Source organism: Pseudorca crassidens, chromosome 7, assembly GCF_039906515.1.
Source record: "Pseudorca crassidens isolate mPseCra1 chromosome 7, mPseCra1.hap1, whole genome shotgun sequence".
Classification (NCBI taxonomy): domain Eukaryota; kingdom Metazoa; phylum Chordata; class Mammalia; order Artiodactyla; family Delphinidae; genus Pseudorca; species Pseudorca crassidens.
This window is the reverse complement of record NC_090302.1, coordinates 92,403,757-92,543,699: the sequence shown is the minus strand read 5'-3', so window position 1 is coordinate 92,543,699 and position 139,943 is coordinate 92,403,757. Positions and strand designations below refer to the sequence as shown.

Sequence of the window (139,943 nt, the reverse complement as noted above, 5' to 3'; positions counted from 1 at the left end):
CCCAAAATGATCTTCTCAAAGACACACTATTAAAAAACTGTGTAAAATCAAAGACAAAGAGAGAATTTTTAAAACTGTCAAGAGAAAAACAAACCCTCACATAATAAAGGAACCCCCAATAAGTCTATCAGCGGATACTCAGTGGAAACCTTGCAAGCGAGGAGAGAGTGGGATGAAAAACTCAAAGCGCAGAAAGAGAAACACTGCCAAAGAAGTTTACCCAGCAAAGCTATCTTTCAAAAATGAAGAAGAGATGTTTGTTCTCAAATAAAAGCTGAGGGAGCTATTCTACACTAGACCTGCCTCACAAAAAATGCTGATAGGATTTCTTCAAGCTGAAAGGAAATGACGGTAATTACTAACATGAGAACGTATGAAAATATAAAACATTCTGGTAAAGGTATGTATATAGACAAATTCAGAATATTGTAATATTGTAATACAGTGTTGTGTTAATCACTTTAGTATAAAGGTTAAAGGATAAAATTATTTAAAATGACAATAATAATAATGTGTAAAAATATACAATATACAAAGAGGTAAATTTTGACATCAAAAACATAAAATGTGGGGTGGGGGAGTAAAAGGGTAGCATTTTTGTATGCAATTGAAGTTAAGTTGTCATCAACTTAAAATAAACTGTTACATCTATGTTTTATGTAAGGTTCATGGTAACCACATAGCAAGAACCTACAATAGATACATAACAGTTAAAGAGAAAAGAATCAAAGCTTACATTACAGAAAAGCATAAATTCACAAAGAAAGCAAGAGAGGAAGAAAGAACAATGGAACTACAAGAGTCAGAAAAATATTAATAAGATGGCATTAGTAAGTCCTTACCCATCAACAGTTATTTTAAATATAATGGATTAAATTCTCCAGTCAAAAGGCAGAGGAGCTGGATTTTTTTTAAAAAAGATCCAACGAAATGCTCCCTACAGAAAACTCACTTCAGGTTCAAAGACACATACAGACTGAAAGTGAAGGGGAAAAAAATATTTCCTGAAAATGCAAACAACATGAGACCATGGATAGGTATACTTATATCAGACAAATTTTATTTAACTTTTTAACATTTTTATTGAAGTATAATTGCTTTATAATGGTGTGGTAGTTTCTGCTGTATAATAAAGTGAATCAGCTATACATATACATACATCCCCAGATCTCCTCCCTCTTGCATCTCCCTCCCACCCTCCTTTATCCCACCCCTCTGGATGGACACAAAGCACCGAGCTGATCTCTCTGTGCTATGTTCCTGCTTCCCACTAGCTATCTATTTTACATTTGGTAATGTATATATGTCCATGCCACTCTCTCACTTCTTCCCAGCTTACCGTTCCCCCTCCCCATGTCCTCAAGTCCATTCTCTACGTCTGCATCTTTGACAAAGAGACTTTAACTCAAACACTGTAACAAGAGACAAAGAAGATCATTACATAATGATAAAGGGGTTGATTCACCAAGAGAATATAACAATCGTAAATTCATATGCACCCAACATTGGAGCACCCAGATATATTAACAGTGAAGAAGGCAGAAATAGACAACAATACAATAATAGTAGAAGACTTTACTATCCCACTTTTAACAATGAACAGACCATATAGACAGAAAATCAATAAGGAAACACTGGACTCAAACTATACTTTAGGCCAAATGGACCTAACAGACATATGCAGAATATTCCATCCAAGAGCAGTGGAATACATATTCTTCTCCAGTGCACATGGAACATTCTCCAGGATAGATCATATGCTAGCTCACAAAACAATTCTCAGCAAGTTTAAGAAGACTGAATTGATACCGAACAACTTTTCAAACCATGATGGTATGAAACTAGAAATCAATTAACAGGAGAAAAACTGAAAAACTCAGAAATATGTGGAAATTAAACAGCACACTCCTCAACAACCAGTGGGTCAAAGAACAAATCAAAACAGAAATGAAATATCTTAAAACAAATGAAAATGGAAACACAACACACTAAAACTTATGGGAAGCAGCAAAAGCAGTTCTAACAGAAGTTTGTAACAATATATGACTACGTTAAGAGAAAATAAATATCTCAAATAAACAACCTAACTTCACACATCAAAAAATTTAAAGAAAAGAACAAACTACATCCAAAGTTAGCAGAGGAAAGGAAACAACAAAAATCGGAGCAGAATCAATGAAATAGAGACCAGAAAAACAATAGAAAAAAATCGAACAGCACATTAAAAGGATCATACACCATGATCAAGTGGAATTTATCCCTGTGCTGCAAGGATGGTTCAACATATGCAAATCAATAAATGTGATACATCACACTAATAAAATGAAAGATAAAAATATAATCACTGCAATAGATGGGGAAAGCATTTGATGAAACAAAATATCCTTTCATGATAAAAAAAAACTTCACAAATTGAGTATAGAATACAGGTCATATTCAACAATCCTATAGCTAAAATCACACTCAAGAGTGAAAGAGTGAAAGCTTTTCCTCTAAGATCAGAAACAAGGAAACAAGACAAGGGTACCCAGAGTGGCACCACACATATTCAACATGATACCAGAAGTCCCAAACAGAGAAGTTAGGCAAAAATAAGAAATAAAAGGCATGCAAATCAGAAAGAAAGGAGTAAAACTGTTTTCAGATTTATGGTCTCATAGATAAAAAATCCTGAAGACTCCATCAAAAACTGTTAGCACTAATTTTTAAAATTCAGTGAAGTTCCAGGATACAAAAATCAACATCCGGATATCAATTTCATTTCTATACACTAGCAACCCAATATCTGAAAAAGAAATAAAGAAAACAATCTTATTTATAATAGCATCCAAAACAATTAAATACTTAGGAACAAATTTAACCAAGGAGGCAAAAGATCTGTACACTGCAAACTATGAGACCTTGATGAAAGAATTTGACAAAGACACAAATAAATGGAAAGATACCCCATGTTCATGGATCAGAAGAATTAACATTGTTAAAATATCCACATTACCCAAGGCCATCTACAGATTCAATGTCATTCCTATCAAAATTCCAATGGCATTTTTCACGTAAATAGAAAAAACAATCCTAAGATTCGAATGGAACCACAAAGACCACAAAAAACCAAAGCAATCTTGACAAAGAATAAACAAAGCTGGAGTTACCACACTTCCTGTTTTCAAACCTTATTACAAAGTTATAGTAATCAAAAGAATATGGCATAAAAACAGACACATAAAACAATGGAACAGAGTTGACAGCCCAGAAATAAACCCACACATATACAGTTAATTATTATTTGATAAGGGAGCCAAGCATACTTACTGGGGAAAGGATAGTCTCTTCAAATAATGGTGTTAGGAAAACTGGATATCACATGTAGAAGATGAAGCTGGACTCTTAATTTACACCACTCACAAAAATTAACTTAAAATAGATTAAAGACATAAACATAAGACCTGAAACTGTAAAACTCCTAGAAGAGAACATACGGTAGAAGCTCCTTGACATTTGTCTTAGTATTTTTTGGATATGACATCAAAAGCACAAACAACAAAAGCAAAATTTAAAAAATGGGACTACATCAAACTAAAAACCTGTACAGCAAAGAAACAATTCACAAAATGAAAAGGCAACATATGGAATGAGAGTAATATTTGTAAACAAACTAATAAGGGGTTAATATCCAAACTACATAAGAAATTCATTTAACTCAACAGCAAAAAACCAAGCAATTCAATTAAAAAATGGACAGATGATCTAAATAGACAGTTTTCTGAAGAACACATATAAATGACCAACAGGTGTATGAACAGATGCTCAACATCAACAATCATTAAACACAAATCAAAACCACAATAAGATATCACTTCAAACCTATTAGAATGGCTATCATAAAAAAGAAAAAGATAAAAGTGGAGGAAAGGAATGCCTGTACACTGTTGGTGGGAATGTAAATTGGTGCAGCCATTATGCAAAACAGTATGCTCAAAAAATTAAAAAGAGAACTACCATATGATCCAGGAATCCCACTTCTGGGTATATAGCCAAAGGAAATGGAATAAAATTACTATCTCAAAGAAATATCTGCACTCCCATATTCACTGAAGCATTATTCACAATAGCCAAGGTATGGAAACAACCTTAGTGTCCATCAACAGAAGAATGGTTAAAGAAGATGTGACAAATATATCTACATATATAGATATACACACAATGGAATATTATTTAGCCAAGAAAAAGAATGAAATCTTGCCTTTTGAGCAACATGGATTGACCATGAGGACATTATGCTACGTGAAATAAATCAGAAAGACAAATACTGTGTGCTATCACTTATACATGGAATGTAACAAAGCTGAAACTCACAGAAACAGAGTAGGATGGTAGTTGCCAAGGTCTAGGAATTGGGGGAAATGGGGAGATGTTGATCAAATGGTGGAAACTTCCAGTTATAAGATGAATAAGTTCTGGGCATCTAACATACAGCATGGTGACTGCAGTTAACTATATTGTATTATATACTTCAAAGTTGCTAAGAGAGTAGATCTTAAATGGCTTAACCACACACACACAAAGGTAACTGTGTGAAGGAATGGAAAAGTTAACTAACCCTACTGTGGTAATCATTTTGCAATTATGTATTTGTAGCAAATCATCACACTGTATACCTTAAACTCACTCAATGTTATATGTTAATTATTTCTCAATGAATATGGAATACAAAACAAAACTGCAGTCCACCATTGTTGGCTTAGTTGATCAGACTGGCATCCCAACACAGTCTATTGGAGGAAGCCTCTCCTCACTCACTTTTGGGAGTAGCCTCTGCCTTGTATGTTAACTAGTTGTTCTAGTCACTCCTAAGGTCACCAGCCTGAAAAGCAGTATATTGATCTCAGACAAAAAGAGACTGATGAGATGAATCTATCCTGGCTAAGGTGCCAACTAGTGAATTATAGTCCTTTCAGACCTATACTATAGCACCTTTAAGCTACAGAAGGAGCTGCGAAGGACCTTAAGGACTACTCCTTCAAGATCCTATAACAATTTAAGTTGGAATACAGCATATGGTAGACACAGCACAAAGTGGCAGCAGCCAAAGTGCAAACGCACCAGGAACTAACAGTACCTTCTTAGGCAGAACTTGCTGTGTGGTAAAATCAGTTAGAAAGCCAAGAGCAGCCCAGAGGTAGGCCCCTCCATTGAACACTTGAGTCATTCTGCTCACTGTGCCAACTGTTCTAAAATTATGTCCAGGATTTAATTTATGGAGGTGACCAAGTGATGATACAGAGAATCCAATGCCTCTGAAACTCATTAGTTACATTTCCTGAAAGAAGGGGACATGCAACACCATACAGGGCTAGTGGGTAAGTACCAGGTTTGGTCAGGAGGCACAAGCAGGAACAAGGAGAAAGCCTATGCCAGAGTGTTTATTGGAATTTTGACAGAAAATGTAAGGGAGGGCAGAGTAAACAATTTAGGATTGCTTAATTTGAATAATTCTGGTGGGTTTTAGGCTATAGGTGTGGTCTCTAGTTGCCTGGTACCTGACCCTGGGACATTTTAGGTCAGGGGAAATATTGGCTTAGTGTGTAAGTTAGATAAACGGGGTAATTGAGGCTCTAGACTCCAGATTGGTTGGTTGATTTGCATATGAAAGACAAGCTCCCAGAGAGCCCTTTGCTAGCCCAGTGTGGGGCAGTCTCTCCCTGGCCAGACAGCTTTTTAAGATGTCAAAACATCACAAAATACAGAAAATGAAAACTTGATTAATACACTGCTGCTGCTCTACATGGCCGTTTGTCCACCAGGCTCACTCATCTCAAGACCCATATGCCAGGACCACACAAATGCTGAAGGAGTGTGAACCTGCCTAGGTACAGACACCCTGAACCCATCTGCATGAAGAGGAGCCAGAAAAAACCAACATTTATGGGTATTCTTTGGCCCTAGAGAATGGACCAACTCTAAAAATAGAGTTACCATGTGATCCTGCAATCCCACTCCTGGGCATATATCCAGAGAAAAGTCTAATTTGAAAAGATACATGCACTCCAATGTTCATAGTAGCACTATTAACAACACCAAGACATGGAAACAACATAAGTGTCCATCAACAGATGAATGGATAAAGAAGATGTGCTATTTATATGCAATGGAATATTACTCAGTCATAAAAAGAGAATGAAATAATGCCATTTGCAGCAACATGGATGGACCGAGAGATTATCATACTAAGTGAAGTAAGTCAAACAGAGAAAGATAAATATCATTTGATATCACTTATATGTGGAATCTAAAAAAAAAGATACAAATGAACTTATTTATGAAACAGAAATAGATCCACAGACATAGAAAACAAACTTATGGAACCAAAAGGGAAAGGAGGGGAGGTATAAATTAGGAGTTCAGAATTAACATATACACACTACTATATATATAATAGATAATCAACAAGGATCTACCGTATAGCACAGGGAACTATAATCAATATTTTGTACTAACCTGTTAGGGAAAAGAATCTGAAAAGAATCACTTTGCTGTACACCTGAAACTAACACAACATTGTAAATCAACTATACTTCAATAAAAAAATATATAATGCTTCCTTTGGAATTTTCCTGAAGGTCAATGACCAGTGGGTATCTTTACTGTGCATTGGCAGGAGGCTATCTTAACCCATGAACTGATTATTTTGCTATCAATGAATAGAAAATTTAGTCCATACATACATTTTTTAAAAAGAGAAATTTATTTTTTAAATATTTATTTATTTGTTTGTTTGGCTGTGCCAGGTCTTAGTTGCTGTGTGCAGGATCTTCGTTGCGGCATGCAGGATCTTTAGTTGTGGCATGTGGGAATCTTTTAGTTTCGGCATGTGGGAATCTTTTAGTCTCGGCATGTGGGATCTAGTTCCCTGACCAGGGATCGAACCTGGGCCCCCTGTATTGGGAGCATAGAGTCTTAATCACTGGACCACCAGGGAAGTCCCGAGACAATTTATTTAAGAAATTGACAATTAGTCCTTATTGTTTTGAGTGCAATTTGAATCCATCCTCACTTCTAAATTCCACTGCCACTTTCTTATTGTGAGTCACTTCACCAACCAGAACAATTACTGCGATCCCCAGTTCCACTCTTTCAATCCTGCAGTAGTGCCTCTGCTCAGCTTCTAAAACTGCCATTTTCTTGTTTAAAACCTTGCCTGGGAAAGTGTCCAGCTACAGATTGTAATGGTGACCACCTGAATCTGAATCTCTTCAACCTTCCAAACCAGAAGATCAACAATGACAAGTAAAACAACACAAATAAAGAACACTAATAAAATTACTATTGGCCATGCTTTAGATATACTAGGGTGCAGAGAATACCATGAACTTCTAATTATTTACAAGTAGAGAAATGAAAAACAAATTTCAACAGGCTCTCATTGAGATAGGCCTGGGACCTGGGACCTTTTGCTGCAGTGCTGCAATGCTTGCACCTGGACAAACCTCTCCTCAAGCAAAAAAGTACAAAGAAACTATAAGGGACTAAAAATAACTGCGTGCATGCGCTGTTGGGACAAATTATGGACAAAAGATACAAAAAGAACAAAAAACCTCCCTACTGTCACTTCTGAAGACCTGGGAACAAAAAAACAGGGTGTCCGGAGCAAAAGCAGGGTACTGAACACGCCCCCTGCACTCAACACCACCAGAGGGGTGTACAAAACACTTAAGCCACCCCTCTGGCCCAACCCCTGGACACCCCCTACGCTCACCCCATATAAAGAACCAGCTCACTTACCCCCCCACCAAGGGAGCAAGTGAGCAAGGGAAACTGTAACTTGTTCTGGCTCCCCACTGCTGCAGCAGGGGCTCCAATAAAGCCTTGCCTGAATTTCTTGTCTGGCCTCTAGTCAATTTCTATTTATTGAGGAAGGCCAAGAACCCTGGTCAGTATCATCATGGCTGGTAAAAGTCTACAGGCATGAAGAATGAGGGAAGGTGAACTTAAGAGATTCTGTGAAAAAGAAGAGTGGAACAGAAGATGCAGATAAAGATAGACAAAATCACTTCCAGAAAGTGAAATTACAACAGTAAGTGTCAAAATGCTAAACACAAGTTGAAGAATTGTCAATTCCTGGCATCAGCTATAATAATTGGGCTTGAAAGTAAGCAGAACTATAGGTATTAGCCTTTGGGATGCATTGCTTCTGGGGGGAGAATCTGCCAAATGGAGAAGTGGTGGCAGTGAAAAGAAAGAAGGAAGAAAAAGGAAGAAGTAAAAGTTAAGGATCCTACAGAAACCAAAGACAAACATGTCATGCCACCTCTCCTCTCTTTCTGCCACCATCCCAACCGTTACCAACATAATCAAAAATTTTAAATGCATTTTAAAGTACTGGTAGAAAAGGGCACTCTAACGCCAGGAAAATTATCAACAAAAGGCCTAGGACTGAAAAAAAATTAACTCAATTCAACATAAATTATACAAAAAGTAAATAGAAAATTCAAATTAAAATATTTCCTGTGATAGATATTCTTTCCAAAAATTAATAAGGGAGCAGAATACTGCAACAAACTTCTAAATTGAATTAAGTATTCATAAACAAGCAATTAGTTTTAAAACAATAAGTTTTTTAACATTGAATGCATGCATTGAATCAGCAATTTTAAAAACTAATGACAAAAAAGGACAAAACACACAAAAAATTCAATGAAAGTCAATCAAGTTCAGAAAAGGAATAGAAGAAAAAGACAAAGTCCACCAGGGAAGGAAGAGCAAATTATAGGGTGCCCAAGAGAGTACAGATTGGAATAAAATTTTAATAAGGGACTTTGAGGAAAGGCAGGAAGACAACAAAGAGTAAAAAAGTTTAAGGAGAAAGTGGATGAAATGCCAGGCAGGCAAGAAAAAAAAATCTGATCTTTATATAATTAGAGTTACTAGAAAAGAAAAAGAAACACAACAGAAATAAATATTGATATTTAAATCTGTAAGGCAAGAAAACTATCTGGAAATAAAAGATAACTTAAATTTACATGTTGAGAGGGCCTACCTTGTACCTGGGAAAATGATTCAAAAACAAATCACTTTGAGAAATATGTTAGTAAAACAACTCTAAGGAAAAAAATCATCAGGTCCTCTAAACAAAATAATCAAATTACCTATAATGAGAAGAATATTAGTCTAGCACCAGCCTCTCAAGAGCAACATACAATGCAAAGCAACAGTGGAACAGCATTTTCAAAATATTCCATAGAACAAAAGTCACCCAAGGTTTTTATATTCAGCCAAGCTGCCTTTAACGTATCAAGTCTATAAGTAAACAGTTTCGACTGTGCAAGAACCCAGGGACTATTGTGCAGGTGAGTCATTCATGAGGAATCTACTATAGGATGAGCTCATGTAAACAGCACACACTGAGGAAACCTTGGTAAATGACTGCTGGTGATTATTTAATATATTTAATTGTAAATCAAATACTAACACAAAAGTAGGGTAATGGGTGAGAGAATAGTGTTTAATTGTTACATGTTCTGACTATGTGGAAAGAATTCCATTAAAAATGGGAGGAGAAGAGAGGGAGAAGAGTGAAATTTGAAAAAGGTAACTGACTGTTGTATATATGAGTGTCAGTGAGTACCATTTAAAACTGACAGACTAGATAGCAAAAGATTTTTTAAGAAAAAGGAAAATTAAGGGCACTGTAACAGGTATACATATAAAGAGTACTTAGAACAAAACAGAATCTAAAAACAAAATAAAATAATAAAAGAAAATTTTGTTACATTTATTGTAAATAAAATATATCAATTATAGCATAAAATAATATGTCAGAATTGAAACAAAATGTACTTGTAACATTAAAAGTACATGGGCAAGGAAAAAAAAAAAAGGATGTACCAACTTGATCGACCAGGGTCAAGGCACACATACAAAGGCCCACAACCCCTGAATGCCCCACTCAAAATTCTCAGAGTCTCCCATACACGTACGCACTGATGCCTGAATATTCTTGCTTCACACACACACACACATACACACACACACACACACACATGCACACACTCACCAGTGATAAATGCTGATGAATGCTCAATAAAATGCTTTCCAAGGGTAGGTAGGAAAGCTTTGATTTACGGAGCTTCACAACTTACCTGGTGTAACTATTCTCAGCATGACTAATTTCAACCTGACATCACAGAGCTAGGAAGAGATATGCACCATTGACTATACCAAGCTAGTATGAGCCAGTTCCAGTGCACCCCATCCCCTTTCATGTGAATATGTGCACACAGTCTGACTGCACCCTGAGTAACACCCTGAACTCTCACCCCAGATATACAAAGAAAACCACACTACATATCTCCAGAACATATCTCAGAACATACAATCTTTAATATACACTAAACACACCCATACAACTGCTACCTGAAACCTGAATGTACATACAAAACACCTCTCACTACCTTATTTTTACACAAAACCACTCACCTTGAATGTGCTCAAATACCAACATATGCAACCAACACACTACCCATATATTCACAACAAATAACCTGTAGATACATAGGCTTTCAAAAAACACCAAGTATACAGTTGTTTCATGAACCACCCAAAAAATACCCACACACAATACCACAGTCTCAAAATACATATACTCCACAATTCCTGAACACAAACCTACACAGCCTCTCTGTTTCCAAATACACACACTGAACCTCTCCCGTATCTCAGAATACACACCCCATAAGCCCCATGAACCTAAAGACACACACACACAGGCACAAAACAACCAAACTTGCCAAATATATAGAGGACCATCCCACAAACATTGAAAACACACATATAAGCAACTCCACCAAGTTCTTCAACCAGTACATTCCAGAAATGACACAAGAGGATCCCTGAATGCTTTAATACACACACAAAGCCCTTATGCACACTCTCATAAACTAACCATGAACATACACCCCTCATGCTCAGATACATAAAAGACACAAAAACACCAGCAATCCCTCAACTGTAGCTACATACACTCATGACCCCCACACACACATGGACACACACACCAGCAAATATTCCCAATCTCTAAATATGTATATCCCCCAAAACACTATACATCATCCTTACATTTCCAGAATCCAACATTACCACCACAATCCCCAAACATTTCCAAACACAAAAATCCCAGCATTCCAGGAAACCACTGTGACCATTTCTGACTACCTCAAACCCTATGAATTCACCCATGCCCTGATGGATATACACACAAACCAGTACACACTCCTAAGACACGGACACATCTCCAGCATATCATATATAAATACACATAAAACCCCTTCCAAATCCCAAATTACACATCTTAAACCTCCATACCCCTAAATACTTACTTAGAACCATATCATATACTTCCAGTACAAATAAATTCTCCCATTCTCCTGTATACACATAACTCCATTACTATATCAACACAAAAATACTTACTTCCAGATACAAATAACCCCCAGTGAAAAATGCAAACACATACTCTAGAAAATATTCATCTAATCTGCTACGCTCTTTGAATACACACACAAACTCAACATATATGTTTCTCACCACAAGCCCCAAATATACCCCCAATTACTCAGCATACTACAAATATGGAAACATACCAACCTATAACCAAAAATAGACATGAGGCTTCACACTATCTGCATATACATAATCCCACACTCCCAAATACTCACACTGAAATAACACCACCTGCTTCCAGAATACAGATTCATATAAACCCCACACCACACAACACATTCATATGCACATACACATTATACCACCAGTCCCATAAAACAGTCATACACCTTCCCTCACACACCCCAAAACACACAATTCTTGAAAACCACCAAAAGAAACGCACATAATACAGCATGCCCTGAATAGATACAAATGATCCCTCTACGTTTCAAAAATAAGCAAAACACACAACCCTACACCAAAAATAATAAACACAAGTACTTTTTCCAACTTTTCCACTATGTACATGCAGCTAACCCTTCAAAACCCACCATCAGACACGCATTTATAACATGCTGGGAGAAAACACACACATAAACGCACATTCCCAAAGTCTTACACTACAAATACATAATCCGAACAACTAGAGTACATCTGAATTACATCTCAAACCCTCTACATAAACTCAAATACATCCACTCTCACAACAACACACTCATGTCTTCCACTTAACCCCAAATATCCACACAGACATCACCAACCCACAAATACAAATACACTACTCAGATTCTCACCAACTCCATAAATACACAAATAAACCTTACGCCAGGAATTCATGGAAACACATTCCCAATAGGCTCCCTAATAATGATATACATAAAACCACCCACTGCCCATGAGGTCCTACAATCCCTGGAAGATCTACAAATACACATATACAACATGACACTTCCAGATACACATAAACACCCACAACTCCCCAACTGCCAAAAACAAGGATGTAACTTCTTAATATCCTTAAATACAGACACTGAACTCCAACAAGCCACAAACGCACATATATATAATTCACACTACAAACACACCCACACAGTACTTTCACGACCCCAGAATACAAACATAAACTACCTTAAGCCCCATACGCACCTGCTGTGGTGTGTTATGAAGCAAAGCCTTAATAACCTGAATCAGCACTCCCTAAAGAAGTGTGGAGATATATACCATATAATTAATTTTAATGATATAATAGATGTGTGCACATAATTTACAAATAAGATAAAATGTACACGACTCTTCACTGTAAATTCTATATACCGAATTGATTCTTACCTAATGCTTTCGTTGATTTTTGCTGAACTCTTGCATCACCAGCCAACCTATGCTTGCAATTCCGTCATGATTTGAGAGTATCAGACTACGAATAAATGCTTATTGTTAGATTCAGCAAATTTACTCCTCTCATTGACAAAAGAGTACAGTTTGAACATAAGTGTTGATTGATATTTTTATGTTAAAAAGTTACTAGTGGGCTTCCCTGGTGGCGCAGTGGTTGAGAGTCCGCCTGCCGATGCAGGGGACACGGGTTCGTGCCCTGGTCCGGGAAGATCCCACATGCCGCGGAGCGGCTAGGCCCGTGAGCCATGGCCGCTGAGCCTGCTCGTCCAGAGCCTGTGCTCCGCAACGGGAGAGGCCACAGCAGTGAGAGGCCCGCATACCGAAAAAAAAAAAAAAAGTTACTAGTAAAGCTATGAGGATGTTCGCTAGTTCTTCACTCATATTCCTATGACCTGAGCTACACCTTTGGAACCAGATGAGGGTTTTCAACTCGCAAGAACTTCCCTCTAGCTTTTGTACTCTTCAGAACGCGCAGACTAGAACTGCACCTGTTTAATAGCTTGCACACAGTATTTATCCCGCACTGTAGGTCCCGCAATCACTGAACCCTTCATGCAGCCGGCTCCCCAGTGGTGCCAGTAACCCTGGGGTAAACACCTCAAGGGAATCGAGCTCTATGGGGGTGTGGGGGGAGTCTCCTTACATGGACAAGGGCACAAATAACCCACAGGGTGAACAACAGCGCAGAGCGGTGACACCTGAGGGGTGAAAAGTCCCCATACCCCTTACCACAGGATTCCTATAATTGACTCTAGAGGCCGCCATGAGACACCCCGCCCCCCCGACGGCCGTTGGGGCCCCGCCCCCCGTGCTCGCGCATGCGCTCCTGTCTTCCGGAGCAAACTGCCCCAACAGACGCCGGGAGCAGTTGGAGGACGGCGGTCCACGTGCCCGAGAGCCCCGCCCCAGTGGGCGTGCGCAGGCGTGCAGGCGCGGGGCGCGCGGGCATCTGTTCCAGAAGGTTTCTGCAGGAGAGGAGAGAAGTGAAGGGTCGGGCGCGCTGCGGAACTTCTCAGGCGACGCTCCTCGCCGGGAACCTTCGTGACGCTCTCTTCTTAAAACCAGCTCTTGTGAGATGTGCACTCGTGATTTTTATATTGCACACGTTAAACCCATGCACTTAGATACAAAGAGTTCTGGAGAGCTCCTCTCTAAGCACAGTAGCCTCAAGTTGGGGCAAGTGCTTTTATGCCCTTTGGACATCAGTTCCTTGGTTCTTGTTTATGCCTTTCAAAAAACAGTAGGTCCTTTTTCCTAGCAAGCCTGAAGTTTCCATTAAAGAACAATTCTAGGAAAGAATTTCAGACCTGGGAAACACTCTTAAGATACTGTCTCCTGACTCCGTTCCTAGAGTTTTTTCCAAACGCATTTACAGTAATAGAATTTTTTTTCTTAGTGTATTAAATACATGGAGGTTTTTCAATAAATGTTGATTCACAGGTGTTTCCTTTGTACGGTTTTGTCTTTTTTTTAATAACTTTGAGAAAGAGTTGACAATCTGGGCCAATTTCAACACAGCAGGTAATATGGGAACAATTTTACTTTCCCTCCCTCCTTTTTTGTAATATCTTGCAGAATTTCAGTTGGCAATAAAAACAACAACAACAACAAAAATAGTAGCGGGATCAACTTACTGACCTGATTTTTTAATACTTCCCAAAGAAACTTCAATCATCAGATCTTCTCTCTGGTCAATTTCAAGATTAGAGCATTTCTCACTCAACAGGATGCCTCTGAAGACCCCTCACACCTAATAGCACTATGCGCCTCCAAGTGCACAGACTTGAAAAGACACAAACATGGTATCTCTTCGTTTCTTTAATGTTTCGTGATTGAGTGGAAATGAACTGTCTGCTGAGGCTTGTGATGCGTGTCCAGAGATGTTTTTTCTCAGTAGTCAATGCCTGCCCCCAACCTCTGTGCAGGAATAGTCAGAGATCATGATCCAAAGGAATTTTAGATACTCCCTTCTGTGACTGGTCTTCCCAAATTACATTTGGGCTAATTTGATTATCTCTGTCTCTGGGGTGTAGGATTTTGAAGTATTACAAAAGTGATTGCAGAATTGGAACTGGCTAATTTTTGCACAGTGCAATTTTTGTATCAGTGGCCTTGAGAAGACTCCTTCAAATACTGTATCAGAATTATGAGTGAGAATCTTGTAAATAATTGGTTCAATGACTGAACAAGGGGAGGAAGCAACAAGGAAGCCTGCCTTCCTCGAGTGCCTGGGTACAATATTTTGCCTCACCATCCCTCTAGTATGAAGTTATTGGTTGAAAATCATTTAAGTTTTCCTTCATTATAAAAGCTCCAGTACTGAGTGTTATTCCCAAATTGTTTATTTTTTTCAGTCCCCAACAGGAGTTTCTTTAGATATAAAGTTCACCATGATGTTGCTTGAAATATTCTCACCTTATCTTCTCATCTTCTTCTGAGTCAATTTCTCCTGACAAGGGGCAAGGAACTTCTTAAGCACCAACAGGAGTCTTTTTCACACTGTGGAACAGTCCTTCTAAACCTCTGTTTCCCTCCCCAACACCCCACAATCAGTAGGAGTTCTACTGCTGCTACAGCAGTCAGTGAATCTCGTCTCCCAAGATATTGGGTTGCAATCCTCTGAGGTTTTCACCCTTCATCTCCCTTGACAAGTTTCCTAACAGGCCTCTCTTCTCACAACACAAAACACAAATACACTTTCATATTTTGATAGTGGTAAACTGACTGATATGGATTCTCAATTTGAAAAAAATAATCAAACAAGTTTTTTAAAAGGAATGCTACCGTGATTCCCATGCAGATGGGACCATATGCAATGATAAGGCCTAGATTCTAAAGAGCAAGGGTATGTAATGCAGACAGGAAATTAACAAACTTGTAAGCAGGGCTTGCAGGCTAGGATTTAGTTGGAAGTGAGTTTGTATGAATGGGGATTGGAAATTGGTAGATGAACTCTTGGCATTGTCTCAAGGTGCACATCCATTTCATGGGTAGTGGATTTTTAACACCTAGAAAAACCAGGGCTCTAGGATGTTTAGTCCCTTTAACATAAGGAAAGAGAAGATTTTCCGCCTTCTTGTTCCTTACTTCTGTCCTTACCCCTACTAAGCCAAGACGTTCAATGCTATATGATGGCTCTTCCAAATCCATTTCATCTGAAGAGGCTGCAGATTTTGTGTATGTTTACAATTGTGTTTTGTGTTGGAGCCAGGATGCACACTTGAGTCTCTTTACTCCAAGTTCTCTTTCTCATAAGGATGAGTAACTAATAATAGCTTGGTATGTTATACTTTTTTGGTAGTGTTGCCAGATAAAATACAGATTTCAAGTTCAATGTAAATTTCAGATAAACAGGAAAAGAATTTGCAGTAAAAGTATGTCCAAAATATTGCGTGGGACACAGTTATACTAAAAACAAATTCATTGTTTACGTGAAGTTCAAAAACCAAATTCAGTTAGGCATTTGTTATTTTTCTTTGCTAGATCGAGCCACCCTATTCTTTCAGGTACTTTGAAATTTAAGGGACTGTAGAAATTCTTGTTCCAGGAATCTAGTGCAGAAACAGAGGAGCCACGATACCCGTACAAAGACAATCATTGGAAATATCCTCAGATATATTGGAACATATATGAATTTTCAACTAGAAAAAACAATGAAGGCATTTTTAAAAATGAAAATAGATTGCCTTCATTTTTAGTTGCATGGCATATCTCTGGAAAGATTTTAATGAAACAGATAACACTGGTTTCCTCTGGGAAAGAGGATTGGGTTGACAAGGGAAAGAGGTGGGAGGAGGACTTGCCACTGCATATTCCATTTTGCACAATTTAATTTTGAACCATGAGAAGGTGTTACTTGCTTAAAATATTATACTAAAATCATTTAAAAGGTAAAAAAACTAAATCTTTAACAACCATGGAATACTATGAGAAAGACATTTAGTGAATTCTGTTCTTGGACATGGGGGCTGCATGACAGTTTTTTGATGGACGGGGGCTTTCCAACACAAAGGATCATTAGTAAGGCTGGTCCTGCTGGAGGTTGGTTGGAGCACAAGGACCACTTCCTTAGGAGTGATGTACATACAGCAGTCAAAGACACTGGATCTGCTGAGACAATCCTAATTTCAAATACTCAGTTCCATGTGGCCATAAATACCCAAGTGTTTATCAGACTAACACTTGGGTATTTTGTTCAGAAAGTCTAGTCTCTGTTGAAGTAAGTCAAGAGCCTGGTAGGAAGCAGAATGTGTTGAGGGACACAAAACTAGGTTGATGGATAAAGACGTGAAAGGAAGGGACCGTCATGTCCAACCTCGGTGCCATGAATCAAAAAAACAGTTTATAAACTGCCTAAAGAGGCACACGCCAATTGTGTTGCCACTGTGTGAGGTGGAAGGAACTTCTGGTTCTTGCCTACCTGCCAGAGCCCTCGTGAAATGTCCCCCCACCCCACCCCACCAAGACCCATGTACCCTCTGCCCCTCCCCCACTGCAGAAAGTTTCAGCCCACATTCTACTATTTAGATTCAAACTTGTCCCTCCTTTACTTGGATCCTGAGCAACTGCTGAAGCAGGTCACTCTCTGGGTCCTGGTCTTGACTTTTCTCATTGAGGCTACCAGGCAGCAGTAGTCCGTGCCCAAGCCTGCAGGATGGCTTCAGAAGAAGGTAAGCCTATAGGTTGGGGGTGTGTTTTCAGAGACCCTGCCATCTCTCACATCCTTCGGGTTCACATGTGACACTTCACTGTGGGCACATAGTTGGACTGAAGTAGAGGGAGAAGAGAGCACTGAACACAAGCACATTTCAGCTGGGGAGACTAGGGAGCCTGAAGAAACCTGAGACTGCACTGGGGAGGAGGGGTCATTGGAGGTGGATCAAGAGGAATTGCCCTGGCTATGGAGAAAGGATGGCAGCAAGGATGACAGGTTGATTCCCCACGATGCCTTTGGTGGCTAATGGTGGCCGTGGACCCAGTGCCCCTGGGGCTTGCAACCTCACTGTCCAAGTCAGGTCACAAGGGAGTCCAGTGGAGGCCCCCCAGACTCAGACCTTTATCGTTACTCAAGGCCCCCTCACATGGAGTACTCCAGGGGCCCTCAGCGGGAGTGCTGCATGTCCTGCATCCGTATTCTTAGCAACCCCTGTGATGGAGACCATTGTGACTGCTCCAGCTGTTGGAGTTACTCAGGCTGGCAAGGGAGGCTGGACCCCAGGCTTTCCTCCTCAAGCTCCACCACTAGCTGCCCAGCTGGCCCCTATCATTCACCCAGTGAACTATGGGCCTTGGCCACATGGCACTTCCAGGCAGGGCAGCCTGGCCACCAACCAGTCCTACGCCTCGCACGGTGACTGCTCTAACCCCCAGAGCGTGTACAGTAACTTCCGACGTTGGCAGCGCCTCAAACCACTGGCCTGGAGACACCTTCCCCAGAGTCCTGATGCAGAAGCTCTTTCCTGCTTTCTCATGTGAGTGAACGCTCAGGGGGTCATGAGCTTATCGGAGCTTTTAGATAAAGAGGACCTGGGGATGGACTCGCAGGTTAGATTTCTAGGGATACTGGAAGCAAGGTCTGAGGGCGATGTCCATGCTATGAGAAGGCACATTGTCGGTCATGTGGGTGAGCCTGCCAGTCCATGACATCATGACTGAAATATGCCTCATCTCAACTGACCCCACCACCCTGAGAGTCTAGCCAACTTGCTCTTCCATGATTCTCATGGTAATATGGACTGAAGACTTGCAGTCAGAGAGGGTCGTGGTGTAAGGTGAGGAGCCAAGGAGTGAATGCCGCACTCTCCCGTGGTGCGATCTCCTTTCGTACAGGACTTGATGTACATGGCCGGGGGAGGTCACTTCGGAGGAGGGGGAGGAGTGCAGGGCCCAGGCGAGTGCTTAATGCACGGCTCGACTTCACTGTTGTGGAGAATTCCACTAGGAACAGGGTGATGGTAGAGCTCTCCTAAGGGTGTGGGCTCTCTCCCACTAGAGTTGTGAGCCTGGCAGGCATTTCCATCCTAAACCTCCGGTCCCTCGTAAAAAGGGGACAATCACACTTCACTCAGAGGACTGGGCAGAAAACTCCTTGGGCTAATCTATGAAGTGTTAGCTTCATAGATGGCCTGGCACATGCCACACCTTATTGATGATAGTGATTTTTATTATGAAAAGGCAACCTTGAAGAGGAAAAGAGCTCCCCAAGGCACAGTGTCCCAGCTGTAGCCTGGGAGTGGATGGTCATCCTCGAGTGAGTGTGAGGCGGTGACAGCAGTAGCCGGGAAGGCTTGTCTTTGCCCTCGCAGATACCTGCCTCTCACCCTCCTGTTGCTCAGTCATGCTGCGTTGAGTGATGTGTGGTCCACATTGGCCAGTGGGGTCAGGCAGGTGGGGGCTGGGCTGGGCACGGAGACTGACCCCGAGGGCTTACAGCCCAGTGCTTTGATCCCTGGCCTGCTTGAAGCCCACCATGACGCTGGAGGAGGCACTGTGCAGGGCTGTACAGGAATGGCAGTGCAGAAGCAACTTTGACCGGATGATCTACTACGAGATGGCGGAAAAGTGAGTCAGCGTCCTGGGCCCAGGGGCTGCATGGAGGGTGAGGCGAGTGGGTAAGGGCAGGGTCTGGCCATGGGGGTGCTCATCAGAGAGGACAAAGGAGGAGGGCTGTCACCCAGAACAGGGGCCCCACAGCCCAGAGGCCCTACTGTCCTCCAGAAACCCCTCCCTCACCTTGAGAGTTTGGGTCTTCTGTCCTTCCTCCACCAGGAGCTCTGCCCTCCCCTGATTTTGACCTACCCTTGCCTTGACATGAAGGTCTCAGGACGGTGCAGGGTGAAGCTGTGAGTCCAGTAGGGGTCCAACTCCGGCCATATGGGCTGGGCCGGGGAAAGAGCTCCACCCGCCAGCCTGCTGCTTCTTTAGTGGTGGGTGGCTGGCGGCCACTGACATAGATTTGGGACCCCCTCTCCTCATGAAAAGTGGCCTGAGTGGGTACCCTGGCATCCCTGAAGAGGCTGGGAAAGCCAGCTGTCATCAACCCAAGGGTCAACGGCCCTTCCAGTGTTTGCTCCATGGTAATCCCCTTGGTTTAAGAAACAAAACCAAACAAACGAGCGCCTCTCAGAGGAAAGGAAGGCCTCTCCTCTGAGCTCAGCATCCACGTTGCCCAGCCTCTCCTGGGCCCTGTCTCCAGGTCTATGTTCCAGGACTCTCAGTCCCAGCCCAGGGTTCTGGATTCGGGCAAGGACCCCTGTAGGGAACACATGCCTGTTCCAGCCTCTGGCTGTCAGCCCTTCATGTGGTTCTGGATGGGGTCGGGGGGCATGAGGAGGGTGCCCCCTGGGTCAGCCACGTGTCCCGTTGACCTGGTTCAATTAAGCGACCTGGGTCTATGCTGTTGAATGGCCTCCAGTGCTGGTGAGGCAGGAAGGGTCCCAGATCTTGTATCAGTTCCAGGAGCAGCTCTCTGCTGTGGACAGCACCTCACAGGGCCTTGACAGCCTCAAGGCACATCCTCTCCCAATCCCTCATTCTTGGCTGCCTTTGTTGGGCTCCAGAACCCAGGCCTTTTCCTCAGGGTGGCCTATGCCTCCGTCACCCCCCAGGTTCATGGAATTTGAGGCCAAGGAGGAGATGCAGATTCAGAAGTTGTAGTGGATGCAGTGTGCGCAGGACCTGCCTCCTCCAGCCCCACCGAAGCTGGATCCTCGGGGGCCCCCAGCCCCGAAAGTGGGCCTTCAGCCAGGCACCCAGGTTCCCACTGGAGTTGAAGGCACAGGTAACAGGGGCCTAGGGTTGGCTACTGTCCCCACGTGGATCCTTTTCCTTCAAGACAGGGGCATTGGTCTTTCAACCAAAACAGCCACCGAGGTGGGAGGTGGGGGCATGGGGTCTCAGCTGCCCTTTGTCACTATGGGGTATTGACTTGGTCAGTTTTGTAACTCCTCTCACACCTCCCTGTCAAAGGACCCCACAAAAAGTCTGCCTAGGAAGTGGGCTTGATGGGCAGACCCCTAGAAAATTGGAGGTTCCCCACTTCCTTACTTGTGACTCTCTTAGATGCCCCCTTACCTCCCCTCTCCAACAGTGCATGAGGCTTCAGGTGGTCCTGACCCCCCCCACACCCACATCAATGTCCCCCAAACAATGCCCTCACCAACGTGCGCTTGGTGGTCAGGAGGTGGACCGGGAGTCCCTCACCTTCCTTCCCTTCCTCCTGCTCTGTCTCAGCCTGTGTTCCCAGGATGTCCAGCCCCAGGGCCCAGCCCTCCCGCCCAAAGCCACACAGGTCCCAGCGGCCCCCAGAGCCCAAGGCACCCAAGGAGATTCCCCCTGAGGCTGTGAGGGAGTATATGGACATCACAGAGGCGCTGGTGGGGCCCGTCCACTCAGCCACAGGCGAGTCAGATGCAGAAGGTGGAGAGGACGGAAATGAGCTGAAGCAGGAAGAGGATGGCACCTACTCGGACCCGGGCCTCTTGAGCTACATTGACAAGCTGTGTTCCCAGGAGGACTTTGTCACCAAGGTAGGATAGGCATGGAGCCTGGGGTCTACAAGATGCCAGGGCATGGAACACTCAGCACCCAAGATCTGGGCTCTGCTCAGGCCGTTGGGACTTAAGCTCAGCTCCTTGTTCCTGAACCAGGTGTTAGGGGAGGTTTACGCAGATGTATGTGTGTACATGTTTGTGTCTCTTTGTGTGTATGCCTTTGTGTGTCTGTGTATGTGCCTCTGTATATGTGCTCTTTTGTGTGTGACTGTGTATGTGCATGTTTGTGTGTGTATGTGCGTGTGTGTGTGTTTGTGTGTGTGCTGACCATCCCCGCCTTGTGGAGGAGAGTGGGGTGGGTCTCTGCTTTTCACTTTCCCTCTGGGTCTTCTTGTCTCACAGGCCACTCCTGGCCAAGGATGCTCACAGCCTCTTCTTTCTGTCCGAGGTGGAGGCAGTCATTCACCCTCGATTCCTGGCAGAATTGCTTTCCCCAGACCCACAGCTGGATCTCTTGGACCTAGTGGAGGAGCTGGAGCAGGAGGAAGGGCTCACTCCCGAAGAAGTGAGCCAGAGGAGGGAGAGGGACACTCAGGGAGCCGGGGGACCCCACAGGAGGGGGACCCCAGGTGATCCAGGGGACAGGGGAACCCAGATGTCCCAGGGGGGCCAGAGGAGGGAGGGATCCCCGGTAGAACAGGGGACACAAGGGACACCCAGGAAGACCAGGGCATGGAGGGACCCCAGTGAACAGGGGAGAGGTAGGGCCCCAGAACAGGAGGGTCACCTGGTGCTGTCCATCCCTCCCCTGCCTGGGAGGTCTGGCATGGGGAAGTGCCTGTTCTGGGGTGGGTGCAGTGCAGGGTGAAAGGAAGGAGAGGATGGGGAGCCGGGAGGGGAGGGAAGGGCACAAAGCTGGGAATAAGTTGCAGGAGGATGGCAGGAATGACACAGTGTCTGCATTTGGATTCGAGTCCTGGAGTCACTGTCCGTCACTGTCCTCCTCCCTCCTACCAGCTGATGCAGAAACAACTCCTGGCCTTGAAAGAGGATGAGGGTGTGCGGGCAGCCCCAAGTCACAGTGCACCCGGAATGGGCTCAAGTCCTTCTGAGTCCGACGCTGGCCAAGGTGCCCAGAGGCATGACCAAGACCCCCATCTAGGGGTCAGTGATGAAACCTGCCCACCAGAGATTGATTCTGAGGCTCCTCATAGGCTCATCCAAAGAGACACTGGCCTGTGCAGGCCCAAAGACTTTGTTTCCTCTCGAGGACGTCAGGAGGTCTCTCCATCCCCTCCCCAGGGTCAAAGGCACGCTGGCCCTCTACGGGGACCCAGGGATGCGTCTATGCTCAGAGAGGCCTCTCCTGTTCGGGAGGCCCGAGGGCCCAGAGACGGGTCCGGTGAGGACGAGGAGGAGCTCCCCAGCCTGGCCTTCCTCTTCGGCTCTCTGCTGGGTGTCCCAGAGTCCTGCCCATGCCTCAGGCCTGGCCTCCCCTGGAGGTTGGGGGGCCCAGAGTGCTCCCCATGCCCCCTCCCCTCAGAGAAGAGGCCTCAGCCCAGCTCCACCAGCCGCTCCCAAGTCGAGGAAGCAGGCTCTGTTTGGACACCCAGCCACTGCTGAGAAGCTGCCCATCCCCGGGGCTGGCCTCCGGATGTCTGGGAGGCCAGCCTTGGCTCTGGGGCCGGCTCTCCCCTCACAGCCAAGAAAGAGAAAGCGTGACCCGTGTGTCACAGAGAAGAGTAGGAAGAGGAGAAGCAGCACTGCAGCCAGTAGGGAACAGCTGGGCCGGCCCTCCAGGGTGGCTCCCAGGGGAGCCTAGGGGCTCCCTGTCATCCCAGTGCTGATCCTAGATGATGTGGGGGGAAGGGAGGGAGGGCAGGACCACCAGGGTGGGGGGAGGGAGCGGGATTGTGGGAGGTTAGGGAGGTGGGAGAGGTGGGTGTGGCCAGGTGTGGGTGGGAGCAGGACCTTTGGAGTGACGTATATCAATTGTGAATAAAGATCGTCTTGGTGGGAAATGCTCTCAGGCCACTGTCATCTTGTTCGTGTTGCGCTGCTCCACAGAGAGCGATCCAGAGAGGAAGGAAGGATGAGGGCGGTCACAGGAGCTCTGGATCTACAGGTGGCCGAACCTTTCCTCCACATAGACAAGGACTCCTCAGGCTGGCCCTGGGAACGCACAGCTCTCACTCTCCCCAGGGACCCCCTCATCATCCCCTTCTCTAAAGCCTGCTTGGCTAGGGGCCTTCTGGGGCATCTGTACCATCTTCTGCATCCCTGAACCTTCTGGGGAGGCAGAGCTGCTTTTGTGCCTTTCAGCCCTCTGGACACTCACCAGTTTCTAGGATGGAGCCTGGAGACAGCCCTTGTCATTATGGAGCTTCTCTCTGCTTCCCTGAAGTGGCCAGGCGACGGCGCTGGGATGACCCTCCGCTCATCCAGGGTTTCCTGTGTGGGTGGAGTGACCAGAGAGGAAAAGTCTTGGCCATGGGGACAGGACTGTCTGCCTCGTCGTAGCGGGAGCATCCTCTAGTCCCACTGGGATTATTGCAATGTGGAGAGTGGTGGACACAGCTACCTCTTAATCCCAATGAGGATGCAACAAGGGGAATGGGTGCGGGGAAATTCATGGAGCACCCGTGAAACGTGTGTATAAGGGTAATGACAGTTGGGCCCCTTTGTGGAACTTGTGGGATTTCTGTGCAGCAGCATCTCATTCAACTGAGGGAGGAGGACCCATCTGGCTGTGGCTGTGGAGACTGGCTTCAGGGGCCTATGGGTGTGCAGAGACACCCCAGAACTACTGTCCCTTCCCTTTCCACCCATGACTGGACATGTGTGTGTATTGGCATCAACACTGATTTGTATTCCCATATAAAACAGTTCCTCCTAACAAACTATGACCGCATTTCACAAGAACAGCTTGCTCACAGGGGCAGACAGGGTTGGGGGAGAGGTGTCTGTGGCCCCAGATCTGGGTAGGAGCTGGGATCCGTGCAGAGGAGTGTGAAAGCCTCAGTCATCGTCCTGTGGGTGCCGGCAGAGACTTCGAATCATCAGAGCAGGGGAAATGACCTGCTCATAAGGGTGAGACAAGCAAACAATGAGGGGCAGGGAGCAGACCCCTGCTGTCTCCCCGAACTGCACCCCCCCAGTCTGCTCAGCCCCCGTCATGGCCTGTGCTGGCCCACCTCTGAAGCTCCTTCCTCCTAATGCACTCAGATGCTCTGATCCTTTGTGAACCCGCCCGGGGCCTCACCCCCCCTTCCCTGCTAGCCAAAGCCTCTTCTCCTGCTTCTGAGTTCTGATTCCTTCCCCAGGACCCAGGCGGGGTTGGGACAGCAGAGACTCCCTAATTCTCCCTCCTCCTCCCTGAGATCTTGACAATCACCTTTGTATGTTTCTATGATTTTAACTACTCTAGATACTTCATGTGAGTGGCTATGACATGTCCTTTTATGAGTGGATTAGTTCACTTAGCATAATGTCTTAGAGGTTTATCCATGTTGTAGCATGAGACATGGTTTCCTTTTATTTCAAGGAAGGACATATTTCACTGTATTTATAGACGCCATTATCCATTCATCTGTTGATGGACATTTGGGTTTCTTTACATCTTGGGTATTTTGGATAATGTTATGATGAATATGGGTGTGGAAATATCTGTTTGAGATCCTGCTTTGAATTCTTTTGAATACAAATCCAGAAGTGGGACTGCTGGATCACATGGTAGTTATATTTTTAATTTTTTGAGGAAACATCATATTGTTTTCCATAAGTATTGTCCCATTTTACACTCTCACCAACAATGAGAAAGATAGCCACCATCAAGAACTTGGTATATATCCATCTTATAAAAATGTTTATGCTTTCAGCACAGCTGTAGATAATCAAAATTATGTATAATAATAATATTTTTGGTTATATATGGTGTCATGTAAATCATATTGCCTTTGGCTTCTTTTAACATTCTTACTTTAAGAAAAATTGATATATTAGATGTTCTTTAATTTTTTAATTATTTATAATTTTGCATTGTATGCATACATTAAAAATAATTTATCAGTTCCCTTGTTGGTGAACTTTTATAAATTATAATGTGACAGGGTAATCAGTTCCAGAGGAAAAGTTTTTCCTTTCAGAACTTTGAATATTTATTCCATCGAATATGGCTTTTGTTACTGTTTTTTCAAATTATGCCATCAGTACACTGTTTCATGGTGGGTGATCAGTTTCTTTGCTAATTGTTTTTTTTAAGATTTTCTTTTGTGTTCTCCAGTTTCTTGACACGTGATTAGTTTCAGGTTAAAAAAATTTATCCTCCATGTAATCTATTTTGCTTCACTAACTGATAATACACATTCTTCATCTCATCCAGAACATAATATTATCTTTTTCAAATGTTACTTCTACTCATTCTCTCCTGTCTCTACTTCTAGAACCCTGGATATATGTATATTAGACCATCTTATATATATTCTCTATGTCTTCATCAGCTTGGACGGCTATAACAAAATGCCATAGACCTGGTGGCTTGAAAAACAGGTGTAATTTCTTAACAGTTCTGAAGGTTGGAAGGCCAAGATCAAGGTGCCATATTCAGTTCCTGGTGAGAGCTCTCTTCCTACTTTTCAGATGGTTGTCTTACTGTGTCCTCACGTGGCAGAGAGAAAGAGGGATCTCTCTTGTGTCTTTTCTTCTAAGGGCACTACACCCATTATGAGAGCTCCATTCCCATGACCTAATTACCTCCCAAAGGCCCTATCCCCAAATACATTGAAGGTTAGGGCTTCAACATAAGAATTGGTGGGGGGGATATACGTCCATAGCATTCTGCCCCTGGTACCCAAAATTCATTTCCTTATTGTATACAAAATACATTCATTCTATCCCAACAGCCTCAAAAGCCTTAACTCATTCCAACATCAACTGTAAAATTTAAAGTCCAAAGTCTGAGCTAAACACCATCTAAATCATATATGGGTGAGACTGGAGGTAGTATTCATCCTGAGGCAAAATTCCTCTGTAGTTGTAAATCTGTGACCAAGACAAGTTAAGTGTTTCCAAATACGATGGTGGGACTGGCATATAATAGACATCCCTACTCGAAAAGGAAGAAATAGGAAAGAAGGAAGGGGTGACAGTTTCTAAGCAAGTCCAAAGCCTAGCAAGGCCAATCCCATTAGATCTTAAGGTATAAGAGTAATCCTCTTTGGTTTGATGCTTTGCCCCCCAGTCCCGCTGGGGTGGAAACATCATCCCCACAGCTCAGTGGGGCAGCCCCACTCCTTCTGCTTTGTAGGGTGCCACCCACACTGCAGCTCTCTGTAGGGCCTCCACCTACACCATGACTCTCTGTGAGGGCGACAATATCACATTTTTAAACTGAGGCCCCCTGGGCCTGTGGTGGGATTGACAGACCCGATGACCTCGGAATCACCTTTGGGGTCTTTCTTCCCTTTTCTTCAAGAGGAGTACACATTCACAGCCGAATTGCTCTAGTCTCCCATTCTGTAGAATCCAAGAATTCTGACAGCCTTCCCTCATTCTGCCTGGCTTTCTCTGTCCCCTGCTAGTTCAAACTGGCAGTGTCCCTGCTGGTTTAATCCTTCTCTATTCCTGGCCTCTGCTGAGATGACTAATTAAATTAATAGCACACCTGCTACACCCTTCGAGTTTTCTTCAGAACAAGTTTTCTCACTTTCAAATATGGATAGGCTGAGAAGTTTCTAAATCTCTAAGTTCTGATTTCATTTTGCTTAACAATTTGGTCTTCAATTTCTCTCTCTCCTGATGTGTTTTACTGTGAGCGGTGATGAGGAACCAAGCTACTTCTTCCAAACTTTGTTCAGAGATCTCCTCAGATGAATATTCAGTTTAATCACTCACAAGGTCTACCTTCCAAAAAACACTAAAACAGAGTTCAGTCGAGTTCTTTGCCACTTTATAATAAGAATTGCCTCTCCTCCAATTTCTAATAACGTGTTCCTCATTTCTGTTTGAGACCTCACCAGAATAGCCTTTAACGTCCATATTTCTATCTGTTCATGATTATTTCTGTATTCTCTACAAAGATGGAGATTTTCTCTCCAGTGTGCCTCTTTTCTTTCTGAGCCATCACCAGAATCACTTTTAATAGGTAAGGGCTGAAAGGCATTTATGGTGATCTCAGCTTTTTTTTAGCATGCACTTCAAATCTCTTTCAGCCTTTACCTACTATCCAATTCCAAGGCCACTTTCACATATTTAGATGTTTGCTACTTCTTGGTACCAAAATATGTCTTAGCTCAAGGGACTATAAAAAACTACCACAGACTGGGTGGCTTAAACAACAGAGGCTTATTTCTCACAGTTCTGGAGGCTGCAAAGTCCAAAATCAAGCCACCAGCAGACTCTAGGTCCATAAACTTCTCATTCATAATTTCTGACCATTTCTTTTCTGTGCTACATTTTAGCTAATTTTTCACATCTATTATCCATGTCGTCCACTTCCTCTTTATCAGTATCTGATCTAACTTTTTCCCATTCACTTTGATACACAGATGTGTGATGTTTGTATGTTGAATTTCATCATATACTATAAAATATTCAATTTCAATGGTCAAGATTTACTAACATAAATCATTTTTACTGTTGAAGACAGAACATTCTTAACTGGAACTGGCACTGTTAATACAAGTATATGATAGTGAATAGAAGCCCAAGTAGTACAGTTTGGTGCCACTCCTTGATTTGGGTTAAGGTGCCAGCACTTCTGCCACCTTTGCTTTTGCACCATCAGTACCTATGTCAACACAATTGTTCCAGAGTAAATCATGAGATTAAAAAAGTTTCACCAACAGTTTGAATATTACAGCATCATGTTGTTTGTGATCAAGCATGAAGATCATCAATATTATCTAGTGCTAGTACTAGACAAATTCAAGGAAAACAGCAAACCCAGTCATTTTTTGTTTCCTTTCCCATTTGAAAAGCTGCAAGCAACATTTTTTTGCCCTTTAAAGGGCTCATATGTCTCTGTTTAAAATATTCCATTCCTCTCTCTCTTTTTTTAAATTCATTAATTTATTTATTTGTTTTTAGGTGCGTTGGGTCTTCGTTGCTGTGCGCAGGCTTTCTCTAGTTGCAGTGAGCAGGCTTCTCATTATGGTGGCTTCTCTTGTTGCGGAGCAGGGGCTCAGGGCGCACGGGCATCAGTAGTCGTGGCACACAGGCTCAGTAGTCGTAGTTCATGGGCTTTAGAGCACAGGCTCAGTAATTGTGGAGCTTAGTTGCTCGGTGGCATGTAGGATCTTCCCAGACCAGGGATCAAACCCATGTCCCCTGCATTGGCAGGCGGATTCCCAACCACTGCACCACCAGGGAAGGCCCAATTTCTCTCTCTTTAAACGTAAAGTGATTGGACTTAAAGCAGTGCTTAAAGTTTACTGGTACTATAATCTTTGTTCAAAATTGCTCTGTGGCATAAGCCACAATGCAGTGAATTGTTGACACCTCCAAATCCCAGGGAGGCCCCTGAGTGCTCTCTCAGGAGGAAATTGAGGTCAGGTGTATCTGATGGCCTGTGTGCTCTCTGTGCTCCTGGTGATGTGTGGGGGCTTTCAGGTGAGTGCAGTGGGTAGACTCATCGACTTTTAGTCTTGGCTGGGGGAGACAGCACTGTCGGGTTTATTTTTCCACATTTGCCTCCTTTTGTGTTGCCTTTCTCCCAGTTGCATTTAGCCTGATTAGAGGGAAGGAGGAGATGTCGGTAGCTGGGCAGGTGGTTCTCCAGGAGCAAATGTCAGGGACGGTTGTGTGGGCAAGATCCCTAGGCCCTATCCTGGCAATCTTGCTGTGCACTGAGCAGTCCAGATGAATCGGGTTCTTGATCAGAAGTCCATGGAACTTTTGGCAATCTGTGCAAAATTTGGGATCTGAGGATGGGCTCAGAAATTTCAGCAAGGATTTGGCGGTATCTTACCCTCGGGCTGTTTAAGAGCCCCTGGTTTTGAATGGCATGAAGCACCAGAGAGACTTTGATCACATTCTATACAGCTGTCCTGTGTATGGCCCTCCAGCAACAAACCTTCTCTGCTGTGACCTCAGGGCAGGCCCCCCCGCCCCCCCCGCCGCCAGGCTCCTGCCCTGTGAAACATGAGGGTGTAACGCAGGCTGATTGTCAGTGCTTGGCTCCTGGCTTGCCTGACTCAAAGTATGGAGCATCTGTTCACCTTGTGCTGGTCCCCTTCCCAGAATCAATGGGCTCACAGCCCAGACATTTATGCTGAGTCTGGGGGCAGCTGTGCCATGAGCAGCCATGTCTTGTCACTTGGCCCAGGGAGCACCTCCTCAACGGACCACACTTTTCATATGGGCCTCCTGCTCTCGTGCCCTCTTGTTTTGTTCTGAGGCAGGTGGTTGTGATGGCCAGTACTGTGGGGTCTTGTGACCTCAGAGCAGACACTGGAGGCTGACTGACCCCACAGAGGTGGACAAGGATGTGGCCTCAGGCGATGGGTCCCTTCTGGGTTTCTGCCTCTCCTCCCTGACACCTGACCCTTGCTCTCAAAAACTCACCTTTCTGTTGTAGTTGCCTCACCAGGGAGCAGTGACAGGCTTTGCCCTGCTGACCTATACCCTCGGAGTAGGTGGCCACAGCCTGGCTTGTCACACACTGGGGAAATCCTACACTGGGGAAGTCAGGATTGTGCCTTGCTGGGCTTGGAACCCAGGTAGAAAGGTAGATGGTGTGGGTCTGAGGGACAGATGCCCCAGCCGCAGGACAGGTGACTTCTCCTGGAAGAGGTTGCCTATGGCCCCCTTTGGCCCCTCACCCCTGCAGAGGTGCTGATAGATGACCCCTGCAGGCCACAGCCTCTGTGCATAGGATCTGCCCAGTATCACATGAGAAGCCAGGCCCAGGAGCCTCACTCTCTCTGAGAGGAGCTGGTCATCCCACACTGAGGGGCGTCTTCTCGGACAGAGGGCACATAGCTGACCTGCAACTGACATATGGACTCTTCCCTGGGCTTTACCCCTGAATTTACCTCCATTCTTGTCTCCTGTCTCACGGCCCCTGCCTTTTCCCCCAGACACAGGAGATCTCCAGGCTTGGGTGGAGTATGACATGTTGTCAAGCTCAGTGGTGTCCTCGTCACCAGCCCACTGGAATCAAGCCCGAGGAAGCCTTTGAGAGAGCAAGACCAAGGACTTTAAGAAGACTAGGGTTAATGTTAAGGAGCATAGATTGTAAGATGAGGAATTTCACTAGTGTTTTTCAATCCGTAAGAAGAATGAAATAGAAATTGCAGAATTGAAACTTGCACAGACATCAAGAAATAATAGTTTACAGGCCTCAAGAAATAATAGTTTAACAAGTGACACATTCACAGAATCAGAGAAAGGACCACCATCCACAGAGTGTGCAAAGGAGGTGCCTAATCCCAGGAGCAGCAGCAAGGCAGGTGCTGGGCAACCTTTTGTATGTAATATACACCAAAAGGAACCTTGGCCAGTGATACCACGGAAAGGCTATCATGGTGAAGGTGCACTCATCTCACTTGAAATCAAAGTATTGGCTGAAGAAACAGACTTGACAGAGAGTTTGGCCACCTGGCCTGGGTTCTCCCTACAAAATGCCATGTTTCTCCAAGAACAGGGCACAATTTTCCGAAAGGAAAATTGAAAGGAGTCACAGTTTTCCGAATCATAGACTGCATATCTTAACGGTACAGCTATTACAAATTTGCACCTTTGTTTGAAGGGAATTGTTAAGTGGTGGGTAGGGAGTGATGTGTTCCAGGGAGGATTTGGGCCCTCTGGCTTGCAGATGACCCTCTTATCAGACAGGGCAACTCTGCCAATAATTCATCACTGCCTTCATTCCTCAGGTGGTAGGGATACAAAGGGATTAAAAGGGGTACGGGCAGAGGACAGCCCTCACTGACAGCACAGAGCCATCACCTATTGTCTCCTCAACTCCTCTGCCCATATAGCCACCGAGGGTGCCAGCTTCTTTCTTTCACAGCAGCTGTTGATAGCACACCATCATCCAAGGTGTTCCTGAGCACCAACTTTGCACTACTCAGCAGCATAATGGAGAAATCAAGGATGGCCCATGGAAATACCTAAGGGTCTTGTTTTAGGGCAAACGAGCTTATTCTGCAATATGTGCTTCTTAGTTAATTGGGGTTCAAATGTCCTTCCTTTTATGAAATGATTTTGATAATGTTTGAAAAATAAAAGGTTGGCAACCCCATGAGAAACTATGCTTTTGTCTGAGTGGGGTTGGAGACCAAGAGGGAGTAATGAAAATTATGGCTGTTGAAGTAGTGAGAGGACAGGGCTAACTTGTTCAAGACTGCCTCCCTGTAGGAGGAAGGCCAGCCTTCCTCAAGACTTCATGGACACATAAAGCACCAGAGCCTAAAGTTTGGGTCCCTCTCCTGGACCCTGGATACCTACTGGATACCTGTGTGCTGGTCCAGAAAAAAGTGTGCAGGGGGGACCCACAAACGCCCCACTATTCCTGTGTCTGTGAACTTCCCCTGATAAACATGACTCCAGCAGCCAGGGTTACATATTTTTTGGGAATTCACTTATGGTTACATGTGCAAAAGACTGAGAACTACTATGTAAAATTAATATTTCAAAACTTCAGTTCAGTGATATTAGAAAGGACCTCTATAAAGTAACTAAACAAACATAATTGCATTTTATTCCACTGTGTCCAAAGTCTAACTTTTAAATTGTATAAAAATGAGAGTGAGAAGTAGAGAGCCTCCAAACGTCTGGAGATTAAGATGCACACTTCTAAATAATCCATGGGGTTCTTTTTGAATTTTATTTTATGTTTTTATACAGCAGATTCTTATTAGTCATCAACTTAATACACATCAGTGTACACATGTCAATCCCAATCGCCCAATTCATCACACTCCCACCCCCACCCCCCCGCCGCTTTTGCCCCTTGGTGTCCATACATTTGTTCTCTACATCTGTGTCTCAATTTCTGCCCTGCAAACCGGTTCATCAGTACCATTTTTCTAGGCTCCACATATATGCGTTTAATATACGATAATTGTTTTTCTCTTTTTGACTTACTTACCCTGTATGACAGTCTCTAGATCCAACCATGTCTCAACAAATGACCCAATATCGCTCCTTTTTATGTATATATGTACCATATGTATATATGTACCACATGTTCTTTATCCATTTGTCTGTAGATGGGCATTTAGGTTGCTTCCATGACCTGGCTAATGTAAACAGTGCTGCAATGAACATTGGGCTGCATGTGTCTTTTTGAATTATGGTTTTCTCTGGGTATATGCCCAGGAGTGGGATTGCTGGATCATATGGTAATTCTATTTTTAGTTTTTTAAGGAACCTCCATACTGTTCTCCATAGTGGCTGTATCAATTTACATTCCCACCAACTGTGCAAGAGGGTTCCCTTTTCTCCACACCCTCTCCAGCATTTGTTGTTTGTAGATTTTCTGATGATGCCCATTCTAACTGGTGTGAGGTGATACCTCATTGTAGTTTTGATTTGCATTTCTCTAATAATTAGTGACGTTGAGCAGCTTTTCATGTGCTTCTTGCCCATCTGTATGTCTTCTTTGGAGAAATGTCTATTTAGGTCATCTGCCCATTTTTGGATTGGGTTGTTTGTTTTTTTAATATTGAGCTGCATGAGCTGTTTATATATTTTGGAGATTAATCTTTTGTCCGTTGATTCATTTGCAAATATTTTCTCCCATTCTGAGGGTTGTCTTTTCATCTTGTTTATGGTTTCCTTTGTGGTGAAAAAGCTTTGAAGTTTCATTAGGTCCCATTTGTTTATTTTTGTTTTTATTTCCATTACTCTAAGAGGTGGATCAAAAAAGATCTTGCTGTGATTTATGTCAAAGTGTGTTCTTCCTATGTTTTCCTCCAAGAGTTTTATAGTGTCTGGTCTTACATTTAGGTCTCTAATACATTTAGAGTTTATTTTTGTGTATGGTGTAAGGGAGTGTTCTAATTTCATTCTTTAACATGTAGCTCTCCAGTTTTCCCAGCACCACTTATTGAAGAGACTGTCTTTTCTCTGTTGTATATCCTTGCCTCCTTTGTCATAGATTAGTTGACTATAGGTGCATGGGTTTATCTCTGGGCTTTCTATCTTGTTCCATTGATCTATGTTTCTGTTTTTGTGCTGGTACCATATTGTCTTGATTACTGTAGCTTTGTAGTATAGACCGAAGTCAGGGAGTCTGATTCCTCCAGCTCTGTTTTTTTCCCTGCAGACTGCTTTGTCTGTTCGTGGTCTTTTGTGTCTCCATACACATTTTAAGTTTTTTGTTCTAGTTCTGTAAAAAATGCCATTGGTAAATTGATAGGGATTGCATTGCATCTGTAGATTGCTTTGGGTGTTATAGTCATTTTCACAGTATCTATTCTTCCAATCCAAGACCATGGTATATCTCTCCATCTGTTGGTATCATCTGTAATTTCTTTCATCAGTGTCTTATACTTTTCTGCATACAGGTCTTTTGTCTCCTTAGGTAGGTTTATTCCTAGGTAGTTTATTCTTTTTGTTGCAATGGTAAATGGGAGTGTTTCCTTAATTTCTCCTTCAGATTTTTCATCATTAGTGTATAGGAATGCAAGAGATGTCTGTGCATTAATTTTGTATCCTGAAACTTTACCAAATTCATTGATGAGCTCTAATAGTTTTCTGGTGGCATCTTTAGGAGTCTCTATGTATAGTATCATGCCATCTGCAAACAATGACAGTTTTACTTCTTCTTTTCCAATTTCTATTCCTTTTATTTCTTTTTCTTCTCTGATTGCCGTGGCTAGGACTTCCAAAACTGTGTTGAATAATAGTGGTGAGAGTGGACATCCCTGCCTTGTTCCTGATCTTAGAGGAAATGCTTTCAGGTTTTCACCATTGAGAATGATGTTTGCAGTGGGTTTCTCGTATATGGCCTTTATTATGTTGAGGTATGTTCCCTCTATTCCCATTTTCTGGAGATTTTTTATCATAAATCGGTGTTGAATTTTGTCAAAAGCTTTCTCTGAATCTATTGAGATGATCATATGGTTTTTATTCTTCAATTTGTTAATACGGTGTATCACATTGATTGATTTGCATATATTGAGGAATCCTTGCATCCCTGGGATAAATCCCACTTGATCATGGTGTATGATCCTTTTAATGTGGTTTTGGATTCTGTTTGCTAGTATTTCGTTGAGGATTTTGGCATCTATATTCATCAGTGATATTGGTCTGTAATTTTCTTTTTTGTAGTATCTTTGTCTGGTTTTGGTATCAGGGTGACGGTGGCCTCATAGAATGAGGTTAGGAGTGTTCCTTCCTCTGCAAATTTTTGGAAGAGTTTGAGAAGGTTGGATGTTAACTCTTCTCTAAATGTTTGATAGCATTCACCTGTGAAGCCATCTGGTCCTGGACTTTTGTTTGTTGGAAGATTTTTAATCACAGTTTCAATTTCATTACTTGTGACTCATCTGTTCATATTTTCTATTTCTTCCTGGTTCACCCTTGGAAGGTTATACCTTTCTAAAAATTTGTCCATTTCTTCTGGCTTGTCCATTTTACTGGCATACAGTTGCTTGTCGTAGTCTCTTAGGATGATTTGTATTTCTGCGGTTTCTGTTGTAACTTCTCCTTTTTCATTTCTAATTTTATTGATTTGAGTTCTCTCCCTCTTTTTCTTGATGAGTCTGGCTAATGGTTTATCAATTTTGTTTATCTTCTCAGAGTACCAGCTTTTAGTTTTATTGATCTGTGCTATTGTTTTCTTGTTTCTCTATCATTTATTTCTGCTTTGACCTTTATGATTTCTTTCCTTCTGGTAACTCTGGGTTTTGTTTGTTCTTCTTTCTCTAGTTCCTTTAGGTGTAAGGTTAGATTGTTATTTGAGATTTTTCTTGTTTGTTAAGGTAGGCTTGTATAGCTATAAACTTTCCTCTTAGAACTGCTTTTGCTGCATCCCATAGGTTTTGGATCATCGTGTTTTCACTGTCATTTGTCCCTGGGTAGTTTTTGATTTCTTCTTTGATTTCTTCAGTGATCTCTTGGTTATTTAATAACGTATTGCTTAGCCTCCATGTGTTTGTGTTTTTTACGGTTTTTTCCATGTAATTCATTTCTAATCACATAGCATTGTGGTCAGAGAAGATGCTTGATATGATTTCAGTTTTCTTAAATTTACTGAGGCTTGATTTGTGACCCAAGATGTGATCTATCCTGGGGAATGTTCCATGCACCCTTGAGAAGAAAGTGTATTCTGTTGTTTTTGGATGGAATGTCCTATAAATATCAATTAAATCTATCCAGTCTATTGTGTCATTTAAAGCTTCTGTTTCCTTATTTATTTTCATTTTGGATGATCTGTCCATTGGTGTAAGTGAGGTGTTAAAATCCCCCACTATTATTTTGTTAGTGTCGATTTCCTCTTTTAGAGCTCTTATCTGTTGCCTTATGCATTGAGGTCCTCCTGTGTTGGGTGCATATATATGTATAACTGTTATTTCTTCTTCTTGGATTGATCCCTTTATCATTATGTAGTGTCCTTCCTTGTCTCTTGTAACATTCTTTTTTTAAAGTCTATTTTATCTGATGTGAGTATTGCTACTCTAGCGTTCTTCTGATTTTCATTTGCATGGAATATCTTATTCTATCCCCTCACTTTCAGTTTGTATGTGTCCCTAGGTCTGAAGTGGGTGTCTTGTAGACAACATATATATGGGTCTTGTTTTTGGATCCATTCAGCAATCCTGTATCTTTTGGTTGGAGCATTTAATCCCATCACATTTAGGGTAATTATCGATATGTATGTTCCTATTACCATTTTCTTAATTGTTTTTGGTTTGTCTTTGTAGGCCCTTTTCTTCTCTTGTGTTTCCCACTTAGAGAAGTTCCTTTAGCATTTGCTGTAGAGCTGGTTTGGTGGTGCTGAATTCTCTTAGCTTTTTTTTGTCTGTAAAGCTTTTGATTTCTCCATTGCATCTGAATGAGATCCTTGTCAGGTAAAGTAATCTTGGTTGTAGGTTCTTTCCTTTCGTCACTTAATATATGTCATGCCATTCCCTTCTCGCTTGTTGAGATTCTGCTGAGAAATCAGCTGTTAACCTTATGGGAGTTCCCTTGTATGTTATTAGTCGTTTTTCCCTTGCAGCTTTCAATAATTTTTCTTTGTCTTTAATTCTTGCCAGTTTGATTACTATGTGTCTCGGCGTGTTTCTCCTTGGGTTTATCCTGTACAGGACTCTCTGTGCTTCCTGGACTTGGGTGGCTATTTCCTTTCCCATATTAGGGAAGTTTTCAACTCTTACCTCTTCAAATATTTTCTCGGGTCCTTTCTCTCTCTCTTCTCCTTCTGGGACCCTTATAACGCGAATGTTGTTGCATTTAATGTTGCCCCAGAGGTCTCTTAGGCTGTCTCTATTTCTTTTCATTCTTTTTTTCTTTATTCTGTTCCACAGCAGTGAATTCTACCTTTCTATCTTCCAGGTCACTTATCCATTCTTCTCCCTCATTTATTCTGCTATTGATTCTCTCTAGTGTATTCTAAGTCTTTGTCAAAAATTTCTTGCATCTTCTCGATCTTTGCCTCCATTCTTTTTCCAAGGTCCTGGATCATCTTCACTATCATAATTCTAAATTCTTTTTCTGGGAAGTTGCCTATCTCCACTTCATTCAGTTGTTTTTCTGGGGTTTTTAATCTTGTTCCTTCATCTGGTACATAGCCCTCTGCCCTTTCATCTTGTCTATCTTTCTGTGAATGTGGTTTTTGTTCCATAGGCTGCAGGATTGTAGTTCTTCTTGCTTCTGCTGTCTGCCCTCTGGTCCCTTCTCTTATTTTAATTGAGCATTCTATGACTCCATTTTTTCTCCTCTCAATAGTTCGTGTATATGTGTGTGTATATATATATATATATATACATATATATATATATATATATATATATATATATAAACATACTTAGTGATATCCTTGATTTTGTGTTATACATTTACAACTAATCTAAGTTCAATTTCATATAACATTATACTCCTTCATGGGTAGTGCAACTACTTTGTACCAGAGTATTCCCAATTCTTCCCTCCTGTTCCTTATAACATTACTGTCATTCATCCATAAGCTATAGTCCATCACTGATTACATAGTTATTATCACTATTTTGAACAAACTGATGTTTGTTAGATTGATTAAGAATAAGAAAAATAAACGTTTGTATTTTACCTTCACTTATTTTTTCTCCAAAATTCTTCCTTCCTTTATCTGATTTTCTGTTATATATCATTTTCTTTCTCTATGTAGAACTTCTTTTAACACTTCTTGCAGGGCAGGACTACTGGCAAAAAAAACCCTTAAATTTTGTTCATTTGAAAAAGTCTCTATTTCTCTCCTGCTTTTGAAGGATAATTTTGCTGAATACAGAATTCTATGGTGGTGGCTTCTTTATTTCAACATATAAAATATTTTACTCCACTCTCTTCTTGCTTGCATAGTTTCTGAAGAGAAATCCAATGTAATTGTTTTCCTTGCTCCTCTACAGATAAAGTGTTTTTCCCCCCCCTCTGGCTTCTTTCACGATTTTCTCCTTATCTTTGATTTTTTTTTTTTTTTGCAGTATGAAAATGACATGCCTAAGTGTAGAATTTTTGGTATTTATCTTATTTATTGCTCTCTGAGATCTCTGTATCTGTGGTTTGATGGCTGTCATTAGTTTTGGAAAATTATCAGTCATTATCACTTCAAATATTTTTTATGTCCCTTTTTCTCTTTTTTTCTCCTCTGGTATTCTCACTACTCATATATTACATCTTTTATAATTATCCCACAATTCTTGGATACATTGTTGTGTTTTTTCATTCTCTTTTCTCTTCACATTTCATTTTAGAAATTTCTTTTGGCATATCTTCAAGCTCATGGATCCTTTTCTTGGTTGTGTCCAGTGTACAGATGGGTCTATCATCAGAGGAATTCTTTATTCTGGTTACAGTGCTTTTTATTTTTAGCATTTACTTTTTAAAATTTTTTAAAATATTGAAGTGTATTTGATTTACAATGTTGCATTGTAGCATTTACTTTTAATTCTTAGATTTTTTAAATTTCTCTGCTTATATTACCCATATGTTCTTGCATGTTGCTTACGTTTTCCACTAGAGTCCGTAGTATTATAGTTATCTTATATTTGTGGTCTGAATATTCCAATATGTCTGCCATAATTGAGTCTACTTCTGATGCTTGCTCCTCCTCCTTTTTCTTTCATTTAGTTAGGCCTTTAATTTTTCTCTCAACTTCTTGGTTGAGCAACTTCAGAAAATGCCCATACCCAGGCGTGGTGGAGGCAGACTGTTTTGCTCGGAGAGAAGATCGGTGGTCCCCAGAAAGCTGCTGGAGTCTTAAAATGCTGTCAGGGCAGGACAGTCTGGTTGGAAATCCCTTCACTTATCAGCCAAAATGAAGGTCCCCTCCTTGGGGGTGGGGGTAGAGGAGCAGGGGCCATAGCCATTCTTGGTGCTCCTCCACTCACCTGTCCAACACGTACATCAAGCATTCAGGACAGCCTCCGCCTTTGGGCACAGCGGTGAAATGACAAGGCTCCTCTTTTGTGGTGCTTTTGTAAATAAGCCAATTAGCCTGCCATTGTCAGCTGTGATATGTGGAAACAAGCCATGGAAGGGACAGGACAGGAAGGGAAGTGCACTTCATAGGGTGGAGGCACAAAGCTTTCCTGTGCTGAGACTACAGGCAAGAAACAACCTAACTTTCTGATGCGGGAGAAGAGGGAGCAGTAAACGCAGATGAGGAGAGGAGAGTTGAGCCAGGTGGTGGGGAGGAAGAGCAGTGATGTGTGTGGATCAAGGGGGATAGATGGGACATGGGGTCACAGGGCCTTACGGTGGGGGTTAGATTTGACCCCCATGGAAAACTGAATAGGTTATGTCTAGCACCTGGATCACTCTGGTGCTGTGTGGAGAATGAACCAGTTGGGAGGTAGCTACAGGAGAGAAGGTGAGAGATTATTGATGGGGAGGGCCAGGGCAGTAAGAAACAGTCAGATTTGGGGCAATATGTTGAAGGAGGCAACAGGACCTTTCAAATCTGAGCCTTTCTCACCAACCAGGGAGGAACTGCAGAGGGGAGGCAGCAGGCTGAGCATGGAGCCCTGGGGTCTCCGGCATTTAGAGGTGGGAGGGGAGGGGACCAGGTGTAGAGCAGAGTAGTTGGCTAGTCCTGGTGCCCAGGAAATGGGAGTGAGAGTTTCTGAAGTGCTGAGTGAGAGGAGGACTCAGGTCCACCGGTGGCTCTGGCAAGACAGGCTCCTGGGGGTGTTGGTCATGTGGCTCATGTGGTCATGTGGCGACACTCCTGGGTAGAGAGGGTTAGATTCTGTGCTGCTCTGGGTCTTTTGGGGAAGGAAGGCAGACAAATTGGGAACTAGCAGGAGGGAGATGGCTGTTGCACGTTTACATGGGAGCCAAGAAAGGGGGAGACAGAAGACATGGAGCAGGGGAGCCTCTGGGCACCCAGAGCTCCAGGACGGACTGGCTGGGATGGGCCATGAGGCTCAGGAGAGATGGAAGATACTGGGGTGGGGGAAAGTAGGGCTGGCAAGATGAATGGGCTTTAGTCTGATTGATTGGTTTGGCGTTCTCAGTGAAATAAGAAGGTCTCCACCTGAGAGGGAGGGGTGGGAGAAGTGGCAGCTTGAAGGAGAGAGAAGGGTACATGCTGTAGCTGGCCAAAAACAACCTCAAAGATGCCCATCCTCATCACTGGACCCTTCGGCTATGTTACCTTATGTGGCAAAAGAGAATCTGCAGCTGTGATGGAGTTGAGCATCTTGAAATAGGAAGACTATCCTGGATTATCTGGGTGGACCCAATGTAATCACAAATGTCCTCATGCGGAAAGAGGGAGGCAGGAGCTCAGAGTCAGAGGAGGAGATGTGATGACAGAAACAGAGGTAGGAGCGATGTGCTTTGGGGACAGAGGAAGGGGCCATGAGCCAAGGAATGCTGGCGGCCTGGAAAAACCTAGCAAAAGCAAGAAAACATTCTCCCCTAGAGTCTCCAGAAGGAACCAGCCTGGCCGACACCTTGATGTTATACTTCTGACCTCCAGAAATGTAAGAGAATAAAGTTCTGTTGTTTTAGCCACCCACTTTGAGGTGATTTGTCACTGCAGACCCAAGAAAGTCATACACAGGGTCTTCTTGGAGATTGGGAATGTGCCATCATCACCTCAGCTCTTCCCCTCTGTGCTCCCTAGCTGGTGTGCCTTTGACCCTCCCCACAGTGTACCCACCCCAAGCTGTTCAAGGCCAGGGGAAGGCCTGGTCCCTGTCCACTCCAGGCCTCAGGGATTCATGCAGATAAGCCATGTGGTTTTCTACATTATGATGGATTCTGGGCCAGTCTGGGGGAGAGGGGAAGGGCTCCAATAATCTCCTGGCCCCTGGGGAGCTCTCAGAAGGCAGAGGAAGCCCCAACACTAATGTATCCCATGCAAAGTGAGATGCACTTTGCACTACTGAAGACACACAGCAAACCGTGGGTCTGTGTGTGTGTGTGTGTGTGTGTGTGTGTGCACATGTGTGTGTGTGTGTGTTGGGCAGGGCCAGAGCAATGAATTCTACCTTGGGTGAGAGGACAGGTCTAAGACAGGCCCAGAAGAACAGGTACAATACAGATAGAGGGAGGCAGACCAGCCCAGGAGATTGAAAGCCAGGAGTTGTTAAGCACCCACGGAATGCCGGGCACAGTACTGAATTTTCTATAAGGACCTTATTAAGTGGAGGCCGTTGGCAACCCCATTTCATGGGTTATCTAAGGTCACAATCTCAGTAAATGACAGACTGAAGACTTGAACAAGGTCTGTCCTGCCCCACAATCTGAGCACTGAGTGCTCCTATGGTCTGTCTCTCCAAAGACCTGTTTCTGGGTGCCCTGTGCACTTCAGGGAGAGAAGAGACCCCCGGTTGGAGGATGGGGACCAGAGCAGGCATGTGGCAGAAGATGAATCTAGACGGAACCTCTCAGACAGGCTGTGGTGACTGAAAGGCTAAGGGAGGCAGGAGGTGCCATGTGCTGGGGCTCCTGGGTGTCCAGCTCAATGGTGTCCTCAGCCTGGGGATAAATGAGAGGGGGTGGGGTCAAGGGGCACTATGGATGTCAGCAGGCAAGCAGACAAAGGGCTCCAGCCCTGAACTCCATGGGCATGAGCTCTGCAGGCTGGAAGGGAGGTCTACCATGACAGCTAGATGGGGACTCGAGGGTCTGAGCCCTTTATTTCACCTGCCAGTGCAGCTGACTCTGTGAGAACAATGGGCCAGGCCAGACAGCCATCAGTTTTTGACTGGGAACCCAGAAACCTGTATCTACCTCCTACCAGGTGGGCACGTGGCCAAGCTTCTTCCCTCTGGCTCAGCAGCTCCACTGGGCCGCCACGAAAACAGCTGTCCGTGAGGCCTTCCCAAGGACCAGGTGCATCCCATCCCTCCTGTGTGCATTTCCTGGGGTGCCAAAGCATATTACCACAAACTGGGTAACTATAGAAACAACAGAAATTTCTCTTCTCACAGTTCTGGAAGCCAGAAGTCTGAAATCAAGTGTCTCTCTGTCTCTCAGCCCACTCTAAATTCAGAATGGTCTCATCTCGAGATTCTTAGCTAATCACATCTGCAAAGACCTTTTTCCGAATCAGGTCACTTTCTGAGATTCCAAATAGTTACAAATTTAGGGGACACTATCCAACCCACTACACCATCCTTTCAACAGTCCCATGAGGGAGGCCTGAGAATCCTACACTATGAATGAGGACATGGGCTCAGAAGGTGAAAAGACCTTCAGGGCAGAGCAGTGTCTCTAACTCCAGAACCCTAATACTCTCCCCTCCACTCCACAATGCCATCTATGTAAGAGATCCGCACACGATGCCAGCTTGGGAGGCTGGGCCCTAAGGCGGATATGGTGGAGGTCAGGTTAGGCTTGGAGTCAGAATACGGGGGACCAGGTTGTGCTGTCTTATTTTAGGGTAGCTACTTTCCCTCTCTGGGCCTGTTTGCCCACCTCTAAAATTGGGCATTACAGAGAGAGGAAAGAAATGTTTACAATTCAAATATCCAACAGTGGACTCATACCTGGAATATGTAAAAATACACAAAGAGCCCCTAAAGGAAAAGACTACCCAACAGAAAAGTGAGAGGGCGGAATATCTTGAAGGGAAACTTTAGAGAAGATATCCAATGACAATAAACATATGAAAGTATATTTAACTTGTCATCAGGGACTTGCAAACCACCATAAGCTATCAAAATGAGAAAAGATGGAAAGTGCTAAGTTTTGGCGAGGATATAAACTCTCATCCAGGACTTCCCTGGTGGTCCAGTGGTAAAAAATCTGCCTTCCAATGCAGGGGATGCGGGTTCAATCCCTGGTTGAGGAACTAAGATCCCAAATGCCGCGGGGCAACTAAGCCAGCGTGCCGTAACTAATGAGCTTGTGCACCTCAAGAGAACCCGCATGCCACAACTACAGAGCCCATGCACTCCGGAGCGCCATGCACAACAGCTAGAGAGAGAAAACCCACACACGACTAGAGGGAAGCCTGAGAACCACAACCAGAGAGAAACCAGAGCAGACAGCACACCATAACAAAAGATCCCACATGCCTCAGCAAAGATCCCTTGTGGTGAAACTAAGACACAACACACATGTACCAAAATGTTCATTGAAGCTCTATTTACAACAGCCAGGACATGGAAGCAACTTAAGTGTCCATCATCGGATGAATGGATAAAGAAGATGTGGCACATATATACAATGGAATATTATTCAGCCATAAAAAGAAACAAAATTGAGTTATTTGTACTGAGGTGGATGGACCTAGAGTCTCGTACAGAGTGAAGTAAGTCAGAAAGAGAAAAACAAATACCGTATGCTAACACATATATATGGAATCTAAGAAAAAAAAATGGTCATGAAGAACCTAGGGGCAAGACTGGAATAAAGACACAGACCTACTAGAGAATGGACTTGAGGATATGGGGAGGGGGAAGGGTAAGCTGTGACAAAGTGAGACAGTGGCATGGACATATATACACTACCAAAAGTAAAATAGATAGCTAGTGGGAAGCAGCCGCATAGCACAGGGAGATCAGCTCAGTGCTTTGTGACCACCTAGAGGGGTGGGATAGGGAGGGAGACGCAAGAGGGAAGAGATATGGGAACATATGTATATGTATAACTGATTCACTTTGTTATAAAGCAGAAACTAACACACCATTGTAAAGCAATTATACTCCAATAAAGATGTTAAAAAAAGAAAAAAGACATGACACAGTCAAAAAAAATAAGGAAAATAAATAAATAAATATTAAACTCTCATCCACTGCTGGAATGAGTGGAAATGGTGCAACCACTTTGGAGATGTTAGGAAATATCTGCCAAAGCTTAATATACACATACCTTTTAATTCAACAATTCTACTCAAGGGCTTCTGTGAAATAGAAGATAAAACATTTGGAAGTGAAAAGAAATGGAAAACTTGGAAACCTCTAAAATACCCATCAAGAGTAGAACTGATCATAGAATTCAATTCACACAATAGAGTCCTGTAGAGCAATGAGACTGAACAAACTATAACTACATTTAAGAGTCTGGATGAATCTCACAAATATAAAGACACGAAAGATTGACAACTGGAAATAAATTCTATTTATGGAATATTCAGAATCTAATCTAACTTGTCAAAAGTGAAGGTGGTGGTTTCTGTTGGGTGTTGATGATAGGAAGGAGGTGTGAGTGGAATCTCTGGGGTATTGGTCATGTCACTATGTGAAAGTTCATCCAACTTATGAAAACAGTATGAATATATTATTTTGTATGTATGTTATACTTCAATAAAAACTTTATAGTATGCCTCATAAAAAGATGCTGTTTGAGGGTGCTACCAGTAGATGCCCTTATGTGTAAGGGGCTTAGGGAAGGGCTATCCTGGGGGACACTGCCAAGGAATGGAGCCCAGGAAGACATGTGGAGAGAGGAAATGGGAAGTCCCAGTGATCTCCATAAAGATAGTAGAGTCAACACAGCCCCTCTCCCAGGGAAACTGAGGCCCTGAGAACAGGCAAGGGAAGAACAGAAATGACCTTACTCACTTGGCAGATGGCCTTTCCTGTCGAGAAGTCCCCAGCACACAACATGTCCTCATGCACGGAGAAGTTCTTGCCTTTTCTAAGTCCGTATAATATATTACAAAACTTGTTCTCAATGAAGCCCACCTTACCTCCTGGAGATGGAAGGGTTCGAGCAGAGGTGCTGAGAGGATCAGGAGGAAATCAGTGAAGGGTGCTGTGGCTTAGCTACAGGCTACTCTGCCTTACTGTTCACCACTTCAACATGGAGTTTTCTCAGCACAGCTGAGCCTTCAGCACTGTTTCAGTCTTCTACCTATGCCTAGTAAACCCTCCTCCTTTTCTCAAACTTTTCCAAACTCATCCTATTCCCTCCACCTCCCTCATAGCAATAGACCACACCTCTCCTATTCCACAAAGGAAAAAGGCAAATCCCACCAACACATGCCACTCAGTGGTGCTTAGCAACCATTCACCAACCTACCTACCCTTTCACAAACCATCCCACCCACTCTCCATTTGTCTATCATTAACCTTTCCATCCATCCACTAATTCCTCCATCCATTTTCCTATCTTTCCTCTTTCCTCATGTCCCATTCATCCACTCACCCTTCCATCCATTTGCCCATTTACGCATCTTTTGATCCGTCTCCACTCACTCCATCTATCTCTGTCTACCATCCTTTCACCCACCCACCCATCTTCCCTTCCACCCATTCATCCTCCCACCTACGCCTCACCCATCCACCCTCTCATCCAATCACTCATTTATTCCTCTGTCCTTGTGTTCAGTATCTTTTAGACACTAATGATACACAGGAACATTCTTAGTTGGGGGAGACAGGGATACCGAGCAGGGGCCTGTGGGTCTCCTGGGCACAAAGCCTTTCTGTGTCCCCCATTTCTTTGATTACAGGAAATAGACTTCATTCAGCCTCCATGACCTTCTCTGAGTTCCACTGGGCAGATTCAAGGAGTTGTTAATTAGGGAAAGGAGGGGATGCGAGACCAGTGAGAAACATTCAAGAGAAACAACAGTGCAGCCTTGGGGCAAGGTCCTGGCTCCCCATCAACAGATACACAAAACAATATCTTTGAGTTGTTTTCTGATACTGAAACCCCCTCCAGGTGGGAGAAGTTAATGATTAACAATGGTATGCTGCCCACAAGCATGTAGACCCCAGACCAGTTGGAACCTGAAGGTCGATGATGCTGACTCTTACTTACCTCACAACCACCTCATCAGAAGAATGTCTAAGGGCTGATCATGCATCTTTGAACGATTACTTTAAAACTTCTCACTATCCTCTCCAAGGAGACACACAGTTTTTCGAGGCAGGAGCCTGCTGTGTCCCCCTTTGCCTGGCAAAGTAAGAAAGCTATCCTTTTCTACTTCACCCAAAACTCTGTCTCCGAGATTTGATTTAGCGCCGGTGTACAGAGAAGCTGAGCTTTTGGCATCAACAGGGTAAATGAAGTAAATAAGACAAATTGTTTTAGATCTAAGAAGTGGTGTAAAGGAAGTAAAACAGGGAGATGTGCTATTACAGGTTGCCTGTTGTAGCTCATACGATCAAGTAAAACTCCTCACAGGAGCAGCTGAGTTGTACATGTAAAGAAATGAGTCATGCCAAGGTTAGCAGGGAGAGCAAGCGAGGCCACGGAGGCAGCCAAGGTGGAGGCCCTGAGGTGGTGATGGCCTTGGCATATTCAAGCAGGAAGGAGGCCTGCTGGCTGGGATGGTGTGGGTGAGGGATGTAGTAGGAGATGAGCAGAGAGGAGTAGGGGCCAACATTACGCAGGGCCTGAGAGCCAAGGTAGGGAGTTTCGACTTTTTTCTAGGTATAAATGAGAAGGCACTGAGGGTAATGAGCAGGGAACTGGCATGACTCCTGCTTTAAAGCAAACACCCAGACAGCTATGTGGAGACTAAAGTATAGCACAAAGGGTGAGATCTTGGAAACCTGTCTGGAGGTCCAGGCAAGAAATGATGGTCTATAGGACCAGGGTGGCAGCAGTGGGGTACCTACCAGGCGCCTGGCCCTGCCCAGGCCACAGGCTGGGATATTAAAACAAGAAAGACAGGGTTTCTGTCCTCAAGGAGTAACAGTGTGTGTGTGTGTCTGTGTGTGTCTGTGTGTGTCTGTGTGTGTCTGTGTCTGTGTGTGAGAAATGTGGTGTATGTGTGGTGTGTATGTGTTGTATATGTGGTGTGAGAATGCTGGGAACGTGATTGTTTGTCCTATGATTAGGGACTGTTCCTGACACACTACTAGGCAATGGCCAGGGATGCTGGCACATCCCACCCAATGAAGACAGGCTCTGTTCAAAATGCCTGTAGCACCTCTGTTGAGAAACACGGTACCAAATTATGACCCTACAAATAATTAAAATATCTATTCTTTTTCCTCTTAATTTTGCACCATAAGCATTTCCCCCAACCATAAACACTCCTTTCTTTAATAAAGACACTTGCTCATAAGTCTTTGCCTACATTTCTCCTTTTCAATTTTAAAAAAGATACTTATTTTCCTGTGTTATTCAGTTCACCTAATAAGCTTACAAAGTAGATAGCTGAGCTGGGTTGGGAGAAGAGCAAAGTGAGGTTCAGAGAGTGAAACACACTTAAGTCATAATAATTTTAACTTGCTCATGCAGGCTCAGAGGTCAGAAGTCGTACATGTGTTTTCATTCCACTTTTCCCAAGCTCCTCTTATGGCAATGGGAAATCAGGGTGTTTGTCAGTGGTCTGGAATGGGCCAGGCTACGTCCAGGCTACTGTAGATCTTCCCCATCACCTTGGGTTTCCCACACACTGTGGAGACTCCCCTGCCACCTACAATAGAGACACTAGTAGTACCCCAAATGCCACTACCAGGAAGGCCCTCTCCACTTCATAGATGGTAAAACAAGGCCAAGTGTCCAGTGGCCTAGCCAAAATGACAGTGCTACCAGGACTCTGCCTTCACTGGCTGCCCCTGAGAATTGGACAGAGCAAGCCCTGTGGGGATGAGGACCCAGAGGTCTGGTGGGATGGGGCAAGGGAGGACCAAAGGTAGCCACAGCAGCTCACAGCAGCTTCTCCAGGAAGAAGAACATCCCCGAGTGAGGCTGCCAAGGGCTGGGCACGTCACAGACCTTATTTCCCTCAACTAGCACACCTCAGTGCCTACTCTTATAGATCAAAGAACTAAAGGTCTCAGAATTTGCCAACATCACTTGCTCAAGATCATGACTTCTAAGGGCCTGTGCCTCCTTCATGTCACCCCAGTGCCTTAGGGAGGGAGATTTGCAGGCAGTAGTCTGTGCTGCTCTGTGAGCTGGGGAAAGTCACTCCCCACCTCTGACTCAGGGTTCTACATTTCTAAAAGAAGAGGGAGTGGGCTAATGAAGACAGCCCTGGCTCTAGGACTCACACCTTGGAGGGCAGGGGCTGTGCCCAGGCCCCGTGAGAGCAGGTATCTTGGTCTAGGGCCTGTGCTCCTAGGGTCTCACAGAGGGGAATGAGACCTGCGGCCTTGGACTCAGGGCCACTCATTCATCAGTCCTGGTGCTTTCCTCCACCCAGCCACCCAGCCTCAGGATCAGACCCTGCTATGTCCCCACTTCCACAGTCCCACAGAAGTCCTGGGGCACTTCCCACCCAGAGGCTGCACAGTGGGGAGTCGGTGACCCACCTGTGTTGAGGGGGTCTCTGGGCTGCCTGGTTGTTGGCCAGGGCAGAGAAAAGATGAAAGTCAGTGACTCAGGGCACCCAGGTCCTGGTCATAGCCGGCCCCTCAGGCCCTGCAGTTTAGGCCGTCTCAGCCTTCAACAGAGGCCCCAACGCACCTGTGGCTCCCGGGGCCAACCGTTGCGCTTCTGGAGTCGGAGCGCTGCCCTCCAGCACACCCCCGCGCCTGGAGCCCAGCCGGGGCCGGCAGTGGCCGTGGCCGGGGATTCTCACAGCTCCAGGGTGGCCACGGGCAGCAGCAGCAGCCAGAGAAAGGCCACAGGCTGGCTTCGGCCTTGGGCGATCTACGCCTCTGCACCCATTGCCAGGGTTGCTGACTCCGGCCTGACCCTACCCTGGCCCTGCCTGACCTTGCCTTGACCCCGCCTCAGCCCAGCCCTGATCCCACCCTGACCTTCTTAATAACCTTTTAAACAACTCTACTAAGATATAATTTATATACCATGAAGTTCACTTATTATTATACAAGGGACAATTCAATGATTTTCTGTACATTATTAAAAATTTATTTTTTTTTTATGTTTAAATAGACTTGTTTAGATTTATGAAAAAGTTGCAAAGACAGTACAAAGAGTTCCAATATCCCCTTCACCTGCTTTCCCCTAATGTTAAGATCTTATATTACTATGGCATATTTAGCACAACTAGTGAGCCAATATTGAGACATTAATATTAACTGGTCCATTCTTTCTTTTTTTTAATTTTTTTAAGTTTAAGGTGTAGAGCATAATGATTTGACTTCCATGCATCATGAAATGATCATCAGAATAAATTTAGTGAACATCCATCATCCCACATAGATACAAAATTAAATAGAAAAAAAATGTTTTCCTGTGAGGAGAACTCTTGGGATTTACTCTATCGACTGTCATGTATAACATACAGCAGTGTTAATTATATTTATCATGTTGTCCATTACACCCCTAGTAATTACTTATCTTATAACTGGGAGTCTGTACCTTTGACTACAGCTAACCAATTCCCCCTCCCCCAATCTCCCGCCTCTGGTAACCACAAATCTGATCTCTTTTCCCATGAATTTGTTTGTTTGTATTTGAAATATAATTGACCTACAATGCTATGTTAGTTCCTGTTACATAACATAGTGATTGGTTATTTCTATACATTTCAAAATGATAAATACAGTTATGATATGTCACCATACAAAGATATTACATAATTATTCACTATATTTCCCACACTGTACATTTCATACTCATTTATTTTGCAACTGAAACTTTGTACCTCTTAATCTACCTCACCTGTTGCTTTCTTCCCCTCAACACTCTCCCTTCTGGCAAGCACCTGTTTGTTCTCTGTATCTATAACTCTGTCTCTGTTTTGTTATGTTTATCCATTTGTTTTCTTTTTTAGATTGCACACACAAGTGTAATCATACAGTACTTGCCTTTGTCTGACTTACTTCACTTAACATAATACCCTCTAGGTCCATCCATGTTGTCGCAAAGGGAAAGATTTCCTTCTTTATCAGATGTGTGATTTGCAAGATTTTCTCCAAGTCTGTAGCTTTTTTCTGTTTGTATACATCTTTAATTTCTCTCAGCAATACTGTGTAGTTTTCAGTGTACAGATCTTGCACTTTATTAAATTTCTTTCTAAGTATTTTATTCTTTTCCATGCTACTGTGAATGAAATTATTTTGTTAATTTCCATTTCATATTTTTGTACCTAGTATATAGAAATGCAATTTATTTTTATAAGAAATTGTTGCTTCCTCTGACCTTCCTAAACTTGTTTATACATTCTAGTCTGTTTTGTTTTATTTTGTTTTGGTAGTTTCCTTGGGGTTTTCCAACACATAGGATCATGTCCTCTGCAATAAAAGTTCTAATTCTACCATTTAAATTTGCATGCCTTTAATTTCTTCTCTCCTACCTTCTTTCTTTTTCCCTTCCTTCCTTCCTTCCTTTTCCTTCCTTCCTTACTTCCTTTCTTTCCTCCACTTCTTAGAGACTACATTTATAAGGACCGTCCTTTTTAAATATGGTCTATCAATCTTTGTCTTTAACGTTGTTTCATCTATTCACATTTAATGTGATTATTGATATGGTTGGAACTACATTTTCCACTTTGCTATTTGTTTTCTGTATGTCTCTTATCTTTCCCCACACTTTTGAGACAGGCTGGGACCTGGGACCCTTTGCTGCAGTGCTACAGCAGATTTCTGTAAATTGGTGTATGCATGGGTGAGAGTCCCACCTGTGGTTTAGATTTCTACAGATGACATACAACTGTCTGGTTTCCAGGCTTGATCACCCCGGTGGGCAGTGGACAGGGTGCAACCTCCTTCAGTGGCCCTTTCTGAAAGCTTGCAAGTTGGTGCCTGAAAAGACAACTGCAGGGGGCAGGTTGAAACGGCAATCTCTCTCTTTCTCTTTCTCTTTTTCAGTCTTTTCTGTCCCTCCTCCCTTTACCTCTCCCTTGGTCCTTATACCTGCACTCCCATCCCCTTTATCCTGAAAACTTCTTATTTGTGTCTAATTTTTTGTCATTGGTATCTTTGTTTTATGAGTTTTGTCTGTCCAACCACTCCTACAAGTGTCTGCCAACATTGTGGGCATGGTGGAGCACTTAAGCCTTGAAATACAAATGGATCCCACATTGTCTGAGACTCGACTCCAGCCCTGGGTTACTTAGTGGGATTTTAAAGAACAAAAAAAGAAGAGAGGGCTTGCACTTCTCTCCTCTGCCTTTGCAACGTAACTATTCTGCCTGGACTCTCAGAGACTCCCTGATCCATCTGTAGTCCCCCAGACTGAGGGAAAAAAAGAGCCCTTTTTAAATTCAAGCAAGAAAACTGAGATCTCTGATTATGTAAAAATTAACTTGTCTAGCTTAAGCTTGTGGGTTTAATTAATACAGACCTCTGCGTATTATCAACATTAAGTATAATACTTCTATTGTACCTACGCTTACTGGAAGTCAATAAGTTCGTATTGTTTCTGAGATAAAATCTACTATCAAGGAAAATAACCTGATAGGATTAAACTTTTAAGTTAATATAACTGGATAAAAGTTTTTAGTAAACTCTATGGGAATAATCATGTTTTCAAAATGTTCATTTAGAATAGTCCCGCCAGATTTTGGTAACTTGAAACTAAATTAAGTTAAATGATAGGAATCCATCGAGTATCCAGGCCATTTCAAATAAGATGAAATATTGGAACCATATTTGCTAAACAGGCCTAAATTTACCTACTTTTGTTTCCTTGTGAGAGGGAAACAGGATGTTTGGATTTATTAGACACATACCTTGCATCACATTAAGGAAAGAAATTGTGCTTTGGGAAGATACATGGGATCTTCCCAACAGGTTATGGGATATTCCAATCAGGGAATGCTAATGTAAAAGACAGTTCATGGTGGCTTAAGGAAAGTAGGATGTGTGCTTTCAGAAGAGAAGGTATGAGGAATGGAAATGTATTTTGTTAGAGGGAAAAATGTGATTTTGTCCTACAGCTGGTTATTTCTGAACAGAAAAAAGAAGGGACAAAATGCAGCTACAGAAAGTTGCAGAAGATTTGTGGAAACGGAACATTGAGAAAAGAATTTTGTATGTGGTTGGGATTTTCTAAGGTTGGATTAACTTTAATTAGGTAACTGGGTCTTATCAAGAGTAGGCTGATATAAGACTGGATTTGGTTTCTTTCTCTCATAAGAAAACAATGTTTTCTGGGAATGCTCCTTTTGATAATAGATTGTGTGAGTTTCTGTGCCTTTAAGTGAGCTGTATTTACTTTTGAAATCTTTTTCTTTTTCCACCTTTGCTCAAGGAATCACAGCAGCCTATGATTCTATTTGACTGGGTGTTTTAAAAGTTCTGGAAATGTTTGACAGATTTCCCAAATATCAAATTCTAATTGAAATTCTTTTGACTTCAGTTAATTTTGGGATGCTTCATGGGGCCCCTGGAGCCTCCAAACAGAGATCCGAAACTAATTGTGTTCACTTGGTATGTTAAATTACATGGGAAACTGTCCAAACTCATTGTTGCCTGTGTCAGATGGAATCATCCGGCTCTCCCCAGTTTTCTCCTAGCTGCCAAACAGATAAGGGAAAGGGTTTTGCGTTGTTCTGCTCTCTAGTCTCTCACCTTATTCTATGTCCAAAAAAACAATCCCCTGTAGGAATACTCCCAATGTAGGCCCTTAGGTCCTGACCCCCCTGGCATTTCCCATTGCACCCAACTCCAATTCCTCCAGGAGTTCCTTTTTCGCACCTCTAGGACCCCTTTCGCTCAAGGCCTTGGCAGCCCATACCTTGTTACAGACTACCTATTGGATAGCCACTTCCAAGCAGCCCACATCCTAGGCTTTAGAGATGCTCAAACTCAAGGAATACCCCCAGCATAGGGAAATATTATAGGAAAAAAGCCTCCTGGTAGACGTCTCTGGGACACTGGACTTCATTTCTAGGAGCACTTTTTCACGGTTCCATGTTATTCAACATGGGATGATCCTCTTCTAAGCCAGAAGAAACACCTCTGGAGCGTATCCTTAAAAATAGGAAATTTTCGGGCTTCCCTGGCGGCGCAGTGGTTGAGAGTCCGCCTGCCGATGCGGGGGACGTGGGTTCGTGCCCCGGTCCGGGAGGATCCCACATGCCGCGGAGCGGCTGGGCACGTGAGCCATGGCTGCTGAGCCTGCGCGTCTGGAGCCTGTCCTCCGCAATGGGAGAGGCCACAGCAGTGAGGGGCCCACGTACTGCAAAAAATAAATAAATAAATAAAATTGGAAATTTTCAAAAGAGATGGGCTGAAAAGGGAAAAACTTAAACTCTATTGTAACATTGCCTGGGCCTTGTATAAGTTGGGGAATGGAGAAAAATGGCCTGAAAATGGGTCTCTGTAATATCGTCTTGCAATTGGATCTCTACTGTTGCAGGACAGAAAAATGGACTGAAGTTCCCTATGTTCAAGCCTTCATGGTCCTGGGAATTGACTGGCGGTCCAGGGGTTAGGACTCTGAGTTGTCACTGCTGAGGGCCTGTGTTCGATCCCAGGTCGGGGAACTAAAATCCCACAAACCACGTGGGGCTGCCCAGAAAAAAAAAAAAAACCTTTCACATGGCAAAAAAATATCGTAAGTAACATCAAAAGACAAATGATTGGAAGAAAAGTATATCACCTTATAAATCAATATCTTTCACAGTTGAAGGGTTAATATCCCCACTTTATAAGAACTTTTAAAAATCAAGAAGAAAATACCAGATGTCCTATAGAAAAATGGACACAAGACATGATCAGACAGTTTACCAAAAGAGGTATAAAGAAATGAAAAGATGTTCAGCTTCACTCATGATAAGAGAAATGCAAATTATAACTACATTGAGATAACCATTTCTCACTCATCAGCTTGACAAAAATTCAAAAGCTTGACAGTACTCTGTATTAGTGAGGCTGTTAGGAAGTAGACATTTTAATATATTGTTGGTGGGAATGCAGAATGGTAGAAGCCTTTTAGAGGAGAACTGGCCAATATTTAAACTGTATACACATACATACCTATTGACACAGCAAGCACACTTCTAAGAATCTAAAGAGTCACTTGCAATTTTATGAATATACACATGCACATGGTTCTTTTTCACAGCATTATTTACAGTTGCAAAATATTGAAAATGGCTTGAATGTTTAAGCATAGGAGGCTCTATCAACTGCAGCATATACACAATGGAATAAAACACATGTGAGAAAAAGTCTGAGAAAGAAGATATTAATGAAATATTATGGAGAAAATGTTATGAAGTGAAAAGAGAAAAGGGAAAGAAGCATATACAGTTTGTTACCTCTTGTGTCAGAAAGAAGGAAAAATAATGAACATAGTATTTGACTATATATCCTCAGTCTTGGGCAGTTTATTTTTATATGTATGCTAGAATTACAAAGAAATCTTTAACTCTTTAGTAGGTTTGTTTCTTACAGCAGTGTGGTGAAGCAGTTTTGAAACTGTTTTGGATGCATTATAGGATTCAGCAAATGAGTACCTATGTCTATGTTGTTGGGAGCCTGGGTTCTCACTGTGGAAGAGAAGTCATACAAATATGGAATGGGACAAAGCAGGGAAGAATCCCATGAGGATGAGCAGGAATTGGAAGTATTGGTGTGAACTTAAGATTTGGTAAGGTCTGTATACGTGTGTCTGTACATGCTTATGTGCCCATGCATATTTTTATGCATATATATTTGTATATGTGTGTATACACCCATGTATTTTCTATGTCTGTCCACTGAAAAGTCCAAGAAGAATGCTTCAGTAGCAGTGAGCACATCCAGCATCCAGATCTTAGTCTCCAACACCATTTTCCATTAGTGGAAACCCTGGCTTCTTGGCTTACTGGCTGCTTCCAGGGTTAGAATAGGGTAAGTACAAGATGATTCTGGATCCAGAAAGTAAAACATGATAAAAATCATGTTGGAGGATAACACTAGGACTGGGGAGACAGTTTGAAGGGATTCCCACCAACTGGCCAAATCTGGGATGATTTGAGCACCAAACTACTTGAGTACACTTATAAACCACTGGGAAGAAAAAGAGAAACTTACAAGTCTATAACAATAAATATATAAGTCAATGAAGTCTATTGCTTACAGTAGAATGTCAATAGCAACTGGTAACTTCACTTTTTCCTACTCATATCAACAGCTTACACAATCATAGTACATTTATTAAAGCTAAGAAAGTAACCTTGGGACATCACTATTAGGAACTGCACATTGTATTCAGATTTTCCACTATTGTCCTTTTTATGATCTAGGATCCAGTCTAGGATGTGACACTGCATTTAGTCATCATGTCTCTTTAGTGTCCTCAAATCTGTGACAGTTTCACTGTTTCTGTCTTTCATTGAAAAGAGCTAGTCAGTTATTTTATTGAATGCCCCTCAATTTGGGACTGTCTGAAGCTTTCTCATTAGACTTGCATCATGGACTTTTTGCAAGAATACCACAGAAATGAAGTGTATCATATCAAGGGGTACATGATGCCAACATGATTTATTCATGTTGATGTTAACCTTGATCACTTGATAAAAGTAGTGTTGGACAGTTTTCTCCACTACAAAATCAACCATTTTTCTCTTTGCATACCCTGTTCATTAAAAGTAATTAATAAGTGTAGCTCATACTCCTAGGGAGGGCAATTAAGCTCTACTTCCTGGATAATGGACCTTGTGATTAGAATAACAACACAGTGACAGTGCTTCTTACACTCCCCCACCCTACATAAGAGAGTGGCCCAGTATTTCCTGGATCCCAAACTAGCAAAAGACAGCCCAAATAGGCTCATTCCTCCCTGGATGGAACGGAAGTCCTGCTGACAACACCAGGTGAGCCCAGCAGCACCAGCAGGTGGTATCAATTAGGACCCCTGATAACAGTAAGTGGTGAAGGGAAGTGCTCTCTTTTCTCACAGGACTGACACTCCCCTCCTCTCAACTAGAGGCACTAGGTAGTTGGCTGGTAGCAGCCAGGGCAATTCTGCCAAAGAAATACCTGTGCCACAAAGTGTTCTTTAGCCCCACATACCTGAGACTCCCCATCTACATGCAAGGCACCTGGCAGCTAGGCACCAGCAAGGACATGTCCCTTCTCCCCCACCTTAAATTGCCCAGCCCAGGAAGAGATTCCCCTCCCCTACTGAAAGATACCAGGTGGCCAAGAGACAGTGGGAAGGGGGACCCTGATACATCAGTAGCTCAGCCAGTGAAACTTTTCCTATTTTGGGCCACAGCATCCCCTACTTAGAGACACAAAGAAGCCTGTTTTGGGAGGTTCCATCCACACACTCCAAAAACAACAGCAGGGAAAAGTGGGGGCAAAAGTGTTACCAAATAAACCAAACAGATTCAAAGTATCACAAGAGTTTTGAAAACTGTCATTGGAACAAACACAGCCCACAGTGCTAGGCCAGGATCTGGGGGCCAAACTTAAAGACAGAATGACTTCCTGCTAAAATGAAAGATTTAAACAAGATGCAGAGTCCCTTAACATCACAGCTAAATGTTAAGGATACAATAGAAAATTACCCATCATGCCAAGAACCAGGAATCACAAATTAGAAGAGACAATCACCTGACACCAATACTGAGATGGGACAGTAAAGCAGCCATCATAAAAATGCTTCAAGCAATTGTAAGTTCTCTTGAAACAAAGGAAAAAGTACAAAGTTTCAACAAAAAGAAGGTATACAACAAGTGAGGGGGAAATGATACAACTAAAAATTAGAAAATTTAAAACTCATTGGAGTGGGTTGATGGTAGAGTTGATATGACAGAAAATGGAATCAGATAATTTGAGGACAGGTCAATAGAACTTAGCAAATCTGAACAACAGAGAGTAAAAGGACTGGGATAAAAAAAGAATCTCTAGGACAAGAATAAAAAAGCTAACATTTATGTTATCAGAGTCCCAGAAAGAGAGAATGGGACTGAAAAACTATTTAAATAAAAAATATCTGAAAACTTCCCATATTTGGCAAAAGACCTAAGTGTGCAGATTCAAGAAACCAAGTGACTATTAAATAAATCCTAATATATTCACACTAAGACATCATATTTAAAATTATGAAAACTAAAAACAAAACAAATACTGAAAGCAGCCAGAAAGAAATGACTCATTACCCATGGGGTAGCAGGGAACACACCAGTTCAGATGACAGCACATACCATATGAAACGTTGGAACTCACAAGGAGATGGCACGATCTTTTTCTTCAAGTGCTGAAAGAAAAGACTGTCAACTGATGAATGTGCATCTGGCAAGACCATTCTTTAGTAATGAAGTGCAATGAACATGTTTTTAGATGAAAGTAAACTGAAAGAATTTGTTGCTAGCAGACCTACCCTTAAACAATGTCTAAAGGAAGTTCTTCAAATGGAAGTAAATGATAAAAGAAGAAATACTGGAGCATTAGGAAGGAGGAAAGAATGAAAAGAACACAAATATGAGTATATACAATAGATTATCCTTCTACCCACAAGATCTTAAAATCACATGTGATAACTGAAGCAAAAATGATAATACTGATACTCTAGAAAATGATATTTTAAAATGGGAAAGATAAAGGGACCTAAATGAAGTAATGTTTTCACACTTAACTACAAGTGGTAATATACCGTGATAAGGCACATATGTATATTGTAATACTCACAGCAACCACTAAGAAAACTACAATGAGATGCACTAAAAACATTACGAATGAATCCAAATAGAATCTTAAATAATAAACCAATAACCCACAGAAAAACAGGAAAGAAGTAACAGAAAAATGAGAACCAGAGGAAACACATGTAAAATAAATAATCAAATGGCTAACTTAAGCCCGCACATATCAGTAAGTAACAGTTCTAATTACACCCTTCAAAAGAGAGATTGTGAGGGTGGATTAAAAATCGTAAGTATATGCTGTTTATTAAAGTCAATGACATAGGTAGATTGAAAGCAAAAGAGTGGAAAAACACATATCATGCAATCAATTTTAAAAATCAGGAGTATACTAAAGTAGATTTCAGGGCAAAGAAATTTATTACAGACAACAAGGGACATTACTTAATAATCATGAATCAATCCACCAGGAAGATGTAACATTCCTATATGTATATGAACCAAATGACAGAATGCATGAAGCAAAACTTGATAGAGTAGGTAGAGAAACTGAGAAAATTTATTACTATTGACAATTGTTGGTATTGTTTTATCAACTGACAGAACTACTGGAACAAAAATCAACAAGGATGTAGCAGTCCTGAACTCCATGATCAAACGCCAGGATCTAATTGATACACACACACACACACACACACACACACACACACACACACACATATATCATTCCACCCAAGAACAGCAGAATACATGTTTGTTTTTCCATCACCCATGAAACGCTCACCAAGACAGTCCATATACTGGGCCATAAAACACACTTCACAGGACTTCCGGCAAGATGGCGGAAGAGTAAGACGCGGAGATCACCTTCCTCCCCACAGATACACCAGAAATACATCTACACGTGGAACAACTCCTACAGAACACCTACTGAACGCTGGCAGAAGACCTCAGACCTCCCAAAAGGCAAGAAACCCCCCACGTACCTGGGTAGGGCAAAAGAAAAAAGAATTAACAGAGACAAAAGGATAGGAATGGGCCCTGCACCAGTGGGAGGGAGCTGTGAAGGAGGAAAGGTTTCCACACACTAGGAAGCCCCTTTGCGGGTGGAGACTGTGGGTGGTGGAGGGGAAAAGCTTCGGAGCTGTGGAAGAGAGCACAGCAACGGGGTTGCGGGGGGCAAAGCGGAGAGATTCCCGCACAGAGGATCGGTGCCGAACGGCACTCACCAGCCCGAGAGGCTTGTCTGTTCCCCCGCCGGGGCGGGCGGGGCTAGGAGCTGAGGCTCGGGCTTTGGTCGAAGCGCAGGGAGAGGACTGGGGCTGGCGGCGTGAACACAGCCTTCAGGGGGTTAGTGCGCCACGGCTGGACGAGAGGGAGTCCGGGGAAAAGTCTGGACCTGCCGAAGAGGCAAGAGACTTTTTCTTCCCTCTTTGTCTCCTGGTGCACGAGGAGAGGGGATTAGGAACGCTGCTTAAAGGAGCTCCACAGACGGACGCGAGCCGCGGCTAAAAGTGTGGACCCCAGAGACGGGCATGAGATGCTAAGGCTGCTGCTGCCGCCACCAAGAAGCCTGTGTGCGAGCACAGGTCACTATCCACACCCCACTTCCAGGGAGCCTGTGCAGCTCGCCACTGCCAGGGTCCCGTGATCCAGGGAAAACTCCCCCGGGAGAACGCACGGCGCGCCTCAGGCTGGTGCAACGTCATGCTGGCCTCTGCCGCCGCAGGCTCGCCCCACACTCCGTGCCCCTCCCTACCCCCGGCCTGAGTGAGCCAGAGCCCCCGAATCAGCGGCTCCTTTAACCCCGTCCTGTCTGAGCGAAGAACAGACGCCCTCCAGCGACCTACACGCAGAGGCGGGGCCAAATCCAAAGCTGAGCCCCTGTGAGCTGTGAGAACAAAGAAGAGAAAGGGAAATCTCTCCCAGCAGCCTCAGAAGCAGCGGATTAAAGCTCCACAATCAACTTGATGTACCCTGCATCTGTGGAATACCGGAATAGACAAGGAATGATCCCAAATTGAGGAGGTGGACTTTGAGAGCAAGATTTATAATTTTTTTCCCCTTTTCCTCTTTTTGTCAGTGTGTATGTGTATGCTTCTGTGTGAGATTTTGTCTGTATAGCTTTGCTTCCACCATTTGTCCAAGGGTTCTATCTGTCCATTTTTTTGTTTTTTTTTAAACTTTTTTCTTAATAATTACTTCTTATTTTAATGACTTTATTTTATTTTACTTTATCTTCATTCTTTCTTTCCTTCCTGCCCACCTTTAGACAATGAATCATCCCAAATTGAGGAGGTGGACTTTGAGAGCAAGATTTACGAATTTTTCCCCTTTTCCTCTTTTTGTGAGTGTGTATGTGTATGCTTCTGTGTGAGATGTTGTCTGTAAAGCTTTGCTTCCACCATTTGTCCCAGGGTTCTATCTGTCTGTTTTTTTTTTTCTCTTAACAATTACTTTTTTATTTTAATAACTTTATTATATTTTATCTTACTTTATTTTATTTTACTTTATCTTCTTTCTTTCTTTCTTTTTTCCTTGCTTCTCTCCTTCCTTCCTTCCGTCCTCCCTCCCTCCCTCCATTCTTTCTTTCTTTCTTTCCTTCTTTCTTTCTTTCTTTCTTTCTTTCTTTCTTTCTTTCTTTCTTTCTACTTCTACTAATTCATTCTTTCTACTTTTGCTCTTTTCTTCTGAGCTGTGTAGATAAAAGGCTCTTGGTGCTCCAGCCAGGAGTCAGGGCTATGCCTCTGAGGTGGGAGAGCCAACTTCAGGACATTGGTCCACAAGAGACCTCCCAGCTCCACATAATATGAAATGGTGAAAATCTCCCAGAGATCTCCATCTCAACACCAGCACCCAGCTTCACTCAACGACCAGCAAATTACAGTGCTGGACATCCTATGCCAAACAACTAGCAAGACAGGAACACAACCCCACCCATTATCAGAGAGACTGCCTAAAATCATAATAAGTCCACAGACACCCCAAAACACACCACCAGATGTGGACCTGCCCACCAGAGAGACAAGATCCAGCCTCATCCAGCAGAACACAGGCACTAGTCCCCTCCACCAGGAAGCCTACACAACCCACTGAACCAACCTTAGCCACTGGGGACAGACACCAAAAACAACGGGAACTATGAACCTGCAGCCTGCAAAAAGGAGACGCCAAACACAGTAAGACAAGCAATTTGAGAAGACAGAAAAACACACAGCAGATGAAGGAGCAAGATAAAAACCCACCAGACCTAAAAAATGAAGAGGAAATAGGCAGTCTACCTGAAAAAGAATTCAGAATAATAATAATAATAATAATGATAGTAAAGATGATCCAAAATCTTGGCAATAGAATAGACAAAATGCAAGAAACATTTTAAAAGGAACTAGAAGAACTAAAGATGAAACAAACAATGATGAACAACACAATAAGTGAAATGAAAAAATACTCCAGATGGGATCAATAGCAGAATAACTGAGGCAGAAGAATGGATAAGTGACCTGGAAGATAAAATAGTGAAATAACTACTGCAGAGCAGAATAAAGAAAAAAGAATGAAAAGAACTGAGGACAGTCTCAGAGACCTCTGGGACAACATTAAACGCACCAACATGCGAATTATAGGGGTTCCAGAAGAAGAAGAGAAAAAGAAAGGGACTGAGAAAATATTTGAAGAGATTATAGTTGAAAACTTCCCTAATATGGGAAAGGAAATAGCTAATCAAGTCCAGGAAGCACAGAGAGTCCCATACAGGATAAATCCAAGGAGAAATACGCCAAGACACATACTAATCAAGCTGTCAAAAATTAAATACAAAGAAAACATATTAAAAGCAGCAAAGGAAAAGCAACAAATAACACACAAGGGAATCCCCATAAGGTTAACAGCTGATCTTTCAGCAGAAACTCTGCAAGCCAGAAGGGAGTGACAGGACATATTTAAAGTGATGAAGGAGAAAAACCTGCAACCAAGATTACTCTTCCCAGCAAGGATCTCATTCAGATTTGATGGAGAAATGAAGACCTTTACAGACAAGCAAAAGCTGAGAGAGTTCAGCACCACCAAAACAGCTTTACAACAAATGCTAAAGGAACTTCTCTAGGCAAGAAACACAAGAGAAGGAAAAGACCTACAATAACAAACCCAAAACAAATAAGAAAATAGTAATAGGAACATACATATTGATAATTACCTTAGATGTAAATGGATTAAATGCTCCCACCAACAGACACAGAGTGGCTGAATGGATACAAAAACAAAACCCATATATATGCTGTCTACAAGAGACCCACTTCAGACCTAGGGACACATACAGACTTAAAGTGAGGGGATGGCAAAAGATATTCCATGCAAATGGAAATCAAAAGAAAGCTGGAGTAGCAATTCTCATATCAGACAAAATAGACTTTAAAATAAAGATTATTAGAAGAGACAAAGAAGGACACTTCATAATGATCAAGGGATCGATCCAAGAAGAAGATATAACAATTGTAAATATTTCTGCACCCAACATAGGAGCATCTCAATACATAAGGCAAATACTAACAGCCATAAAAGGGGAAATCGACAGTAACACAATCATAGTAGGGGACTTTACCACCCCACTTTCACCAATGGACAGATCATCCAAAATGAAAATAAGTAAGGAAACACAAGCTTTAAATGATACATTAAACAAGATGGACTTAATTGATATTTATAGGACATTCCATCCCAAAACAACAGAATACACATTTTTCTCAAGTGCTCATGGAACATTCTCCAGGATAGATCATATCTTGGGTCACAAATCAAGCCTTGGTAAATTTAAGAAAATTGAAATCGTATCAAGTATCTTTTCTGACTACAGCACTATGAGACTAGATATCAATTGCAGGTAAAGATCTGTAAAAAATACAAACACATGGAGGCTAAACAATACACTAGTTAATAACGAAGTGATCACTGAAGAAATCAAAGAGGAAATCAAAAAATACCTAGAAACAAATGACAATGGAGACACGACGACCCAAAACCTATGGGATGCGGCAAAAGCAGTTCTAAGTGGGAAGTTTATAGCAATACAATCCTACCTTAAGAAACAGGAAACATCTCAAACAAACAACCTAACCTTGCACCTAAAGCAGTTAGAGAACAAAGAACAAAAAATCCCCAAAGTTAGCAGAAGGAAAGAAATCATAAAGATCAGACCACAAATAAATGAAAAAGAAATGAAAGAAATGATAGCAAAAATCAATAAAACTAAAAGCTGGTTCTTTGAGAAGATAAACAAAATAGATAAACCATTAGCCAGACTCATCACAAAAAAGAGGGATAAGACTCAAGTCAATAAAATTAGAAATGAAAAAGGGGAAATCACAACTGACACTGCAGAAATACAGAGGATTATAAGCGATTACTACAAACCAATTACAATTACTACAAACCAATTTGCATCTGTGGTTAAATTACTACAATTACTACAAACCAATTACTACAAACCAATATGCCAATTAAATGGACAACCTGAAAGAAATGGACAAATTGTTAGAAAGGTATAACCTTCCAAGAGTGAACCAGGAAGAAATAGAATATATGAACAGAAGAATCACAAGTAATGAAATTGAAACTGTGACTAAAAGTCTTGCAACAAACAAAAGTCCAGGGCCAGATGGCTTCACAGGTGAATTCTATCAAACATTTAGAAAAGAGCTAACACCCATCCTTCTAAAACTCTTCCAAAAAATTTCAGAGGAAGAAAAACTCCCTCACTCATTCTATGAGGCCACCATAACCATGATACCAAAACCAGACAAAGATACTACAAAAAAAAATTACAGACCAGTATCACTGATGAATATTGATGCAAAAATGCTCAACAAAACACTAGCAAACAGAATCCAACAATACATGAAAAGGATCATACATCATGATCAAGTGGGATTTATACTAGAAATGCAAGGATTCTTCAATATACCCAAATCAATGTGATACACCATATTAACAAATTGAAGAAGAAAAACCATATGATCATCTCAATAGATGCAGAAAAAGCTTTTGACAAAATTCAACACCCATTTAGGATAAAACACTTCAGAAAGTGGGCATAGACGGAACCTACCTCAACATAATAAACACCACATATGACAAACCCACAACAAACATCATTCTCAATGGTGAAAAACTGAAAGCATTTCCTCTAAGATGAGGAACAAGACAAGGATATGCACTCTCACCACTGTTATTCAACATAGTTTTGGAAGTCCTAGCCACGGCAATCAGGGAAGAAAAAGAAACAAAAGGAATACAAATTGTAAAAGAAGAAGTAAAACTGTCACTGTTTCCAGATGACATGATACTATACATAGAGAATCCTAAAGATGCCACCAGAAAACTATTAGAGCTCATCAATGAATTTGGTAAAGTTGCAGGATACAAAATTGATGCACAGAAATCTCTTGCATTCCTATACACTAATGATGGAAAATCTGAAAGAGAAATTAAGGAAACACTCCCATTTACCATTGCAACAAAAAGAATAAAATACCTAGGAATAAACCTACCTAAGGAGACAAAAGACCTGTATGCAGAAAATTATAAGACACTGATGAAAGAAATTAAAAGTGATACAAATAGGTGGAGAGATATACCATGTTCTTGGATTGGAAGAATCAACATTGTGAAAATGATTTTACTACCCAAAGCAATCTACAGATTCTATGCAATCCCTATCAAACTACCACTGGCATTTTTCACAGAACTAGAACAAAAAATTTCACAATTTGTATGGAAACACAAAAGACCCCGAAGAGCCAAAGCAATCTTGAGAATGAGAAGTGGAGCAGGAAGAATCAGGCTCCCTGCCTTCAGACTATACTACAAAGTTACAGTAATCAAGACAATATGGTACTGGCACAAAAACAGAAATATAGATCAATGGAACAGGATAGAAAGCCCAGAAATAAACCCACACACATATGGTCACCTTATCTTTGATAAAGGGGGCAGGAATGTACAGTGGAGAAAGGACAGCCTCTTCAATAAGTGGTGCTGGGAAAACTGGACAGCTACATGGAAAAGAATGAAATTAGAACACTCCCTAACACCATACAAAAATATAAGCTCAAAGTGGATTAAAGACCTAAATGTAAGGCCAGAAACTATCAAACTCTTAGAGGAAAACATAGGCAGAACACTCTATGACATAAATCACAGCAAGATCCTTCTTGACCCACCTCCTAGAGAAATGGAAATAAAAACAAAAATAAACAAATGGGACCTAATGAAACTTCAAAGCTTTTGCACAGCAAAGGAAACCATAAACAAGACCAAAAGACAGTCCTCAGAATGGGGGAAAATATTTGCAAATGAAGCAACTGACAGAGGATTCATCTCCAAAATTTACAAGCAGCTCATGCAGCTCAATAACAAAAAAACAAACAACTCAATCCAAAAATGGGCAGAAGACCTAAATAGACATTTCTCCAAAGAAGATATACAGATTGCCAACAAACACATGAAAGAATGCTCAACATCATTAATCATTAGAGAAATGCAAATCAAAACTACAATGAGATATCATCTCACACCGGTCAGAATGGCCATCATCAAAAAATCTGGAAACAATAAATGCTGGAGAGGGTGTGGACAAAAGGTAATGCTGTTGCACTGCTGGTGGGAATGTGAATTGGTACAGCCACTATGGAGAACAGTATGGAGCTTCCTTAAAAAACTACCAGTAGGGCTTCCCTGGTGGCACAGTGGTTGAGAGTCCACTTTCCAATGCAGGGGACACGGGTTCATGTCCCGGTCCGGGAAGATCCCACATGCCATGGAGCGGCTAGTGAGCCATGGCCACTGAGCCTGCACGTCCAGAGCCTGTGCTCCTCAATGGGAGAGGCCACAACAGTGAGAGTCCCGCATACCGCAAAAAAAAAACCACTACAAATAGAACTACCATATGACCCAGCAATCCCACTACTGGGCATATACCCTAAGAAAACCATAATTCAAAAAGAATCATGTACCAAAATGTTCATTTCAGCTCTATTTATAATAGGCAGGAGATGGAATCAACCTAAGTGTCCATCATCAGATGAGTGGATAAAGAAGATGTGGTACATATATACAATGGAATATTACTCATCCATAAAAAGAAACGAAATTGAGTTATTTGTAGTGAGGTGGATGGACCTAGAGTCTGTCATACAGAGTGAAATAAGTCAGAAAGAGAAAGACAAATACCATATGCTAACACATATATATGGAATCTAAGAAAAAAAATGTCATGATGAACCTAGAGGTAAGACAGTAATAAAGACACAGACCTACTAGAGAATGGACTTGAGGATATGGGGTGGGGGAAGGGTAAGCTGTGACAAAGTAAGAGAGTGGCATTGACATATATACACTACCAAAAGTAAAATAGATAGCTAGTGGGAAGCAGCCGCATAGCACAGGGAGATCAGCTTGGTGCTTTGTGACCGCCTGGAGGGGTGGGACAGGGAGGGTGGGACGGAGGGAGACGCAAGAGGGAAGAGATATGGGAACATATGTATATGTATAACTGATTCACTTTGTTATAAAGCATAAACTAACACACCATTGTAAAGCAATTATACTCCAATAAAGATGTTAAAGGAAAAAAAAAAACAGAATCTGCCTGCCAATGCAGGGGACATGGGTTCGAGCCCTGTTCTGGGAAGATCCCACATGCCGTGGAGCAACTAAACCCATGTGCCACAACTACTGAAGCCTGCATGCCTAGAGCCCGTGCTCTGCAACAAGAGAAGCCACCGCAATGAGAAGTCCATGCACCTCAACGAAGAGTAGCCCCCGCTCGCTGCAACTAGAGAAAGCCGGCGCAGCAACGAAGACCCAATGCAGTGAAAAATAAATAAATAAATAAATTTATTTAAAAAAAAAAAAAGAAGTCTGGTGGGCTTGGCAAGGTACTCACCTTCAGACCTCAAAATGTCAAAATCAAGATGTGAGCAGGGCTTTATTCCTTTCTGGAGACTCTGGGGAAGAATCCACTTGTACGTTCACCTTGGTTGTTAGTGAAATACCGTTCCTTGTCGTTGTATGGTTGAGGGCTAGTTTCCTATCTGGCTGTCAGCCTGGAGCCCCTCTCAGCTCCTTAAATTTTCCTTGTCACATTGCTTCTACATCTTCAAAGCCAGCAATGATGCATTGAGTTCTCATGCTTCGAGTCTGTCTCACCTCTCTGCCTCAGCTCTCTTGCCTCCTACTGGAGAAAGTTCTCTGTTTGTAAAGGCTCATGTGATTAGACTGGGCTCACCAGATCAAACAGAACAATCTCTATTTTAAAGTTTGCAACCTTAATTACACCGGCAATGTCCCATTTGACATGTTACATAATATGCTCATAGGTTTTAAGAATTAGGGCTTAGACACATTTGTGTGGGGGACCATTATGTTTATCAAAGCTTTCATCTCTATTTTCTATGTGGGATATTTTAGAATCATCATTTCCTTTGAAGAAGTGGAAGACAGTTCCACCCCTTTGGAAAAAATAAACTACCAGCCACCATCATGCCCAAAACTCACATAGACATCATGCTTTTAGCTTATGACCTATAAAGTTGTTTGATTCTGGCATCAAACTTAGTAAAATTCGTTTCGTGGATTTAAGATTTGATATTGCCAAATACTGACACACCAGTAGGTGGCACTTGATTAGAAAACTTGCTTCTGTCTGAATTTTTCCAAGGCAGCAATCTGCAAGATGGAAAGGCTACTCTGATGTAGATGGGGGGGGGGGGGGGGCTAGAGTTGGGGATAGCCTCCTTAGCGATTACAGAAAAATCCTTAAAAACTATCCAAAACTTGAATGTAATTTGTATATTCAAGCCGATATTAGAGAATTTAATTATTGCTTAGCAAATGTTAATGGAGTATTTAAAATCTTTTACACATGATAGTTTTAAAAAATCCTGGGGTCAAAAAATTACCTCTAATATATTTTTATTGCCTGCAGCATTTGTCCTATGTTAACAATGAGTAAATATTCATAGAACACTTAACATATGCAGGGAAGGCATATAATGAGTACCACTATGTCCTCCTATTTACCTTTGGCCCATATTTTGCATCAAGCTGTGTTTCTCTGAAACAGAACTGTCCAACAGAAATAGAATGCCAGCCATATATGTAATTTTTCACAGTTTTTTTGAGATATAATTTGCATACCATAAACTTCACATGTTAAAGCATATGATTCAATGTTTTTTAGTATATTTATAGAGTTGTGAAATCATCATGTAATCTAATTTTAGAAGTTTTCATCATCCCCAACAGAAAACTTGTACCCATAAGCAGTCACTTCCCCTTCTCCCCTACACTTAGGCTTAGTCCACTGCTCATCTATTTTCAATCTCTCTAGAATTTCCTATTCTGGAATTTCTGTATCAATGGGGTCATATAATATGTGGTGTTCTATGATGGCTCTTTCACTTAGCATAAATATTTTGAGGTTCATTCATGTCATAGCATCTATCAATACTTGATTCCTTTTTATGGCTGAATAATATTCCATTGTATGGATATAGCATATTTATTTATCCATTGATCAGTTGATGGACATCTGAGTTGCTTCTGATTTTTGGATATTTTGAATAATGCTGCTCTTGGAGCATTCTTTGTGTGGAACGTGTTTTTATTTCTTTTGGAGAGTTATGTAGCAGTGAAATTGCTGGGTTAGACGATATCCACGTTTAGCTTTTTGAGCAACTGCCCAATTGTCAAAAATGGCTGTACCATTTTATAGTATCAACACATATGTAATTTTAAAAATAGCTTTATTGGGGTATAATTGATTTACAATGAAATGTACCTATGTACCTATATGAAGTATTTAATTTGATAAGTTTTGACATATATATATACCTGTAAAGCCATAACCACAATCAAGATAATGATCATATCCATCACTACAAAATTTCCCTCATGCCTTTTTGAAATCCATTCTTCCCATCCCTCCCCAATCCATCACCCTATTATTCCCAAGCAAACACTGATCTGATTTCTGTCACTATGGTTTAGTTTGCATTTTATAGAATTTTACATAAATGGAATCACACAATATGTAAAAAAAAAAGTATGGGATTAACAGATACACACCATTATATATAAACTAGATAAACAATAAGGATTTACTTTATAGCACAGAGAATTATATTTGATATCTTATAACCTATAGTGGAAAAGCATCTAAAAATATGTTATACTTATATATATCTAAAAATATATATAATTGAATCACTTTGCCATACGCCTGAAACTAACACAATATTGTAAGTCAACTATACTTCAATTTCCTAGAACTCCAAGCCCTTTAAAGATTTATTCTCAAGGACTTCACTGTTTCTACTTAGAGAAATGCTCATTTATTCCAACATTTTATTTTAATATTATTTCCTCCTCATCACAAGAGACCTTGCTCTTCTCTCTTGGACCACACTTCATGATGGTTGTGACTTTGTATTGGGTAACATGAGAGTCCCTAATGGGTTAGCACAATCGCCCTTATAAGAAGGGCCATGTTGAGGCAATGGTACCTGTTTGTACACTTAGATTTCACTTTCTTGGTGTTCTTGAAATATATATGCAATACCAAAATCAAATTAGTATAATCAGAATGTGATCCCACTCAAAAGTTTATCTCTCTAGCTAGAAGTTACTATTTCCTAGTTTCTTTGATACCCTAATGCTTAGGTAAATATTCTCTAAGGAAAGAGTTTGAAAGTCATAGTAGAGCATATCCTGGACTTCAATGAAAGAGATCAATCTTCTAAAAGCTAAGCAGGAAATCAAAATTAACTTTTGTTGGAGTGTCTACCTGAGACAAATTGTGAAGTGTCTTTGCTTGCCAGACATTATATTTTTTTCAATATTTTGTGGACTAAATACCTCAATGTAACTCAGTGATAATTACTAATTACTCAGTTTTTGCTACATACAATATTTCAAAATTAATCTGTATTGCCTAAACCTTTTAATATCAAAATTGGCTATAGTTTTCAAATGTTTATTCTTATCAAAACTTCTTATGTATCACTCAACCACATGATTAAAAATTAAAGAATTGAAGCCTTTAAATCATTTCCTGCGCATCTGCTGTATTTCTCCAAACTAAAAGAGGGAAAAGTGTTTTTTAATATAATGGTTCTATTGACAGTGGTCATCACCATCAATTATACATGAACAATAAGGTCAGAGGGAGGTGGCCAACATGGCTGATTAGGAAGACTCTGAGATCACCTCCTCCCAAGGGCACACTAAAATTAAAACTATTTACAAAGAAACTATCAATGAGAATGACCTGAAGACTAGCAGAAAACATCTTCTACCACTAAAGATATAAAAAGGGAACCACAATGAGAAGTGTAGGAGAGGCGGAGACATGATATATTCAAGATTCACACCCCCAAGTAGACTACTCACATACAGGAGGATAATCACAATTGCAGAGATTATCCCCAAAGAGTGAGGGGTCTGAGTCCTACATCAGGCTCCCCAGCCTGGGGAATCCTGCAATGAGAAGGTGAGACCCCCCAAACTTTGGTTTTGAAGGCCAGCAGGGCTTACTGAAGGAGAACCAGAGAGCTGTAGGAAACAGAATCTCCAGTCTTAAAGACATGTTCCAAGACCCACGGCAGAAGCAGTAATTTGAAAGGAGCCTGAGTCCTTTCACACTTGCTTATCTTAGAGACCCTCTTAAAGAGACAGGAGGCAACTGGAACTCATCCTGGTGACATAGATGCAGGCAACACCTACTTTGGGGAAATTGTTCTACCATGAGGACACTGGTGCTGGCAAGCACCATTTCAGAATCCTCCCTATAGATTTTTAGTGCTGGGGCCTGGTCACATCCACCAACCTGTCAGCACAAGTCCAAGAAGCTAGCTTGGCAGGGACACAGCACTCAAATTATACTAAGTACATGCCTATCAATAATTACTTTAGGCAAGTGAGGGGGCTGGCACAGCTGCAGACTGCAGCAGAGTATGTGAAGTGTGGGAGTCAGGACAAGCTGGTGTGCCAAGTCAGCAGTCCCTCCCTCCCCTTACCCTTCAGGGGTGGGGAATTTTTAAAATAATAATAATTACTTTATTTTTTAAAATTTTTTGGGTATAGTTGCTTCAAAATGTTGTGCTAGTTTCTGCTGTACAGTGAAATGAATCAGCCATATGTATACACATATCCCTTCCTTTCTGGATTTCCCTCCCATCTAGGTCACCACAGAGTATCGAGTAGAGTTCCCCATGCTATACAGTAGGCTCTCACTAGTTATCTATGCCATACATAGCAGTGTATATATGTCAATCCCAATCTCCCAATTCACCCTACCCCTCCTTCGCCCACTTTGTGTCCACACGTTTGTTCTCTACATCTGTGTCTCTATTTCTGCTTTGTAAATAGGTTCATCTGTACTATTTTTCTAGATTCCAGATATATGTGTTAATATACAATATTTGTTTTTCTCTTTCTGACTTACTTCACTCTGTGTGACAGTCTCTATGTCCATCCACACCTTTACAAATGACCCAATTTTGTTCCATTAATGGCTGAGTAATATTCCATTGTGGATATATACCACATATTCTTTATCAATTCATCTCTCTTTGGACATTTAAGTTGCTTTCATGTCCTGGTTATTGTAAATACTGATGAAATGAACATTGGGGTGCATGTGTCTTTTTGAATTATGGTTTTCTCAGAGTATATGTCCAGTAGTGGCATTAAGGGGTCATATGGTAGTTTTATTTTTAGTTTTTTAAGGAAGCTCCATACCGTTCTCCATAGTGGCTGAATCAGTTTACATTCCCACCAACAGTGCAAGAGGGTTCCCTTCTCTCCACACCCTCTCCAGTATTTATTGTTTTTAGATTTTTTGATGATGGCCATTCTGACCAGTGTGAGGTGATACCTCTTGTAGTTTTGATTTGCATTTCTCTAATAATTAGTGATGTTGAATATCTTTTCATGTGCCTCTTGACCATCAGTATGTCTTCTTGGAGAAATGTCTATTTAAGTCTTCTGCCCACTTTTTGATTGGGTTGTTTGTTTTTTGAATATTGAGCTGCATGAGCTGTTTGTAAATTTTGGAGACAAATCCCTTGATTGCAAATCCATTGTTTGCAAATATTTTCTCTTATTCTGTGGTTTGTCTTTTCATTTTGTTTATGATTTCCTTTGCTGTGCAAAAGCTTTTCCATTTAATTGGGTCCTGTTTGTTTATTTTTGGGTTTTTTTTTCATTACTCTAGGAGGTGGGTCAAAAAAGATCTGTTGTGATTTTTGTCAAAGAGTGTTCTTCCTGTGTTTTCCTCTAAGAGTTTTATAGTGTCTGGTATTACATTTAGGTCTTTAATCCATTTTGGGTTTATTTTTCGGTACAGTGTTAGGGAGTGTTCTAATTTTATTCTTTTACATGTAGCTGTCCAGTTTTCCCAGCTTCACTTATTGAAGAGACCATCTTTTCTCCATTGTATATTCTTGCCTCCTTTGTCAAAGATAAGGTGACCATATGAGTGTGTGTTTAACTCCAGGCTTTCTATCCTGTTCCATTGATCTATATTTCTGTTTTTGTGCCAGTACAATACTGTTTTGACGACTGTAGCTTTGTAGTATAGTCTGAAGTCAGGGAACCTGATTCCTTCAGCTCCATTTTTCTTTCTCAAGACTGCTTTGGCTATTCGGGGTCTTTTGTGTTTCCACACAAACTGTAAAGTTTTTTGTTCTAATTCTGTGAAAAATGCCATTGGTAATTTGATAGGGATTGCATTGAATGTGTAGATTGCTGTGGGTAGATTTGCATTTTCACAGTATTGATTCTTCCAATAAAAGAACATGGTATATCTCTTCATCTGTTTGTGTCATCTTTGATTTCTTTCATCAGTGTTGTGTAGTATTCAGAGTACAGGTCTTTTGTCACCTTAGGTAGTTTTATTCCTAGGTATTTGATTCTTTTTGGTACAGTGGTAAATGGGACTGTTTCCTTGATTTCTCTTTCTGATCTTTCATTGTTAGTGTATAGGACTGCAAGAGCTTACTTTGTATTAATTTTGTATCCTGCAACTTTACCAAATTCATTGATCAGCTCTAGTAATTTAGGATTTTCTACATAAAGGATCATGTCATCTGCAAATAGTGACAGTTTTACTTCTTTGTTTCTAATTTGGATTCCTTTTATTTCTTTTTCTTCTCTGATTGTCATGGCTAGGATTTCCAAAACTATGTTGAATAGTAGTAAGAGTGGACATCCTTGTTTTTTTTCCTGATTTTAGAGGAAATGTTTTCAGTCTTTCACCATTAAGAATTATGTTTCTGGGCTTCCCTGGTGGCACAGTGGTTGAGAGTCCACCTGCCGATGCAGGGGACAGGGGTTCATGCCCCAATACGGGAAGGTCCCACATGCCGCGGAGCGGCTAAGCCTGTGAACCATGGCCGCTGAACCTGCATGTCCAGAGCCTGTGCTCTGCAACAGGAGAGGCCACAACAGTGAGAGGCCTGCATACCGCAGGAAAAAAAAAAAAAGAATTATGTTTGCTGTGGGTTTGTCATATATAGCCTTTATTATGTTGAGGTAGATTCCCTCTATGTCCACTTTCTAAAGAGTTTTTATCATAAATCAGTGTTGAATTTCATCAAAAACTTTTTCTGCATCTATTGAGGTGATCATATGGTCTTTATTCTTCAATTTGTTGATATAGAGTACCACACTGATTGATTTGCATTTATTGAAGAATCCTTGAACCCCTGGAATAAATCCCATTTGATCATGGTGTATGATTCTTTTACTGTGTTGTTGGATTCTGTTTGCTAGTATTTTGTTGAGGACTTTTACATCTGTGTTCATCAGTGATGTTGGCCTATAATTTTCTTTTTGTGATGTCTTTGGGTGGCTTTTGTATTAGGGTGATGGTGGCCTCATAGAATGAGCTTGGGAGTGTTCCTTCCTCTGCAATTTTTTGGAAGAATTTGAGAAGGATGGGTGTTAACTCTTCTCTAAATATTTGATAGAATTTGCCTATGAGGCCATCTGGTCCTGGAATTTTGTTTGTTTGAAGATTTTTAATGACAATTTCAATTTTATTACTTGTGATTCATCTGTTTATATTTTCTATTTCTTCCTGTTTCAGTCGTGGAAGATTTTACCTTTCTAAGAATTTGTCCATTCTTCCAGGTTGTGCATTCTCTCGACATATAGTTTTTTATGGTTGTCTCTTATGATCCCTGTATCTGTGGTGTCTGTTGTAATTTCTCCTTTCTCATTTCTAATTTTATTGATTTGAATCCTCTCCATTTTTTTCCTGATGAGTCTGGCTAAAGGTTTATCAATTTCATTTATCTTCTCAAAGAACCAGCTTTTTGTTTCATTGATTTTTGTTATTGTTTTCTTTGTTTCTATTTCATTTTTTCTGCTCTGATTTTTATGCTTTCTTTCCTTCTACTCACTTTGGGGATTTTTTTATTGTTGTTGTTCTTTCTCTAGTTGCTTTAGGTGTAAGATTAGTTTGTTTATTTGAGATTTTTCTTGTTTCTTGAGGTAGAATTGTATTGTTATAAACTTCCCACTTAGAGCTGCTTTATCTGCATCCAATAGGTTTTGGCTCATCATGGTTTCCTTGTCATTTGTTTTTATGTATTTTTTAATTTCTTCTTTGATTTCTTTAGTGATAACTTGGTTATTTAATAGCATATTGTTTAGCTTCCATGTATTTGTATTTTTTACAGTTTTTTTCCTGTAATTGATTTCTAATCTCATAGTGCTGTGCTTGGAAAAAATGCTTGATATGATTTCAGTATTCTTAAATTTGCCAAGGCTTGATTTCTGACCCAAGATGTGATCTATCCTGGACAACGTTCCGTGTGAACTTGAGAAGAAAGTGTATTCTGCTGCTTTTGGATAGAATGCCCTATAAATGTCAATTGAGTCTAACTGGTCTATTGTGTCATTTAAAGCTGCTATTTCCTTATCAATTTTCTGTCTGGATGATCTGTCCAGTGGTCTAAGTGGGGTGTTAAAGTCCCCTAATACAATTGTGTTACTGTTGATTTCACTTTTACGGCTGTAAACATTTGCCTTATGTATTCAAGTGCTCCTATGTTGGGTGCATAAATATTTACAATTGTTATATATTTTTCTTGGATTGATCCCTTGATCATTATGTAGTATCCTTCCTTGTCTCTTGTAACAGGCTTTGTTTTAAAGTCTGTTTTGTCTTATATGAGTATTGCTACTCCAGCTTTCTTTTGATTTCCATTTGCATGGAATATCTTTTTTCATCCCCTCACTTTCAGTCTGTATGTGTCCCTAGGTCTCAAATAGGTCTCTTTAGACAGCATATATACAGGTCTTGTTTTTGTATCCATTCAGCCAGTCTGTGGCTTTTGTTGGAGCATTTTATCCATTTACATTTAAGGTAATTATCAATATGTATGTTCCTATTGCCATTTTGTTAATTGTTTTGGGTTTGTTTTTGCAGGTTTTTTTCTTCTCTTGTGTTTTTTTCACCTAGAGAATTTCCTTTAGCATTTGCTGTAAAGCTGGTTTGGTGGTGCTAAATTCTCTTAACTTTTGCTGGTCTGTAAAATTTTTATTTCTCCATAAAATCTGAATGAGATCCTTGTTTGGTAAAGTAATTTTAGTTGTAGATTTTTCCCTTTCATCACTTTAAATATATCCTGCCACTCCCTCTGGCCTGCAGAGTTTCTGCTGAAAAATCTGCAGATAATCTTATGGGGATTCCCTGGTGTGTTATTTTTTTTGTTTTCCCCTTGCTGCTTTTAATATTTTTCTTTGGATTTAATTTTTGTCAGTTTGATTAGTATATGTCTTGGCATGTTTCTCCTTGGATTTATCCTGAGTGGGACTCTCTGCACTTCCTGGACTTGGGTGGCTATTTCCTTTCCCATGTTAGGGAGGTTTTTGACTATAATCTCTTCAAATATTTTCTCAGAACGTTTCTCTTTCTCTTCTTCTTCTGGGACCCCAATAATTTGAATGTTGGTGAATTTAATGTTGTCCCAGATGTCTCTGAGACTGTCTACATTTCTTTTCATTATTTTTTTCTTTATTCTGCTCCTCAGCAGGTATTTTCACCATTCTGTGTTCCAGCTCCCTATTCATTTATCTGCCTCAGTTATTCTGCTATTGATTCCTTCTAGTGTAGTTTTCATTTCAGTTGTTATGTTGTTCATCTCTGCATGTTTGTTCTTTAGTTCTTTTATTTCCTTGTTAAACATTTCTTGTATTTTCTCAATCCGTGCCTCCTTCTATTTCTGAGATTTTGGATCATCTTTACTATCATTACTTTGATTTCTTTTTCAGGTAGGTTGCCTATTTACTCTTCATTTATTTGTTCTTGTAGGTTTTTACCTTGCTGCTTTGTCTGTAACATATATTTTTGTCATCTCATTGTTTTAAATGGTTTAGGTTGTGTTCCTGTCTTCCAGGCTGTTTAGCCTGAGGCCTTCAGCACTGGAGTTTGCAAGCAGTTGGGTGGAGCTGGGTCTTGGTGCCAAACTGAGAACCTCTGGGAGAGCTCACACTGATTAATATTCCCTGGTGTCTGAGATTCTCTGTTAGTCCAGTGGCTTGGACTCAGCACTTCCACCACAGGTGCTCAGGCCTGACCCCCGGCCTGGGAACCAAGACCTCGCAAGCTGCAATGGCATGGCAAAAAAGTAAAAAGAGAGACAACAAACAAAAAAGAGGACAACAATCACAAAGAATAAAAAATAGAATAAAATTAGAAAAATAAAAAATACATTAGAAAAACTAAATAAAAATGAAACAACAAGAAAACAAAACAGATCCACTGCAGCAAAAAAATTAAAAATAAGATAAAAAAATACATAAATACATAAAGTGAAAAATAAAATTAAATGATAAAAAATAAAACAATAAAATAAGTAAAAAAAATAAAAACTTCCCTGATGTCTCCACTATTTGTGTCCTTCCCCCAAAGTGAGCTATAGCCAATCCTGGCCTCCCCAGTAGGCACTCCAAGACCTCTAGGTAGGTCTCTGTACCCGCTGTGTCAGCCCCATCTCTGCGCATGCTCCTCTCATGTGTCTACTCCTGAAGCTGGCCTGGTGCACCCATGCCTGCACAGGCCAGCTGGGGAACATATCTCCATGGGTATGCCCACAGGGACCAGTGCAGTCTTAGGAGGTCTTGGGAGCATGGCACTTGGCTGGCCTGGATCCGCATGGCCAAAGCAGGCCCTGTCAGGGGCGGCACTCAGGCTGTCAGGATCCATGTGGCCCTCAGAAGCTTTGGTGGGGTTTGTGCTCAGGACTGGGTTCTGCACAGGCAGAAAAGGCTTTAGCAGAGGTGGGGCTCAGGCCTGGGACCTGTGCAGTGGAGGGAGTCCTTGGAGGGCCCAGGCCAGGGACCTGTTTGGCTGGAGGGGGCTCTGGGGACTGACTTAAGCCCAGGACCCTAGCAGGCTCACCAGGGCCTGAGCAGGGGAGGGAGACACCAGCCTTACTCCCCTCTGATCCCCCTATACCATGAGGGCCTCTTTCCGCCCCTGCTGATCCCCTTTCTGTCAGTGGACCCCTCTGAGTGTGGAAACCTCTCTTCTTCCCCAGCCCCACTCAGGGACACTTGTCCCATCCTACCTCCACTTTTCTTCCCTGCTCCTTCCTGTCACATTCTACCTGGTCACACAAGGATACCTCCTGTTCCCTTAGGGGTCTGAGGGCCCCCCCCCCAGCACCCAGTAGGTGCTTTGTGAGAATTGCTCTGATGCATTCCCACAGCACCTGTGAGGAGATGCAAACTCCACATCCTCATACTCTGCCATATTGACTCCTAATAATAGTTACTTTAAATGTAAGTGGACTAAAGGCACTACGCAGAAGACATAGAGTGATTGAATGGATACAAAAACAAGACCCATATATATGCTGCCAAGAAGAGACTCACTTTAGATCTAAAGAAACACACAAACTAAATGTGAGGCAATGAAAAAGGGTATTCCAAGCAAATAAAAATGAAAAGAAAGCCACAGTAGCAATACTTATAATCAGACAAAATATACTTTAAAACAAAGACTATTACAGGAGACAAAGAAGAACACTACATAATGATCAAGGGATCAATCCAAGAAGAAGATATAACAATTGTAATTATATATGCACCCAACATAGGAGCACCTCAATATATAAGGCAAATATTAGTGGACTTAAAAGGAGATATTGACAGTAACACAAAAATAGTAGGGAGCATTAACACCACATTTCTGTCAATGGACAGATTATCCAGACAGAAAATCAACAAGGAAACACTGGCCCTAAGTGACACATTAGACCAAATGGACTAGATATAGATATAAACATAGACATAGATATAGATATAGATATAGATATAGATACAGATATAGAGAGAACATTCTATCCAAAAGCAGCAGAATACACATTCTTTTGAAGTACACAAGAAACATTCTCCAGGATAGATCACATGCTAGGCTACAAAACAAGTCTCAGTAATTTAAGATTTAAATTATATCAAACATCTTTTCTGACCACAATGCTATGAGACCAGAAATCATCTACAGGAAAAAAACTGCAAAAAAAAAAAAAGACAAACATGTGAACGATAAACAGTATGCTACTAAACAATGATGCACTGAAGAAATCAAAGAAGAAATAAAAAATACCTGGAGACAAATGAAAATGAAAACACAATGATCCAGAAAAAGCAATTTTAAGAGGAACATTTATAGCAATACTAACTTATGTCAGGCAACAAGAAAAATCTCAAATAAACAACCTTATACCTAAAGGAACTAGAAAAAGAAGAACAAACAAAAACCAAAGTTAGTAGAAGGAAAGAAACCATAAAGATCAGAGAAGAAACAAATAAAATGGAGACTTAAAAACCAATTTAAAAAATCAATTAAACTAAGAGCTGCTTCTTTTAAAAGATAGAGAAAAAAAAATTGTAAACCTTTCACCAGACTACTCATCCATAAAAAAAAAAAGAGAGAGGGCCCAAATTAATAAGTTCAGAAATGAAAAAGAAGTTACAACTGACACCAAAGAAATACAATGGGTCATAAATTATTACCATAAAAAGTTATATGCCAGGCTTCCCTGGTGGTGCAGTGGTTGAGAGTCTGCCTGCCAATGCAGGGGACACAGGTTCGTGCCCCGGTCCAGGAAGATCCCACATGCTGCAGAGCAGCTGGGCCTGTAAGCCATGGCCACTGAGCCTGTGCATCTGGAGCCTGTGCTCTGCAATGGGAGAGGCCACAACAGTGAGAGGCCCATGTACCACAAAAAAAAAAAAAAAGTTATATGCCAATAAAAATGGACAACCTAGAAGAAATGAACAAATTCCTAGAAAGGTACAATCTCCCAAAACTGAATTGGAATGAAATACAAAATATGAATAGACCAATTACCAGTAGTGAAATTGAATCCATAATTTAAAATCTCCCAACAAACAAAATTCTAGGACCAGTTGGTTTCACAGGTGAATTCTGTGAAACATTTAGAGAAGAATTAATGCCTATCCTTCCCAAACCATTCCAAAAAATTGCTGGGAAAGCAATACTTGCAAACTAATTCCATGAGGTCAGCATCACCCTGATACAAAAAACAAAGATACCACACACACACAAAAAAAATTAGAAGCCAATATCACTGATGAATGTAGATGCAAAAATACTCAACAAAATATTAGCAAACCAAATTTAACAATACAATCCCCATGATCAAGTGGGATTTATTCCAGGGATGCAAGGATGGTTCAATATCCACAAATCAATCTATGTGATATACCACATTAACAAACAGAAGAATAAAAATCACATGATCATCTCAATAGATGCAGAAAAAGCTTTTGACAAAGTTCAACATCCATTTATGGTAAAAACTCTCCAGAAAACGGGTATAGAAGGAACATACCTCAACATAATAAAGGCCATACATGACAAGTTTACACACAACCATACTCAATCGTGGAAAGCTGAAAGCATTCCCTCTAAGATCAGGAACAAGACAAGGATACCCACTCTTGCCATTTTTATTCAATGTGGTATTGGAAATTGCAGTCACAACAATCAAACAAAAAAAGAAAAAGAAATAAAAGAAATCCAAATTGGAAAAGACAAAATTTTCACTGTTTTCAGATGAGCTGATTCTTATGTAGAAAATTATAAAGACACCACCAAAAAACTACTAGAGTTCATCACTGAAATTCGTAAAGTTGCAGGATATAAAATTAATATAAAGAAATCTGTTGTGCATTATACACTAACAATGAACTATCAGAAAGAGAAATTAAGATAACAATCTCATTTACAATAGTATCTAAAAGAATAAAATACCTAGGAATAAATTTAACCTGAGAGGTTAATGACTTTCATTCAGAAAATTATAAGACTTTGATGAAAGAAACTGAAGATGACAGTAACAGATGGCTATATCACGTTCATGGATTGGAAGGACTAATATTGTTAAAATGACCATGTTACCCAAGGCAATCTACAAATTCAATTCAATTCCTATCAAAATATAAATGGCATTTTCACACGACTGGAACAAATATACAATTTGTATGGAAACACAAAAGACTCTGAATGCCCAAAATGATCTTGAGGAAAAAAGAATCAACCTGGGAGCATCATGCCTCCTGATTTCAAACTTTATTAAAAAGCTACTGTCATCAAAACAGTATGATACTGGCACAAAAACAGACACATAGATTAATGGAACAGAATAGAAAGCCAAGAAATGAATGGACACTTATATGCTAAATAAGTCTATGACAAAGGAGGCAAGAATATACAATGGAGAAAATACAGTCTTTTCAATAAATGGCGTTGGGAAATCTGTATGGCTAATGCCAAGAATCAAACTGGTTTCTCACACTACATACAAAAATGAACTAAAAATGGAATAAAGACTTAAATGTAAGACCCAAAACCATAAAACTTCTAGAAGAAAACCATCAGTATGCTCTTTGACGCCAGTCTTAGCAATATTTTTCTGGATATGTCTCCTCAGGCAAGGGACACCAAAACAAAAATAAACAAATGAGACCACATCAAACTAAAAACCTTCCTGCACAGCAAAGGAAATGATTAACAAAAGAAGTATGCCTACCGAATGGAGAAGATACTTGCAAACAATATATCTGTTAAGGGGTTAATATCAAAAATATATAAAGAATTCATACAACTAAACATCAAAAAACCAAACAACCCCATTGAAAAATGGGCAGAGGACCTAAATAGACATTTTTTCAAAGAAGACATACAAATTACCAACAGGCATATGAAAAGATGCTCAGCATCACAAATCATCATGGGAATGCAAATCAAAACCACAATGAGATATCACCTCACATGTGTCAGAATGGCTTTTATCAAAGGAAAACAAAATAACAAGTGTTGGTGAGGATGTAGAGAAAAGGGAACATTCATCCACTGTTGGTGGGAATATAAATTGGTGCAGCCATTATTGGAAAAACAGTATGAAGATTCATCCAAAAATTAAAAATAAAACTACCATATGATTCAGCATTTGCAATCCTGGGTATTTATATGGAGAAAATGAAAAAACACTAATTTGAAGATATGTACACACCTATGTTCATTGCACCATTATTTACAATAGCCAAGATATGGAAGCAGCCTAAGTGCCTATCGATAGATGAATGGATATAGAAGATGTGGTATATATATTGTGTGTACACACACACACACACACACACACACACACACACACACACAGAGAAAATGGAATATTACTCAACCATAAAAAAGAATTGTCTTGCCTTTTGCAACAACATGGATGGACCTTGAAGGTATTATGCTAAGTAAAATAAGTCAGAGAAGACAAATACCATATGACTCCTCTTATATGTGGAATCTAAAAAAAAATAATGAACAAACATAACAAAACAGATACAGAGAACAAACAGATGGTTGCCAGAGGACAGAGTTGTGGGGGAATGAGAGAAATAGTTGAGGGAGATTAAGAGGTACAAACTTCCTATCACAAAATAAATGAGTCACAGACATGAAAAGTACTGTGTGGGGAATAAGTCAATAATTATATAATATCTTTGTATGGTGGCAGATGGTAATGTAGAGGAGCAAAATTTGCCACTCCAAAATGTCTCTTTGTCATGTGCATTATAATGAACTGAAAAAATCAGGACCCAAAAGATTTAGGAGGAAATTTTGAACCTCCTCTTCACTGCCTAAAGAATGTAGATGGAAGGCCTGTTCCAGGAAGTGCTATCACCACAGATAACTATACTGTGAGCTAGGTTTGTAAATAGGGAGGAACATAGCAGACTCTGTTAAAATTCCTCTCTGTGTCCCATTGTCTCTGCATGGCCCAGGAAACATTGTTTATAAAGCATTTTCTTTTCATCTTCATGTCAATTGCTTCCCCCCCACTTTGAGGTCCTAAACCACTACCCCCACCATCCTCTTTTTTATTTTATCTGAAGATAATATTTACAGTATGTGTTTCAGCTTTTTTGGTGAGTTACTCAGTTTTCCTGCATCTTTCCCATGTATATATGTTATTAAATTTTCATTTAATTTCCCCTGTCTCATGCCAGTTTAATTTTTAGACAAACCAGAAGAACCTAAAAGGGTAGAGGAAATTCCTTCCTTCTCAAGAGTAACTAGACTTATCATGGTGATCATTCTGAAATGTATAGGAATAGTGAATCACTATGTTGTGCACAAGGAACAAACATAGAGTTGTAGGTCAATTATATTTCAAAACAACAAGCAAACTCATTGGGAATGAGATCAGGTTTGTGGTTATCAGAGCTGGGAGGTTGGGGGAGGGGAAAATGGATGAAGATAGTCAAAATGTACAAAGTTCAAGTTATAAGAAAAATAAGTACTAGGAATGCAATGTACAACATGATAAATATAATTAACACTGCTGTGTGTTATATATGAAAGTTAAGAGAGTAAATCTTAAAATTTATCATCATAAGGAAAAATTTTTTTCTATTTCTTTAATTTTGTATCTATATGAGATGATAGATGTTCACTAAAATTATTATGGTAATTATTTCATAATGTATGTAAGTCAAATCATGACACTGTACACTTTAAATTTATACAGTGTTGTATGTCATTATTTCTTAATAAAACTGGAAGAAAAAATAAATATATATACATACACATATATAGTCAAAGTATGAATAAAATTTCTCCCCTGATGTACATTCAAAAATTGCAAGTATAGTTCTTTGATTAAATGCTCCAACCATGAATTGTGATGCCAATCACAGAAAGAAATGAGAAGGTATTGCTAAATAAACATTTTCTTTACAGTGTTCTGTGCTGACACATTTTGATAAAGATATTTATTACAATATAAATTTGAAAATATAAAAGTATATCTTGATTGACTTTATTCTACTATTGATTATAAGGAGCTTTATTATATACAAGTGAAGATCTAGCAGTTTTACCAAAATCTTTCCTTAGAAAATGTGAAACATCATTATTTTTTATTATAAGGGTTTTACTTCTTAGATAAGCAGAACATATAGCCAAGTGTCATGTTGTTGCTGTTTTATGAGTATATTTATATTCTTCCAAGAAAGTATAGTTTAATATTGTTTAACTTCAGCCTCATAAGACATTAGATAAGTCGATTACTTTTCACACACTTTTGCTAAACGAAACCTAATTTTACACATATATGTCATTTTAGACTATTTCAAGGATATCTACAAGCAGGACATTTTAAAAATGGAAGCAATACATGCACATGAAAAATCATTTAAATACTTTTATAAGCAAAAAATGAAACAAAAAACATGTTTTTTTCTTCCACAGGCCCTGGTCCTGCTTTTTAGGGGGAAGCAATTTTTATCACTTTCTTTTTTTATTATATACTATTCCTTTGAACTCTAAATAATGCTTTATAATCACCTAATTTGTTTGATCAATTTTAAGTCAGTTTGACTTCTTATGAATGGTAGAGAATATGGTTCATTTATCTCAGTTTCTTCTCCTAAAAGTACATTTCTATTAGTTCTTTTGAAAAGTTTTTTTAAAGCTTTTTTCTTTTACTTTCAGTAAATAATATGCATTCTGTGCTTAATATTATGCATAAATAATATATTGTCTGTCCATTTTGTGCAACATTGCTTTTCTCAGTAGGATGTGGAGATTAGTGCTCAACTTACCTCCTTTGCAACATTCTCTATCATGGCTTTCAACTTTTAGCAAATATAGTTTGATGTTTATATGGTCACTTTATGTAATTTACATTCTCTTTTGTAGGGTCAGTATCCTGTTTTTCTCCATCATGAATCCCCTCAGGGTGCACAGTTTGGGGTGGCTGCAGTGGCTGCTGGCTTGATGGCTGCATCATCCTTTGTTTACTGATATGGCAGGCAACATTTTTTATTCACAGTGCTTCTCCTTGGTCTTAAATTCAACTAATGTTTGGGTGTCATTTTATGACCAATTTTGTCCCATGGTGCTAAGAAGTCTCATTCCTAGATCAGGTGAAGATTCTGTTGATAGGCTACTCAATGTGTTAATTGTTTTTGATTAAGTCTTGTTGATAATCTAAAATTCTCTGGATTGTCTGTCTTATTGTCTATTATGGTCCAGGAAGTGTCTTCCCATGTTGCTTCTTTGCATATGTAGAGTTGCACTATTACAATTCTTCTATGTATATATGATCAAATGTCTCAAGACTTTTATCCATCATTAATTTTGTTGGAGACCCAGTTACACATTGGGTAATACAAGAGATGATCTTATAAACTAGACAGAATAAGTAATATAGCTAGTAACATAAATAAGTTCATAGTACAACAAAGAGAGACACAAAGCATAAACAATTTGGAAACAGAGAACAATCTAAAACAATGATTATTATAGCTAGTTTTAATCTGTTTGCAATAAACCATCAAGTCCACAGAGGAGCCAGCTGGAGAAGTCAAATTCTGGAAGAATCAGTTAGAGAGAAAAAGATAAATGTTTAATTTTCATTTACAAAGGTGTATTTTATCAACTTGTAAGTCATAGTGTAAGAGAAAATGTTTTCTGAAAAACAAAGATTTAAAACTAGCATATTTCAGAAAAAGTCATAAAATTATAAATCATATTTATCAGTTAGTTCAGGTCCATGTACTTAATTCCTGATGGTCTGGATGAAGTTTTCAGGTTTTCCATTAGAGTTTTATAATTTCTTACCTGGTTCAGTGGTATGATCTAAAAATTATCAGAAACAAATTTGTCAAAAAGTCCTTTTTATAAATCTTCTTGAAGATCTTTATTTTATAAAAACATCAGAGTAAAACAATAATTGTCTATAAATGACAAGACTTAAAATGGCATGATTAAAGATCTGATTACAATGCAATTGACAATACACTTGGATATTTCTGTGACATATAACATTTTAAGGTAATATCTAGAATTGTGTCTAATAATATTACACCAGGGAATATCATATTTTTAGGACTTCCATATAAATTTTTGAATATCTATATTAATGACATTTGTCCATAAAATGTAACCCAAGGTTCACCTCCAATCATTTGACAATGCTTCTCAAGTAATTTAACATACCAAAAAGCCTAAGTAGTTTAATATTCCTCTCTGAGATGTCTCAGGGTTCCTTTGAAGCATCCCAAAGTTAGCTGGAGGTCAAAAGAACTTTAGTTAAAATTTGATATTTGGGAAGTTTGTCAAAAATATCATAAGGTTTCAGAACACTTGGTCAAATAGGATCCTAGGTCACTGTGAAACAATACTTATTCACTTAACCAAAGTGACAAAAGATTTCAAAAACAAATACAGATCTTAAAGGCAAGGAAACTCACACAGTCTGTTACTAAAAACAGTATTCCAAGAAAACGTTGTGTTCTTCACAGAGAGAGAAACCAAATCCAGTCTTGTACCATCCTACTTTTAATGACAAAATCCATTTACCTAATTAAATTTAATCTAATCCCAGTTTGACCATGTACAAAACTCCTTTTTCAGGGCTCCCTTTCAAAATTTCTGTATCCATATTAGTTTGTCCCTTATTTTTCCATCCAAAAACAACTAGCTCTAGGACAAAATCATTCTTTCCTCTTAACATATTTTCATTCCTCATGCCTTTTTTTTTTTTTTTTTTTTTTTTTTTTTTTTGCTGAAAACACACATCCTACTTCCTTGTATACTGAATGGTTTCTGTTAATATCTCTAGTAGTTCTAATTACGTATTAAAATTTTAACCCTTAATACCTTAATCTCTAGTGAAAATCAACAAGCAGCAAGTATGGTTAACTGTTTATCATACCAGCTTTTCCTGGTTGGCAAATTTAGGATTATTCCATAACCTCTAGAAACATACATTTTATAATTTCTTTCTTCTATGTGGTACAAGACATGCATCTAACAAACCCAAATATCTTTAGGTTCCCTCTCACATGGAGACAAAAGTAGGTAAATTTAGACCTATTTAGTAATTAATGTTGTAGTATTTTACCTTATTTGAAATGACCTGGATATTCAAAGAATTCCCATCATTTAACTTAACTTAGCAAACTCATTACCAAAAATCTGGGGAAACTATTTTAGATAGATGTAACCCCAAACTTAATTATTCCTAAAGAGTTCACTCAAAAGTTATTATTTCATTTACCTTTCTTTTATAACTTATAAAATATCATCATACCAAATTAATTTTATTGCTGACAAGCTCTGTAACAGAAATAACATGAGCACATTGACCTTCAGTAAGTGTAGGTACAATAAAAGTAAGACATGTCTATATTGATAAAACCAGTAAGCTTAAGCTTGCTTTAATACCAGATGTTAATTTAATATTGAATATTTCCTAGATCATGTGAACCTGAAATTTATTCTGGGTGATTTCTTTCATATTTAGAAATATTTAGTTTGTAAGCTCTTACTTTTAAGTCAATTAAATAGAGCTCTTTTATAAATTTAATTTTGGTAATATTTTCCAAAGGTAAGACATCGCATATAATGTACACACAGACAAATAAAGAGACAAAACTAGAGATTTCAGAGCTTCACTTTAAAAACTTAGTTATGAATCAGATACTAAAATATAAACTTACAAGTTATAAGAGTGGGAATAAGATAAATTTATTTGCCTAGAAGACTAAGGCTTTACTATTTTTATTTTTTATTTATTTATTTATTTTGCGGTGTGCAGGCTTCTCACTGTTGTGGCCTCTCCCATTGCAGAGCACAGGCTCCAGATGCGCAGGCTCAGCAGCCATGGCTCATGGGCCCAGCTGCTTCACAGCATGTGGGATCTTCCTGGACTGGGGCATGAACCTGTGTCCCCTGCATCAGCAGGTGGACTATCAACCACTGTGCCACCAGGGAAGCACAGGCTTTACTATTTGTGGAAAAGACTTAATGTGTTCTTGAAAAACTTAAGGAGGTTATGACTTAGATTTTTGACTGAGGGGGACTTTCCAGTGGCTTGAGTTTTATTTTATTTTACCTTTTAATATTTTAATGCAATATTTCATTTTATTTATTTTTTAAATTTAATTTTATTGGAGTACAGTTGATTTACAACATTGAATCAGTTTCAGGTGTACAGCAAAGAGAATCAGTTATACATATACCCACTGTTCTATAGATTCTTTTCCATATAGATCATTAGAGAGTATTGAGTAGAGTTCCCTGTGCTATGCAGAAGGTCCTTATTAGTTATCCATGTTATATATAGTAGTGTGTAGATGTCAATCCCAATTTCCCAATTTATCCTTCCCTGTCCTTTCTCCCCTGATAACCATAAGTTTTTTTTCTACATCTGTGGCTTTATTTCTGTTTTGTAAATAAGTTTATTTGTACCATTTTTTTAGATGTCACATATAAGTGATATCATATGATATATGTCTTTCTCTGAATGACTTCACTAAGTATGACAATCTCTAGGTCCATCCATGTTGTTGCAAATGTCATTCTTTCTTTCTTTTTTATGACTGAGTACTATTCCATTCTATATGTGCACCACATCTTTTTTATCCATTCCTCTGTTGATGGACATTAAGGTTGCTTCCATGTTCTGGCTATCATGAATAGTGCTGCAATGAACATTGGGATGCAGGTATCTTTCCGAATTATGGTTTTCTCCAGATATATGCCCAGAAGTGGGAGTGCTGGATCATATGGTAGCTCTATTTTTAGTTTTTAAGGAACCTCAATACTGTTTTCCATAGTGACTGCACCAATGTACATTCTCACCAACAGTGTAGGAGGGTTCCCTTTCCTCCACAATCTCTCCAGCATTTATTCTTTGTAGACTTTTTATGAGGGCCATTCTGACCAATGTGAGGTTATACTTCATTGTAGTTTTGATTTGCATTTCTCTAATAATTAGTGATGTTGAATATCTTTTCATGTGTTTCTTGGCCATCTGTATGTCTTCTTTGGAGAAGTGTCTATTTAGATCTTCTGTCCATTTATTGATTGGGTTGTTTGTTTTTTTCGATATTGAGCTGCATATACTGTTTGTATATTTTGGAGATTAATCCCTTGTTGGTTGCTTCATTTGCAAATATTTTCTCCCATTCTGAGGGTTGTCTTTTATTTTGTTTATGGTTTCCTTTCCTGTGCAAAAGCTTTTTAGTTTAATCAGGTCTTATTTGTTTATGTTTGCTTTTATTTTCATTACTCTAGGAGGTGAGTCAAAAAGGATCTTGCTGCTATTTATCTCAGAGAATGTTTTTCTGATGTTTTCCTCTAAGAGTTTTATAGTATCTGACCTTATATTTAGGTCTTTAGTCCACTTTGAGCTTGTTTTTATATATGGTGTTAGGGAAGGTTCTAATTCCATTCTTATACATGTAGCTGTCCAGTTTTCCCAGCACCACTTATTGAAGAGACTACCTTTTCTCCATTGAATATTTTTGGCTTCTTTGTCATACATTAGGTGACCAAAGATTCATGGGTTTATCTCTGGAATTTCTATCCTGTTCCATTGATCTATATTTCTGTTTCTGTGACAGTACCATACTGTCTTGATTACTGTAGCTTTGTAGTCTGAAGACAGGGAGACTGATTCCTCCAGTTCTGTTTTTTTCTCAAGATTGCTTTGACTATTCAGGGACTTTTGTGTTTCCATACAAACTGTAAAATTTTCTGTTCTAGTTCTGTGAAAAATGTCATTGATAATTTGATAGGGATTGCATTGAATATGTAGATTGCTTTGGGTAGATTTGCATTTTCACAATATTGATTCTTCTAATCAAAGAACATGGTATACCTCTCCATCTGTTTGTGTCATCTTTGATTTCTTTCATCATTATCTTATAGTTTTCTGAGTACAGGTCATTTACCTCCTTAGGTAGGTGTATCACTAGGTATTTTATTCTTTTTGATGTGATGGTAAATGGGATTGTTTCCTTAATTTCTCTTTCTGATCTTTCATTGTTAGTGTATAGGAATGTAAGAGATTTCTGTGCATTAATTTTGTATCCTGCAAATTTACCAAATTCACTGATTAACTCTAGTAGTTTTCTGGTGTCATATCTAGGATTTTCTATGTATAGGATCATGTCATGTGCAGACAGTGACAGTTTTACTTTTTTGTTTCCAGTTTGGATTCCTTTTATTTCTTTTTCTTCTCTGATTGCCATGGCTGGGACTTCAAAACTATGTTGAATAAAAGTGGTGAAGGTGGCCATCCTTGTCTGCTTCCTGATCTTAAAGGAAACGCTTTCAGGTTTTCACCATTGAGAATGATGTTTACTGTATGTTTGTCATATGGCCTTTATTATGTTGAGCTAGATTCCCCCTATGCCCACTTTCTGGAGAGTTTTTATCATAAGCTGATGTTGAATTTTGCCAAAATCTTTTCCTGTATCTATTCAGATGATCATATGGGGGGGGTTGTTTTTTTAATATCTTTATTGGAGTATAATTGCTCTACAATGTTGTGTTAGTTTCTTCTGTACAACAAAGTGAGTCAGCTATCTTTACATATACCCCATATCCCCTCCCTCTTGTGCCTCCCTCCCACTGTCCCTATCCCACCCTTCTATGTCATTACAAAACATTGAGATGATATCCCTGTGCTATGCAGCAGTTTCCCACTAGCCATCCATTTTACATTTGGTAGTATATATATGTCAGTGCTACTCTCTCACTTCATCCCAGCCTCTCCTTCCCCACCCAACCCCCCGTGTATTCAAGTCCATTCTCCACATCTATGTCTTTATTCCTGCCCTGCCACTAAGTTCATCAGTACCATTTTGTTTTTAATTTCATATATGTGTGTTAGCATCTGATATCTGTTTTTCTCTTTCTTACTTACTTCACTCTGTATGACAGACTCTAAGTCCATCCACCTCACTACAAATAACTCAGTTTTGTTTCTTGATATGGCTGAGTACTATTCCATTGTATATATGTACCACATCTTCTTTATCCAATCATCTGTCAATGGACAGTTTAGGTTGCTTCCATGTCCTGGCTATTGTTAATAGCTCTGCAATGAACGCCATACTGTTTTCCATAATGGCTGTATCAATTTACATTCCCCCCAACAGTGCAGGTGGGTACCCTTTTCTCCACACCCTCTCCAGCTTTTATTATCTGTAGATATTTTTTTGATGATGGCCATTCTGACCGGTTTGAGGTGATACATCATTGTGGTTTTGGTTTGCATTTCTCTAATGATTAGATCATATGGTTTTTATTCTTCAATTTGCTCATGTGATGTATCACATTGATAGATTTGCATATGTTGAAGGATCCTTGTATCCCTGGGATAAATCCCACTTGATCATGGTGTCTGATTCTTTCAATGTGCTGTTGGACTTTGTTTGCAAGTATTTTGTTGAGGATTTTTGATTCTATGTTCATTCATGATATTGTCCTTTTATTTTATTGGCATTTCCCATGAGGTTTTGTTATAGCAGTCTATATATATATGTGTGTGTGTGTGTGTGTGTGTGTATACACACACACACACACACACACACACACACACACACACATATATACACACAAATGCTCCTGGCCTCTTAATTTCAAACACAATTTCCATTTCTTTCATTTGTACTCTCCTCTTCTTATGTTTACTGGTTTTGATATCATATTTGTGTATGGATGATATCCTGCTTTTACTGTATGTTTGCCTTTACCAGTGAGCTTTCCCATTTGTGATTTTCTTGCTTCCCCTTGTGGCCTCTTTTTTTTTTTTTTTCCCCCTGCCTAGGGAAGTTCCTTTAGCATTTGTTGCAAAAACTGGTCTGGTGGTGCTGAATTCTATTAGCTTCTATTTTTCTGCAAAGCTTTTGATTTCTCTATCAAATCTGAGTGACAGTCTTGCTGGGTAGAGTATTCTTGGTTGTAGGTTTTTGCCTTTCATCACTTTAAATATATCATGCCACTCCCTTCTGGCCTGCAGACTTTATTCTGAACAATCAGCTGATAAATTTATGGGGATTCCCTTGTATATTATTTTTTGCTTTTCCCTTGTTGCTTTTAATATTTTTTCTTTGTATTTAAATTTTGTCAGTTTGATTAATATGTGTCTCCACATGTTCCTCCTTGGCTTTATCCTGTATGGGATTCTTTCTGCACTTTCTGGACTTGGGTGAAATTTCCTTTCCCATTTTAGGGAAATTTTCAACTATAATCTCTTCAAATATTTTTCTCTTTCTCTTCTTCTTCTGGGACCTGTATAATTTGAATGTTGGTGTGTTTAACATTGTCCCAGAAGTATCTGAGACTGTCCTCATTTCTTTTCATTCTTTTTTCTTATTCTGTTCCATGGCACTGATTTCCATCATTCTATCTTCCAGCTCACTTATCCTTTCTTCTGCCTCAGTTATTTGGCTATTGACTCCTTCTAGTGTTTTTTTCATTTCAGCTATTGTATTATTCATCTCTGTTTGTTTGTTCTTTAGTTTTTCTAGGTCTTTGTTAAACATTTCTTGTATCTTCTTGATCTGAGCCTCCATTCTTTTTCTGAGATTTTGCATCATTTTTGCTATCATTACTCTGAATTCCTTTTCAGATAGATTATCTCTCTCTTCTTCATTTAGTTGTTCTTGTAGGCTTTTTTATCTTGATCCTTTGTCTGCAACATATTTCTCTGTCATCTCATTTTGTCTACCTTACTGTGTGTGTGGTCTATTTTCCACAGGCTGCTTCTGGTGTCTGCCCTCTAGTGGGTGAGATTGGTCCAGGGCCTGATGTAGGCTTCCTGTTGGGAGAGACAGGTGCCTGCCCTCTGGTGGATGGAGCTGGGTCTTGTCTCTCTGGTGGGCAGGGCTGTGTCAAAGTGTATGTTTTGGGGTGTCTGTGAGCTTAGTATGACATTAGGCAGGCTGTCTGCTGATAGGTGGGTCTGTGTTCCTGTCTTGCTTGTTGTTAGGCCTGAGGCATTCCAACACTGGAGCAGACAGGATGTTGGATAGGGTCAGGCCTTGGTGTTGAAATGGGATCCTCCAGGAGAGCTCACACCAATTAATATTCCCTGGGGCCTCCATTGCCACTCCCCTTGCCCCCACAGTGAGCTACATCCAACCCCTTCCTCCCCAGAAGACCCTCCAAGACTCCTACGTAGGTCTTGACCAGGTTCCTATGGAGGTACTGCTTTGTGCTGGGTCCCAGTGCATGTGCACCCTTGAAGAGTTTTTATTTCCTCCAGCCCTGTGGAGATCCTGCACTCAAGCCCCACTGGCCTTCAAGGCTAAATGCTCTGTGGGTTCTTCTTCCCCATGCCTGACCCACAGACTGTCTTGGAGGGCTATTTTTATGTGGGAATATTCCTGTGTAGCCTGCATGGTTTTATTTTTTTTTCTTTTCTTTTCTTTTTTTTTTTTTTGTGTGTGTGTGTTCAAAGGCTATTTTTAGTATAGATATCTGCTACCTCTTTCCTTAGTGTATGCTGGCTGTTATCACCTTGATAGGGGGTTTGACTGGTGTTGTGGTGACCAGAGCCTGCACTGGATATTGAGTGGGGCATTCCCTTTCCTCTGTGGTTGTCACTGCCTTGTCAGGGTTGAGTTCTGATCCCTAGTCATTGGAGTAAAGGCCCTCAGATCTGTTTCTTAGCTGTGCTTCTGATCTGTGGTGTGAGGTAGGGAGGATTGGAGCACTCCCACTTGGAAAGAAGCCACTCAGTATTCCTCCTATAGAGGTGTTCACCTGTGGGTATGCTCTGTTTTGTCTCCTTTCACCCATTGTGTGGGCTTACAAACTACACTGCTGTTGGTACTGCTCTCAGTCCCACCTTAACCATGGTTATGCCAGCAACTGGCCCTGGTGACTCAGGCATCATTTTCACCAGGCCACTGGCCCAGATCCACCGAGGTCAGGTCCCAGTACTGCAGTAATTGTGTACCTGGACCCACTATGTGAGATATGGAGGCAGCTCAGACTCTGGCCTGGCCAAACCCCAGCATGTACGTGCCCACAAAACCCACAGCTGCTAAAGCCAGACCTGTCTCAACTTCAGGAGCACTTGTCCGCTGGGATGTTCCCAGGTGCTGAATTTAGGAAGCCATAAGAGGGAATGTAATGCCATGATTTGCACAGCCATGAAGCGAGATTTCAGCTCTTCTTCCTTAGTTGCATGTTCCCTGGAACTCAGCTGTGGTTTCAGCCCCATCTCTGCATGTGGGCCACCCACTGACGTCTGCTCCCAAGGCTACTGGAGCACATGAGCTTGTCAGGCAGGAGGATGTAGAGGCGGCAATCAGGGCAGGCAGGCTGCCCAGATGAGAGGGTGCTGCGTGGCTATGGGATGTGCGAGCCTGTCAGGCAGGAGGTAGTCAAGGTGGCAAGCTGGGCAAATGGGCCACCCACACGGGAGAGTGCTGAGGTGATGATGGCTGGGGGCATGTGAGCCACTCTGGCAGGAGCCCTTCCTAGTGCCTGTGGAGGCAGGGGCCAGTGCACGAGGAGAGAGGCTGCAATGGTGGCCCCGCCCTTTGTGCATCACTCAATCATGGCACTTTTCTTCTATGGTGGTCTGGGCTTCCTCCAGGTATATTCCTTGTTGTGGAGCTCCTCAATCCTATCCCCTTGAGCTGTCTCCTCACAGCCAACATCATTCCCCTTCCTGGGTCTGTTTTTCAAACCCCACATTCCAACATTCAGCCCCCATGTGCACCAGTGGTCACCAGGGGCTGGGACATGCAGAGCTGTGGCCAGACCATTTGTGTAGGCCTCACTCTCTCCTGCCTGCCACAGACTGGTTGCTGCACTATTCTCTGAGCCACCAAATTTCTCCTTCTGCCCCAGCTTCTCTCCTCGCTGCTTCCCCAGATGCGGGAACCTCTTCTCATCTTCAGCTCTCCCCCCACCCCCGCCCAGGGTCACAGGTCACGTCCCACTTCATCTGCTCTTCCTTTTCCCTTCTTCTTTCTTTCGTCCTACCTGGTTATGTGGGGATATTTCTTGTCCTTTCAGGTGCCTGAGGTCCTCTGCTAGTGTTTATCAGGTGCTCTGTGAGAACTGTTCCATTTGTAGATGTATTCTTGATGCATTTGTGGGGAGATATGAACCCCACATCTTCCTACTCCTCCGTTTTCTTGACTGACTAATCAGCAGTTTGAGTTTTAAAAGGCCACATTTTCCCCCTTTTTTAACCTTGGTTTCAGGTTCTACCTAATTTAGCTAATTAGGCTCGGTCTCAGGTCATTGTGGTCTGTATTTACGTTTCTGATTTGTACCGATTTGCGAGACAAAGACAGTTGCTTTTAATTCCCCAAAGAACTGGCCTGTCACCTAAATAATATTAAAAGATTGATTTGCCCAACTACATTTTCTTTAATTTGCTTTTCTGTATCAGTGAGAAGATTTCCAACTAGACTGAAATTTCAGAATTCTATAGTCTAGAACTTTATGGTTTAATTTATCATACCTTCAAAACTTGCATAAGGCATTCAACAAAGACCCTCTTTCTGAGTGCACAGGTTAGACCCAGAGTAAAGTCTCCATTATTTATTTTTATTATCCCTTAAATATTAGCTCTCAGTTTTTACTTTATATTGTATAGGCTCAGGTGATCCCACTGGTTTCCTTTAGCTGTTTAATTAATATTTCCTTCATATGCCATCTTATAATATCAAACAGGGGAAGAAGTCCCCAGTGAAACATCTCTATCCCACACAATATAATTAGGCAAAGGAGAGGTAATTATCTTATACAATGCCCATTTAAACATACCAATTTTTATAAACTTTCATCTCAATTCAATCAATTTTGTACCTTTGACTTTAGTTTCCATTAGGCTCCAATCAAGTCTTGGTCTTACAGGAGTTCTAAAATCTTTCCTTTCTTGTGTCCCCCAACCATTTTATCTGTTTTGTAGGAAAGACTCTGGGGTCCCCAGAGAGTGGTTTAGCCAAGGGACTCAGGCACTTTTGTCAATCTTTTAACTTGATTAATTGGTCTAACTTTTGCCCCAAGTAATTGTTGGTCAGGTATCTCAGTGTAATTTTACGTGTATAAAATTTATATATAATAAAGTATACATATTTTAAACTGGAGTAAATAGGGCAGACTTGTTTGGGTCTGACCCTTTAATGTTGAGCACAAGTAGGAGATCTCTTTGGCCCATCCAATCTTAGGTAGTGTTGTATCCAATCTTTGATTTATCTCATTAATGTCTGTTTTATTTATCACACTTTAAAATAACCATCTAAAGATTTCTTATTCATTTAGGAGAAGTTCCTTTAAAATTTCCACCTTGTTGGGAAAAAGTTTCTAGACTGTTCCTTCAGTTTTTTTCCCTGTTACTTAACCTAATTAACAATAATTATTCTAATGTTTTTATTAGCATCTGTAAGACCCATTGAGGGGAAGCAGAGACCACAAATAAGGTTTCCCAAACCAATTTTTGGGGTTTGTTTGACACTAAAGGAGTTTTTAGGTTAACCATTATATGTCTAATTTTCAACATTTTTCCCCCCATATGAGCCAATAAAACAGCTGTTTATAATGAGAGCTCTCTAAAAATTTACCAATTTAGAAGTTTCTCCAATTTGAAGGATCCATTATCTGGCCATAAATGAGGTATACCTTAATAGTGACTCAAACCAATAAGACACAAGAGGCTTCCCCACAAAAGAGTGTAAAGGATGCTGTCTAAATAAGATCCAGAAAATTTACTCCCAAAAGTAGTTTAAGAAAGTAATGATCTTTGTAGTACAGGCTGACACAATGAAGGTTAAGATGGCAAAAAGCCCCTGAGAATTGGTACAGTCAGACAAAAGACTACTCAGAATCCCAGTGTATTTGACTGGCTACCAAATGTACACCATGTAAGTACTTCTGGATGGTAGCGACCAAGTTCTCAAAACATACACACACACACACACACACACACACACACACACACACTGAAGTATATCAGATAGAACACTTATATTTCAAAGACACAGGAAGAGAAATGCAAGTTTCCCCTAGAAAGCCTTTTGTTTTTTTGAAGTCAGAATTCTGAAATGATGTTTTTATCAAGCCAGCTTTTTCTAACTTAACTGCATATGCAATAAAAGAGGCTTATCTTAGTCATTTTAGGGCAAGATTTTCTTTAAGTCCCAAGTAAGTAAGCACTTGTAAATGTAAATTTTGTATGTACATAAACCTCGCCAGGGTATAAGTTGGAGGCTGGAAATCTGTTGTTCCTTTTTCTTTTGTATTGAAAGCTAAGTTCCCCATTCTGAGTTCAATTTGTGAAGATCACTTTTATTTTGACAAACTCTATTAAAGTAGCCAATTCAAGTAAGACAAGTTAGTCTTCCACCTAATTACCCAGTCCAAATTTTACTCAGTGTCTTTCACCTGAGCAAAGTCTTCCCAGTCTTTCAACTGAAGATAAACCAGTGTCTAAACTGAGCAAGATCTTCCCAGTGTCTTTTAAGTGAGGCTAATCCACTTGAGCAAAAGTCTTCCCAGTGTTTTTCTACAGAGGATAAGCTCTCAGTGTTTAAACTGAGTAAAAATCTTCCCAGTGTCTTTCACTGAGGATGACCCAGGTACTCCTTCTTGAAACCAAGTTTCAAGGATAACCTACTACTCGAGAAGAGTTTAACACCACTGAATAAAACTTGGGATCATCAATCAAAACAGGAGATCCAAGAACCAAGAGAGACTCGCCCAAATTCGTCCTGACTCTCTGAAAGTGGACAGGCCCAAGAAGCCTCTGCTGGTGCCAAGACTCTGGATCCTCATAGAGTTCAGGCAAAGAAGAAAAGTCTGCTCTGGGCCCCTTCATTGGTTGCCAAGACTGCTGACTGAAAAATATGCACAACCCAAAAGGAGAATTATGTTTTATTTGGCAGATTTTCTGAGGACTTAAGCCCAGAACACAGCCTGTCAGATCACTCTGAGGAACTGCTCAGAAGACCTAAGGGAGGAGTCAACAAAAACCAGGTAGTCAGAACATCAAAAGATTACTATTAATTAAAGGAAACTAGACATCTCAAGTTAAGGACTTTAGCACGTTTCTATGTATGAGAAGATGAAAGAATCTGGGCTTCTTGAAATCATTCCTTTGATGTGCCCCTTAACTCTAGAATCAGTACCCTGTTTTTCTCCATCCCGAATCCCCTCAAGGTGCACAGTTGAGGGTTCCTGCTTTGATGTCTGACTTGATGGCTGCAACATCCTTTGTCTACTGATATGGCAGGGAACATTTTTCATCCACAGGTAAGAAATTGAGGAGAAAATTAACATAATTCATGATATAAAACCATTACAATATTAAAAATTCCCAAATGTCAAACAAACATAAGTACCCTTGACCTGTAAAATGGAAGATGCCATAGAAGGGAAAAAAAGAAACAATAAAGAAAATGTAGAAAATAAAGCATAAAATAAGATGGCAGAAATCAATAACAGTAGAACAACAATTAAATAAATCAAGGTAAATGTTATCATAAGATTTTTAAATTTCAAAAAAAAACCCATCAAACAAAACATATTGAAAATAAAGTAATAGAGAAAATTTAGACAGCAAATATGAATACAAAGAAGACCTGTTAAGTAGTTAGTCAGACGTTAGCAGCAAGGAGGTGACAGTGGTGAGAAAGACAAGAAGAAGAAATTGAGTCACACCCAGCCATCTGGGGACTCTCCCTTGACTCCACCCAGAACGGGCAAAACTATGGTCGTGTGGTGGGCAGCTTATCCTGATAAAGAGAGGCACAGTAACACGAGGGGACTTCTCCAGGCTGTGCATGCCCAGACCAGAGAGGCGTATAACCTATAGTAAATCCAAACTCATTATACCATAATTACAATAAATTACATGTGGTTTTGCCCCTCCCCCCACCCAGTAGGAATTTCTTGGGGATTCAAGGATGAGAGCATGCTCAGAAGAAAACTTGTTACATAGCTCAGGACTATCAATCAAATAATGATCCCTTGTCACTCACCCCCACCTCCCTGCAAAATGCTCCTTAAAAGCGCTCTTAAGCCTTTATAGGAATGCTGCTTTCAATTCGCAGAAACAGCACCCCCACCCCCACCCCCACCCCCACCCCCGAGAGTGTACCTTTCTTTGCTTCGATATACTTTGCTTTGGACTTGCTTCACTTCACTGAAATAGCCTGTTCTCAGAAATAGCCTGCTCTTTCTCTCTCCTTCTCTCTCTCCCTCTCTGAGAGTGTACATATGCTTAAATAAACTTTGCTTTGTGCTTAAGTTTAACATGGTAGTTTGTGATCCTTTGCTTACTATCATGGAACCAAGATAGCTGGTCCAGGCCTTCCACTGACCTCCTCAGTTGAAGCTATTTTATTACAAAGCATGTCCACCCGGTGACAGACCTAAATCTAAATTTTGATAAAAGGTTGAATTAAGGTGAGAATATCATATGGGAGGAAAAGATTGTAAGAAAAATAGTAGATGTAGAAGATATGTTTGTGAAAGTGCACATTCATGACAATATAGCCAAATAAACTCACATGCCCACGTTCCCACTAAAACTGTATAAAATTATGACCAACAAGCAGAGAATACACATTATTTTAAAGCCCTCATGGGGCATTAAGACAAATTTACCATGCAAATCCTTCAGTGAATCTTGTGTTACTGCTAAAGGATAGAGGGTGGTGTCATAAGGGAATTTTGTGTAAGACTCAAAGCTCCCTTTCTATATGGTTCAGGCTGGACTTGAAGCTTCAGGGGCCTGGGAGAATGGGGCAGGGAAGGCAAGGCACACTCAGAAAAGAGAATACATACATAACACACTAGGGTTATATGAAGAGGCTGCTCAAGACCTGGCTTAGCCCCAAGGGTTTGACCCCCTAGTCCTACTCTTCACCCTACAGCCCTTTAGGGTCAGGACCTTGGCTCACCCTAACCCATTCCTAGCTTCTGGGTATAGTATGAGTGTACATGTCTGAATGTTCAGGTTCTCTCAAAATTTACATGTTGAAATCCTAACTCTTAAAGATAGGAGGCAGGGTCATGGAAAAGTGCTTATGAGCTTTCATGAATGGGCTTAGTGCCTTATAAAAGAGACTCCAGCGATATCTCTAGCCTTCTTCCATCATATGAGGATACAGAGAGAAGGCTCCAGCTGTGAACCAGGAAGAGAGCTCTCACTACGAGGTGACCATGCTGGTGACTTGATCTTGGGCTTCCCAGCCTCCAGAACTGTGATAATAAATGTCTGTTGTTTTTAATCTACCCAGTCTATGGTATATTGTTATAGCAGCCCTAATGGATTAAGACCACATATTTCAAAATTTACCTGGAGAGTGGGGACTGTCTTATCGTTGCAAACTAAGAAATTGGGTTGAGACAACATATGAAAGATTTTTTTAAGTAGAAAATTATGGATTATTGGATTTGAAAGTACTAGATTGGTTAAGGAAAATGAGTACGTGTGTATGTGCGTGTGTCCCCAAAGTTTTTGTGCAGTTTAAAGATTTACTAACTCCAGAATTATAAACGCTACAAACTTACAAAAATATCATTTGAAGGTTTAACTGTTACCAGATGCAAGTCTGTGTGCCTGATGCACAGTGAGGCTAAATACTGAAACATCAGAGTTTGGAGCAGAGAAAGGTTTACACAGTGCCATGCAAGAAGACGTGTGGCTCATGCCCAGGAAAAAACCCAAACTCCCTGAAGCCTTTCAGCAAAGCCTTTTTAAAAGCAAGGTGAGGGAGGGGCATGGCTAATTGTTGCAAATATCTTGGTGTTGGATCCTTTGTTCTAGCAGCTGGCTAGATGGGTCAGATCCTGGTCAGGTCACATGTTCCTGTAAACCTCCAACAAAACAATTATTATTCTCTGTTCTGCAAATTTTAATCTCCATGAATGGGCTCTTAAAAGTCAGAGCCTTAGAAATAGGCTATCCTGTATATTTCAGGCTATAGGCAACATTGTTTTACAAAAAGTGCAGAGCCAGACTGGGTCACAGGGATGGACAGAGTTCGCTCGGGCAACAAAGCATAAAGATTAAAGTAAAAAAGATCTAATGTGGAGTCAGATTTGTTCTTCCCTATTACATAACTATTTATAATTCTTTCATACTTATGAATTTTGAAAAATAAATTATTTTAATTTTTGTGTGTAGTTCCCTCTGATAGAAAATGAGGCAAAACATACACTATTCAAAATTCACAAAACTAAATAAGTGTAAAAGAAATTCAAGTTCTATCCCTGGGTTTATACAAGACATAAAAATGATGTGGGAAAGTTGGAGCTGAGGACAAAGGAAATCCTGAGTGTAAAAATTTCTGTGAAATAGCCAATCTTCCAGGGTCAACTTAAGATTTTCAAGAGTTATAAAATTGGTGGGCCTCAAGTAAAGATCTCTAATGGATGAAGCCACCAGGTTCCAGATGGAATGAATAGAAAATTGGCTAAGGTCTCTCTGACAGAATGAGAGTAGTTGGAAGGAGGGATCTGGAAGCCCCAGGAGGGTGCAGGTGTCTGTGGGGTTGGATGGGAAGGAGGGGCAGTGATTCAGCCTATTTCTCTTATTGCTCCCTCCTCCACACTCAAGAACCCTTTGTGACAAGGCCACAGCTCTGTGATGCAGGCCTGGGTTTCTGCCATTAAGTGAACTCCCAGTGCTCTGTTGCCTGAGGGCAGCAATGCAATTCAGAAGATGGAGAATCTCTTTTTTTTTGAAAAACATTGTTGCTATCTGGCTGAGATCCAGCCGGACTGCCTGGGTGATTGATATCATCCTTGCTGTTCCTGTGTGGACTGGGACTTTACCTAATGTTACTCCCCTGCTTCCAGAGTAATCCATTCTTAGCACCACCTAGGAAACATGGAAACATCAGGAAGGTAAGAAACCTTTGGCTTAATCCCAGCAGAGATTATCTCTTTTTTTCTTATTCTTATTTCCACTTTTCTAAACCACCTAGAGATACTCCTGAGATGGGAACTCTCAGAAAAGTATAGAACATCATCCTTCTAGGGAAAAGGCAGGCCAGAGAGGGGTTAGAGTGGGCATGAGGATTTCTAGCCCAAGATCTTAGACCAGGAGTTCAGGTATGGTAGAGGGTTCCAGGGCAAGTCCCAAATGCAGTGACTAATGGTCAAGGACTGGATTACTAAGAGTTCAGTCTCTGCAGGAAGGCTGATCCCTGAGCCCTGGTTCACCAGCCACCTTCCCACAGCGGGTGTCTCAAGTGAGACCTTCCTCTGTTTTGGGGCTGATCTAAAGGCAATGCTGAGCCCCTGAGAGCCTGAGAGAAGAGGCTGGAGTGGAGGTCTGGCCTTGGGAAGCAGAATCCTATCTGACAAAGCTCACGTGAGCATTTAAGTCTGAGAATGTGTGTGTTTCTTGATCAGAGGAACAGTGACAGAAGAAATCTATGGTGATTAAAACTTAAAAAATCCTTTGCACTCTTCAAAGAAGAAAAACTGAAAATATTGTTATCCACTTTAAAAATAAGTAAAAGGTGAAAAAACCCCACAGAGTTTTAGTTAAATGTAGAAAGTCATGTTGTTCATGAACACAGCTTGCCTAGATAGAGGAGAGTGAGAGTTGGATGTTAGCCCCTCATTTTTTCTTATCTCTCAGCATCAAGTAGAGCTGAAGTGGAGGAGCAGGAGTAGGAAGAAAAGTAGATCTTTGAAAGCTAAGCCTTTGCCATTCAGCCCTGCATGCCCCCGAGAGTTAGCTTCCATCTCTCCTAATCCTGAGGGCCCAGCTTCACGGTCTCTGAGGATGCCAGTGGCAGAGCTTATTCTTCAGGAAACAGAGCCTTGGGGAGGCTCCTTGGAAGGAGATCAGAGCCCAGATACTTCCCAGAAATTTGTGCTTAGAATGAAGCCATAAGGACCTAGAAATGGGGTGTATGGACTGTGGTGGGCCATTGGTGTCTGGGTTGGGAAGTGGGACCTCCAAGTCCAACTGTGGACAAGTTGTTTAACTTTGCTCAGATTCCTCTGTGTGATGACCACTGACCTTTCTCCCCTACAGGGCAGTTGTAAGGGCTACAGGGGTTAATTAACATGGAAGCACTTTGCAAAGGACAAACCCTTTTCAAGTGATCCTTACCATCACGGTCAGGGACATGTGGCCTTGGACACTGATACTTGGGCTCCAGAGTCTAATCCTCCAAAGATTTCCCTTAAAGGGCCATTGCACTCAGCCTCCTGAAAGACTCTTAAGCCTCTGCCTTCACCGCCATGACCCAGTATCCTGATTTCCAGCTTGCAGAGATTGCCTGGAAGAACTGGAGGGGACTCACAACCTGGTTTCACTTCTGCAAAGGTAAAGAATCTTTCCCCTTCTCTGCTGGGTCATCCTTCCTCCCAGAGGCTATAATGTGACCCCAGTCATGGGAGGGGGAGCCATGGGAGGGCATGGCTAAAGCCCTAGGGTGAGGGAGAGCAGGAGCATTATGAAGTCAGTGTGGGGGCAGAGGAGGGTTCTTGGGCTGCAGGTGCCCACCCCTGCCTGTCCTGTCCAGCCCTCCTGGCCCCATCTGCTCTCCTACAGCTCCCTGGGAAGGCTTCCTGGCAAGGGCAACTTTCATCAGCTCTCATGTCAAGACCCTCCTGGTGAGATGTGCAAAGCAGTGCCTGCTGGAGCCCACCAGCCATGCAGGGAGCCTGTGGAAGATACTGCTCCTGCCACATCCCTATTGGTTCCTCTTACCAAGTGCCATCTACATCTGGCCTCTTCCATTTCTCCAGGCCCAACGACCTCCTCAGTTTCTGTTCATTCACATACATCCCTGAGTGCCTCTCAGTCACCAGAGCTTTTTCTTCCACTGGATAGCCTTTCACACCTGCCACTTGCTCTTTCCTCTCCCACATCATGTCTGCCTGATTCATAGGCCTGCCCTCTGACAGCCTCCTCTGCCCTACCACCACCAGACTCAATTCTGACTCTTACTTAGTGTGACTCTTCAATGGTACTACCACTGGGCACTGTCCCACAGAGGATGTCTCCACATACTCCTTGGTCATCTTCCATCATCCTAGCCATCTCAGGCCTTGGCCACTCAAGCTGTCCAATTTCAGCCCTGTCCTGGTGGCAGGCAGCTACCAAATCCTGGTGCCTATCAACCTCATCACAGAGCAAGTCCCAAAAAAAGCACCTTTCCCACAACCCACCAGAGGCCTCATTCTGTGTAGGCCCCACAGACAGACAGGTAGAGCTGAGTACCCCTCCTTTGCTCAACTCTGATGACCAGAACCTCCTGGAGATACAAGTCACAAACAGAGTTGAGATCAAGATTCGGAAGGAAAAAGAAAACAATGGATCACATCTAAAACAAATGAGCCCAAACTGCCACCTGAATTCTTTGGGGAATATGCTGAAATCACTAGGTACTGAGCAGAACACTACAACCCCCAAATTTTCTGGAGCATAAAAGACAAACCAGAGCAGCTGCCTTGTCTTCAGCAGTTCTCATATCCCAAGGTCTTGGGGGACCATCTACAGCAGAAATATAACCAGTTTTTCTGGGGTCTCCCTTCTCTGCACAGTGAATCCTTGGTGGCTACTGCCTGGATCTCCGAGAGCTTTTCAGCACCACAGTCTCCTTCTTTCTTATTCAATGGAATTTCGAATGCCTGCCCAGTTCAAATGCAAGCTAACATATCTCCACTGCTTTTCCAGTTCCAGCCCCTGTCCCATCTAGAGTTCCAATCTCGACCCTTTATTCCAACAATACCTCAATTCCAGCCTCCACTTCTGGCTCAGGTCCAAACCCAGGCACATCTCAAATCCTCTCTCCCAATCCTACCACCTTCTTCTCTACCCCAGATTAGGGCCTGTGGAGCACCTTGCCCTACAGCCCAGAATAAGGTACAATTTCTTACCCCAACTGGGATTCAACATTCAGAATGGTCCTTGTTGCAGAAGCAACTAGAAAATGGGTGGGCTTTATCTTCTGTAGTCAAAAGATCTCAGGAACTCTTTAGTGTCTTCACTTCCAACATTCCTGAGGACAGCTGGGTTGCCTCCATCCTTCCTGAGAATTTTCCAATCAGTCCTGAGCTCCAGAAGCAACTGAAAGAACACTTCCAAAAGTGGCTCATCCAACACCGGTGGGAGCTGCCACAAAGGATCCAAGAGCCTTTAGAGATAAGGCAGCTTCAGGGAGAATTACCAGGGACATGCCAGGCAAAGGACAAGCATGGACCCTCACAGCCCTCTTTGTTTACAGGTGAAAGCAACAAGGATGCACAGAAGGTGGGGTTCCGGCTAAGTCAGGAACTGGGTAAGGGCCTGGGACATATTCTGGGGAAGATCCCAAAAGATCTCTCCAGAAGCTCAGAAAGCTCCCTAGTGAAGTTTAAGGAGGTGAACTCTGAGGAGTCAAAAAGTGACTTGAGGCTCTTGAGGAGTGACTCAGGAATTGATTTACTAAGGAGCTTAGACAAGAATCTAGAAAACATTTTGAAAGGCCATTTGGGCAAAAAGTTGGGGCAGATCAATGAGGGTTTGATTCCTGTGAATGTGCATCAATCCTGCCTTGTCCTCGAGCATGCTTCTCCCAAGTCCAATATTCACATGGAAACCAGAAATCTTGAAGGGTTGGGAACCCTGTATGAACACCTCCTGTAGGGTTTCCTTCCTTGATCCAGACACTCGAGAGGTGCTGGAAGCACATATTATAAGGTTTTTGGTAAAGCACAGGTGGACCCTACCCCTCAAGGTCCTCAAGCCCCTAAATCTAAGTTGAAAAAGTTTCAACCCTCCACCATTCTGCAGTTTGCCTTTTCCCTTCAGCCACCTGTGTATCTGGGTCCCACTCAACAGTCAAGTTTGCTGAGTTCCTGGGAAAACCTCCTCAGGCTAATTCAGGAGAGGAGGTGATAACAGGAGAGTCAGTTCCTACCCTGATGAGGCCTCTCCTTGTCCCCTCACTTGTGTGTAAGGAAATCCAGAGTGCCCTGAGAGGGATTCCATCTGGTGACTACCATGGGCCCTCAAAGGCTTCTCTGACTGGACAGGAGGGCAGGCCACCTTCTCCATCCCTCACACTCAGCCTTGTGGGCAGAACCTGGAAGAGTGAGACTGTGAAATGGGTCAAGAGGGACAGCCAGGTCCAAGTTCAGAAATGGTCAGGAATGAGCCAAGAGAGGAGAATGGTGGCCAGGCCTCACGAGACCCCTGCCATAGGGTAACAGTGATGGAGGTGAACTTAGGATCCCAATCTTTGAGAGGTGAAGAGGCCAGGGAGTTGTGGAGGCCAAGGAGTCCCCTGCTCTTCAACCACAGTCTAGTGTTATCTTGGAAACCAAAGTGTTGACAAAATTCCAAACCACATATGTACATATGAGGAGTTTAGAGGTACCAGGGACCAGTTAAAATTTCCTACTACATAGAATGTCTGTTTTCCAACATCCAGGTGAGCCATGCCTTAACATGGAGGTTGCTAGTGAGTTTAAGTCCAAAGTAAAGGTACAATCAGACAACCAGCTTCAGGACTTTCCCAAACACATGTTCCTTGCTGCAGACAACTTGGCTTCTCAGGTGCCTCAGTGCCATCCCCAGAGAGTCCCCACCAGAGACAGGTTAGCTTCCCAGGAGCCAAGTGGTCTTATGGAAGCCCAAAGGAGCAACCTAGGGCATCAGGAGCCCAAAACTTCAGGACTCATGGAAGAGCCAGAGCAAGATGATTGCCCCTGCTTACAAAAGAGAGGACTGTAGGAAGCATAAACCAGGAGAGCATGAAGAAGGGTTTAAAGAATTAGGGACCTCTCAAGCTGGAAGTATGAGCCACCCTGCCCAGGTCAGGGGAATAACAGACTCTGTTGGGAGCAAATGTCTCCAGTTCATGCCAGAGAAGAAACATAGCCCTCCAGAAAGCCTCTTCAGAAAAAGGATGAGGCTATTTTTAAAGTGGATTTTCCCCAATAAAAACTCAATGGTCGAGATGCTCTGCAAAAATTCAAGCCCATATCAGCCACTGCCCAGAGTCACAGATCAGTCAAAAGCAGATCAATCTTGAAGAGTGAGACTGCTGAGGGTCAGGCACTCATGACAGCTGTTGGACAGATCCTAGAAGAAAAAATAGCAATTCACCATGGACTTCGTGCCACAAAGTTAAATGAACACAAACAGGAATTCCAAGCCCCAGTATGTGGGTGTTTCTGCTACCATAGGCTTACCTCCTACCCAGAGCAAGGGAGAATGATGGGTTATATAGCCTGCAGTCATCAAGCCACCTCCAAGGGCCAGAGTTGTTCTATCAGGGAAAGGGAAGTCAGACACCAACATAGTTTGAAAAGTGTAAGATTCGACGATGAGCAGCTGGGCCTAATGTGCCTCCCATCCTCGCCCTCCAAGAAGAGTCTGTTTCCAGTTAGTACCTGTCAGTATGGGCCAAGGATTCCAGGTACCCCAGCCCGCCATCAACACTGTCCAAGGCATTGTCATCTTTGGGGAGGTGTCTTGCCTGGTCAACAGTAAAATCCTTCTTTAGTCTTCCCTTTAGTAGGAAAACATGTCTCCAAGTAAAAATTCAGTCCATGTAGAGAAAATGATTTTCTCATTAGCACATCCAACATATTTAATGTTCCCCGATACATATATATATATTTTTTTCTTTCTTTCTCATAAGAGCATAGTGTAATGGCTGCTGTCTGTGCTGTGCACTTTGTCTTCTAGAAGGGAGGGGCATGGAGGGAGGTTGACAGTAGCATCACAAGCTTGCTCCTTGTCTCGTGTCCCTTCATTGCACCTTATAATACTGTCATTACACAAACCAAAGCTACTCTAACAATGAGATGGGAAAAACCTATGAAGCCCACACCCAAGGATCTGGTTCAACCAGTCTTTCTCCTTCTTCTCTGCTACTTTGAACTTTATGCAACTGTAGTGGATAGGTTTACACGATAGGGCCGGACATTCCCATTCAGGCTCCAGGAAGTGTCAGAGCCAAGTGGATGGAAGTTTGGGGAGAATAGAGTATGGGCTCTGAGTTCAGAAGCAGGAGAAATCTTGCCCCTGGATCTCTTGGTAGGCAATATACAACATCTGCTCTTAAGAGCTCCTTCTCTCTCTGATTAAGGCTGGGATTGAGATATGCCCTATGAACCCCTTTTAGCTTAGCCATAAAAAAATGTACAGCATCACCCTCCCCCACCTCTGTTTTTCCTACACTTTAGAGCAGCAGCAAGGATGGCATTTCGAGCTCTGTGTGTGTAGGTGGGGGGAGTATCAGGGAGGCTGCTGAGGGCTGTGTTGAGCCCAGTCCCATATAAATGAATGGCTATGTTCATGGGTCACCTACCTTCCACTCTATGTTAACCCCAGAGAAGGAGTTTTGGATGAATGGAATAGGGGTGTGACTGTGTGTAGTAACTATCTGATGGTCAAACACTGTGAATTTAGGGTGGGATGTAGGTGTAGAAAAAACATTGGATCCAAGGAAGGAGGCAAAGTGGTACCATATTCCCATAAATGTGCAGTGAAAGAGCAGCCCCCTGACATACAGCCACCATCTAAAGGCCTAAAGGGGAGGAAAAGTTAAGGGTCCAGTAGCTCATCATAGCCCCACCCCAGGGTCTCTACCCTATTCCAACTCTAAGATCACAGACCTAGAGAAACCACCTTTAGGTCAAAACAGAAGGTCAAACTTATAGAAGTAAAGCAAATCAGGGAAGGTTAATCTCTTAATACTATATTTAATAAGCTTACACATCATCACCTCTTGACTTTTAGAAAGGATAACTTAGCAATAGGTGTAAAAGCCAGGACTAGGGAACGTGGGATGTGACTCCTAGTCTGGTGACCTTCACATAAACACATGGCCCAAGGACTGCTCCAGGGGAAGAGGTGGGGACTGGCTTGTGATTGTGTAGTAAGCCTTGCCTGTCTCCCAGTCCTTGATCACCCCAGAGGCTGGCAGGTGAAGAAACAATCAGACAGGATTTGTGGTGGTGTGGAGGTGACCTGTGCAAAATGGATGGGGCAGGGTGCAATCCAGGAGTGTTCCACTGATCTGTTTCTAGCACAGCTTTTCTTGTCTCCTGACCCCCATCCATATGGAAAAGCAGGGAGATGAGGAAGAATTTCTCTAGAGTGATTTGGCACTTTCTGCCATGTGCAGGGCGCATGGTGGACACAGCTCCAGGTGGTGTCTTTCCCATTGTGGAGATTTCTGTTCCAGCTGATGCCCCTGATCCAGATGACAACAGAAATGGACACCATCCCCCATACTAGTCAGGCCCCTCAACATGTGGAAATGCTGGGACCTGGGGTGGAGGGGGCAGAGTGAGCACAGGACTGCTGACACCCCTGGTTTCTCCCTGGAGCCAGGCCCTACCTCTGGGCCCCAATTCCCAAGGCAGCCTCCAGAATGGGCAGAGCAGTGAGAGTGGAGCCAGGACTTGTGGGAGGGGTCGGTACCCAGAGGAAAGAGTTGACAGGGCTGTGACCTGAGCCTGGCTGCTGCTGGGTCCTCTCAGGGACACCCAGAAGTGAGTTCTGGGAATATGGGGAAGTTGGACTTGGACCCCCCTGACTCCTGCTGGGAGAAGTGCCACAGACAGGTGATGCTGATGGAACAATAAGAAAACAGAAAGAAGCAAGTCCCTTTGTACTTCTCTTGCTGCTCCGTCTTCCATAAGGTACAGTAAGACAAGAAATAGAGAGACCAAAAGAAAAAAGAAATGGAGAGACCCAGAGACAATACACAAAGACTTCACAGACACACCTCTAAAGAGAGACTTCTCACACAAACACCTTTCTCAGAGATCACATACTGAGACCTCACACAGGGAGGGACCTCATGTTGCCTCACAGACCCTCAGACAGAAACCTAGCACAGATTTAACAGATTTCCCAGAGATACCTTCCAAAGGGACCTCATACAGAGGCTTCACACAGAGATCTCACCCAGAGACAACACACAGAGACTTGGTACAAAGACCACACAGAGACTTGGCACAAAGACCACACAGAGACTTGGCACAAAGACCTCACAGAGACCTCACATCTATTCTTCAGTATCCATTGACAAGTCTTTCTTAGTGAATATGAAACCACTTAGCAAACTGGCAGCATGATAAATATATTATCAGTTGTGCCCCTCTGATATCCACCAGACACTCATTGTCAGCATTACTCTAAATGGGGAAATGTTTGAGAAGTTTTGTTCTTTTGTAAGGTCATTGCCTCTGAACAAAAGAATTATACATTCTACAAGTAGATTTGCAAATTTCATTCTTAGGTGTTCATTAGCTTGAAAATCACAAATTATATTTTTTTATTTATATTTGTTTTAGAAGAATGAAGAAAATAATGTTTATTTCTTAGAAATGCATGTAGTACTCTATTTTTTTATTTTTAAAAATTTTTATTGGAGTATAGTTGATTTACAAATTTGTGTTAGTTTCAGGTGTACAGCAAAGTGAGCCAGTTATACATATACATATATCCACTTTTTTTAAAGATTCTTTTCCCATATAGGCCATTACAGAGTATTGAGTAGAGTTCCCCGTGCTATACAGTAGGTTATTATTAATTATTTTATATATAGTAGTGTGTATATGTCAATCCCAATCTCCCAATTTATCCCTCCCCCCCTTATCCCCTGGTAACCATAAGTTTTCATTTGTACCCTTTTTTTAGGAGAATCACAAATTTTAAACACAACTAAAACACTGTCAGTCTCCAGTGAGAGAAAATATTTGTCCAGTTTTAGTTATCATCCAGTCAAATGGTATCTGGCACATTTTTTACTTTATTGGGGACAAAGCTTAAACTTGAGACAGCTTACTTGTTTCCTTTGGAAACATAAGAAAAACCTGCAACAAAAACCTGCAACCTGAAATAAACCAAGAAAGAAGCATCGGGACTCACATTCACTTCCCAGAGGACTGCGTAACTAGCACATTATTTTGCACATAATAGCTTGCATCAGGTTTGTGGGGTTTGCTTTATTTTTTAACCGGCCAATAATCATGTGAGGATTTTTCACAAGTCAAATTTCTGGTTTTAAATTTTACATTCTGGCAAAATTATGCTTCTGAATATTATTTTATTTCTTAAAATATAGTAATGCCCTAAAATGATATTACACAATCATAACATTCAGCTAACATACTTAAAAAGATGGGCTATTAAGGATTCATTCTTAAATAATTCTATGAAATTCACATTTTCTAAGATATGCAGTTAGGATCCATTTTATATTCATTACAGTGTTAACACATTGCTTTAAAAATTTTTGAAAGATTATAAAATATATGACTTAGCCTATGTTTGACATTATACATGTTACCTCATAAAATTACTGAGGGAAGCATATCTTAATATCTGAATTGAAGGTAGTGTACACTTAATCTACATTTGGCTTATAACAATGAATAATGAAAGGCTTTCATTTATTATATGTCCCACACTTTCCAAAGGATACACTTCTAAAAGACTACTGATTTCTCACTGCTAATTAGCAACCTATTGTCCTTGCCTTGGTAAAATCTATTTTAATGACAGCTGGTTAAGTCTCCCAGATTATCCATTGGTATTACAGCATCACAGTCTTTTAAGAGGAGCAGGGCTGACATGAGGACTCTTTGGGCTTATTTCTACAAGAAATTTAGTTTTTCTATTCTCCTAATTAAAAAATGTATAATTATTAATTTTTCACTTTACTCCCTTATGTCATTGAATCAGAAAACAATGGAATATGGTCATGTATGTCATCTAATACTCTATCAGATCACTTTTTTTTAATAGTGCAGCTTACGCAGGTAAGTTTACTGATCAGAACAAAATGGAATCAATTAGGAAAAAGTTCATACAGGAAAATATCCTTTTCAAAGTTGACTATTTTAACACAGTTAAATAAGTGATTATTTTTTAATCCTTTGAGTTAAAGTTGTTCAGGGTGGCCAAGAAAGTCTGGAAACATGAAAAATGTCCATAAAAGCACTTTATTACTATAATATGTTTAATGTGTTGCTCCTCGTTATTAATTCACAGTTCATTAAGTTGGACAAAATTACAATGAACAATGTGCATTAAAGCAAAATTCCCATCAATCATTTTCCATCTGTCATACACTGTGTCAGATGATTTGTGTGTCTAATTTTCATGGAAAAACTTGTACCTTTACTCCAGAATAAGAAATCAAGGGGGATCAATCTATTAAAAAGATATTAATATTCCCAGACTCTGTGGCCTTCAGTATTTTCTTTTTAAGAAGATTCACCTAGTGCAAATCTTATAAATATTTTTACCATTTAATATGCCCAGACAAAATGGATACAAAAATTAGATAAAAGAGAAAACAACAAAAACAGATCCCCTTTGTTTTCAAAACATTTGATGTTTACATCAAAATATTTTGCTGAAAATGAAGTGATTTTTAATCTATAGTTAAAAGACACTCTATAATGATATTTAGAACATATTACAGATCTGAATTTTTACAAATAGATTTTTATTTAAAACAGGTCTCACACTGATATCAATAAACCAGGCACTCTAGAACAAAATGTGGAGAGATGGCAATTATGTGATGACTTCTTAATACTCCAAGGGAAAAAGATTTTTTCCAAAGTAGTCCAATATTAACCCTTAAGATCTGCTCCCCTTGATAGGTTTCAATATTATTTTGTTTCATACACATTTACTTTATAATTAACTCCTACAGGAGGACATTTCTGGAAATGTTCCCAGATATGTACAGCCACACTTTCTGTCATGACCACACCATGGAAAAAGTAGGGAACATCCAGAACCTGACAATCCAGGGGTTTCATAATTACCCCTTTGAAGTCAGTCAGAATCATAATCATTCCCAGAACAGGGTCGGTCTTTATATATGTGCCCCTAGACATGCAGATTGTAACATTACCCACCCAAAGGCAAGTTGTCTTCCTTACTCAGGTTTGCAGGGGTGCCAACTCACTGTGGTAGCTAGAAGAGTCCGTTGCCCCCACCCTGGACCTGCATTCTGTACTCTCCACAGACACACTGTACTACAGATATACAAGTGGTGCTGATGAAACGTCCAGAAAGCTATAAAATGATGCATGCCAGGCACGGTAGATGAGGATTTAGAAAATGCTAACATCTTTTCTAGGAAATAAAGGTGACATACCTCTCTGGCTTTAAGCATTTTTGTGCATTAGCTGGCCCCCTGGATCTGGGAAAAAGCATCTGATTTTAAAGTTTCTCAGCCTCATTCTCTGCAGTGAAATCTGAAGCTCTTCCTTCCTTCTCAGAGTCCAGAAGCTGGAATTGATACAGTGTGCTCTCTGTGATTTCAGTCTCTACCATTTGTTTCCAATGACCACTTCAACTCAGATATCTCTCAATTCAGGGATCACTCCTAAACTTCAGGAAGAAGGTCACTGCCCTTTTTATTCCCACCACAATGTTATGCTAGTAACCCTTTACAGTGTCAATAAATTTATTTTGTAGAATGTGCTCCTTGGACTCCACCTGCTAAATCTGTTTTTTGGGCAAATCATTTATTACTTAGCTATACAAATTTTATAAAATCATATTTCATAAAATTGTATTTTATAAAATGTTATTTTCTTATTTGATAAAATTGGTAAATCTCGGGATTTAGGCTTAATTATTATTTTTTAAAATAGTACTCATTTTGCCAATTTTTCTCTTTTTACATATATCAGAAAATATGTTAAGAACTCAACTGTGAAGATATCACTATTTTTTTTTTCACTTTTTGTACTTAACTTTTATAACAAACCTTTATTATTGCACAGGAAACAAGAAAGTTTGTTCCTTGGAAAACATCAGTCTTAAGAACGTACTAAGTTAAAGCTTAGCATGTCAGATCTGTGAGTAACCTTGTCTTTCTTTAAATTTTTTTTTATTTTTTTGCTGTACGTGGGCCTCTCACTGTTGTGGCCTCTCCTGTTGCAGAGCACAGGCTCCGGACGCGCAGGCTCAGCAGCCATGGCTCACGGGCCCAGCCACTCCGCAGCATGTGGGATCTTCCAGGACCGGGACACGAACCCGTGTCCCCTGCATCGGCAGGCGGACCCTCAACCACTGCACCACCAGGGAAGCCCAACCTTGTCTTTTTATTCGTGATGTTTTTTCTGAATTGGTCAAAAAAAAAAAAAAAAAAAAAAAAAAGCCTTAAGAGCTTAGGAACAGAAGCAAACTGAGAATTAAAATCCAAATCATTCAAATGAAGTTTGTCAGAACAGTTTGTGCGTGGAGAGGACAGCTTCTAGGCACTTCAGAGAAACCAGCAGGGCAGAATTGAGAATAGCCAGCACCTTACAGGGCTTCTCACAGAAATGCTTTAATGCAGAGAGGTGACTAGATTTCACAGGGAGACCAGGGAGAGGATGCAGAGATAATTAAATCACATTCAAGCACCTGTTCACCTGGGAGGTAAATTCCTTCATAGTGTGGTCAGATGCTGTTTAGGGGGACACTGGTGCAGGGGAGGTGTTGGGAGGATGAACTCTTTTCTGAGTGATTTTGCAAGTGTGAAAATTCATCCAACAGAGATGCTAGAAAAATTTGCTCCTAGTAGCGAGCATCCAACATGATATTTTGGGACAAAAATGTGTATTTGGAAGAATTTTTCACAAAAGGTCAGTGATGGGAGGAAAAGATTCATATGGGCCTGGCTAGTAATATTCTTCCTTCACAATTTTCTTGTGGGTTCCTGAGGCCTCTTGTGACTGCTTGGAGACCTGGTCCCCAAGCAATGGTCCTCTTTGTCATACTCAGGGTAACCCAGGAAGTTGCTTGTCTGAAGCAGAAAAGGTTCTCCTTTCCACTCATGTCCTCTTGCTGACCAGATGAACACATGGCATCATCTACAGCTGAGAGGTGTTTGTTAACTAGCTTTGTTTCATAGGACACAGCTCATATATACTCTACAGTAATGTTTATCACCGTCTTTTATAATCTCAAGGTAAGAAGTAATCAGTGTTAAAATCATTCTACTGGAATAACAAAGCACATGATTTTTTTTTCCCTAATAGTGATTGTATTTGTTTGCTAGGGCTGCCATAACAAAATACCACACTGGCTACTAGGTGGCTTAAACAACAAAAATATATTTTCTCCAAGTTCTAGAGGCTAGAAGTCCAAGATCAAGTTATCAAGTTTAGTTTCTTTGAGGTCTCTCTCCTTTGATGGCTACCTTCTCGCTGTGTCCTCACATGGTTGCCCCTTAGTCTGTGCATGTCTGTGTTCTAATATTCCCCCCTTATAAAGATACAAGTCATATTGGATTAGAGTCCATCCATATGATCATTTTACCTTAATTTTCTCTTCCAAAGCAGTATTTCCAAGTAGAAGTTAAGCTTACTGTACAAGCAATCAGGTATTTAATAAGAGGCATTGCTATGGAGACAAAAAAAACAATGGTTAATAATTGAGGCAAATTTCATACCAGTTTTTGAGTTCTGAGGGTAGACAGTTGAGAAGATCTCTAAATGTCAGGGTTAAAGCATCTTTTGTAGTTTGAATGTCCATGATGATGTCATCAGATGTTCAGGTAAACTTTCTGAGTGGTTCATATAGCAACAAGAACGAAGAAGATTGTCTAAACATGAGCTGCTGGGATTTCTCTGAAGTTTATATTAAGATATCTACCTTCAGTATGCAGGACTTCAGAAAAAAAGGCAGTTTTAGTTTCAATGATTCCAAGTCAAAGGGGTGGGAGAAAATTTGGAAACACTAGTTTGGAGAGATGTAGTCAGGTAGTGGAGGAAACTAGAAAAATTCAGGATACAGTCCAGTTTTCAGGTAATTAACAAAACATCAAGGAAAATTAATAGCACTAGAATCTAATATCCACAATACGTATTTTGGTTTCTATTGAAAGATAATTTTTCTCTCTAAAATCACCCTCATTTCTATCAAAGATAGCCAAATTAAGACAAATTTGTTTGCAAAATAAGTCTAGATTCAATAAACTTCGTCTTGTTATTTATATAAGTATAGCAAGGATTGTGACTGACCATATAGGCTTATTTTTTATTTTTAGTTTTTGCTTTTATTAAGAGAATTTATTGCCTCTCTCTCCTCCCAATAGCTCAAACATAAAGAAGAAACATCAGAGGAAGACAGACAAATGGCTCTTTGAGTTTGTCCTTCTTAGCATTGGTGAAGGAAGAGGCAGCTTTCTCAAAGTTTTTATCTGCTTAATTGGATGTAGTGGAGAAAGGGAACAAGGAAAGTCAGAGGATAAGTGAACAGGCTCTGCACCTACCAAGGATGTGTTATCCTACTAATCGTCCCAGTAGGAATATTCCATTCATGTTCTTTGATCTGATCCTTGCATTGGAAGATACTTCTTTTTTTAATCTTTTTTTAATTTAAATTTTATTTTATATTGAAGTATAGTTGATTTACAATGTTGAATTAGTTTCAGGTGTACAGCAAAATGATTCAGTTATACATATATATATATCCATTCTTTTTCAGATTCTTTTGCCATATAGGTTATTACAGAATATTGAGTCGAGTTCCCTTTGCTATACAGTAGGGTCTTGTTGATTATCTATTTTATATATAGTAGTGTGTATATGTGAACCCAAATTCCTAATTTATCCTTCCCTATACCTTTTCCCTTTAGTAACCATGTTTGTTTTTTAAGTCTGTGAGTCTGTTTCTCTTTTGTAATTAAGTTCATTTGTATCATTTTTTTAGATTCCACAGATAAGTGATATCATATGATATTTGTCTTTCTCTGAATTATTTCACTTAGTATGATAATCTCTAGGTCAATTCATGTTGCTGCAAATGGCATTATTTCATTCATTTTTATGGCTGAGTAATATTCCATTGTATATATGTACCACATCTTCTTTATCCATTCATCTGTCAATGGACATTTAAGTTGCTTTCATGTCCTGGTTATTGTGAATAGTGCTGCACTGAACACTGGGGTGCATGTATCTTTTTGAAGTATAATTTTCTCCAGATACATGCGTAGGAGTGGGATTGCTGGATCATATGGTAGTTCTATTTTTAGTTTTTGAAGGAATCCCATAATATTCTCCATAGTGGTTGAACCAATTTATATTCCCACCAACAGTGTAGGAGGGCTCCTTTTCTCCACACCCTCTCCAACATTTTTGTAGTCTACAGTTTGTAGACTTTTTGATGATGGTTATTCTGACTGGTGTGAGGTGATACCTCATTGTTGTTTTGATTTGCATTTCTCTAATAATTAGTGATGTTAAGCAGATTTTCATGTGCTTTTTGCCCATCTGTATGTATTCTTTGGAGAAATGTCTATTTAGATCTTCTGTCCATTTTTTGATTGGGTTGTTTGCTTTTTTTGATATTGAGCTGCATGAGCTATTTATATACTTTGGAGATTATTCCACTGTCAGTCTCATCATTTGCAAATATTTTCTCCCATTCTGTAGGTTGTCTTTTTGTTTTGTTTATGGTTTCCTTTGCTGTGCAAAAGCTTTTAAGTTTTATTAGGTCCCATTTGTTTATTTTAGTTTTTGTTTTCTTTCCTCTAGGAGGTGGATCTAAAAAGATATTGCTGCTGTGAAAGAGTGTTCTGCCTGGATTTTCCTCTAAGAATTTTATAATATCCAGTCTTACATTTAAATCTTTAATGCATTTTGAGTTTATTTTTGTCTATGGTGTTAGAAACTTGTTCTAATTTCATTTTTTTACATGTAGCTGTCCAGTTTCCCCAGCACCACTTATTGAAGAGACTGTCTTTTCTCTATTGTATATTCCTGCTCCTTTGTCATAGATTAATTGACCATAGTTGTGTGGGTTTGTTTCTGGGCTTTCTATTCTGTTCCACTGATCTATATTTCTGTTTTTGTGCAAGTACCATACTGATTACTGTAGCTTTGTAATATAGTCTGAAGACAGTGAGCCTGATTCCTCCAGCTCCATTTTGCTTTCATAGTATGCTTTGGCTATTTGGGGGTTTGTGTTTCTATACAAATTTTAAAATCTTCTGTTCTAGTTCTGTGAAAAATGCCATTGGTGGGGGCTTCCCTGGCGGTCCAGTGGTTGGGACTTTGCCTTCCAATGAGGGGGATGCGGGTTCGATCCTTGGTCAGGGAGTTGGGATCCCACATGCCATGCAGCCAAAAAAAAAAACAAACAAACAAAAACATAAAACAGAAGCAATATTGTAACAAATTCAATAAAGACTAAAAATGGTCCACATCAAAAAAATCTAAAAAAAAAAAATTCCACTGGTAATTTAATAGGGATTGCATTGAATCTGTAGATTGCCTTGAGTAGTACAGTCATTTTGACAATGTTGATTCTTCCCATCCAAGCACATGGTATATCTCTCCATCTGTTTGTGTCACCTTCAATTTCTTTCATCAGCATCTTAGAGTTTTCAGAGTACAGGTCTTTTGTCTCCTTAGGTAGATTTATTCATAGGTATTTTTTTCTTTTTGATGTGATTGTAAATGGGATTCCTTCCATAATTTCTCTTTCTGATCTTTTGTTTTTAGTGTATAGGAATGAAAGAGATTTCTGCATATTAATTTTGTAATCTGCGACTTTACTGAATTCATTGATGTGGTGTATCACACTGATTGATATGTGGATATTGAAAAACCCTTGCATCCCTGGGATAAATCCCACTTGATCATGGTGTCTGATCCTTTTAATGTGTTGTTGGATTCACTTTGCTAGTATTTTGTAAAGGATTTTTGAGTCTATGTTCATCAGTGATATTGACTTATTTTTTCTTTTTTTGTAGTACCTTTGTTTGGTTTTGGTATCAGGGTTATTATGGCCTCATAGGATGAGTTTGGGAGTGTTTCTTCTTCTGAAATTTTATGGAATAGTTTCAGAAGAACAGGTGTTTAGTATTCTCTAAATGCTTGATAGAATTCACCTGTGAAGCCATCTGATCTTGGACTTGTTTTTTGGGAGTTTCTTTTTTTTTTCTTAATAAATTTTTTAAAATAAATTTATTTATTTTATTTTTGGCTGCATTGGGTGTTTGTTGCTGTATGTAGGCTTTCTTTTTTTAGTTGCAGCGAGTGGGGGCTACTCTTCATTGTGGTGCATGGGCTTCTCATTGTGGTGGCTTCTCTTGTTGCAGAGCATGGGATCTAGGCACGCAAGCTTCAGTAGTTGTGGCATGCAGGCTCAGCAGCTGTGGCTCATAGGCTCTAGAGAGCAGGCTTAGTAGTTGTGACCCACGGGCTTAGTTGCTCTGTGACATGTGGGATCTTCCTGGACCGGGGTTTGAACCCGTGTCCCCTGCCTTGGCAGGTGGTTTCTTAACAACTGCGCCACCAGGGATGCCCTGTTGGAGTTTCTTAATCACAGTTTCAATTTCAGGACTTGTGATTGGTCTGTTCATATTTTCTATTTCTTCCTGGTTCACTCTTCAAAGGTTGTACCTTTCTAAGAATTTGTCCATTTCTTCTAGGTTGTGCATTTTACAGGCATATAGTTTCTTGTAGTAGTCTCTTATGAGCTTCTGTATTTCTGTGGTGTCCATTGTAACTTCTTTTTTATTTCTAATTTTATTGATGTGAGCTCTCCCCATTTTTTTCTTGATGATGCTGACTAATGGTTTATCAATTTTGTTTATCTTTTCAAAGAACCAGCTTCTAGTTTCATTGATCTTTCCTACTGTTTTCTTTGTCTCTCATTTATTTCTGCTCTGATCTATATGATTTCTTTCCTTCTACTAAATTTGGGTTTTGTTTGTTCTCCTTTCTCTAGTTGCTTTACATATAAGGTTAGGTTGTTTATTTGACATTTTTCTTGTTTCCTGAGGTAAGATTTTATCACTATAAACTTCCCTCTTAGAAATGCTTTTGCTGCATCCCATAGGTTTTGGATCTTCATGGTTTTGTTTTCATTTGTAGGTATTTTTTACTTTTTGCTTTGATTTCTTCAGTGATACATTGGTTGCTTACAGTATATTGTTTAGCCTTCATGTATTTGTGTTTTTTACAGTTTTTTTCTTGTAGTTGATTTCTAACCTCATAGCATTGTGTTTGGAATAGGTGCTTCATATGATTTCAATTTTCTTAAATTTACCAAGGCTCACTTTGTGGCCCAGCATGTGATCCATCCTGGAGAATGTTTCATGCGCACTTGAGAATAATGTGTATACTGCTGCTTTCAGATGGAATGCTCTATAAATATCAATTAAGTCCTTCTGGTCTAATGTGTCATTCAAGGCCTGTGTTTTATTTTGTTTTTTTAACAAGGCCTGTGTTTTCATATTGATTTTCTGTCTGGATGATTTGTCCATTGATGAAAGTGGGGTGTTAATGTCCCCCAATACTATTGTATTACTGTCAATTTCTCCTTTTATGGCTATTAGTATTTGCCTTATATATTAAAGCTTTCTTATGTTGGGTGAATATATATTTACAATTGTTGTATCTTCTCCTTGGATTGATTCCTTGATCATTATGCAATGTCCTTCTTGGTCCTTGTTACAATCTTTAATTTAGAGTCTATTTTGTCTGATATGACTATTGCTACTCTGGCTTTCCTTTGATTTCCATTTGTATGGAATACCTTTCTTTTACCCTCTCACTTTCAGTCTGTGTGGGTGTCTTGATCTAAAGTGAGTTTCTAGTAGGCAGCATATATATGGTTCTTGCTTTTGTATCTATTCAGCCAGTCTATGTCTTTTTTTTTTTTTTTTTTTTGCGGTACACAGGCCTCTCACCAATGTGGCCTCTCCTGCTGCGGAGCAACAGGCTCCGGACACGCAGGCCCAGCAACCATGGCCCACGGGCACAGCCACTCCGCGGCACACGGGATCCTCCCAGACCGGGGCACGAACCTGCGTCCCCTGCATCGGCAGGTGGACTCCCAACCACTGCACCACCAGGGAAGCCCCAGTCTATGTGTTTTGGTTGGAGCATTTAGTCTATTTACTTTTAACGTAATTATCAATATGTATGTTCCTCTTGTCATTTTGTTAATTGTTTTGGGTTTGTTTTTGTAGCCTTTTTTCTTCCCTTCCTCTTTTTTCTCTTCCCTTGTGGTTTGATGACCATCTTTAGTGTTGCATTTGGGTTGCTTTTTCTTTGTGTATCTATTGTAGTTTTCTGGTTTGCATTTCCCATGAGGTTTTGATATAGCAGTGTGTATATATATATATATATATATATATATATATATGAGAAGTTGTTTTAAGTTGCTGGTCTCTTAATTTCAAATGCATTTCCAATATCCTGCATTTGTACTCTCCTCTTCTCATGATTGCTTGTTTTGATATCATATTTGTGAGTGGATGATTTCCTACCTTTACTGTATGTTTGCCTTTAATGGTGAGCTTTCCCATTCATAATTTTCTTTTTCTCTAGTTGTGGCATTTTCTTTTCCATCTAGAGAAGTTCCTTTAGCATTTGTTGTAAAGTTGGTTTGATGGTGCTGAATTCTCTTAGCTTTTGTTTATCTATAAAGCTTTTGATTTCTCTGTCAGGTCTGAATAAGAGCCTTGCTGGGTACAGTATTCTTGGTCGTAGGTTTTAGCCTTTCATCACTGTAAATATATTGGGCCACTCCCTTCTGGCCTGCAGAGTTTCTGCTGAAAAAATCAGCTGATAACCTTGCAGGGGTTTCCTTGTATGTTATTTGTTGTTTTTCTCTTGTTGCTTTTAATGTTTTCTTTGTCTTTAATTTTTGTCAATTTGATTAATGTGTGTTGGCATGTTCCTCCTTGGGTGTGTCCTGTATTTGACTCTCTGTGCTTCCTGGACTTGAGTGACTGTTTCTTTTCCATGTTAGGGAAGTTTTTGGCTATTATCTCTTCAAATATTTTTTCAGCCCCTCTGTCTCTCTCTTCTCCTTCTGGGACCCCTATAATGTGAATGTTGGCACATTTAATGTTGTCCCAGAGGTCTCTTAGACTGTCCACATTTGTTTTATTTTCTTTTCTGTATTCTGTTCTGAAGCAGTGATTTTCACCAATCTGTCTACCAGCTCACTTATTTATTCTTCTGCCTCATTTATTCTGCTATTGATTACTTCTATAGTATTTTTCATTTCATTTATTTTTTATCTCTCTTTGTTTTTTAAAACTTCTAGCTCTTTGTTAAAAATTTCATCTATGTTCTCGGTCTGTGCCTCCATTCTTTTTCCAGTTACTTGTATCATCTTTACTATCATTACTCTGAGTTCTTTTTCAGGAAGATTGCCTATCTCCACTTCACTTAGTTGTTCTTCTGGAGTTTGATGATGTTCCTTCATCTGGAACACATTTCTCTGCCTTCCATGTTTGTAGCCTCCTTTGCTCAGGCTGCAGGATCATGGCTCCTCTCACTTCTGGTGCCTGCCCCCTGATGGGTGAAGTTGGTCCAGGAGCTTGTGCAGTCTTCCTGGTGGTAGGGACTGGTGCCTGCCCACTGGTGGGTGGAGCTGGATCTTCTCCCTCTGGTGGGCAGGGCTGTGTCAAGTGGTGTGTTTGGAGGCGGCTGTGGGATCAGAATAACTTTAGGCAGTCTGTCTGCTCATGGGAGGGTCTGTGTTCCCACCCTGTTGGTTGTTTACCCTGAGGCAACTGGAGCGTGCAGGCTATTGGGTGATGCCTGGTCTCAGTGCCCAAATGGTGACCTCCAGGAGAGCTCACACCAAAAAATATTCCCTGGGTCCTCTGCCACCAGTGTCCTTGCCCCCCCAGTGAGCCACAGCCAACTTCTTCCTCCCCAGGAGACCCTCCAAGACCCTCAGGTAGGTCTGGCCCAGGCTCTTATGGAGTTACTGCTTTGCCCTGGGTCCCAGTACACATGAAAACTTGTGTGCACCCTCCAAAAGTGGAGTCTCTGTTTCCCCCAATCCTGTGGAGCTCCTGCCCTCAAGTCCCACTGGCCTTCAAGACCAAATGATCTGGAATCTCCTCCTCCCATTGCCATGTCCCCAGGTTGAGGAGCCTCACGTGTGTCTCAGAACTCTCACTCCTGTGGGAGAACCTCTGTGATATGATGATTATTTTCCACTTTCTGGGTCACCCGCCCAGCAAGTATGAGATTTGATTATATCACGAAAGCACCCCTCCTACCATCTAGTTGTAGCTTCTTCTTTGTCTTTGGATGTAGAATGTCTTTTTTGCATGTTCAAGTCTTTTTTGTTGATGGTTGTTCAGCAGTTAGTTGTGATTTGGGTGGTTTCATGAGAGGAGGTGAGCTCACGTTCTTCTATTCTGCCATCTTTGTCTCTACCCTCTCTCCTGAATGTCATTGTGAGGAGTTCTGGCTTCTTAAAATTCAATTTTGATTGAAATTCATGAAGGACTTCAGGCATTAACTTTGGTCAACCACTATCTCTGCAGAATATCTCCAGGGTTAGAGGGAAATCTCCCATATAGTCTCTTTTAAATCTGCTTTGCTGGAACTTTTTATAAGGAATCTCCAGATTAAACTTTTAATAGTCCCTTGAGGCTAAGAAACCAAGCCAATCATTTGACATCTATAGATTTGGGTGAATTCTTCTCCTCAATGTCTCCCAAATATTCTGAGGTTCTTGCATTTGCCAGGAAGTGACCTTCCTTACTCAGCTAGTAAGGCTGCTGGGAACTCTGTAAGCAAGGTACCACACTATTTTCCCAAGGGGCTTTATTGGCTCCATGAAGTCAACCTTAGTTTCTTAAAGCTGTTTGGTCAAACCTGAGTTTATGTATATCTCTCTCAAATATGACATTCCAGGCAAAACTTTAGTAATATAATCAATGTTTGCAATTATGTGCTATTATAAGGGGAACAGATTCTTATTGAACTTATGCAAATAACTATATTGCCAAGAAAATAAGAATGTTCACTGAAAGCTTCTGAATTCTGGAGGAATCGGGTAGGGAGAAAAAGACAAATGATTCGGTTTTGCTTACAAAGGTATAATTTACCAAATTGCTCTAAGCTTAAGAGAGAAAAACAAATTTCCCTAAATTTGGAGAAACAAAACTTAAAAAAAAACCAGCAATATTTCAAATTTAAAAATCATAGGGCTTCCCTGGTGGCGCAGTGGTTGAGAGTCCACCTGCTGATGCAGGGGACACAGGTTCCTGCCCTGGTGTGGGAAGATCCCACATGCCACAGAGCATCTAAGCCCATGCAGCACAACTACTGAGCCTGCACTCTAGAGCCCGTGAGCCACAACTACTGAAGCCCATGCACCTAGAGCCCGTGCTCCACAACAAGAGAAGCCACTGCAATGAGAAGCCCACGCACCACAATGAAGAGTAGCTGCCATTCGCCACAACTAGAGAAAGCCCACACATAGCAACAAAGACCCAATGCAGCCAAAAATAAATAAAATAAATGAATTTATTTTTAAAATCATAAATCATTATAACCATCTTCTTCAGTTTACTTAGTCCCATGTAATTAATTCTTGTTTTGTTTGATCTTTTGTTAGAAGTTTTATGAAACCATCAATTTCTCCATTAGGGTTTTGTAAATTCTTAGTTCAGTGGTATGATTTGAAATTCATCAGAAACTTGTGTTCTAGAATACTTGTTAGATCCTTTTCCATGAATTTCTCTGAAGATGAAACACATATTCAGGAAGCTTTTGTAAAAGCATCTGAGTAAAACCATTGTCTAAGTAATAAAAGACAAATATCCATTACTAAAAATTTGATTCATTCTAATGGAATTTACAAGAAAATTTATCTTTGTGACACAAAACATTTAAAATAATAACTAGAATTATGACTGATAACATTATACTAGGACATATCTAATTTTAGGAATTTCATATATTTTCTAGAACATTTATATTAATAACATTCACCCTTACAATATAACTTAGAGTTTATGATCATTTATTTAGCAATGCTTCCCATGTAAGTAACATACCAAATAAGCCTAATTAGTTTCATAGCTCTCTTTTCTAATAAGATAAAACAAATCTTTTAAGGTGTTCCAGGGGGCCTCTGGAAAACCTGAACGTTATTTCCAGGTCAATAAGACTTCATTTAGAATTTGATTTGGGGGAAAATCTACTTTTTCAAAAATAAAAATGTTTTAAAACGCTTTGTCAAATATGATCATATGTCACTGTGAATTAATATTATTTAGTTATCAATTTAATCAAAGTGACAAAGATTCATATGTAAATACAGATAGTTAAATAGTTGTACAAAGACTTAGTTCTTTTAAGATTGAAAGCACTCAGTTTTTCTTCAAAATAATCAAAGACTCATAAAGACAGAATGTACAATATTTGTTTTGCTAGACAGATTACATTAAATGTAAAAACAGTCTTTGTTTACAATTTCTCATTAAGAGCACACCAATAATTAAGAAAATTTTGCAAAAAGAGAGAAAAACAAATTTTAATTTTCTACCAGCGTACTGTGGATATTAAAACTCAATTACTTTATTAAATTCATTCCAATCTTAGTCAGACCTGACTACACATAAAATTCCTTTCTAAATATTCCTTTTTAACAAACCTCTTACAACTTTCTATGTCCATTTTGGTTTGTCCCTTTTTCTCTTTCCCATTTAGAAGTTACCAGCTTTAGGACAAAAATCACTTAACAAAGTTTTTACTTTAACAAAAACATCTCCATACCTTACACTTTTTCTTACCCCAAAACACATTCTAATTTCCTTATAATTCCTAGTAGCTTTAACCACATATATTATTTAGAATTCTTAATCCTTTGAAACTTTAATTTTTTTGTAAAGATAAAGTTAAAAATTATTAACTGTGTAAGTATTTTGTGGCTTGGCAAACTTATAAATACATTTCATAATTTCTAGAAACATATTCTACTTCATAGTACAAGCTTTTAATGAAGCACAAGACATGTTTACTAATAGAACCAAACATATTTAGTGTGTAATAAGAGGTCAAAAGTAGGTAAACTTAGACTCGTTCAGCAATTAATATTTCAATATTTTGTCTTAGTTGGAAATGATCTAGACATTCAATTCATTTAATTTAACTTAGCAAAACTCTAAGGGTAGAATTTATCAAAGACATTTAGAAAACTATTTAAGTTGACATAGCAAAAACAATTATTGCTAAAAAATGTTTATCTAAAAGAATTCTTATCTTATGTCTAATTAATTTGTTCTTAACAATCACTCAGATTACTCATGACAATTTCATAAGATGTTAAAGTAGTGTTAGCCATCATCTTAAATTATTATTATTATTACTTTTTTCTGAGAAATTTTGTAAAAGCGGTAACATGAGCTTATTTGACTTTTAGTAAAACTACATAGAATAAAGCTATTATACTTAATGCTGATAACTCTTAAGATACGTCTGTATTAATTAAACCATTAAACCTGAACTAGATTTTACTTACCAAAAATTATCTTAGATCATGTGAATTTGAAAAATATTTGTATTAGTTTTTGTTATATTTTTGAGAATTTTTATATTGCTTGTTGGAATAAATTAAATTTACTCACTCAGATAGCTACAGTCTTTTATTATTTATGGAGAAGACTTTTAAGTCTTCTTGCCCTTTAAATGTACTTGCCCTTGATAAACAATTTTAAGGAGACTGTGATTTAGAGTTTGAGCAAGAGAGGTTTTTTTAGTGGTTTTTGTTTAAAAAAAAAACCTCTTTCCTTTTTTTTCATTAAATTTTAGTTTCAGGTTCTAACAATTGAGCTAATCTGGGCTCAGTCTCAGGCAATGTGGCTGTGTTTACATTTCAAGGACATGGTAAGATTTATAACTTTAAGGGACAGAGAAAAAAATGTAAAATTTCCTCTATGAGTTTTGGAGTGTATTTTTCTATTATCATAAGTCTCGGGGTAATTATTATTTTTAAAACTTTTTCTTCTTAAGTACAGGACAATTTTGCTCCAATTATCCTCAACTTTTATAATATCTACAAGAATTTGAGAAGAATAGTTTTCAGGGTTGGTGAAGATAAATGGGCCTTGACTTGTTCCTAAGTTGCATTTCTGATTTTGTAGAGATTTGGAAGACAAAGATAATTGTTTCTATTAACTCTTGAATATTGGCTTCCAACTGATCTTTACCTAAGTATTTGCAGGAGGGCCTAAGGAATTGCTGAGGAGATGGGGCAATTTTTTTTTTCTTAAAAATGGGAATTCATGTTGAATCTTTACTAAGTCTAATTTCTGTTTTTTCACCTTAATAATGATTCCCTAAGGCTAGCTGTTATACATTATTTTTCCTTTCAATTTGATCCTTCCATAAATACCAATATGACAGCTGTTTATGATGAGAGCTCTCAAAAAGGTTATCTTTAAATACAGCAAATTTAGAGTATCCATCATCTGGACATTGAGGAGTAAGACCTTACATTAATTTCAAATAGTGACTCAAATCAGTAAGCATTTTTATGGAACGACCCAGAGGTAACTTTTCAGGCTTAGAATAAATCCCTACCATGGATGAAATAAGCATACTTTCAGATGGAGAGGGCACAGATGATATAGCCCCTATAATGTGAAAATTCATTTCCAAGGATAATCTAAGAAAGCAAAGGCCTTCATTGCACAGGCAGTAAGGGTGGTATAATGCAAACTGTGTCCCTGGTCTCTCCTGGGAATTTGAGGCACCTCTGATCTCAAACCTACTAATCTGTGACATCAGGCATATGCTACTGGAATGGGACTTTTCCAACACTAACAAGGCAGTGAAGGTTGAAAAAACAAAGACCCCTTATGGACTGGGTCCCCTTAGGACAAACTCCTCTGACAGCTGACACAACAAGACTAGAGTGTCCAGTTTATGACTTTGTGTCTCAGAACCCCAGTAAATTCAACTGGTTACCAGATGCACCCCAGTAAATACACCATCCAGATGGTGGAGACCAGAGAGAATATTCTCACTGGACAAAAAGCCAAACTCTCAGGACATAGAAAAATACAGAAGGAAAAATCTCATCCAGTTTTTATATAGAGGACTGACATCAAAGTTTGTCTTAATAGGCACTGGACTGGAGTGAACTGTTAACTCACCAGTCTGTGAGGCTGTCTCAAACATCAGGCTTATAGGGCCTATGCCTGTATTCTGCCCTATGGTTCTTTCTTCTTATGAAACATGACTCAGGAGACAGAGACAAAGGAAAACAGTGACTATCTCTGGGAGGAAAGGATTAAGAAAAACTGAGATGAGATTACTCATTTCCAAATAACAGATTTCCTATGTCACAAGGATCTTGCTCCATAAGTATTTTCTTCTGCTAATCTAAATTTAGAGATAGAGAAAAGGAGACTCTTAAACACTTTCCCTCCCACCAGACCTTACAGGCCTGGGAAGTTGTGGAGATAAGAAATTTTACCTTCTGCTGGCCTTTATCATGTGTCCTAGGATCTCTCAGCTGCAACAGTCTGTGGTGGGAAGCAGGGTTTAGCCAGCCTCCTGGTTGTCTTGTCAGCTGTTGAGGAGGAAGAAATGTCCCTGCCAACCTTCTTGAGTTAAAGAAATAACAAGGTTTATATGGTCTTCTTGACCCTGAATTCCCTATCTCTGGTGCCAATGATGTCTTTCTACCTCCCGGTACAGGGAGGGCACCATTCACATGAGATATTAATTTCCTGCTTTCATGGAGACAGATAGGAAGGTCAGTGTGTCTCTCTTGCATGCATCAGTCATTTCTTCAGTAACTTTAATTCAAAGTAATATTCCACTGAGGCAAATTTTGGAGCATCCTGCCCTGGGCACCAACAAAGTCAAATGGTTTAGAGAGAAAGCAAGTCTCTATGTCAGCAGTGACCTGTGCTCATGGTGATTGTTATTCCATCCCCACAATACCATTGGGCTGGGTGCTCAAGAAAAAGAGCTGTGAAAACATGGCTCCTGTCTCTTATAATTTATAGTACCAATGTTTCAAAGAAAAAAATTTATTTAGTGCCTCCTTTGTGCTAGACAATAATGCTGGTATATTTTCAAGATATACAAATAATAGAAAGAGACATGTATGGTACTTGAATTGTAGTGAGACATTAAAATTTTTCCCCCCAAAAGAATCTTTTTGTTTGTTTATACTTATAAGAAAAAAATATGTAGATTCATTTTGGATAAGATAATTTATGAAGTGATAAATCTAACCTGAGAAAGTAGAAAAGAACACAGTACACAGGCTCTGAACATTCTACTCACAGAAAATATTGTCCTGTTCTTTTGCAGTATGGACTTGTTCCCCTGTCCCTATGTCTGTCTCTTCCCCTCTCTGTTTCTGCCTCTCTTCTCTCTCTCCCTCTCTCACACATACACACATTCACTCCCCTACAAAAAAACCCATTGACTAAATGCTAATTGGCAGGCACTGTGCTCAAACTGAGGATACAGTGGTGAGTTAAAAAAAGAGATAATTTTTCCATCCTCGTCAAACTTATATTCCAAGATGGAGAAAGTGAATACTAATTAGTCACGCAACCATAATATTGCAACCACAACTAACAAGCATAACCACTGAGTTAAGCTAAGCAAGCCACTATTGTTAGCTTTCTCTCAACCCTCATTAGAGTGTGTTCCAGTTAAAGGCCTTGAGTAAGTCAATATTCTGTTGAGAAAATCCAGGAAAATTCTCAGTCTTCCACATCTGAAATTATGCAGTTTGGAATGTCAGGAACAAGAGTGAGGGGAAAGGTCATTCAGAACTGCAACTAACCAGTTTCTCTCTTTTTGACTGCTGCAATAACCTCCTAGTCTATCCTGTGTTTACTCCCATTCCTCTGGCCTGTTCACAGAGCTGCCAAAGTGGTCCCTTAAAATTTAAGCCTGATTGTGCCACTCTATACTCAAAATCATCCAGTGAATTCAATTTAATTACAATAAATCCAAAGTTCTCACCAAGGCCTCAAAGTCCTTTTTGATCTGTTCTCCCCTTCTCCCATGTCTCTCTTGGCCTCATTCCTACCACTCTCCCCCTTGTTTTCTGCAATCCAGCCAAACTTGCTTCTTTTCCAGCTTTTACTAAAACGCTACTTAGTAGACAAACAATTTAATTTAAATCAAGCAAAAAATTTAATAAGACCCTTAACCAAAGAAGATACATGAATGGTAAATAAGCAACTTTTTAAAATGTTCAGCATTATTAGTCATCAAAGAAAAATTAAAACCACAATGCAAATAATTTCACATCTACTAGAATGACTAAAATTAAAAAGATTGATAACATCAAATGTTAGTAAGGATGGAGAACAACCAGAAGTCTCATACATTCCTGAAGAAAATGTGAAATGATGTACTACTTTGGAAAACAGTTTGGCATTAATACAACCCCCTAATTTCACCCCCTAGGAATTTAAATGAGAAAAATATGTCCACATAAAATTTATACATGAACATTCATAGAAACAACTTTATTCATGATTGTGAAACTGAGTAGGATCCTGTGGGGCCTTCCCAGTGACAGACTCCCAGTGTTCCCTGCTTCTTGTTTGTAGAAAAAAGCTTTAGTCTCCTAGGCCTCCCTTGATTTCCAAAGAGCAGTTAATGATTATAGAACTGACAAAATTCAGAAACAAAGAAAAAGCAGTCAAGCAAGAAAAGTAACAATAGATTGAAAAACAGAGTGTTATCTATATCCCTTTCTCCTCAAGGGATATAGGTAACAGTCTGACACATATCCTTGATGTGGTGCTCCAAGGACAATGGTGCTTCAAGGACAAAGAACAACCCTCTCTAAAAAAGTGTCAGCATTACACCCCTTACCAGACTCTTAATTGCCCTCCCCACCATGTTGTGATGGTTATAAAATTCCTGATCCCAGCTGGGCGATGGGACCTGTTCCAAATAAGAAAAGGCATCTTCCCTGTTCCACTGCCACCCTGTAGAAGGAACGTATATGTGCCTCGACCAATTAGTAAATGAAATTTTCACCTTGGACCATTCCTTTGTTTTCTGGCTATAAAAACTGATCAATAGCACATGTTTGGGGTCCACTCTCCCAGACTACTAGGAAGTTAGCCTGCTGTTCTGATAGAGACACTTTCCTCTAATAAATTCTATCTTCTTTACATTCTGCCTTGTGTCTGGAAATTCTTTTCCAACCCACGTTTGGACCACAACACTTGAGCCTTTTTTGTAGACACTAAGGCTCTCCACCTGGTGGAGGATTTGACTACATGCTGATCATAAGAATGTAGGTCCCAGACTGGTTGGAACAAGAAGGCTGCTGATTAAGGTTCCCAAAACATCACCCTGTCATCTCTCCACCAACTAATCAAAAGAATGTCCATGAACTGAATTCACTCTGAGACCCTCACTCCTAATGTTGCCTGTAGAAACACTTGCCCAAAAGTCTTCAGAGAGTTTGGGTCTTTTGAGCATTAGCTGCTTGTTATCCTTGCTTGGCATCCTGCAAATAAACACTGTACTTTCCTTCACCACAACTGGTAGCAGTAGATTGGCTTTGCTCTGCATTGGGTGAGTGAATCTGTGTTTGGTTTGGCAATAATTTTGGCAACCATGAAGGGGCCACCATCCCTAGTGGGCATCTCAACCATAGCACACTGGCCCCTGACCAGTGGCAGCTCATGGATACTACTCAGCAGCTGCTTGAGCACCTTTGTCTCAGGGGTGGCCCTGAACACTTGCCACTGACCAGGCATCATTGGCCCATGGCACTTTTGATTTCTGTGGTAAAGGGAAAAAGACGCATGCTTTGCTGGTTGAGATTTCTCTAGTAAGTAGTGGAACTTGTGTGTGGGACCAGGGTATTCATTCTCTTAGCCATTTGGGTCTGTCAGTGGCTAAACTGTTAAGAGAAAAAAGTTTTCTTGGAATATTGATTTGCTTTTGATTACAGATTGTAAATTTTCTTTACCTTTTAAATAATCTGTTATAATTTGCTGTATTTGTTTTTAAAATCTTTCATTGTCACTTTGGTTAAATGGATAAGTATTTTTTCACAGTGATCTGTAATCCTATTTGACCAAGTGTTTTGAAACTTTTTAACATTTTGGATAAACTTCTCAAGGATAGAATCCTAACTGAAGTTATTTTGACCTCTAGATAGCTTTGGGATGTTTCAGAGGACCCCTAAGTCATCTCAAAGAGAGATATTAAACTAATTAGGATTATTTGGTAAGTTATAGGAGGCACTGTCAATTGATTGGAGATAAATGTATCTCCAACCTTCTTAGGTTATACATTTAGATTATACTAAATATCATTAATATAGATATTCTTATAAATTATATAAAATTTCTAAAATTTGAATATGTCAAATTTGTATTTTACAGCAGTAAACAATTTTTTTGTGTCAATTGCATTTTAACCAGATCTTTAACTGTGTCTTTTTAAGTCTTTTTATCATTCATAGATGTTTTTGCAAAAATGCTTCATCTTCAGGAAGACTCATACTAAAGACTTTCTGACAAGTGCAGGTTTCTGATAACTTTCAAATCATACTGTTGAATTGAGTAAGAAATTAAAGAATTCTAATGGAAATCCTTATGGTTTCATAAAGGTTAAGGCTGCAAACTGTAAACAGCTCAAATGTTCATCATCAAGTGAATGAGTAATTCATATCAGCAATAAAGGGGAATGCAATATTAGTATACACAACATGGATGAATCTCAAAACATGCTGAGTGAAAGAAAAGAGGAACAAAATACACACTGTTAGATTGTATTTATGTAAATTTGAGAATGGGAAAACTATAGTAATTGAAAGCAAATCATATCACTTTTGTAGGAAGGTGAGGAATGACCACAAAGGAGCCTAAGGAAACTTTCTGGGTAATGGAAATTTTGTATATTGTGGTAGTGATTACACAACTGTATATATTTGTCAAAATTTATCTAACTGTGCTATACACTTAACATGAGTGCTATTAGTTGTATGTAAATTATATCTCAATAAGGGTGATTTAAAAGAAATATATATTATGTATGACATATAAATATATGTTTACATATATTACATATATATCATGACAATAGAATAAAATATGTTCTTAGTGATTAAATTGCCATTTAGCCAACATCCAGAATGCCAAACATCCTTATTTTTTTTCTTGTTTTTCCTTTCTCTAACCTTTCAAAAAGCATCATTTTTAATAGTCACATCAACATTGCTGATTAGATTTTCAGTAATTTGAAAACACAGAAGACATTCCTTTTAAAAATATAAACAAAAGCTTCTTTCATCTGCTCTCTAGATCTTTTTATTCTTATGCCACATTCTTTACACCAGTTGATCAATTGAGTTAGGCACTCATTTACTTTTTCACAAATCTTTGTTGTGCTTCTGCTAGTTCTACATTAGGGACTATTAAGGAGGAAAACCACTGACACAAAATGGTTTCATTTGTGCTAAAGCCCAGGGTACCACGCATATATTTAATACTTAACCTACTTGCAATTTCGACCTTCACCAGAAATGTTATCTTAATTCTGAAATCTGGAATTTTCTGGTCAGCACCAATGTGGTAATCTATCACATGGGCCCTCTCCATCTCCCCCAACCCAAGAAGAAGAGGCAATCTGCATGATAAAACTCAATGCTTCCCTTCCCTACAAAGAGAAGATAGTACTAGTCCCAAATAACCTTTTTTTTTTTTGCTAATGACTTTCTTGCCCACGCTCCTTTCTATAAAAACCTTCCATTCTGTATAACTTCTCAAAGTGCCCTTCTATTTACTAGATGAGATGCTGCCCAATTCATAAAGCATCAAATAAGGCCAATCAGATTTTCAAATTTACTCAGTTGAATTTTGTTTTTTAACAAGACTTGACCTTAAACAAGATAAACATTGCCCCTGTTTTGATCTCAGGTGACCTCAGCCTGCAGCTGCTTGAAGCAGGATTTTGGTTCCTGGCCAGAGATTGAAGTCAGGCCGGGGCAGTGAAAGCACTAAATCCTAGCCACTAGACCACCAGGAACTAGTGGCCAGTGACAAGGTCTCAGCCTCTCTGCTGTGTAGAAATGAATTTCCACAGAGATGGAAAGTAGTGAAACAAGTAAAGTGTTTATTAGGAGGACAAAGAATACATGTGGATAGACACGTGGGCGGGCTCAGAGAGAGTTGTGCTCGCATGGTAGTTTGACTCACTTTTATGGGGAATTTTTTCCAGGTTTCCTTTGACCAATCATCTTGCTTTGCCTGGTTCTGAGTCCATATTTGGTATACCTCAGGATCCTCCCATGTTCGTGTGCATCTCTTAGCCAAGATGGGTTCTAGCGAAGAGGCCTATGGGTAGTTGACATCACTTACCATGGGGTGGTGCCCTCTCCCTTTTTGACCTCCAAGGAGCCCTTCTGCACATGTGTAGCTGGGAAGGTCTCCTTGACTTCGAGAATGAGGAATATCTAGTCTTTTATCTCTTATCTGGGCAGGGCCCAGCCTCCTCTCATGATTGTCCTGCTATTGATATTTTGGAGTTTCTGTCCAGAGGGAATGAACTCCTGCTGCTTACCCTGGAGCCCATCTATCTCCTGCCTCACTTTCACAGAACTCACAATCTGCTGTGAAAGACAGTCAGAATATGAGCACACACACACAAATAATTTTAAAGCCCGATAGATTTGAAGTCAATAGAAAAGACATTGAAAAAGAAATGGGCTTCCTTCTGATAAGGAAGTCAGAGGTTTCTCTGTAACTTGTTTTGAGAACAATAAGCCATGTCTTTTCCTTCTTCTACATTTTCTCTCCCCACTGCTCACCCCAACAAAATGCTGAAGACAGAATTTGCACTCAATAGATTACTTTTTAAATTGATGTAAAAGTATAAAGTATATTTATGTGCATTAAAGTATGGAAGGGCATACATTTGGAGCATAAAAGCTCAGTACCTGATGGAAATATCACATAAATTAGGAATATAAAACTAATTATATAATAGGGAAATTAAAAAGAAATTTCAGGCTGTGTAGAGACTAAAGAGAACAATAACATATAATAGCTGAATATTTTGGCATTTGAAATTGGAATTTTAAAAATAGGTAAGAGAGGAAGAAATAGGAGTCTTAATTAATAACTGAAGGGGGGATAAGTAGCTTATTTAGCTTATTTCTGCCTTTTTAGTTGCCTAAAATATCAGTTTTGAAACCAGATATGGTTGCAATGTATTAGTTCTGCACAAAGTTCTAGGATGAGTTTCCCCACACCCACAGTTTAGGGATAGTGCTTTACTCATAACTCGTCTTTCATGCATTTGCCTAAATTCTTGTGGAATACAATTGGACTTGCAGCTCATAAGTATGACCTTTGGATGTGTTTTAAACACTACTGAACTCCATTTTAATTTTACATATTAAAGCCTCTGGGCTCTATTTACTCTTTCATTATTTAACATTCATTTATCTTATGAAAAATACTGTGATTCACTGTTGGTCTAGCATTTTTTTTCACTTATTTGGATGATTTTTAGAATCCAAACTGTATTGTTATTTATCTTGGAAAACAGAAACACTTTCGGGAGTCAATTCTCTGAGTCCCAAACCCCTCACCTGACAGCCTCTTGTGGTGCTAGGCCCTGGAGGGAGGAGACAGCAGTATCTGCAGGTGGAGAGGCCTGGAGAGCTGAGGGTATTATGTGTCTGGTTTATCGCCAAGATTAGTCAAGCCCCAAATTATAGTGTTGACGGAGAAATTTTTCACGTAGTGAGGTATGGGGAAGTCATTTAGGCTTACACATGGTTCAGTCTAAACTCTGTGTGAACTGAAAGAGCCTGTCAAACACACACAGCACATCTGCTTTAACCATTAAGGAAAAGAAATGTCTGATTCAAAAATAAGGATAAATGACTCCCTTCTTATGATGTCCATGTTAACGCCCTCTCGAAGATGAGGTTCCTTTCCCAGGTACCAGGATCCTACTGTCTCACTATATACGTACTAAATTTGTCTCTTTTGAAATCTTTAAGGAATATACCCCTGTCATGTTTGATGTATGTTCTTTGTTCTGATAAAGTATAAGACTACCATGCTTCAGTGGAGAAGTTCCTTAGTGCCTTTTGAGGGGCTGCCTCCCAGATTATAGCCCTCAGCTTGGCTCAAATACAACTATTTTATGTTCCTATTATAAATTCTTTATTATTTCCCTCCACAGTGTGTTATTCCTTATGAAGTCCAGCTGTTCTAGGCTGACACCAAGCCACCCTGAAGCAGCCATCATGTCTTCATTGCCTCTTTCTTACATCTGGGTCCTTGAAGGCTGCTGAGATCATACTTGCTTGTCTGTGTCCATGGAACCCAGGGCAGAGCCAAGGTCCCCCCACCAGGTCCCTGGATTCTGGTACCAAACCCAGGAGAAGGTGTGCTCTAGTTATATCATCCTCACCTGGCACCAAGGCCAAGATAGTCATGTGTTTTTCCCCAGACTTCTTCTGTGGGAAAGGGTTTTGTGATGTTTTGTTTTCCCTAGTTTACCCTAGAGAGATACAAGGAGGAAGTCTGATGCAGACTTTCCAGCTTATGAACATCTGAGGGCTGTGTCTCAGGTCAGGATCAACGTTCCCTTTTCCATGGGCATTCAAGTCAGTGAGGCAGCCTGACTTAAGGGCCAGGACCCTGCCTCTGTAGTCCTGGAGTTGATAGCTGAAGGCTGGGGACAGGGGTGCTGCAGTTCTGCCCAAGGGGAATTAAAGGCCAGAAAGCCCTTGTTTCTGCAGGAGTCTGATAATCTCCTGGAATGTATGCCAGTTAACATAGAATTTCTTTATCCTATTTATTCATTATTGTTATTTCTCATTGTATTTTGGGACTGAATTTTTTTTTTTTTTTTTTTTTTTTTTGTGGTACGTGGGCCTCTCACTGTTGTGGCCTCTCCCATTGAGGAGCACAGGCTCCAGACGCGCAGGCCCAGCGACCATGGCTCACGGGCCTAGCCGCTCCGTGGCATGTGGGATCTTCCAGGACCGGGGCATGAACCCGTGTCCCCTGCATCGGCAGGCAGACTCTCAACCACTGCACCACCAGGGAAGCCCGGGACTCAATTTTTTATTGTTACAGAAATCCAATGTTTTCAAAGATTTTCCCTCAAGGATTCTACTGTTAACATTTTTCATTAAGAGGAATGCCTGTCTATTCCAATCTTTTTTCCCTCCATTATTTACTGTGTCTTTTCTAGGTCTTGTCCTTGTCTCCTGGACCACAGTCAGTAATGTCTCCACCTATGTATTCTGAGTGTGTGATTATTTGGTCCAAGGGATTCTGCTGAATGAAGTATAAATTCTGATATCTTTCTCTTGCAAACTTTCAAAAACTACAAATAAAATGAAAATATGGGCAATATAAAATGAAAATATGATTTTCCATTCTTATTAATATTTATCTCTATATTTCAATAGAATTCAATTATTGGTCCCTGATGGCTATATTTTTCATAAGAATTCCCTAAATAATTACCAGTAATTCACTACTCCAATGTAATGTAGAAGATATTCTTAGTGTATTCTTCAAATTCATGTTGATGGAATGCTCAAGTTCCCTATATCAAATTGAGCTCCTATATTCCTTCTGAATAATAAAACTGATATGTTTGCTAAAGATTGTTGAACAACAACTTTTTAGCTTGACATGTACAGTACAAATATAGTATCACTAAGGGTGAAAATTTAGTATATGTCCTGTGAACTACCAATTTCATGTTCCACTCACAATCTAACCATTTAAATACAGAATTATTTCCTAATTCTCTGTTATATAAATCTCATTATAAATAACAAGCTTTTTTTTTTTTTCGGTACGCGGGCCTCTCACTGTTGTGGCCTCTCCCGTTGCAGAGCACAGGCTCTGGACACGCAGGCTCAGCGGCCATGGCTCACGGCCCAGCCGCTCCGCAGCATGTGGGATCTTCCCGGACCGGGGCACGAACCCGCGTCCCCTGCGTCGGCAGGCAGACTCTCAACCACTGTGCCACCAGGGAAGCCCAATAACAAGCATTTTAAAAGCTTTAAATTTTTAACTATAGCTAATTAATTTGTACCTTTTCTCCTCTATCAACAAAAATTGACTTTCATGGTTAACTCAGTTAAAAAATAAAAGCACAATAGGAAAGAAGTAAAATATCTCCATTGCCTACAATATATAATAATATATATAAATATGTTGACGAAAAAACTTGGGTCTGCCCTCCCATGTGCAGTAACGCAAATCTACTGACACCAGGTTATGGCGAAGGAAAGTGCAGCATTTATTACAGGGTGCCATGCAGGGAGTTCAGGTCAGCTAGTGCTCAAAACACCTGAACTCCCTTTCCTGATGGGTTTCATGAAAGCATTTTTAAATACCAGGTGAGAGAGGGAAATCACAGGGTATGTGATCAGCTCCTGCACAATTCTTTGATTGGTTGAGGTGAGGTAACAGAGCAGTGTCACAGTGGTTAACATTATCGATCGTTAGGCTCCAGTAAAAGATCTCCTACATAAAATAGTTTTAAAACTTAATAAAAATAAACATTAACTGAGCAGAGGGAAAAAGTATCCTCAATTTCAGAACAGTGTAAAGTCAGCAAATATCACAACTGTTGCACCCCTTGAAGATATTGATCTTGACTGGTTGCGATTTTTAAGAAAACACATTTGGGTAAAATTAACTCTGCACTTAAAAAAATTGAGTCACAGGTTTTAGGTTTTCTAAATGCTCTAAAAGTACTTAATTTTCCTTTCAACCTCCCCCACAGTAAAGGGTCAGTGCCTCTTGTATTGCTTTCTCTCACTGAACACACCGAAGAAAAATTGCATCATGTTGGTGTCTATCTGAATAAGGTGCTCAGGGCTCTCCCTGAATCATTGCATGGTTCTCATTTGCACGTGGAAGCCAATGGGTCTAAGTGCAGGCCACCACAAGATGTTCCACTATGGCATGTGGATTATTTTGAGCTGAAAACAATCAAGGCCCAAAAGACTCAGGAAGAGCCTTTGAACTTCCCCCTTACTGCCTAAAATAATTTAAGACAGGAGGCCTGTCCCAGGAAGAAGCTATCACTAGAGATAAATGTAATATAATATTAGGTGTTGTAGAACAGGAGGAACATTGAAAAGCCCATTTGATCAAAATCCTCTCTGTGGGACTTCCCTGGTGGTGCAGTGGTTGAGAGTCCGCCTGCCAATGTAGGGGTCACAGGTTCGTGCCCCGTTCCGGGAAGATCTCACATGCCACAGAGCGGCTGGGCCCGTGAGCCATGGCCTCTGAGCCTGCGCGTCCAGAGCCTGTGCTCTGCAACGGGAGAGGCCACAACAGTGAGAGGCCCGCGTACCGCAAAAAAAAAAAAAAAAAAAAAAAATCCTCTCTGTGTCTCATTGTCTTTGGATGGCTCAGCAAACATTTGTTTACCAAACAACTCTTTTTAACTTCCTGTGAGTTACCTTACTTCCCCTTGAAATTTCAGACCCATACCTCCTTCTGATGCCGAAATTTGGCCTCTGTGCACTGGTATGGAATCGAATTCGGAGGCAGAGTTTGGGAGAAGTAGAAAAGAATAGGTTTATCGCGTTGCCAGGCAAAGGGGGACACAGCAGGCTTATGTCCTCAAAACTGTGTGTCCCAACCTGGGCGGATTTGGTGAGGAGTTTTATAGCAATAGTTCAAGGTCAGGGTTGCTGATAAGGATTATGGTGTGTTCAGGGCCTGCAATCCTTTAATCTGGCCTCAGGTGGTCTCCTGATGAGCTTCTATGTTTCTCAAGGTTATGAAACTGTGACCTTCTCTCTAGAATGAAGTATGCTTCATCAGGTAGTTAACATCTTCCATTTGTTGGGGGTTTTAGTTCTGTAGAAGAGCTCAAAGTTATTATGTGTTTCCCTTCAGACAGAACAAGGATCTTGTCCCAAAACTGCACTATTTTTTCTTGACAGTTCCTCCCTTGTCTCTGTATCCCCTCCCTTCCCTGATTAGCAACTATTTGACCCTACCCTTTGGAATTCAGGGAACGTTGTGGAGGCTGAAGCCTAGTCCCTGCAAACAAGAAATGAGGGACACAGAAAGACTTTCGTGCCCAGGAGCCCCACAGGGTCCTGCTCAGTTTCACTTCTCTTTAGTCAAGAATATATATGTCACCTTGTCTTGCTGTCTTTGGAATTCTTCATACTTATGTGAATTCCCCCAAGTGCACATAATAATTTAATTTTCTCTTGTTAATCTGCCTTATGTCATTTTCATTGCCAGCCAAAGAGCTAATGTTACCCAAAAACCTAGGTTTGACTATTGGTGGGTGTCAAGCTGAAAGGCACAACAAAAACAAATATTGGGAGAAGAAAGGATTTATTCCTTGCAGCAAGTAAAGAGAACACCGGGGATCTTTCCCAAAGCAGTGTCTTCCTGAACAGCAAAATTGGGTAATTTTTAAGCTAAGGGTACATGCATATTCATGAAGGGGTTTGGGTGGTCCATAGAGTCCAAGCTTTAGTGGACTGAAGTCATGAGGGTCATAAAATGTCAATATCATCATTCCTTATGTTCCCAGTTGATCAGGCTAATCTTTACCATTGAAAGAGAACTGGAAGTCTTTACAATTATCTTTGTTATTGTTACTTCTTTTACCTGAAAACAGTCCTTTGATTCTGCATTATTTTGTTCCCTTAAGATCATTAGTTACTGAGACCCTTTCAACGGCAAGCATCCTGGCCAGGCTTAGATCACAAAATGGCTTAGGCCAAAAATGACCTTTGGGCCATGCAGAGACAGTAGAACACAGAATGGACTCTAATCTCTAGCCCTGGCAAGTTTCCCCCACCATACTTAGCTCATATTCTTTGCAGATATCTCTGGTGACAGCTCTATTCCAGGAATAGGCCCTCTATCTAAATTCCTTTTAGGCAGTTAGGGGGAAGGTCAGTTTCTTCTTGAGTCTTGTGAGCCTTTAGTGTTTTCAGCTAGAAATAATCTGCATGCCAGAGAGACATTTTGGAGTGGCAACTTTTCCCTTAAAGTCCAATCATGGGCTGGAATTGGGGTTTCTTTTAGCAGATAGGAGCTGTTCCAGAACCAAAGGAGTCAGTAGGTCTGTGGGCTATTCTCCCCAGAAAGGATTTCCAAAACTATGATTGATTGCTCACCTTATCAGAAACAAAGGACACAAATGATGATAGATAGATGATAGATAGATATAGATAGATAGATAGATAGATAGATAGATGATAGATAGATAGATAGATAGTTGATAGATAGACCATGATATAATATACTATATATTGTGAGCATTATTAAACATATATAAAAAGAAATACTAAATAATAGGTTAATATTGAAGAGCATTGTTTATACGTTGCTAGTCATTCTGGCTGGATAACATCAGTGACATTTAGGACAAGATTGTTCATAAATCCATATTTCAAAGTCTTCTTGACAGTATCTAATTT

General features: G+C 40.5%; 2 protein-coding genes and 1 long non-coding RNA gene across 3 annotated transcripts; 2 read left to right on the top strand and 1 right to left on the bottom strand.

The window, feature by feature from the left end:
* Window positions 1-17,811: 17,811 nt before the first annotated feature.
* On the top strand, window positions 17,812-23,115 carry LOC137228405 (NUT family member 2D-like; the record flags this gene model as incomplete). The annotated part of the gene is given in 6 exon segments (XM_067745493.1): window positions 17,812-18,344; window positions 19,306-19,434; window positions 20,481-20,653; window positions 21,106-21,401; window positions 21,814-21,930; window positions 22,383-23,115. Coding segments are annotated over 6 exon segments (1,854 nt in total), but the record flags the coding sequence as incomplete, so codon positions are not given.
* A 35,086-nt stretch (window positions 23,116-58,201) lies between these two features.
* On the top strand, window positions 58,202-107,984 carry LOC137228404 (spermatogenesis-associated protein 31A3-like). Its single transcript, XM_067745492.1, is given in 13 exon segments — window positions 58,202-58,212; window positions 100,497-100,539; window positions 100,541-100,633; window positions 101,376-101,568; window positions 102,011-102,071; window positions 102,300-103,162; window positions 103,165-104,341; window positions 104,343-104,489; window positions 104,491-104,825; window positions 105,166-105,403; window positions 105,405-105,549; window positions 105,714-106,155; window positions 107,872-107,984. Coding segments are annotated over 13 exon segments (3,861 nt in total).
* Window positions 107,985-109,138: 1,154 nt separating this feature from the next.
* Window positions 109,139-128,825, bottom strand: LOC137227114 (uncharacterized). Its single transcript, XR_010944702.1, has 3 exons — window positions 126,969-128,825; window positions 114,030-114,113; window positions 109,139-112,846 (listed from the first exon to the last, which is right to left on the bottom strand). It is a non-coding gene; the product is annotated as an uncharacterized lncRNA (long non-coding RNA).
* Between the last annotated feature and the right edge of the window lie 11,118 nt (window positions 128,826-139,943).